Raw genomic sequence first — 105,178 nt, 5'->3', positions numbered from 1 at the left:
TCATGCATTAAGAAGCGAAGCGGCGTACCTCCTGCAAGTGCAAGGAGAAGACGATCATGAGGAAGTTCGATTTGACTCAGATCAGCCACATCGGATGAAGGGACGGTGGAGATCGAAGACGAAGGGTAGGGAATGGATCGGTCTGTGGACCGATCCACATGGAGCCTGATCGGTCCACAGACCGATCCAGGCACTAGCCGTTGCGACACAACGGCTAGATTTTTTCTGTGTTTCTTCGCTTTCTTCGCAGGTGATAAAAGGAGGGCTGCTACTGCGAGCCTCCTACTTCTTCTTCCTTCTTCTTCTTCCTTGGATTGAAGCTTCTGCTTCTGTGCTCTGAGGTTCTGAGCTTTGTTGAGCTCGCTTCCGAAGCTTCGCGTGAGCTTCCAGTCGTCGACCAGCTGCTGCGTTTGGGTTGTGAAGTTGCTGCTTCACCTCCAGTCGACAAGAAAGCAAGCAATTGGTAGAGTGTTATTGTATTCATATTGTATTGTTTTTCTTACTGTTCTTGTACTCTTTGTTTGCTGTTGCAAACGTTTGTGGCGAGGTTTCTCCACCTACAAGGAGTATATTGTATTAGCTGGTTCTCCGGGGGCTCATCCACCGACGGATTGACTGGACTCGTCCACCTTACGGACACGCCGAGGAGTAGGAGCCCTAATCTCCGAACCTCGTTACATCCTTGTGTTAAGAAAGAAACGACGATTTGGGGTCGGCTATTCACACCCCTCTCTCTAGCCTCCGTACGAAGGATCCTAACAAGTGGTATCAGAGCAAGGTTGCTCTTCGACGGATCAACACCCGGGGGAGCACGGGTTAGAGATGGATCTCTATGGAGAAGATGTCACGATTCAACCCTTCTACGAGTCTCACGACAACTTCATATATTGGAAGGTAAGGATGATGTATTTTCTTAGGACTAATATGTTAAATTGGTTTTGTGTACAAGAAGGGGTTTCCCCTCCGATGGATGAGGAAGGAAAACCTATCAAGAAGAAGGAATGGACGAAAGAGCAAATCCGACAATCCGAAATCAATGACGAGGTAACAAAAATTATTGAATTTGCTTGACCTAATAATGTTTTGTGCAAGATAGATAGGTATAACAACGCCAAGGAATTGTGGAACAACTTGGCCAAACTCCATGAGGAGAGCCCCACTTCAAGCCATGAAGAGGAGCCTAGTGAGCCAAGTAGCTCACATCGTGGAGGTGAGGAATTAGAAGTTGAGGGCTACTCAACATCTAAAGAAGAAGAGGAGGTGAGTTCTTCTTCAAGATCGGAGCACGAAGAAGAAGCTTCTACCTCCGGGAGGGATAAAGAAGAGAGCATCCATCCATCCTCAACCCTAGGTAACTCAAACACTTTAAGTTCAAGTAAATTGCATATAATGTGTTTTGAGTGTAGGGAATTTAGGCACTATAAGAGTAAGTGTTCAAAGAAGACTAAGAAGACTCCACCGGCGCCAAAGATCAAGGAAGTCGGAGTCCCAACACGCAAAGGCAAGAAGCACGTGGTGTGCTTTCAATGCAAGCAACGGGGACACTATAGGAGCCAATGTCCGAAGGGGAGGAAACTTCACAAGGACAAGGGATGCACATCGATAGGGGGAGCTAAGGCAAACCCTAAGGTATCTTTTAAGGCTCATTCGTGCAATTCTAGTAGGATACATGCTAGTAATTTTATTGCATTAGTTAATAATGATAAGCATGTTAACACTAGAAATCAATACATGTGCTTAGGTGCTAAACATGTCAACCTAGATAGGGATACTACTAGGAATGCTAACCCTAGGATTAACACTTCTAAGGTTAAGGAAAACCTAGGTAGAAACCCCAAATCAACTAGACACATGCCTAGGAATGCCTCAAGGAATAATGATAAATTAAAACTTGAGGTATTAGAGAAGGAGAATTAAGTCTTGAGGTCAAGACTTGATACTTTGGAAAAGGCTCTTAAGAACTTGGAGAAGTCATCTCTAGGGTGTAAAGGTCAAATCTCAAAGCCCAAGGACAAGAAAGGTTTGAGTCACAAACCTAAGTCCCAAATGGTCAAGCCCACCTATCATAATGTTCCATTCGATTATGGAACAAAAACTAGGGCTAGGAAGACCACCACCAAGGTCACAAGGGGAGTCACCCCTAGAGTTGATCTTGATGAGTCCCAAATGACCAAGGCTTTAAAACCTAGGAGGGTCATTAGGAGGGTTGCTAGGGAAGTTATCCCTAGTGAATATTTAGTGAACCCAATGAGCTCAAATAGGTATTGGGTTCCTAGGAGCGTGATTTCATCACACTAGATGAGTTAGGGTGTGCCAACCTTACTTGAATAGGTAGTTAACCTAATCATGGCAAAAGGTGGCACGTTAGGAAGTTTCAAGGTGCAATCAAGCCTTGAAAATGAAATTGAAAAATATTCCTAAGGTGATTAGGATGTGCCAATCATATTTGAGGAGTTGTCTAGAGTCAATTTAATTGGCACATAGTGATCTAAACATCCTTGATATATGATCTTAGATCTATCACACTTAGGAATATAGAACCTATGGCAAGATGATCAAAATTATCAAAAATGGCTAGTTTTAGGTATTTTCTACCTTTATGTGCTATTTGCCATATATTGTTTGCCATATACCATGTCATGACACCATATTTATTTTATGATCATTTAAAATGTCATGATAATGCTTAGGTTAGTTTAAATGTCATGCTTTATTTAAGTTTCACACTTTATGCCATGACATCATGACATTGGCACATGTTTTTACTTATGAAATCATTATATGCCATGTCATCATCTTGTGCATTAATGATCAATGAAATTGATTTAAGGATAAAAGCACATTTTGATATTGAGATCAAATTGGTGTTTAGAAAATGCATGAGAACTTAGCCTAAGTTGACCTAAACCCATATCTCACATCAAAATTGACTTGGATGTGTTTGATACACCTTAGATGTGTGTGAGATATTAGGATGATGAGTTAGGATCAAGGTGCATAGTTCTTGTACCTAGATGAACCTAATTCAAAATTGGGGGATCATAGGGAAAGCTTATGTACAAGTCATGTACATTTAGCCCTAAGATTATGATCCTAAATTAAAAGGTTTAAAATCATTTTGAAATTGATTTGGAAAACCTTGATGAAGCCATCTTAGTGATTGCATTCATCATTGAACATTGTGATACAAAGTTGAGTTAAACTTGAACTATTTCAAAGTTTTTGAACTTTGTATCAAGATTAAAAAATGGAAGTTATTTTCATAGAAAACTATTTTTCCATGATAGTATATGTTATGAGGAATGTATCCTCAAAATTTCACAATTTTTCGAATTTTCTGGAATTTTCTAGGAGTTTCAGAATTTCGGGAAGGAAATTTCAGAAATCTCCTGTCAGAGTCTGGATCGGTCTGGGGACCGATCCAGTGAAGCATGGATCGGTCTGCAGACCGATCCAGTAAGATCCAGAGAGCTTGGTGCGATCTGGTGAAGGCCTGATCGGTCTGGTGACCGATCAGTGACGATCCAGTGCGATCAATGAAGCATGGATCGGTCTGGGGACCGATCCAGGGGGTTTTTGATCGGTCTTAGGACCGATCAGTGCGTGCCGAATTTCTGATTTTCAGCAGGTGTCTGAAATTTCAATTTTTGGGAGTTGAGTTTCGGATTTCTAAAGGTTTGAAACTCTCCAAGACATTGTTGGTGCAATGGTCAAGGGGGAGTTGACCTTTAGGGGGAGTCTTAACTAATTGTCAAGGGGGAGTTTTTACTCCTTAAGACTTTTGAGGATTAGTGATATGGAATTGTCACTAAGTTGAGTGTTGAGTTTAGTATCAAGGGGAAAGTTAAGGGTTTCAATGAAAGGTATGGGACTTTCATTAGGAAGAAACTCTTGACCTTGATTCCCTCTTTTTGATGTGTGTCAAAAAGGGGGAGAGATGTCCCAAGGGGGAGAGTGTAGGTTTTGGAAGAATGTTCAAGGAAGAACATTGGAAAACCTAAGTTAGGTTATCGGGTTAACCTAACTTGATTTTGGATTTTGTCAAACATCAAAAAGGGGGAGATTGTTGGTGCAACCTTAGGTCAAGGTTGACCTGGTTGACCTGACTCGAGTTGTGTTTTGATGTTTGACGATGTTTGACGAGAAGAGAGTTGTATTCTTGATGTTTGACAAGAATAGGTGTTTGGAAGATTGTAGGTGCAACCTTAGGTCAAGGTTGACCTGGTTGACCTGACTCGGGAAAAGTCCAAGCAGGGAGCTTGGCACGCGAAAAGTCCAAGTATGGAGACTTGTCACTGGAAAAGTCCAAGTATGGAGACTTGGCACGGGGAAAAGTCCAAGCAGGTAGCTTGGCACGCGGAAAGTCCAAGTATGGAGACTTGGTACGGGGAAAGTCCAAACAGGGAGTTTGGCACGGGGAAAAGTCCTGGTGAGTGAAGTCAGGCAGTCGGAGAAGTCCTGGTGAGTGAAGCCAGGCAGTCGGGAAGTCCTGGTGAGTGAAGCCAGGCAGTGGGAAAGTCCTAACTGGGATGTTAGGCAGTGTGGAAAGTCCTGGTGAGTGAAGCCAGGCAGTGGGAAAGTCCTAACTGGGATGTTAGGCAGTTGGAAAGTCCTGGTGAGTGAAGTCAGGCAGTGAGAAAGTCCTAACTGGGATGTTAGGCAGTGTGGAAATCCTGGTGAGTGAAGCCAGGTGAAAGTCCGGGTGAGTGAAGCCAGGCAAGGGAAAATCCAGATGGATCAGGGATGATCGGACATCTGGTGTTGAGGAAAGTCCAAGTAGGTCAAAGGGATTGACCGGACACTTGGCGGGGAATTCTAGCAGGTCAAGGGAGTGACCAGATGCTAGGAATGAAGTACCAACAGGTCGAGGTTGACCGAATGTTGGTTTGGAAGGCTTGGGACTTGGTTTGGGCAAAAACCAAGTCACTAGTTATCTGATCGGTCTGGTGACCGATCAGTAACCGATCAGTGTGCTACTGATCGGTATCTGATCGGTCTGCAGACCGATCAGAAGGTGATCAGTAGCCGCGAGAAAGACGCCTGATCGGTCTGTGGACCGATCAGGAGGTTCCCTGATCGGTCTGTGGACCGATCAGGGAACTTCCTGATCGGTCCATGGACCGATCAGAGACGGAACAGAAGCGAGGGTAGGGAATGGATCGGTCTGTGGACCGATCCACATGGAGCCTGATCGGTCCACAGACCGATCCAGGCACTAGCCGTTGCGACACAACGGCTAGATTTCTTCTGTGTTTCTTCGCTTTCTTCGCAGGTGATAAAAGGAGGGCTGCTGCTGCGAGCCTCCTACTTCTTCTTCCTTCTTCTTCTTCCTTGGATTGAAGCTTCTGCTTCTGTGCTCTGAGGTTCTGAGCTTTGTTGAGCTCACTCGTCGACCAGCTGCTGCGTTTGGGTTGTGAAGTTGCTGCTTCACCTCCAGTCGACAAGAAAGCAAGCAATTGGTAGAGTGCTATTGTATTCATATTGTATTGTTTTTCTTACTGTTCTTGTACTCTTTGTTTGCTGTTGCAAATGTTTGTGGCGAGATTTCTCCACCCACAAGGAGTATATTGTATTAGCCGGTTCTCCGGGGGCTCATCCACCGACGGATTGACTGGACTCGTCCACCTTACGGACACGCCGAGGAGTAGGAGCCCTAATCTCCGAACCTCGTTACATCCTTGTGTTAAGAAAGAAACGACGATTTAGGGTCGGCTATTCACACCCCCCTCTCTAGCCTCCGTACGAAGGATCCTAACATTTATAAGGCTGTAAGCTTTCTATTTCGGCTATATTCTAAGGTAAGAATGTGTACTGTGAAGAAAGGAAAGAATTTGTTACTAGAATTTGTTTTAGGTTTAACGTTAAATCTAATTGTGTAGTGGATTTAGGTTTGGATTTCTAATCTAATGAGTTGACTGAGGATTAAGTTACTAACCCTAATTAACTATTAGATTTTAAAAAAAAAAGGTAAATTGAGGATATGTGATTAGGGTTTTACCCTAAATTAGTCTTAGGGATTTTATTTAGCTATTTTTATGAATGTAGCTAAATAAAATATTTATGTTATTTGACGCAGGACTCTGATTCGAGACGAGCATCTCGACGTCGGATTTGGACCGGATTGGACCCTTCTATTGAGGCGGGTACCTTGACCTATCCATTTTGATACGTCTTGTTGATATGTTTAGTAGATCTTAACAAGTAGTAATAATTATGATTATATCTGCATTGACATGTCACTATTTACTTCCGAGCATGTATTGTTTGTTATCTGTTTATTACCTTTATGTTATAGAGGTAGTGGCATGTCATGCTCTATGATATACTGGACTGGTTAGATACCCTACTTGATATGTGTACCTAGATCATACTATTTGATCCTCATATCTTGGTACACATTGTATGGAGAGGGATAGGATTAGGATATTTCCTAGCTTAGTGACATGCACCATCTTGCATGATTGCATGCTGAGCGGTTAACAACTCCATTATTGTTGAGCGCATCGCTAGTTACATGGATCTGCACACACAACCACTCATGGGTTAGTGGTTTTTATTCAGACAGGGTGTGTGTAGTAGGTTGCTCTGTTTGACTCCGTTGGTCCGCTCATGGGTAGTGTGACGCAGCGTGGTAGCCGGCAGGGATCCCTCCCCGTCATCGCTTACCGGGAGATGAGAGCATTGCGCTCCCTCACTATGTTTAAGGTAGGAGGATAGGTGTACTCCGACAACATCCCGTCCACTCGGTCACTCATCAGGAGTAGTGACGACAGAGTGCACGGTTGTCACAGCCCTACCCACTCGGTCTCACCATCGTGTGTGAGATGGCTGACTGGCAGTAGGGGTGACCAGGACATGTTATTGACATCATATGCATTATTTGCATTTATGGCTTGTGGTTGTTGCACTTTATATGCTGCATATTGGATGGATGCATTGTTTGACATGCATACAGGTTTTATGATACTTTGGGTTTGACAGCCTTGATACCCTTATACCAGGTTCTGGTTAGTACAGTTACTCCTTATCTTTCTGTTCTGCATTTTCTATATGTTATATCAGGAGACTGTACGCATAGTTATGACTATTTGTTATAGTTTACTATGCATGTCAACTAGGTATTCGCTGAGTGTTGGACTCACATCCCGTTATTATTCTTTTCAGGTTGAGGCTGTCCGGAGGAGTTCCAGTTGCTAGTCCCACACCATTACGCGTCGCGACGAGTTCGCACAATTTGGGTTTTACTTATTGTGTTAGACTTTGCTTTTCAGACTTATAGCTTGACATTTGGATCTTGTATGTTTTGTTATCGATGGATTTATATTTGGATGATATCGGTTTTGTGCTTTATGAGTGTAGTTGAGTAGGATATCGATTTTGTGCTTTATGGGTGTAGTTGAGTAGGAGTTTTTGCGATGTTTTTCTTATCTGTGCTTATGTGTTGTTTTCATTATTAAACTGCATGGATGTTTGTTATATTTATACTGTTATTGTTCCGGCCGTGTTGGCCGATTGATATGTGGCCCTGAGGGCATTGTAGGAAATTTCGGATTGTCACCCATACAGGGGAGATGCTACCGAAATTTTCTCTGGCAGGGACTACCTGGGGGCGTGACAGACTATCTTTTTAACAAATATTTTGAAATTTATTTTTTTATAATTTATTTTTTACAAAATAGTTTGTTTTGCAAAGTCAATTTTTAAAATGTTGAAAACCTTTTAAAAAATCAAAATATTTCAATCGAAATATTTTGAAAAATACTTTGAAAGATATTTTTCAAACGCTTTGAAAAGTTTTTGAAAATTTTAGAAACTCATGCACAAATTTATCTGTGTTACAAAATGATTTGTTTTAGAAATTTTCAATGTCTTGAAATCCTTTTGAAAAGCTTGAAAATTTGTTTAAGAATTATATTAACTCCTCCCTCCCATAAAACCTGTAATTTTTTTTTTTAAATTTGTACTTACTAAAGGTTCTAGATCCAAGAATTCAATTCTCAAACTCATTTTAAGTCATTCAAATAAACTCATAGTGCATATGACGCAATAGGTTCTTGATTATATTAGTCATCCATAATTAACCATTAATTATGGATCGATTATGAGTGACACATAGTAGTATATCATGATTTCCAATTGACTAGAAAATCAAACGGTTGATTCCAGAACTACTTCTGAACCTTTCAGTAGCTACAGTGAGTCGTATATAATTTCTTTCACTCATCTTATATTCACTTGGTTTAGGACATGATATATGTGTCAGTTCTTACTAGGCTGACTACGTGACACTTAGCTCAAGTAATACTTCCTCGTCTTGTGGATTCAAATTACTTGTACCTGTGTGCAAGAGTATAATACTCTTAACATGTGATGTTTTAGCTAAAAACTTTTGAGTAACAATCCTAACAAGTGGTCATAGGATATATATATCTCCTTGTAAGGAGTGGTGAATCTTTTGTTGGTTATTCAAATACCTTGGGGCACTTTGACTTATACTCAATCATCTCCGATCCATATCTTCATAGAGATGTTTTTGTTGGAACCCCAAGGTTATTTTGGTGTGATCAACAAGTTAAGTTAGGTCCTGCGTTGTTTCTAACCTTGTGTCTAAGTGTGCAGGAGCTTAGGAGCATAGGTACTCGAGCGGAAGACGCGGCTAGCGAGAAGGACGACACGCGGTGCGTCCGAGGGACGAGGTGCTGTGGAAGAGTATACCGGCGGACGAGAAGGAAGTGCGCGCGGTGGTTCCGAGGTACGAAAGCCGGAGCGGAAGATTGCTCGGGGAGCAAGAGACGCAGCTAGCGCGAAGGTCGGCACGGGGTGCGACCGAGGGACGAAGTCTGCAGATGAGTACGCTGGTGGACGAGAAAGGACACGGGCAATTCCGAGGAACGAGAACCCGGAGGGAAGCACGCTCGAGAAGACAGGAAGATGGGTTCGGGTGAGCCCTATTCTGGATGTCAGAGATCACCTAAGCAAGCGGAGCCGGAGCAGAAAGACCCGGACCAGAGGCGAGCTGAACCGGAGAAGAGAGCACGGAACAAAAGTCAACAGGGTTGACTTTTGGATCCGGGGCGCCCGGAAGTGACTTTTTCCCAGGATCGAGCTTTGACTCGATCCAACCGTTGGGGGATAAATTTTATCCCCCCCAGGGTGCTCGGAACCCTTCCAGGCGCCCCGACAAAGGCTATAAATATAGCCTTGGTCCAGAAGCTTTTAAACAATCACGATCATTATATTTCCAAACACTTGTATGCTTTAGTTGTAGTTAAGCTTCTGTTTTCTGTGCCTAAACGCTGTAAGAGGCTTCTCCGCCTGAAGGAGTTTTTGAGCTTAATCTTCCTTGGATTAACAACCTTCTCGGTTGTAACCAAGTAAACATCTTGTGCCTCGTCTTTTCTTTTATGCTTCTATTTATCTGCTTAATTCATTTTACAAGTGTTAGCTTAATCGTTCGAGGAAGGGTTGTCTGTTTTTAATTGACAGGTTATTTACCAACCCTTCTAGCCGACCCAACGGTCCTACAAGTGGTATCAGAGCCAAGTACGCCTCAGAAGGACTAACCGCCATCTGAAGCAACAAAACAATGGCCGGAGCTAGCGACTACCCACCAGCATTCGAGGGGGAGCTTGCTTCTTAGAAGCAACAAATGACGGTATTTCTTAACTCTGATATTGGTATTTCTCTAATAATGAAAACATGTTATGAAGCACCAAAGACAACGAATGGAGAAAAACTCGATCTACGCCTATGGAACAAGAAGCAACGTGACGAGTCAATGGCAAACGGTCGGGCAGAGTTTCACATTTTAACTGCAATACCAAACGAAGACTTTGATAGAGTTGGCGAATACAACAGTGCAAAAGAACTTTGGGAAAAGTTCTTAAAACTCTACGAAGAATCGATTGAAGTCGTCCCCTCAATAGACATCGAGCCGTCATCAGAAGAATCCGAGACGGAAGAAATTACCGAGACAGCCCCAACAGCCGAAGTACATCTCGAGATCAATGAAGGGGGAGAATATTCGGAAGAAATTAATTCAACAGGGGGAGAACCAACGGCCGACGAGGTAAGTAAGGTATGGCCTCTACCCTCTGAACAACTAGTTCAATTAATCAAATTACCTGAAGATTTTTGCGAACCAAAATTTGAATTATCGAAAGAACTTTTCGGATTAGAAAATCTTCGATCGAATAATTGTTGCAAATTATAAAATATTTTTTCGAAAGAATTATGCAACTTAGAAATATTATCGAAAACTTTTTCCGGATCTAAAAATTTCGAATTACAAATTACTTTACTGAAAAAGTTTTGTGAATTAGAAATTGATTCATCAAACAAAATTTTCAGATTAAGAAATCTATTATTAATAGATTCCTGCAAACTCTTATTGTTAAAAAATTCTTGCAAATTACAAAATATTCCTTCAAACGAATTTTGCACATTGCCGAAAGAATTTTTTATATTGTCGAAAAATTTTATCAAGTTAAAATCTATGCCATCTGAATATTTCTGTGAAATTGAAATTCAAAAAAATAATAGAAATTAACATGATACAAATTTATGCATGTATAATCTTTGTGGCGTTAAATCTAAAAAAGATTGATTTAAGAAATTATGATAAGTTAAAATGGAAATTTAAAACTTTATGATAAATAGAATTAAGAACTAAATAAATGCATAGAAATTTTTTTTAATGTTTAAATTTTCTTGCATAAAAGTCTTTTTGGGCTTAGAAAGTTTTTTTTTAACTTAGAAACTTTTCAAAAAGCTATTGTTGACTTAGAAATATTTTAACAGATAACTTTTCAAAATTTTCTAAGTCTTTAAACCCTTAGAATTTTAAAACCCCATTTTATTGTGATCAAAGGGGGAGAAGGAAAGTATAAGTCTAGGGGGAGGTACAAATTGAAAATTAAAAATTTTCGAAATCTAATTTTTTTTCTATCTTGTTGCACATTATTGCAATAAATTGTTTAATTTCATATCTATTTTTGACCCTAGCTTAACTTGGGTTGATCACATCAAAAAGAGGGAGATTGTTGGAACCCCAAGGTTGTTTTGGTGTGATCAACAAGTTAAGTTAGGTCCTGCGTTATTTCTAACCTTGTGTCTAAGTGTGCAGGAGCTTAGGAGCACAGGTACTCGAGCGGAAGACGCAGCTAGCGAGAAGGACGGCACGCGGTGCGTCCGAGGGACGAGGTGCTGTGGAAGAGTACACCGGCCGACGAGAAGGAAGTGCGTGCGGTGGTTCCGAGGTACGAAAGCTGGAGCGGAAGATTGCTCGGGGAGCAAGAGACGCAGCTAGCGTGAAGGTCGGCACGGGGTGCGACCGAGGGACGAAGTTTGCGGATGAGTACGCTGGTGGACGAGAAGGGACACGCGGCAATTCCGAGTGACGAGAACCCGGAGGGAAGCACGCTCGAGAAGACCAGAAGATGGGTTCGGGTGAGCCCTATTCCGGATGTCAAAGATCACCTAAGCAAGCGGAGCCAGAGCAGAAAGACCCGGACCAGAGGCGAGCTGAACCGGAGAAGAGAGCACGGACCAAAAGTCAACAGGGTTGACTTTTGGCTCCGGGGCGCCCGGAACTGTCCGGGGCGCTCGGAGCTGTCCGGGGCGCCCGGAACTGTCCGGGACGCCCGGAAGTGACTTTTTCCCAGGATCGAGCTTTGACTCGATCCAACCGTTGGGGGATAAATTTTATCCCCCCCAGGGCGCCTGGAACCCTTCCAGGCGCCCCGACCAAGGCTATAAATATAGCCTTGGTCCAGAAGCTTTTAAACAATCACGATCATTCTATTTCCAAACACTTGTATGCTTTAGTTGTAGTTAAGCTTCTGTTTTCTGTGCCTAAACGCTGTAAGAGGCTTCTCCGCCTGAAGGAGTTTTTGAGTTTAATCTTCCTTGGATTAACAACCTCCTCGGTTGTTCGAGGAAGGGTTGTCTGTTTTTAATTGACAGGTTATTTACCCCCCTTCTAGCCGGCCCAACGGTCCTACAGTTTTATTAAGATATCAAAGTATAAGTCTCCACGACCAAGATGACTTGAATATCTCAAGTCGAAGGAAACTTGCACTCGAGATGCAATGAGATCTTCATTGATATATCTATATATATAGAGAACCATATGAAATCTCATAGCAGGTCACTCCAATGAACTAGTTACCAAAACTAACATTTACGTTTAACTCTCGACATCCTAATATCTCCAGCTAGTGAGAAATAACTGCTTGGTTAGACTAAAGAGTATAACTTGTACTGGTCTCACAGAATCGATGACGTTCGAACTCATCAATTCAACGACTAGGAAATATTTCAATATATTCATAATTATACATATAGAAATACTCACTAGTTGTGATCCAATCACAAGTTCTCTCATGTTATAAATTGTATTACAGACATTCAGTAAATAAATTTAAAATCCAATCATACACATAGAGAATATGTACTCAAATAGTAAATTTTATTTATCCAATAAATGATACAATATCTATATCTTAGGACACCTCTCAAATATAACAACTACTATAGGTGCAATCGACTTAGGATTGATCGAGTATAATCATGGTTTTGATGTGTATGTCAAAGATTTTAAGTTAGACTTTCATATTGATTTGATATGTATGTTTTGAGTCATATAGGATTTGGTGAAACACACATGAGGAGCTTGGTGCGGTCAAGCTTGAAAAGCTCATCCTATGGCTCGGGTCCTTGAGATCAGTGAAGGATGGTGCATCCGAGGGATCGCCGGACGAGAAGCAATGGAGTGGAGCTGAGAGAAGCGGACTTCAAGGCAACATGAAGGATGCAAGGAAAGAAACCACGAGCTTGAGTGCATTTGAGGGACGAAGGTCAAGGAAGAGGTCTTCAAGAGTGACTCCGGAGAGTATGAGTGTGAGTGTGTAACTGGGGCCAGTCGACTGATGGAAGTTTCAGTCAACTGGTCCAGTTGACTGCTGAGTCGACTGAGAGTGAGCCAGCAGCAACTAGTCGACTGATACTTTTACTAGTCAACTGGTAAGTGGCCGTTGGTGACCATTAGCAGAATCATTGATTTTGTGAAAGTAGTCGTTGGCTACCAACGGTAGCACCAGTCGACTGGTGTGTAGGAAATGAGTTATCTTGTGATCAACTCTTTCCACTCTATTTAAGGAAGCTTTGAGGGATAGAGGAGGTTATTGATTCTTACTAGAATACTCTAAGTAATTCCTTCAAGCTTCCAAGCTAATTCTCTTCCTCTTAAACCTAAGTCTCATCTTGTAAAAGAGAAAGAGAGCTTTGTGAGAGGTTTGCTCCACCGAGAAGGAGAAAGCATTAGCCGGAGATTGTCGGGGACTAATCCACTGACGGATTGAGGGATTGCCCACCTCAAGGACAAGCCATAAAGTAGGAGCAAGCAATCTCTGAAGCACGCTACATAATCTTGTTAGCATTTGGTTTCTTTTACTTAGTTTTTACCATTATTATTCCGCTACTCACTAACATTGTAGGAAGGCAAACGATTTGGGGTTAAGCCAACCATCGATTTTCGAACAATTGATATCAGAGCAAGGACACCCTTCAATGGACTAATTGTCAAGAAAAGCACTTTCAACAAAATGGCAGTCTCACACATCCAACCACCCAAATTCAAAGGAGATTTCTCTTGGTGGAATAAGAGAGTGGAGGTATTCTTCGATACCGATTTTGATATTATACTAATTATGGAAAACAGTTTCGAGATACCTAGGGATGAAAACAACATGATAATCAGTAAATCAAGATGGAGCAAGAAGCAAAAGGAAGAGCACTTAACAAATTCAAAGGCCTTGCATCATCTACTAAATGTTCTTCCCCAACAAGAAGTAACAAGGATTGAAAACTACATGAGTGCCAAGGATTTATGGGAAAAACTAGTAGAGCTTCATGAAGTCACATTGGAAGCGAAATTAGCAAGAAGAGATCTTCACCAAACTCAACTCAACAATATCAAACTTGAAAAAGGAGAAAAGGTATCTTTACTTCATGCTAGAATTAAAGAAATTTGAAATAGACTAACAAGTGTAGGTGAGAAACTTTTCAACCTAGTTGTCATAATGAAAGCCATCAATACTTTCCCAAGAACTACAACATGGATGTTCATTGTGGATTCATTCTACATCTCAAGGGATCTAGATAAATCTTCTCTAAATGAATTCTTCTCAACCATGGAGCTTCATGAAACTAGAGTTGAAGGATTGGATGGAGAAGCAAATAGATTAAGAGAAGTAACCCTTGTGGCCAACAAGGAAAAGGGTAAGAAGAAGCAGTTTTCATTCCCACCATCATCCGACTCCGAAGAATCAAGCGCCTCAATGGATAGTGATCAAGAGACATATATGGTAAGAAAAATGAGAAGTGCATTTAAGAATTTTTTCCACTAATAAACCTTATGCTAGGAGAAGTTCAAGAGGCAAGAGTAGCACATGTAGGATAAGGAGGGTCATTTGCTATAATTTTCAAGAAGGAGGACACATGAGGGATCAATGTCTTCTCGTGAAGAAGAAGGAAGAGAAGAAGAAGGAGATAGAAAAGAAGAACACAAAAGAAAAAGGGAAGAAGGTAAAAAATCTAAAGGTAACATGGGATGATCGTTCATCATCGGAGGAAGAAGAGCACCATGTATCCCATTTTTCTCTAATGGAAATTGATGACATTACCTCCACCTCATCCGAAAATGAAGAAGGAAAGAGCTCAAGTGAAGAAGAAGGGAGATCAAGTGAAGGAGAAGGTCAAACTTCATATTCAGACTTCTCTGTAAGTGAGGTATACAATCTACCCACTCATACTTTGGTTAAAATTATTTCAAATATAGATGAAGATTTTTTTAAGGATAAAAATAAAAATAAATCCTTGAAAAATGAGATTAATATTTTAGAGAAAAAAATTAGAATCCATGTCTTCTAAGTTAAACAATTCCTCTAGTATGCATGCGTCTTCTAGTTTAAATTATCTATGTTTAGAAGAAGAAAATAAGGCATTAAGGGAAAAGGTAGAATATCTTAGTAAAGCCCTCGAAAAATTCACAATTGGCTCCAATGCCTTAAGCATGATCATTGGGAGCCAAAGGACAAGTTTCAAGAAAAAGAGATTAGGATACAATAAACTCAAAAATGAGAAAGCTTATCATTGCTTACTTGCTAGGGGACAATAAAAAACAAAGACCATGGATAGGAAATGGATCCCTAAGGAGTATTTCGTTAACCCAATTGAGGAACCTCTATTAAGTACCAAAGTCAATACTCAAAGGGTCGAGGATTTTTGGGTTAGTCAACCATTAAGGTCATATTTTAAATATTTTGAAAAATAGTTGACTTTAGACCTTAAGGGAGAACACTTAGCCATGATAGAAATTTATGATAAGAAGGGCTAAGTAGAGGTTACCTTAATTTCATCTCACAATGACTTACATTACATTTCTAAACATAATGTGAGATGATAGGATGATACTCATAATTCACTTATGCTTATGACATATTGTTGAATCTGAAATGCGTTAAAATAGTGATCATAGACCAACTATAGGGAAAACAAATGTTTAATTAATGGACATATTACCCATAGATCATAGTTGGACATTTTAAATATTTTGAAAATAATTCTATGTTTTATTTATAGTTGCATAGTTATTTTGAAACATATGAATTCAAAACAAGATTTCAAATTGATACACAATTGAATATTTTCAAGATTTTTGAGTTTTTATCAAAACTTCAAAAATATAATAAATTTTTATGAAAATATATTTTCCCGATTAAAGGACATTATAAGAAATATGTGTCAAAATTTCATGATTTTTTAAATTTTTTGAAATGTTTATGTATTTCTAAATTTGGCTTAAAAATATCAGAAAATGTGATTCTACTCGTGCCAGTCAACTGCAATAGATGGTAGTCAATTGGTGTCTGTTATCTAGCACTTCCAGCAATTGATTTTGGTTATTTTGGTCAAAATTGATGTCATAGTGTGTATGATTATTTAGTGTAATATTTTTGATGTTGTCAAAGGGAGAGAAATGAGAAGTTTAAGTTTCATTTTGTGTAAAACTTGAAAATTAAGTGTTAAAATTGATGCTTCAATGTTTACACTTTACTTTTAATTTTCAAGTATTATTTATGCCTAACTTAAATATATTTCCACAGATTAAAAAGGAAGAGATTGTTGGCGCAATCGACCTAGGATTGATCGAGTACGATCATGGTTTTGATATGTATGTCAAAGAGTTTAAGTTTGACTTTCATATTGGTTTAATATGTGTGTTTTGAGTCATGCAGGACTTGGTAAAACTCACATGAGGAGTTTGATGCGGTCAAGCATGAAAATCTCATCCTATGGTTCGAGTCCTTGAAATCGGTGAAGGATGGTGCCTATGAGGGATTGCTAGATGAGGAGCAATAGAGTGGAGCCGAGGGAAGCATACTTCAAGGCAACATGAAAGATGCATGGAGAGGAACCACGGGCTCGAGTGCATCTGAGGGATGAAGGTTGAGGCAGAGAGCTTCAAGGGTGACTCCGGAGAGGATGAGTGTGTAACCAGGACCAGTCGACTACTCAGTCGACTAGGAGCGAACAAAAGTATTCTGTTCACTCTGCCAGCAATAACCAGTTAACTGGTAAGTGGCCCTTGGTGATCGTTGGAAGAATCCTTGATTCTGCGAAAGTAGCCGTTGGCTACCAATAGTAGCACCAGTCGACTGATAGAAGCGTCAGTCGATTGATGCGTAGGAAATGAGTTGTCTTGTGATCAACTCTTTTCACTCTATTTAAGCAAGCATTGAGGGATGGAGGAGGTTACTGATTTTTGCTAGAATACTCCAAGTAATTCCCTCAAGCTTCTAAGCTAATTTTCTTCCTCCTAAACCTATGTCTCATCTTGTAAAAGAGAAAGGGAGCTTTATGAGAGATTTGCTCCATTGAGAAGGAGAAAGTATTAGCCGGAGATTGTCGGGGACTAATCCACCGACTGATTGAGGGATTGTCTACCTCAAGGACAAGCTATGGAGTAGGAGCAAGTAATCTTCGAACCACGTTACATAATCTTGTTAGCGTTTGCTTTCTCTCTTAGTTTTTATTGTTATTAACATTATAGGAAGGAAAACGATTTGGGGTGACCAAGTCATTCAAACCCCTCTTTCTAGACGACCATCGATCTCGAACAACTACTATCTCTATGGTCACTACTCATGGTTCATCTTTTGTATAGAGTCTCACCTTTTATCATTATATTCTTTCTCTTTATGGATATTTAAGAGTTGTAAAATCAAGTTTATCATTCTCATTCTGACTCCATGGGCATTCAAGAGTCTTAGGATAGAGTGTAAGATCATTGCGCTAGAAGGGGTAAATAGCACTTGTGGCTTTTCATATTTTTTGGAAAACGTTCGATAGATAAAATGCAACAGAATAATAGTAAAGGAAATAAATCGCTAACACTTTGATTTACTTGGTTCAGAGCCTATGACGACTCTTACTCTAAGGTTGATCGCTTTCATTAGACAAGCCACTAACAATTCAAAGTATTACAAAGGATATCTTGATTACAACTTTAAATGCAAATATATAAAAGTTACCAACAACTAAAGATATGGAGACTTGAGATTTCGGTCATCGAACTAGCATTTGGGGGTCGTAGAGTTGTTTTTGGAGCAGTGCGCAAGAGCAAATGTCATTCGAATTGTTGTGATGAAACTGCTAGTCGAACCCTCCTTTTTTACCATCTGAGCGCCTGGATCCTCTCCCGGGTGTCTGGAGTGTGCTGACATGGTGAGTTCTCATCGAAACTTCATCCAGGAAGTTTATCCATGTCCAGGAGCCCAAACCACCTTTGAGCTCCTGGACCACTAATGTGAGTTAGTCAATCGACGTGCTCCAACTTAGAATGAAGATGAACTTTGCTGGTTCAGGCGCTTGGAGCAACTCCGGGCACTTGGACCATCCAGATGCCTCAATGATGAAGGCAGCCACTTGGGCACTCCCTCATCACGACTAATCTGGAGACCTGAAGCAACTCTGGGTGCTCGAACGTCTGGGCGCTTGGACAAGCTCAGGGAGCATGGAGCCCTGTTTTCTAACCAATTTTTACTTTCAATCACCTGCACCACAGAGTTAGAAAAACAAGCAATAACATGTAAAGTAAAGTGAATTTTAATAGTTTCCAGACTGTCTCATCCTGACTTTGAGTTTTGCTAAAATTCTATATCGGGCTGACCCTACTGTTCCCTCTACAGAGAACACATCCTCACTTACTCCTGTCAGGAGAGTCTACCTTTTACCAAATCAGTCCTCTAGACCGTTTGGACTTTTGTTCAGCATTCGAAACTTTAGGACTTTCACCTAGTGTCCCCGACCCTAGGATTTACCGCCTAATATCCGCGACCCTTAGGACTTTTACCTAGTGTCCTCCACTTTAGGATTTCCCTTATCGTCCTCGACCTGCCAAGACTTTGCTCAATTCCATGGACCATGACTTTATTTCCTAGCCGCAACTAGGACTTCCCACCTGCCTAGTGTCCACTAGGATTTTTTGGCCTAGCCTTGAATAGGACTTTCACATTACCTTATATCATTTAGGATTTTTCTGCACACTCAGTTAAATTTGTTAGATTACAACACAACTTATCTTTGAACCTTTGTCAAATATCAAAACACAAGTTTGATTAGCTAGTGCGTCCAGTACTAGCATATAGTTTATATTTCTCTCTCCAACTCCATGGATATTTAGGAGTTGAGGGATCATGGTCAACTTAAGACTGAGTCCTATGCCTAGAGCCCCTATTTCATTGGGGGTAGTATGGAAAAAAATTATACTATATATATAATATTTATTAAATAAAATATCATTATTAATTTATTTTGGAAACATATAAATTTGGCTAATAAATATTTAAAATTATGGGTAGAATAAGTTTTACCTGAGATTTAATTTAGCTATTAATTTTATTTGAGAATTATTTTAATGATAATTTTAACTTTTACTAGCCAAATGCTTGATAATTTTTAATTGTTTATGTGTCAAAATTAAAGTTAAATTTGATTGGTAATTTTTATGGCTAAAATTTATTCATTAAGTTTTAATTTTGTATTGATTAAAGTTTGATTATTAGTTAAATTAGATCATCTAGTAAATTTAAAATATTTATTTGTTATATTGATTAGTAATTGATATTATTTTATAAAAATCTTTTAAAAATTTAAAAATACATTTAATATTATTTCTCACTAAATTTTATGTTTTTCTTCTTCCTCATCAATTTTATATTATTATTTATTGGTACGGTTAACAGTAACGATCTAACTCAGATTTTGATGAATGACAAAGTAAGTTAAGTTAGGTTCATTGTAATCTAATAATCTAATTGAGTTTGCAGGAGAAATCCAGCTAGGTCAATGGCCCGACCGAATAGTTGGTACGAATTTCAACTAGGTCGACGGGCCGACCGGATAGCTGACACGAAGTTCAGCTACGTCAACGGGCCGACCAAATAACTGACATGAAGTCCATACTAGTCGACATAACCGGATGTCTGACAAAAAGTAAGTAAATGTAAGTCACTGGAGGAGAGTGACTGTGAGGACGAATCCCAGTTGAAGGACAGTAGGCGTCAGTCTAGTTTAGGTCCATTTTGGATCCTTAAACCGAGACCTTGATTAGTTCTTAGTCTTGGGAGGATAGGAACTAATTACTCTATTTATTATATTTGTGCTAACACTTGTCTTGCAAGGTATTTGAACTAACACATTTGTTGTAGGGCAAGAAAGCAAGCAAAGAAGCAAAGATGCCCTCGGATAAACAGTACTCGAGGATGCCTTCCATGGCTATGGAAGGCACCTCGGTACTATTCATAGAGGACACCTTCCATCGCTATGGAAGGCACCCTCCGAAGGATAATTTTTGGAATTAGTCGCAGATAAGTGCCGATTTGCTCGGGATAGAGTTTGTCTTATTAAAGGTGTCTTCCATGCTTATGGGAGGCGCCCTCCAAGCCCTTTATAAGGCAGTCTCGAGTAGACACTTGATTAACAAGTACATACAAGGTACTGCAAACACATTTAAGCCTCCGACTGCTTCCGATTCTTGCTGCAACTCTACTATGAAGCTGTTGAGCCTGATAACTACTTTGAATTCTTACTTTCTGCTGTGTACTCGAGTTTTTAAAATAAAAAAAATATTTTGAAAACTACATGATTCACCCCCCACCCTCACGTGCATCACAATCCAAGATTACTATCCTACCCTTACTTTCCATAAGTTATTATACCCACTCTCTTTTTAATAATTCACATTTAATGTCAAGAAAAGACTACCGATTAAATATTTTTACTAGATAAATTTAATTAATAATTTATTAAAATTAAAATTAATCAATAAAATTAAAATATATATTAACTAGTATTATAATAATTTATGGTCAAATTTAATTAGTATTTTTAATATTGTATTAGCCAAATTTAATTTTATTTATTTAGTTGATTAAAAATATTTATTAAACAAATATATTATTTGTTTAACAAATTATATTTGAAAATTTAGGAGATTTTTTTTTTCATTTTCGCTAAGAAGCTAACTTTATATGTAATGATAAAATTATTACTAGGTGACTAATCATCATGAAAATAATTACAATGCACGGAGCTATTCATATAAATTTTTACTAATAAAATTAAATATCTTTGTAATATTTTATATATAAATTATTTTTCAGGCCAGTTGGATGAATACTCTTTTAGTCGTCGGCTAATCCTATTCTCGGTGTGGTCGGATATTTAGTTTCATAATCCTTAGCCCTCTCATATTTAATTTCTTTGTCTTTCATCAGTCAAGCGAATCTTTAACCCAATTGAATATATAGTGTCCTGATAATTGACCAGTGGAGACTATACTTTGTCAGCTCTTTATATTCTCTAATCTATAATTTATCAATCAAAAGATGATTCATTATTCCAAAGATTAATAATTGTTCATAATTTATCTTTTTTATATTGACCGGAAGACAAATTAACGGACGAACGTATTATCTTTTATCATAATTTTATTAACTTTTCTATCATAACCTATTAATTAACGACAGTGGACTGACTATTATCTGGTCAGCAAAACGTGAGTGATGTCGAGATTTATTTAATTTTAATTTTAATTTTGTCTTATTCCGCGTACCTTACCATCAGTTTCCTTACGTGGGCATAAAAAACAGTGTGGGTGCGTGTGTTTTGCGGTCGTCATTTGATAGCGTGGAAGCATATAGAATTTTAAATAAAAAAGAGATATTTAGGAGTATTCTGAGTGTGACATTTTACAATTGACGGCTTACAATTTTCCGATATTAGCGAACTGCTCGTCCTCTTCCTGGCAATTTTCCGCGGCCCGTGCAAAAGATCCGGCGTTTACTTCGCATCCCAGCAACTCGTCGCCTTTCAATCCCCACACGTTTCTTCATAGCCAATCATCTCCCTCTTCGCGCCCAATATAACTCGGTCGGAAGCACGTCGATCGATCTTCTACTACAACACAGCGCCGGATACGGGAGCTGATCCAGTACTCCCCTGCTTCTTGACAGCTGCGTCCATGGAGGCCAATGCCCGCGCTGCTCTGATCGCTGAGCTTAGCCGAGCCATGGAGATGGTCAGGAAGTTGGAGTTCAACCTGCATTGCCTCGACCTCTGCAAGATTCTAAAAGCCCAGGATCAGCTCCTCCATCCACAACTCAATTCCCATGGTCGAATCCTTCAGGACCAACACCGGCCGCCATCTCGCCGAGACGTTCAGAAGAAGGTACGTTCTTTGCACGCACGCAGTACTGACCCACATGGACATGAAGCTGACTGACGACGAAGGAATAATCTATGTGAGAAAATAATTCCTCCATGTCATTAATTTTTTATTTATTTATTTTTTATTTTTCTTGATAATTAGTTATTACTTAGTCTATCTATTTTTATGGATCTAGATCTTATTTTTATAGATCTCATCTAGATCCTATTTTTATGGATCTCGTGATTCATGCTCTTATCATTTGTGATGCTATATAAAGGGTCGTAAAGGCATGTAGAAGGCATCTCGGTGTAAGGTTTCCTTTCATAAGTGAAGTTCCTATTTGTCCTATTCTTCTTGCTTCTTCTTGTGTGTTGTGTGTTTTGGGTGTGCTATCCTATCCGATTCTAGGCTAACATTTGGTATAAGAGCCTTGACAGTATAGAACACCCCAAGAATTCACGATTCCACAAAAATGTCTGGCATCCCACAAGTTGCTGTGAAAGAGAACGGCGGAATGTCATTTCCCTATCCGATGCTAAGCCCTCACAATTATACTGTGTGGGCAATAAAGACAGAGGCGATCCTTGATACCCAGGGAGTCTGGGAGACGGTGGAGCCAGTGGAAGGAGCCCAAGTGGATGCAAAGAAGGATAAAAAGGCACGTGCATACATCTTGCAGTGTGTCCCCGAAGACATACTTCTCCAGATCGCAAAAAGGAAGACGACGAAGGAAGTCTGAGACAGCCTCAAGACGAGGTACCTTGGAAGTGATTGAGTTAAGAAGGCACGCGTACAAACACTGAAGAGCGAGTTTAACGCCCTCTGGATGAAGGAGACCGACACGATTGATGAGTTTGCTGGCAAACTCAGTGCTATGAGCAGCAAGTTCTCCGCTCTTGGTGCCACGCTTGAAGACTCATCTTTCGTAAAGAAGTTACTTGATTCTGTCCCTGATAAGTTCTTCCCTATTGTTGCCAGAATTGAGCAGTTTCAGGATCTTGAGACGATACCATTTGAGGAGACTATTGGGCGACTGAAAGCGTACGAAGAACGAACACTACGTCTACGCGGCAACACCAGCAGCACTGAAGGTGAGCTCCTACTTACTCATGCCGAATGGCAAATGCGACAGAAGGGGGGCAACGTGGACACTTCGTCAGGAGGCAAGGGGCGTGGGTCCAGCAGCCTTAGTCATAGCAAATGGCGTGGGCGTGGGCAAGGGCGAGGTCGTGGTCGTGGTACACCGAGCCAAGACAGTGTAGGAGGCACTAGTAGCAACGACAGAGGCACTCATGACAAGAGCCCTATAAAGTGTTTCAATTGTGAGAAAATGGGGCATTATGCGCCCGAATGCTACAACAAGCGTTGTGATTATGAGGCTCATCTCACTTACGCCACCTATGAAGAGCCAACACTGATGATGACCGTGTCCCACGAGGAGTCTCACACTAGGTGTGAGTGGCAGGATATCATTCTACTCAGTGAAGATAGGTTCCTATCGGAGATGTATCGCAGCGTTGAGAAAGGAGAAGATAAAGACGTCTGGTACCTTGACAACGGTGCCAGCAACCACATGACTGGCCATCGTGAGAAGTTTCAAGAACTAGATGAAACCATCATCGGGAGGGTGAGGTTTGGCGATGGATCAACCATTGAGATCATGGGCAAGGGGACGGTTGTGTTCGAATGCAAGAACGGCGACCAGAAGGCTCTCCACGAGGTATACTACATTCTGAAACTTTGTAGTAATATCATAAGTCTTGGTCAATTGACAGAAGCTGGGAATGAAGTGCATATGAAAGGAGATACCGTGAAGGTGATTGATAGGAGCGGGAAGCTCTTGATGCTGGTAAAGCGAACACAAAATCGTTTGTACAAGATAACCTTGAAGACATTCAAGCAAGCCTGTCTCCTAGCAAGGCTAGAAAACCCAACCTGGCTAGGGCACATGCAAAGCAGCGAACCGGTAATGCGCGGGGCTCTGTCCATGTGCAAGTCTGCAGGAGGCAGACTTGGCTGTTGGTGCAACATCCCTCAGGTCAAGGTTGACCTGTTTGACCAAGCTGAGTCTTGGTTTGGGTTTAGATGTTTGACAATAAGATGTTAATTGAAGAAGAGTCAAGTAGGTCAAGGTTGACCGGATACTTGACTGGGAAGCCCTAACTGGGATGTTAGGCAGAAGGAAGTCCTAGTGAGTGAAGCTAGGCAGAATGAAAGTCCTGGTGAGTGAAGCCAGGCAGAAGGAAAATCCTGGTGAGTGAAGCCAGGTGAAAGTCCTAGTGAGTGAAGCTAGGCAGATGAAAATCCTGGTGAGTGAAGCCAGGTGAAAGTCCTAGTGAGTGAAGCTAGGCAGATGTGAAAGTCCTAGTGAGTGAAGCTAGGCAGATGGAAAACCCTAGTGAGTGAAGCTAGGTGAAAGTCCTGGTGAGTGAAGCCAGGCAAGGGAAAATCCAGATGGATCAAGGATGATCGGACATCTGGTGCTGGGAAGTCCAAGTAGGTCAAAGGATTGACCGGATACTTGGCACAGAGAAAAGTCCAAGTGGGTCAAAGAGATTGACCGGACACTTGGTAAGGGAGTCCTAGCAGGTCAAGGGAGTGACTAGATGCTAGGCATGACATACCAACAGGTCAAGGTTGACCGGATGTTGGTTTGGGAGGTTTGGGACTTGATTTGGACAAAAATCAAGTGCTGGATCGATCAGTGGATCGATCCAGCACTGTCCCAGCGAACAGAGAGCCTCTGGATCGATCCGTGGATCGATCCAGATGTCCCAATCGATCAGTGGATCGATTGGGACGCGGCTGCTTCGCGCAATAAGCGCTGGATCGATCCGTGGATCGATCCAGGCATTTTCCCAGAGCACAGAGGCGCTCTGGATCGATCCGTGGATCGATCCAAAGCCTCCCCGATCAATTGGGAATATTCGAATCGATCGGGATCCAACCGTTGGCGTCGTTTATAGCTGCAGGCGTGCGATGGCTGCGACAATCTCTTCTCCGATTCACTCCAGATTACTCGCCAGCTCCTCCACAGCGCTCTCAAAGATCAGATCGCCAGTTCTTGAAGGATCTTGGAAGCTTTCTAAGTCAAGAGGCGGATCAAAGGCAAGAAGATAACCTAGGGTTAGGGTTTTCTGTACTCATTGTAAGCTTTGCGCTTGTATTTTGTTTCCCTTTCCTTTCTTCTTGTACGGAGAGTCTTGTAGGGCTTCTCCGCCCTCGGAAGTTACCGAAAAGGAGTGTTTTCATAGTGGAGGGTGCGTGCGTGGTGTGGATCCTTGGACTAGTCACCTCTTGTGAGGTGGATACCAAGTAAACCAACCGTGTTAGCGTTGTTGTATTTGTTTCTGTATTTTCCGCTGCATATTCTTGAAGAAACAAGCAACGCCGAGCAACGACGAGCACGCGACGAGCTATTCACCCCCCCTCTAGCTACTTTTGGTCCTAACAAGTGGTATCAGAGCGAGGCCGCTCTTCATCGGAATCATCGCCGGAAGGGTCAAGCATAACAAGAAGAGCTAGAGGGTGAAGAAGTTGAAGCAAATTCATCAAAAGTCAAAGATTTCAAGAAGCTCAACTTCAAGATGCAATTCCAAGATGGACTTGGATTTGACACAAGGGTGGCTCCACCGTACACATCCACAAGCTTCGATTCTTGGAAATCAAGAATCGAAAATTTTCTTATGATAGAGATAGAGCAATGGTTTGCTCTAATGGAAGGCTTCAAAGCTCCAACAAACTCCAAGGGCAAGCTTCTCAAGAAAAGCAAATGGAGCTTGGAGCAAATTCAAAGGAGTGAGGCAAATGATAAAGTGACCAAGCTTTTGGTCAACTTATTGCCTAGCCACATTTTGGCTCAAATCGGAGAATTCAACGATGCCAAGGAGCTTTGGAGCAAATTGGCAACAATCCATGAAGAACCCTCCACTGTACCGAATCAAGAGGAATCTAAAGAGGGAGACTCATTGGAGCGAGATCAAGAGGAGGACTCCGAGGTTGAGAGATGCTCAACCTCCGAAGAAGAAGTCCAAGAAGAAGCTTCATCCTCAAGGGAATGCAACGAAGGGAACAAGGAGGGAGCATACTCCTTGTTTCATATTCAAGATGATGAAGCCTCCACCTCTAGGATTGAGGGGGAGCAATCCTTGGTGACACCGGATCAAGAAGAAGGAGAAGCTTCTACATCTGGGTCAAGAGATGAAGAGATTGAAGAAGAAGCTTCTACCTCCATGAGTCAAGAAAAATCAAATGGAGGAGAATCAAGATCGGATCAAGAGGAAGCTTCTACCTCCGGATCCAAAGGGAAAGATGCCACCCCTACAAGCAAAGGCATAAATATTTCAATTAAAAATAAAAATCATATTATATGCTTTGAGTGTAGGGAACATGGGCACTACAAGAGCAAGTGCCCTAAATTGGCCAAGAAGAAGGGCCAAGTGGCACAAAAGGGCAAGGCGAAGCCCAAGGAGATCATTCCCAACACAAAGAAGAGCAAGGAGCATATTATATGCTTCTCTTGCAATCAAAAGGGGCATTACCGAAGTCAATGCCCCAAGGGGAAGAAGGTGGTCAAGGCTCAAGGAGGCACTAGTCAAGGGGGAGCCTCCAAGGTAAAAAGGAAGGTAACTTTCATTGAGCCTATTCCCTTGCAAAATGGTAAAAAGCATGCTAGGTCAAATTTTTATCATTTTAATGCGATTTACCATAAGAATAGGAAGCATGAGGGCTTTAAGGAAAAGCATGTGGCCCTACATGCCAAAACTACTATCCCTAAGGCTAGGAATGTAGGTAAAAACCTAGGCGATAACTCTAAGGATATAAGATACAAGCCTAGAAACAAAAATGCTCATGGATCAAATGAAAAACCAAAAACTAAGGACTTAGTGATAGAAAATCAAGTCTTGAGATCAAGGCTTGATAAAATGGAGAAGACCCTAAAAATGATGGAAAATATCCTATTAGGGCAAAGTGAGCATAACCTAGGTTTAGGGGTACAAAAGTCATCCAATGGCCATAGAGGTTTGGGATACAAACCAAAGGCTAAGAAGGATGTGCCCTCTTACCATAGAGTTCCATATAGTTATGGAACAAACCCTAGGTCTAGTGGTCAAGCCAAAAATACTAGGGAAGTCATCCCTAAGAGTATTTTTGCAACAAATGTGACTAAGACTTCTAAGAAGTCTAAGAAAGTCACAAACAAGGTCACAAGGGAGGTTATCCCTAGAGTTGACCTAGAAAGTGTGACCAAGGCTTCCAAGAAGCCAAACAAGGTCACTAGGAAGGTATCTAGGGAAGTTATCCCTAGTGAATACCTAGAGCATCCAAGGAGCACCAATAGGTGTTGGGTTCCTAGGAGCATCTTCTCTATCCCATAAATGGGTTAGAGAGTGTCAACTCCTATTAGAAGGGTAGTTAACCCAACTTTGAGGAAATTGACACTCAAGGAGCATTTTCAAGGTTTTTGTTAACCTTTGAAAATGAAATGGAATTATTATTTACTCCTTGAAAGAGTAAAATGTGCCTAATGGTGGAAAGTTGATTTTATCTTAAGTGGCAAAAATTTGAGAAAACACAAGAACTACCAAGTTGGGATTTTGGTATGTTCTTAGGAAATTAAAGGCAAACTAAGCCTTAATTTAAAAGTGCTACTATTGTGGAAAAATGGAATATGCCAACATTTGAGGACATGTTTATTTTCAATTGGCATACATTAAATTAAGGAAATTAGAAATGCCAAATTTAGGCTTTGGCATTCTCTTGTAGCACTTTAGGGCAATCTAAGTTTAAGTTGTAAGTTTAGCTAAGACTTTAAGGATACTTAGATAGTTAATCTAGGTATATTTTATTTATGCTAAATCTTGCCATGATTGTTTGCCTATCACATGCTATGACATCATGTCTATTTTTGCATTCATGTTTTACTATGAAAAAAAAAACCTTAAAAATACCATGTCATGACATTCATACATCATGTAGTTATAGGAATCTTTCTTTTGAAAGTTATTTTATTTTGATGTATGCCATAACATTATCATGCATTAGTTTAATTCCTTGTAATTAAGGACAAATGACATTTAACAACACTTATTAACAAGTGACATCCTAGGTGGATGTCTAATATCTCTAAAATGCCTAGATAGATATGCATGATCCCTAGATTAGGGCAAAACCAAAATCTACATCTCACAAAGACTATAAGGTGACGTGTATGTGTTTTAGTGCACATTAGATACAAGTGAGATGTTAGGATGATGAACAAAACTCAAGATGTTGATTTAGTGCATTCCTTTGAGTTTTAAAATTCATCAAAACACATAGTTATGTGTTTCCCCATCATTGGGAAAGCTAATGTACAAGTCATGTGCATTAAGCCCAAGGAATGTGATGGGATATTGGTTTTGAAAATGTTTTTAAAATGTTTTTGGAAAACCTTGGTGAAGGCTATCTTTTGATGGTAATCACCATTGAATATGTTGGTGCAACATCCCTCAGGTCAAGGTTGACCTGGTTGACCAACCTTGAGTCTTGGTTTGGGTTTCGATGTTTGACAATGCAAGGTTGATTGAAGAAGAGTCAAGTAGGTCAAGGATGACCGGATACTTGTCTGGGAAGTCCTAACTGGGATGTTAGGCAGAAGGAAGTCCTAGTGAGTGAAGCTAGGCAGAATGAAAGTCCTGGTGAGTGAAGCCAGGCAGAAGGAAAATCCTGGTGAGTGAAGCCAGGTGAAAGTCCTAGTGAGTGAAGCTAGGCAGTATGAAAATCCTGGTGAGTGAAGCCAGGTGAAAGTCCTAGTGAGTGAAGCTAGGCAGTATGAAAGTCCTGGTGAGTGAAGCCAGGCAGATGGAAAACCCTAGTGAGTGAAGCTAGGTGGAAGCCCTGGTGAGTGAAGCCAGGCAAGGGAAAATCCAGATGGATCAAGGATTGATCGGACATCTAGTGTTGAGAAGTCCAAGTAGGTCAAAGGATTGACTGAATACTTGGCACGAGAAAATCCAGATGGGTCAAAGGGATTGACCAGACATCTGGTGGAAGTCCTAGTAGGTCAAGGAAGTGACCGGATACTTGGCACGACGAGAAAAGTCCAAGTGGGTCAAAGGGATTGACCGGACACTTGGTGGGAAGTCCTGGCAGGTCAAGGGAGTGACCAGATGCTAGGCATGATGTACCAACAGGTCAAGGTTGACCGGATGTTGGTTTGGGAGTCTTGGAACTTGGTTTTGGGCAAAAACCAAGTGCTGGATCGATCCAGGAGCTGGATCGATCAGTGGATCGATCCAGGCTTCTCCCAGCGAACAGAAAGCCTCTGGATCGATCCGTGGATCGATCCAGATGTCCCAATCGATCAGTGGATCGATTGGGACGCGGCTGCTTCACATGATAAGCGCTGGATCGATCCGTGGATCGATCCAGGCATTTTTCCCAGAGCACAGAGGCGCTCTGGATCGATCCATGGATCGATCCAAAGCATCCCCGATCGATTGGGAACATTCGAATCGATCGGGATCCGACCGTTGGCGTCGTTTATAGCTGCAGGCGTGCGATGGCTGCGGTATCTTTTCACCGATTCATTCCAGCTCTCTCGTCGGCTCCTCCACAGCACTCACAAAGCTCAAATCGCCAGTTCTTGAAGGATCTTGGAGGCTCTCCAAGTCAAGAGGCGAATCAAAGCCAAGAAGAGAAGCTAGGGCTAGGGTTTTGTACTCATTGTAAGCTTGTATTTCTTGTATCCTTTCCCTCTCTTCTTGTATTGAGTCTTGTAGGGCTTCTCCGCCCTTGGTAGTTACCATAAAGGAGAGTTTTTACTAGTGGAGGGTGTGTGCGTTGGTGTGGATCCTTGGATTAGTCACCTCTTGTGAGGTGGATACCAAGTAAACCAACCGTGTTAGCGTGTGTGATTGTTTCTATTATTTTCCGCTGCATATCCTTGAAGAAACAAGCAACGCCGAGCGACGAGCTATTCCCCCCCCCCCCCCCCCTCTAGCTACTTTTGGTCCTAACAGAATAGTTAGACACAAACTTGAAGAGAAACACTAAAGTTTTTGCAAGTTTTCAAGTTTGTGTCAATCTTTGAAAATATGAAGTATTTTCATAGAAAACTATTTTTCCGTGATAGTAAACGCCCTAAATAATGTCTACACGAAATTTCATAATTTTTGGATTTTTGTAGAATTTTCTAGGGGTTTCTGAAGTTGACTGAAATGGAATTTCAGCAACTATCAGAGCTCCGATCGATCCATGGATCGATTGGAGTTCCTGAATCGATCCATGGATCGATTCAAACGGCAATTCCCGCGAGCAGAAGCTCGCTGGATCGATCAGCCGATCGATCCAGGGAGTCTGAATCGATCAGTGGATCGATTCAGAAAGGTTCAATCGATTGGAACCCAACTCCAATCGATCCAAGTTGCTGATTTTGGCTGGGAAGGTTTGATTTCAGCATCTTTGAACCTCTTTGAGTCTAGGTAACCATTCCAAACCCCTAAAACTACATTTGAATCCATAAAAAGGGTGTTTTCATGCGAAAACAAGGATGGATTGGTTAAGGAAGGCTAAGTTGAAGTTTAGGTTGAGGTATATTTCAAATTTTGAATATTTGAACCTCAAAACTTCTAAATTTGGGTTTCCTAATGTTTTAGGGATTCCAAGTCATTGTTGGTGCAATGACAGAAGTTACCACCATGTCTTTAGGGGGAGGGACTCTTTAAAGACATGAAAATTATTTTTCATGAACCTTGGGAGGTGGTTAACCTTCTGTTGTGAACTTGCTCAAGGTTGAGCATTTAAACTTGAAATGGGGAGAAATGGGGAGTGGATATCCTCATTATTTCAAGTGGACACTCAAGTGGTTGAAAATGCTCAAGGTTGGGTATTTGTCAACATTGAGGGAGAAGTTAAGGTGATAATGACGGGTATGGGATCTCATTATCGGGTGATCACAATGAGTGAAGTTGTGATCACGATGAGCAACTCTTCAGGGGGAAAGTCTTCAACAAATGGATTTGTTGAAGTGTGCCCAGAATTGGAGCATAGGTTATGTGTGTCCAACGATGGGTTGATGTGTGCCAATAGGGGGAGAATGTATGGTTAAGTTTAGGCCTTCATTACCTATGGGAAGGTCATAGGGGGAGAATGAAAGGACTCATGAAAGGGAGTAAGTTAGGCTTTCATTACCTAGAGGGAGTTTGCCCTCTTAGGGGGAGAATGAAAAGCTTAATTTATGCTTTCATTACCTAGTGGCATGAAGAAGGAGGCTATGGGATTAGCCTAACTTACATGTGGTATTGTAAGTGATAGTGTTGGTATTGTCAAACATCAAAAAGGGGGAGATTGTTGGTGCAACATCCCTCAGGTCAAGGTTGACCTGTTTGACCAAGCTGAGTCTTGGTTTGGGTTTAGATGTTTGACAATAAGATGTTAATTGAAGAAGAGTCAAGTAGGTCAAGGTTGACCGGATACTTGACTGGGAAGCCCTAACTGGGATGTTAGGCAGAAGGAAGTCCTAGTGAGTGAAGCTAGGCAGAATGAAAGTCCTGGTGAGTGAAGCCAGGCAGAAGGAAAATCCTGGTAAGTGAAGCCAAGTGAAAGTCCTAGTGAGTGAAGCTAGGCAGATGAAAATCCTGGTGAGTGAAGCCAGGTGAAAGTCCTAGTGAGTGAAGCTAGGCAGATGTGAAAGTCCTAGTGAGTGAAGCTAGGCAGATGGAAAACCCTAGTGAGTGAAGCTAGGTGAAAGTCCTGGTGAGTGAAGCCAGGCAAGGGAAAATCCAGATGGATCAAGGATGATCGGACATCTGGTGCTGGGAAGTCCAAGTAGGTCAAAGGATTGACCGGATACTTGGCACAGAGAAAAGTCCAAGTGGGTCAAAGAGATTGACCGGACATTTGGTAAGGGAGTCCTAGCAGGTCAAGGGAGTGACTAGATGCTAGGCATGACATACTAACAGGTCAAGGTTGACCGGATGTTGGTTTGGGAGGTTTGGGACTTGATTTGGACAAAAATCAAGTGCTGGATCGATCAGTGGATCGATCCAGGCTCTGGATCGATCAGTGGATCGATCCAGCACTGTCCCAGCGAACAGAGAGCCTCTGGATCGATCCGTGGATCGATCCAGATGTCCCAATCGATCAGTGGATCGATTGGGACGCGGCTGCTTCGCGCGATAAGCGCTGGATCGATCCGTGGATCGATCCAGGCGTTCCAGGCGCTCTGGATCGATCCGTGGATCGATCCAAAGCCTCCCCGATCGATTGGGAATATTCGAATCGATCGGGATCCGACCGTTGGCTTCGTTTATAGCTGCAGGCGTGCGATGGCTGCGGCAATCTCTTCTCCGATTCACTCCAGATTACTCGCCAGCTCCTCTACAGCGCTCTCAAAGATCAGATCGCCAGTTCTTGAAGGATCTTGGAAGCTTTCCAAGTCAAGAGGCGGATCAAAGGCAAGAAGATAACCTAGGGTTAGGGTTTTCTGTACTCATTGTAAGCTTTGCGCTTGTATTTTGTTTCCCTTTCCTTTCTTCTTGTACGGAGAGTCTTGTAGGGCTTCTCCGCCCTCGATAGTTACCGAAAAGGAGTGTTTTCATAGTGGAGGGTGCGTGCGTGGTATGGATCCTTGGACTAGTCACCTCTTGTGAGGTGGATACCAAGTAAACCAACCGTGTTAGCGTTGTTGTATTTGTTTCTGTATTTTCCGCTGCATATTCTTGAAGAAACAAGCAACGCCGAGCAACGACGAGCACGCGACGAGCTATTCACCCCCCTCTAGCTACTTTTGGTCCTAACATTGGCATACATCCGAGTCAGGAATGCGCGCAAGGCATGCCAAGCGAGGCGACAACGCTGGGCTGCCCAAGCCCAAGTCTTACTGGAGGAAGACTTGGCAAACCAGCAAGTGAGGCATGGGCGTAAGTCATACCAAGTAGAGGATTGGCAGTGCGCTGGACACATTCCAAGCCCAAGTTTGCAGGAGGCGAACTTGGTAGCGAAGCGGGCGTGGCAGGTATGCAACATATGCCAAGTAGCAAAGGCGAACAGATGGACTTGTCCGTTGTGCGAGCAGATGGACTTGCTCGTGTTGTCAAGAGAATTAACAGACAAGACTTGTTCGTGGTGCTGAAGAGATCGAGTTGTGGGCCGAGCACTTGGTGTGAAAATAGACTTTGGAGCAGGGCCAAAGAAGCGGAGTCATGGATAACGCGAACAGATGGACTTGTTCATGGTGCAGACAGATGGACTGCCCGTGGTGCCAAAGGTGGACAAATTGTGGTTGAGTTCGTTAGTACCGGAGAACAAAGATGGACTGCCTGTGGTGCCATGCGACAACTACTCGGCTCCGTGACTTAGAATCATGTCAGGATTAGGGGGAGTAATGTGAGAAAATAATCCCTCCACGTCATCAGTTTTTTATTTTTATTATTTTTTTAATTTTCTTGATAATTAGTTATTACTCGGTCTACCTATTTTTATGGATCTAGATCCTATTTTTATGGATCTCATCTAGATCTTATTTTTATGGATCTCGTGGTTCGTGCTCTTATCATTTGTGATGTTATATAAAGGGTTGTAGAGGCATGTAGAAGATATTGTTGGTGCAACCTTAGGTCAAGGTTGACCTGGTTGACCCGACTCGAGGTGACTTGACTCGAGTTGTATTTTGATGTTTGACTTGGGAAGATTGTCGGTGCAACCTTAGGTCAAGGTTGACCTAGTTGAGTTGCATGTTGATGTTTGACACTCGTGAGAGAGCTCTATTCTTGATATGGGACAAGAATAGATGTTTGGGAGGTTGTTGGTGCAACCGTAGGTCAAGGTTGACCTGGTTGACCTGATTCGGGAAAAGTCCAAGCAGGGAGCTTGGCACTGGAAAAGTCCAAGTATGGAGACTTGGCACTGGAAAAGTCCAAGCAGGGAGCTTGGCACGCGAAAAGTCCAAGTATGGAGACTTGGCACGGGAAAAGTGCACGGAGAAGTCCTGGTGAGTGAAGCCAGGCAGTGGGAAAGTCCTAACTGGGAGGTTAGGCAGTTGGAAAGTCCTGGTGAGTGAAGCCAGGCAGTCGGGAAATCCTGGTGAATGAATCCAGGTGAAAATTCTAGTGAGTGAAGCTAGGTGAAAATCCTAGTGAGTGAAGCTAGGTGAATGAGAAAGTCCTAACTGGGATGTTAGGCAGTTGGAAAGTCCTGGTGAGTGAAGCCAGGCAGTTGTGGAAATCCTGGTGAGTGAAGCCAGGTGAAAACCCTAGTGAGTGAAGCTAGGTGAAAGTCCTGGTGAGTGAAGCCGGGCAAGGGAAAATCCAGATGGATCAAGGGTGATCGGACATCTGGTGATGAGAAGTCCAAGTAGGTCAAGGGAGTGACCGGATTGTACCAACAGGTCAAGATTGACCGGATGTTGGTTTGGACTTGGTTTGGGCGAAAACCATGAGCTGGATCGATCTGGTGATCGATCCAGTGATACCGAGAATATTCTGATCGGTCTGGTGACCGATCAGTAACACATCAGTAGCATACTGTGTGTTAACTGATCGGTCTGGTGACCGATCAGGAGTCGATCAGAAGCCGAAGAGGAGCGAGGCGCAAGAGGGGCTGATCGGTCTGGGGACCGATCAGAACAAAGCCTGATCGGTCTGTGGACCGATCAGGAGGTTTCCTGATCGGTCCATGGACCGATCAGGGACGGAACAGAAGCGAAGGCTTCTTTCCTGATCGGTCTGCAGACCGATCAGGATGTTGCCTGATCGGTCCACAGACCGATCAGGGTTCTAGCCGTTGCGACGCAACGGCTAGTTTCTTCGCTGTTTCGCTGTTTCTTCTTCGCAGGTATAAAGGGGTCGAGGGCTGCTGCTGTACAAAAAAACTCTTCTTCTGCTACGAAGTGCCGTTGTGCTTGAGCTTTGTTGAGCTCCTCCTTGACGAAGCTTCGCGTGAGCTTCATTCCACGACTGGATCAGCTGCTGCTGAGTTGCTTGTTGCATCTGTCCGTGAAGTTGCTACTTCATCTGGGACCCCAGTCGACGAGAAGGCAAGCTGCTGTGTTTACATTCCTGTTGTATTTTGTTCTTGCTATTCTCTTGTACTCTTAGCTTGCTGTTGCAAGTGATTGTGGCGAGGTTTCTCCACCCACAAGGAGTTTGATTTAGCCGATTTTCCGGGGACTCATCCACCGACGGATTGATAGGCTTCGTCCACCTTACGGACACGCCGAGGAGTAGGAGTTTCATCTCCGAACCTCGTTACATCCTTGCGTAGAGGTTTGATTTCTTCTTCTGTTTTCTTTCTGCATTTAGTTTCCGCTGCGCTAACCCTAGTTTGTAGAAAGAAACGCGAGCAATTGGGGTCGGCTATTCACACCCCCCCTCTCTAGCCGAGTACGAAGGATCCTAACAAGTGGTATCAGAGCGAGGTCGCTCTTCGCCGGATTAACACCCGAGGGAGCACAAGCTAGAGATGGATCAACTCGGAGAAGACATCACCATTCCACCCTTCTACGATCGCGACGACTTCGCGTATTGGAAGGTAAGGATGAAGTATTTCCTTATGACTAACATTGAAAATTGGAGTTGTGTACAATTAGGTTTCACTCCTCCGATGGATAAAGAAGGAAAACCTCTTGAGAAGAAGAAGTGGACGAAGGAGCAAATCCACCAATCCACAATCAACGACGAGGTAATGAAAATATTTGAATTCTCATTACCTAACGATATAATGTGTAGGATAGGTGGATACAACAATGCCAAGGAGTTGTGGAACAACTTGGCTAAGTTCCATGAGGGGAACTCCACTTCAAGCCATGAAGAGGAGTCAAGTGAGCCAAGTAGCTCACATCATGGAGAAGAGGAATTAGAAGTTGAGGGCTACTCAACATCTAAGGAAGAAGAGGAGGAGAGTTCTTCTTCAAGAATGGAGCAAGAGGAAGAAGCTTCTACCTTCGGAAGGGATGAAGAAGAAAGTCTTCATCCATCCTCAACCTTAGGTAACTCAAGCATTTCAATTTCAAATAAATTGCATATATTATGCTTTGAGTGTAGGGAATTTGGACATTACAAGAGTAAATGTACAAAGAGGGTTAGGAAGACTCCACCGGCGCCAAAGATCAAGGAAGCCGGAGTCCCGATACGCAAGAGCAAGGAGCACGTGATGTGCTTCCAATGCAAGCGAAGGGGACATTATCGGAGCCAATGTCCGAGAGGGAGGCAATCTCACAAGGACAAGAGATCGAGCACATGTATAGGGGGAGCTAGGGCAAACCCTAAGGTAATCTCTAAGGCACACTCTTGCAATTCTAGTAGGATGCATGCTAGTAGCCTTATTGCTATTGTCAAGAATGATAAGCATGTTAATTATAGAAATCGATACACATGCTTAGGTGCCAAACATGTGAGCCTAGATAAGGATAACACTAGGAAAGCCAACCCTAGAATTAACTCATCTAAGGCTAAGGAAAATCTAGGTAGAAATCCCAAATCATCTAGACATATGCCTAGGAATACCTCAAAGAAAAATGATAAATCAAAACTTGAGGTGTTAGAGAAGGAGAATCAAGTCTTGAGGTCAAGACTTGATACTTTGGAAAAGGCTCTTAAGAACTTGGAGAAGTCATCTCTAGGGTTTAAGGGTCAAAAACCAATGTCCAAGGACAAGAAAGGTTTGGGTCACAAACCTAAGTCCCAAGTGGTCAAGCCCACTTATCATAATGTTCCATTCGATTATGGAACAAAACCTAGTGCTAGGAAGACCACCACCAAGGTCACAAGGGGAGTCACCCCTAGAGTTGATCTTGATGAGTCCCAAATGACCAAGGCTTCAAAGCCTAAGAGGGTCATTAGGAGGGTTGCTAGGGAAGTTATCCCTAGTAAATATTTAGTGAACCCAATGAGCTCAAATAGGTATTGAGTTCCTAGGAGCATCTTCTCTACCCCATAAATGGGTTAGAGAGTGTCAACTCCAATAAGAAGGGTAGTTAACCCAACTTTGAGGAAATTGACACTCAAGGAGCATTTTCAAGGTTTTGTGAACCTTTGAAAATAAAATGGAATTATCATTTACTCCTTGGAAGAGTAAAATGTGCCATTATTGAAAAGAATGATTTTAATTGGCACAATCTGGGAAAATCTAGAGAACTCTCGAGGAAAAATGAAACATGCCAAGTTTTGAGGATAAATTTGATCTTTAAGTGACATGAATTAATCTAGAGTTCAAGAAGTGTCAAAATTAGGATTTTGGCATTTTAGGGCAATCAAGGGTTAAATTTTAGGTTAGCAAAGTGGTTAAGGATACTTAGATAGGTAATCTAGGTATATTTATTTATGCTAAATCTTGCCATGATTGTTTGCCCTCACATATCATGACATCATGTTTAGTTTTATTATCATTTGAAATGTCATGATAATGCTTAGGCTAGTTTATATGTCATGTTTTATTTAAGTTTTCAAACTTTATGCCATGACATCATGACATTGGCACATGTTTTTACTTATGATATCATTATATGCCATGTCATCATCTCTTGCATTATAATCAATGAAATTGAGTTAAGGACAAACATATAATTTGATATTGAGATCAAATTGGTGTTTAGAAAATGCATGAGAACTTAGCCTAAGTTGACCTTAAACCATATCTCACATCAAATTGACTTGAATGTGGTTTGATACACCTTAGATGTGTGTGAGATATTAGGATCATGAGTTAGGATCAAGGTGCATTGTCCTTGTACCTAGATGACCCTAATTCAAGAAATATAGGATCATAGGGAAATCTTGTGTACAAGTCATGTACATCCAGTCCTAAGATTATGGTCCTAAATTCAAATGGTTTTAAAAGCTTTTTAAAATTGATTTGAAAAACTTTGATGAAGCTTTCCTAGTGATAGCATTCATCATTTGAACATTGTGATACAAAGTTGAGTTAAACTTGAACTATTTCAAAGTTTTTGAACTTTGTATCAAGATTGAAAAAGGGAAGTTATTTTCATAGAAAACTATTTTTCCATGATAGTGTATGATATGAGGAATGTATCCTCAAAGTTTCGTAATTTTTGGAATTTTCTTGAATTTATTAGGAGTTTCTGATTTTCCGGAAGGGGAAATCAGAAGTTCTGATTTCAGTGGCTGGATCGGTCCGGGGACCGATCCAGGGAAGATCTGATCGGTCTGCGGACCGATCCAGAGTATTGTGGATCGGTCTGCAGACCGATCCAGTGAGTTCCAGTAGCACGAGTGCGATCTGGTGAAGGGCTGATCGGTCTGGGGACCGATCAGGGCGTGCCGAATTTCTGATTTTTCAGCTGTTGTCTGAAATTTCAGTTATGGAAGTGGTGTTTTTGGATTTCTAAAGGTTTGGAACTCTCAAAGACATTGTTGGTGCAATGGTCAAGGGGGAGTTGACCTTTAGGGGGAGTTTTACCTAATTGTCAAGGGGGAGTTGACTTTTAGGGGGAGTTTTTACTCCTTAAGACTTTTGAGGATTAGTGATATGGGATTATCACTAAGTTGATTGTTGAGTTTAGTATCAAGGGGGAAATTAAGAGTTTCAATGAAAGGTATGGGACTTTCATTAGGAAGAAACTCTTGACCTTGATACCCTCCTTTTTCTTTTTGATGTGTGTCAAAAAGGGGAGAGTGTTCATTGGAGAATTATTGGAGAACCCAAGTTAGGTTATCGGGTTAACCTAAGCTAGGGGAAGAATGTCAAAGAATGTTCGAGGAAGAACATTGGAATTCTTTTTGATGTATGTCAAAAAGGGGGAGAATTATTGGAGAACCCAAGTTAGGTTATCGGGTTAACCTAAGGGGAGAATGTCCAGAGAATGTTCAAGGAAAGAACATTGGACATTGGAAGATGGTTGGAAAACCTAAGTTAGGTTATCGGGTTAACCTAACTTGATTATGGGTTTTGTTAAACATCAAAAAGGGGGAGATTGTTGGTGCAACCTTAGGTCAAGGTTGACCTGGTTGACCCGACTCGAGGTGACTTGACTCGAGTTGTATTTTGATGTTTGACTTGGGAAGATTGTCGGTGCAACCTTAGGTCAAGGTTGACCTAGTTGAGTTGCATGTTGATGTTTAACACTCGTGAGAGAGCTCTATTCTTGATATGGGACAAGAATAGATGTTTGGGAGGTTGTTGGTGCAACCGTAGGTCAAGGTTGACCTGGTTGACCTGATTCGGGAAAAGTCCAAGCAAAGACCTTGGCACTGGAAAAGTCCAAGTATGGAGACTTGGCACTGGAAAAGTCCAAGCAGGGAGCTTGGCACGCGAAAAGTCCAAGTATGGAGACTTGGCACGGGCAAAGTGCACGGAGAAGTCCTGGTGAGTGAAGCCAGGCAGTGGGAAAGTCCTAACTGGGAGGTTAGGCAGTTGGAAAGTCCTGGTGAGTGAAGCCAGGCAGTCGGGAAATCCTGGTGAATGAATCCAGGTGAAAATCCTAGTGAGTGAAGCTAGGTGAAGGTGAAAGTCCTAGTGAGTGAAGCTAGGTGAATGAGAAAGTCCTAACTGGGATGTTAGGCAGTTGGAAAGTCCTGGTGAGTGAAGCCAGGCAGTTGTGGAAATCCTGGTGAGTGAAGCCAGGTGAAAACCCTAGTGAGTGAAGCTAGGTGAAAGTCCTGGTGAGTGAAGCCGGGCAAGGGAAAATCCAGATGGATCAAGGGTGATCGGACATCTGGTGATGAGAAGTCCAAGTAGGTCAAGGGAGTGACCGGATTGTACCAACAGGTCAAGATTGACCGGATGTTGGTTTGGACTTTGGTTTGGGTGAAAACCATGAGCTGAATCGATCTGGTGATCGATCCAGTGATACCGAGAATATTCTGATCGGTCGGTGACGATCGATACACATCGATATCATGTGTGTTAACTGATCGATCGGTGACCGATCGAGTCGATCGGCCGAAGAGGAGCGGGCGCAAGAGGGGCTGATCGGTCCGGGGACCGATCAGAAAGCTGATCGGTCCGTGGACCGATCAGAGTTTCTGATCGGTCCATGGACCGATCAGGACAAGCGAGTGTTCCCCGATCGGTCCGCAGACCGATCAGGATGTTCTGATCGGTCCAGCACTAGCCGTTCTAACGCAACGGCTAGTTTCTTCGCTATCTTCTTCGCAGTATAAAGGGGTCGAGGGCTGCAGCTGCACTCTTCTTCTGCTACGAAGTGCCGTTGTGCTTGAGCTTTGTTGAGCTCCTCCTTGACGAAGCTTCGCGTGAGCTTCATTCCACGACTGGATCAGCTGCTGCTGAGTTGCTTGTTGCATCTGTCCGTGAAGTTGCTACTTCATCTGGGACCCCAGTCGACGAGAAGGCAAGCTGCTGTGTTTACATTCCTGTTGTATTTTGTTCTTGCTATTCTCTTGTACTCTTAGCTTGCTGTTGCAAGTGATTGTGGCGAGGTTTCTCCACCCACAAGGAGTTTGATTTAGCCGGTTTTCCGGGGACTCATCCACCGACGGATTGATAGGCTTCGTCCACCTTACGGACACGCCGAGGAGTAGGAGTTTCATCTCCGAACCTCGTTACATCCTTGCGTAGAGGTTTGATTTCTTCTTCTGTTTTCTTTCTGCATTTAGTTTCCGCTGCGCTAACCCTAGTTTGTAGAAAGAAACGCGAGCAATTGGGGTCGGCTATTCACACCCCCCCTCTCTAGCCGAGTACGAAGGATCCTAACAGATATCTCGGTGTAAGGTTTCCTTTCATAAGTGAAGTTCCTATTTGTCCTATTTTTCTTGTTTCTTCTTGTGTTCTGTGTGCTTTGAGTGTGTTATCCTATCCGATTCTAGGCCAACAATCTATGGTTTCATTTGTAGGATATTGCTGCGGTCATGGAGGTGCCAGGTGAAGCTGAGCTCGGTGGCTGCCGGAGTGAAAGGCCCGGGGGACGACGTCGGCTTCACCTGGAGGAAGTACTGGTAGAAAGAGATCCTCAGAGCCAAATATCCCAGGTCAATCAGTCACTACAGTTACAGTACAGCATTGCAGTCGATCTCATTCGGCCAAAACCATTCTGACGAGTCCTTCTCGCCGCGGGCCTATTTCCTGTGCGCTCATCAGGCATTACATGGTTGCCCGGCGAAGAAGCAAGTGCAGCGATCGGACGATGATCCTTTGGCCTACGACGTCACCTACCACGAGGACCACACTGGCCTCCAGCAGCCAAGGGAGGAGGAGCTGGAGCAGGGAGATGCAATGCAGCGCGACCAAGAACAGAGTGCGGCGGCGTAGAAATTTGAAGGAGAGGAGGAGTTCGTGGGGCAGAGTGAGCCGTTCTCTTGGCCCGTGGAGGGGCAACAGTTTTTCTCTGCTTTGCCGTATCAGTTTGGATGCTTTGATGAAGCATGTAGGGAGCATTTTGCTTCCGATGCAATTCGACGGAGACTGGGAGATCGACCTCTGGGCAGAGTTCATGAATTGATGCAATAGCTAGCGTGATTAGATTGCAGGAATGAATTGATGTTGTTGATGATGTTGTGTAAAACACACACACAAATACACAAAATCAGTAAATTGTAGTGGTGTCTGTTATTAGATTGTTTTTAAAACTGAGAACTGCTCAAAATCATTGTTTTATAATTGATACTTGTCAATCAAGATGCATCATATATGTTAGTCTCCTAACGGAATAAAAGATGGTAAATTGCGGCAGACATCAGCTACTCAATCTTATAAATAGAGTTGAACCTGCTTTCAATTATCTAAAACTTACATATACTCGAGCCCGGCATTAACATATAACCCCACAAAACACCCGAACTTCACTAAGCTCAATGACTCTACACGACCTTAAAAATTATCAATAAGTGTTACTTAGTTTCATATTCATTTTTGATTTACTTTCTTTGAGTTCATGAGCATGCCAACAAACCTTAAGAGAAGAATGATATAATAGTCTTTGATGGACGTGGAATCATCGTGGTCAAACAAGTATGCATTGATCTTATTCAAAAATCGATGACATTGAAAGTTGAAATCATTTGCAGACTCCGTTTTCGTTTCGACCTATAACATAGACTATGTCAATATCGATCCAGAGAAGGGGTCCCCGGTGTGGATCCTCCAACGTTCAAGTCAGTTACCAGCGATAAAGTAAAAGGTGGAGCAACAAGAATGAACAGTAGCGAGAACAGTGTCTATCACATATTGTGTACCTCCACCGATACTTGAACCTCCCTTTATATAGAGTTTCTATAGCGCGCGTGTATACTTCCTAAGGTGAGCACACTTCCCAAAGTTACCTTAACAGGCTAAGCATATCTCTGAAGTGACAGTGGAAACTTCCGTCGTACAATCTTCTGGTTGTCCATGCTCAGTGTCAGCGACATTAACTCTCAAAAGGATGTTGATGGATACCAGAGAGAGTATGCTGCTAGGACGAGCGGGTTGGCCGCTCGGTCGAAACTTCGCTGTTCCTATATTTCGTCTGCCTGGCCAACACTCCACTATGTTTGTGTCGCGTCCGCTCGACCGAAACTACACTATACTTGTGTTACGTCTGCTCGCCCGGAATTTCACTGTGCCTGTCGAGTCCCGCTGCCTGGCCGAGCGGGGTACCTACTCAGCCTGGCTTCTGCACATCGTTTCTTCCTCCGTCTAACGTCCAATACTGCATTAAGCATCGGTCATTTGACACCTCCCCGTGTCAATGGCGGGGTCGGATTGCAACCTTCTCCCCCCAGTCAGAGCATGATAGACCGACCGACCGATGATATCTGAGCGTTGACCGCCTTGACTTTGACCTCCACCATGGCAGCTATCCTCCGTGGGGTGGGGCCCCTCATCACTACATCACATACCTCCCCCTCAAGTCTAGTCGAAGGAGGCTGCAAGTCTGACTGACTGGACAAAATTGTCTGTGAAGCTAGCCACCCAATTGGCTTCGACATTCCTTGGTCTCTTATCGGGATATTGTGGTGTAACGGTCGGCTATGTGACCGCTCTCTGTCGGTCGGCTATGTGACCGCTCTCTGTCGGTCGGCTATGTGACCGCTCTCTGTCGGTCGGCTATGTGACCGCTCTCTGTCGGTCGGCTAATTGAAGCTTCTCATTCGGCTGTAGGTCTGCTCCCTTAAACCGATCGACACAACGAACATTTATACTTGTGAAATATTTTCTTGGACTGTATTGGGCGAGCACGATCCGATTTTATGTCACCCATATTTCAGGGAAGTCGTACAAATCCCTGCGCATTATGGCTGAGTGTGCCCCCATGTCTTTTAATTGCTCTCATTAAATGTCAGCCCGTGGCGAGGAGCCACGTGTCCCGCCCGCTATCACTGCACACTTGACGTGATAGGTGGATATCCGCTAGCGATGTGACGTTTGACGCTTCAAAATCAACGGCCCGATCTCTACCTCAGTTTCCACAACCTAGATTGGACGACTTCAGTCGACCGACCCCGAGGCTTATAAGGTCGTGTGCGTTGCCTCCTTCGCATCTTTGTCTTCGAGCTTTTTGGCGGTAACTTAGTCTGTGTTCTGGCGACATTCCTCCTTTCCTGCTCCTCCGACGACCTTTTTCCAGTAAGCTTCCTTCCAATCGCACCCATCTTCAAGTTTTTCAGTGTTTCTTTCTGTGTTTTGGCGATATTCCAGTAGTCTTCCTTCCCCTCGCATCCTTTCACTGCCTTTGTATCTTTTTTTTGCGATGGTGAGTTCCTCACAGCCGCCTGTCGGTGTCCCTGTGCTTTGGTACACCTCTACCGAGTGCAGGTTTGACCCAAGCAACACTGAGAGTTTGACTGCCGCGTTTGAGTTTCCTTCTGGATATAAATTGTTCTTCCTTCTCCTTCCGATCGGCCAAACTCTCCGCCGCTCAGCTATCTTACCTTCTTTAGGGATCAATTTACCGCCGGCCTGCGGTTTCCTATTCATCCCTTCTTTCTTTCCATTTGCAAATATTTTCGCATCTCCCTTCGTCAATTAGTGTCGAACTCCTTTCAGTTGCTGTGCATGGTAGTTGTTCTATTTTGTCTGCATGACATTCCTCTCACTCCCTAGATTTTTCACTATTTTTATTATCTGAAATTGTTCGAGCCGGGGACTTTTCTTTTCTAAGCGTGAGAAGGATTAGTTTTCTTTGACAAAATGCCGACCTCCAACAAGCATTGGAGGGAATACTTCTTTTTTATGCGCCTTCCCGAGTGGCCAGACTTCCCGATCCACTGGCAGCTCGAAGTGGGGAGTAAGCCTCCCTTGAAATAGTACAAGAGTCGATCGGACTACCTCAACACAGCTTCAACGTTGGCCGGCCAGAAGTATGACATCCACAAATTACTATTGGAGGGTGTCCTCTATATTTTCGGCCTGAGTCCGATCCGCACTCGACTTCCAACCTAGGTATGCAACTTCTTCACTCCTTCCTTTGATTCTAATTGATTTTTCTTCCTCTTTTGTAGCCAAAGTCATGCTACGTGCACGTCTGGCCGCTAAACTTATGGATGTCGCGATCAATGCGGCGGCTGTGGAGGAGTTGGAGAGCCGCAGCTTGCAGCCGGTCGGCTCTCAAGAAGATTCCCAAGATAAGAGCGAGGCGGCTCCAGCCTTGGTGAGTGCGGGGTGGTCAGCTGGACGCCTAGTGGTGGAGCGACCGGTGGATCTTAACCTACATTCGAATGACATCCGATCGTTCAAGTCGAGGGGGCGTCGGGCGGAGCCTTCATCACGCTCCGCATCCTCGGTGGTGTGGTTTGTCGAGCGGGTTGAAACTCCGACCCTCGCTCCCGCTCAAGAGATTGTTGCCCCACGTTGTCTGATCAGATACCATCATTGTCTGGTCTACTGCAAGAGACTTTCTACGCGTCGCCGGTGGCCTTCATGCCACCACCATCGAACGTCAAGAAATCTGGCATCCACCCAGTGTCCTCATCTCGGCCGTCCGGATGAGCGACATCAGTCCAGTTAACCCTGAGCGGCCAGCGACATATAATGACGATTCTTCATCTGTCGACTGAAGAATGGCACGAGTCGGCGAGCGTTGAATCCTCGGCCCCTTAGCACCAAATAATCATCCAAGGGCCTTGAGTTTATAACTGCCGCTCAACCTTTGTTTTCATTGACTTTTGAGTTTATAGCCGCCGCTCGACCTTTGTTTTCATCGACTCCCGAGTTTATAGCCACCACTTGGTTTTCTTTGACGTAAATAATTTCGTATCTAGGGTTTATAGTCGTCGCTCGACTTTTAACTTGGCCGATCGACATAAGAGTCTGTAACACTTGAGATTTTTATTCATCGTTCCCCTGTAATTATAGAATAGATTTTTTTTTTACAATTGTAGTGGTATTTGATTATGCTCCTAGCACCCGACCCTGTAGGGCTGGAGGTGGTTCGCACTCTAGAGTTGCTCAAGATTTCTCCCATTCTCATCTTGTAAATAATAAGCTCCTGAGTGAAGTTTCCGAATAACTTTATAGGGTCCTCCCCATGGGGCTTCTAATTTGGTGACATCATTGACCGACTTAACTCTTTTCCATATCAAGTTACTGATATAGAATGCACTTGGGATCACCGTCCTATTATAGCTCTGTTTCATGCACTGTCGGTATTCCATAAGCCAGATGGTGGCCCTATCTCACACTTTATCTACCAAGTTGAGCTCCATGAGCCTTCAATCGGCATTTTCTTTGTCGTAGAGCTGCACCTGGTTGGACTCTACTCTAACTTCCACTGGAACCATTGCTTCACCCTCGTACACCAGATGGAACAGGGTTATGTCAGTCGCCTCTCAAGGTGTGGTGCGATGAGCCCACAATATGCTCGGAAGTTTGTCAACCCAACCACTCCCGGCCTGATCGAGCCGAGCTCATAACCCTCTGAGGATCTCCTTGTTGATGACTTCCGCCTAGCCATTACTTTGGGGGTAGGCTACTGACGTGAATGTCTGCAAGATGTCATAGTTCTCACACCACTGCTTAAGCTTCTTCCCTAAGAATTGGCTTCCATTGTCCGAGATAAGCCGGCGAGGGATGCCGAACTGACATAGGATGTTTTGCCATATGAACTTGATAATCATGTTCTCGGTTATTTTGGCAAGAAACTTGGTCTCCACCCATTTTTAGAAATAATCTACCGTGATGAGTAGAAATCTTCGTTGCCCGGCCGCCATAGGAACTCTATCAACAACGTCTTCCAATCACTCAGGAAGGTCATTCCAGCCGTCCAGTCAATATGTGCTACCAGCACTGCTTGTTCAACCGACCTATCTATTATGATCGGAGATAAAGAACTTGCTAACTTAGCTAGCTCATCCGCATATTGGTTGTTTAACCGAGGGATCTTTTGTATGATCACTTCTTGGAAACTTATCTTCAATTTCTCGAAAGCTTCGATATACAACTTGAGCCAGGCGTTATTCACCTCGAATGTTTTCGATAGCTGCTGGGCGGCCAATTGAGAATCTGAATGAATGAGGACTCTTATGGATCCCACATGCCTAACTGCCTGCAGGTCAGCAACCAAGGTCTCATACTCTACCTCGTTATTTGTCTCCCAATAATCCAATTGCACGGACAAATGCATCCTATCCTCACACAACGATTTTAAAAGGATGTCGATTTCATTGCCTTGTCTAGTGGATGAATCATTCACATATATCTTCCAAGTCATGTTCAGCTCGACGTTCTGGACCTCAGTGATAAAATCAACTAAGGCTTGGGCCTTGATTACCAATTGCGGTTGATACTGTATGTCAAACTTGTTCAGCTCGGTGGTCCATTTGATCAGCTGTCTGGATACTTTTGGGTTAAGGAGGACTTTTCCCAATGTGCTATTAATCATTACTATAATGGGATGTGAGAGAAAGTATGGGTGAAGTCATCGAGCGATGAGTACTAGCATCTGCGCCAATTTTTCTAGACCAGACTAGCAGGATTCTGCATCTTTCAATATATGGATAAGAAAATACACCACACCAACGCCAAGCCAACAACATGCTCTATGGATAACAAATAAATCCAGAGCAACTCTTCGGCATTAGGCTTGGCTAGTACAGGTAGAGAGGTAAGGTATTTCTTAAGTTCCTCTAGCGCATTGTTACATTCCGCATCTCATTGGAATTTCAACGCGCGGTGGAGTATTTTGAAGAACGGGTGATGCTCATGCTGAGCCACGCTCAGCAAGATGCCCGGGAGCTCGTGAGTTGACCAGGCAAACACGTCATGGTTTGCTTAAGGCAAGCGACCAATTCTACCTTCTTCTTATCTATCAAGTCGACGGAGACAAATGTTATGGGTTCCGATCGACTGGGATGGATCTGAACCTCCTCTTTTTCATCATAGACCAATGCTAGTGATTCCTCCATGATTGTGTTCACCTCCAAACGATGTGTCTTTCAAGCGACCTTTGCCTTTGACTTGACCATCTTGATGTAGCATCGCCGAACGATCAATTGGTCGCCTTTGACCTCGCCTACCACATTGTCCACCAGAAACTTGATCTTCTGGCAGAAGATGGACACTATAGCTCGGAACTCGTTTAGAGCCGGTTGAACAGATATTACATTGTAGGTGGACGATGTATCAACCATGATAAAGTTTGTGGTCCTTGTCCTATTGAGAATCTTTTCCCCGAGCGATATGGTCAGCCAAACCTGGTTGATTGACAATACTTCATTGCATGTGAACTTATACAGTGGGGTCATCATGGACTGCAATTCACTCAGTCGATCTATAGCTGGTTGAATGCCTTCTTGAAGATGATATTCAACGAGCTGCTTGTATCGACAAAAGTTTGGTGAATAGTATAATTAGCTATTACCGCTCGGATGATTAAGGCGTCGTCATGAGAGATTTCCACTCCCTCTAAGTCTCGAGGACCAAAGTTGATCTCTAATCCCTGGGCCTTCTCCTTGCTGCATCTCACAACATGTATCTCCAGTCATCGAGCGTGGGACTTCCTAGCTCTGTTGGAATCCCCATTTGTTGGCCCCTCAACGATCATTTCGATTTTGCCTCGAGCAGCATTGCTTCGGTTTTCCTCCTCCCGAGCCGAGAGCCTAGTCTGCTCAGTCTCGTGTGTTATACGTTGTTGACTGATGGAAAGAGAAAAATAACGGTGTCCACGACCTATCTTTCATAGCTTTTGGTCGATCAACTGCTACATGCTGCACTGCATGGGTTCGGGGTTCCGAGTGTGACTATGCTGCTCTCGACCAGGGGCCCTTTGGTGTCTAATAATTGGTTGGCCGTCATTTAGGAGGAGCGGTCTGCTCAACGAGCACTTCCTTCCTTCTTGCCAATTGGCTTCCTCCACGTTTCTGTACTTGGTGGCACACCTGAGCAGGTGATCAAAATTTTTTGGCAGCCTTCGAATGAGCGAGTGAAAGAACTCACCCTCTAAAAGTCCCTGTGAGAAGGCACTTACTAATAAATTTGGAAAGACCGATGGGATATCCATGACCACTTGGTTGAACCTCTTGATATAGGCTCTTAGTGCCTCCTTGGGCCATTTCTTTAGAGCGAACAAGTTAACGTTCGTCTTCTGTTAGCAGTGGTTGCTAGCAAAATGATGTAGAAACGCCACCTAGAAGTCCTTGAAGCTACGGATTTATCCGATCGGCAAGTGCCTAAACCACCTCTGTGCTATCCAGAGAGAGTCGTGAGGAAGATCGGGCACTTCACCTCATCGAAATATTGGTGGAGTGTGACCGTGTTATCAAACTGAGTCAGATGATCCTCCGGGCCGGGCGTCCCATTGTACTCTCTGATCGTTAGTGGACTGTAATGGCGTATTAGTGGATCATCCAGGATCCCTTGAGAGAACTGTTGGTTTATCTATTCAGGAGAATCATCGGTCCTTGGTACTTTCCCCTTCCGCCCATCTCAGACGGGCACGTTGTTTGAGGAGGATCCTTGCGCCCTATTCACTCAGTCGTGTTCCTCTGAAGGCGTATAGAACAACGCCCAATGAAGGGGATCAGCGCATTTGACGCATCCCCGTATGTACCAGTCAGCTTCTTGTTCTGCCCCCGAAAGGATATATTTTCCACTCAATCTCTATAGTCGTCCTGCGGTCCTACCACTGAAGCCGCAGGTTCATTTGCTTGGTGCTCGCCCATCACCTGCTGTTACTGCTCCACCATTTTGGCAGCTCGGGCTTGTATCAGCATATCCAATTCCTCCTTTGCCAGCGTCACAACCATAAGTCGTCTAACGTCTTTCATCTTCACGTCCCAGATACAAGTTACATTCCCATAGACGACGCCAATATAATCCTATCCGAAAATCATGAAGAAGGTTGGCTGGGGATGCGACTCCTCTGTTGATCTTGTGAAGACTCTGCTCCAATCTGCAATACATAGAATGTCAGTGCTAGGCCAGGGAAGGGGTCCCTGACGTTGGCCCTCTGACTCTCAAGTCAATCACTGGAATCGCAGAAAGAATGTGGAGCAACATAGTAGCAGTGAAAGCACAAGCGTGAAAGCACAAGCGCAAATAACGAATAACACATATCTCAGCTAGTGCATGGACCCCCCTTTATATAGTGCTACAATAGGCGACATGCACACTCCTCAAGGCACGAGCACGTTTTCCCAATCGTTCTATATGAAAGAACATGTCAGAAAAGTGTCTTTGACACTACACCTCAACATGACATGCAAATCCCTAGCATGACAATAAAAGTTTTCGTCGTACGATTTGTTTATTGACCATGTCCTATTGTCAACGACATTACCTCTTAGAGGGATATTGAGATATATGGGAGGGTCCCACTATTTGGTTGAGCAGGGTAGCTGCTCGGCCGGGACTCTATGCCCGGTCGACTTCGGCTGCCTTTTTTCATGGTGACTCGGTTCAGCAGATTGTTTCTGGCCCGACTAAACATGAGCTCCAATCGTCCTAGCACTTGCTTAGTCAGTTGTAAGCATCTGATGTTCTAGCGAGCTCCGATCGGCTTGGTACTGGTCCCATTCGGACAAGCAATTTGCCCCAATGACTTTCTAGTCAATCGGAAGCTCCGAGCCCGATCGACAGTTGGCGTGGAATTCCGTTCGTCCCACTTTTGATGAACTCATTGGTCCTCTGGTGTTGACTTCCCTAACTTTAACCTTCATGTCGACTGTTGTTTTCATCCTTGACTCACATTTGATGGGTCTTCCTTTATTGCCGCATCATTATATATGATTCTTATATGTGCTTATATTTTATAATAACCTATTATATTTTATTTGTTACAGGATCAGGTGATAAGATGTGATGATGATAAATGTATTTTTATTTATCATGACGAGATGTATTGAATTTGAACTCTATAGTATTGTTTTTGTGATGGAAGTATTTAGTTTTTAAATAATTATGATGTTTCATTGATACAATGGTGACTATTAATTTTTAAAATAATGACTAACACATAAGGGAGGTATGTATCTTGATTTTATCGAGATTCGAACCCCAGATTTTATGATGGCAACACCTCATGAGATCTGGGGAGGCATTTACCTCGGCTTTGCCGAGATTCGAACTCCAAACCTCATTATGGCAACACCTCATCCGCTAGCAACTAGACTCATCTGAGGGGACATGTTTCATTGATATAATGAATGTTGAATGTATGGTTGATTTGATGATATGTGCATGATTTATTGATATAGTGAATGTTGAATGTATTGTTAGTTGTAATTGTTGATGTTTAATGTTGCTATTTGAATGTATCATTGAATATAAACAGGATTGGAAATTCAGTTAAAGAAGGTTTCACCAAAATTTTATATAACATTAGCAACTGAATTATATTTATATCGGTTGCTATATTTAGCGATGGATGTTTAATCCCGTCGTTAATTTTAGCGAAAGAAATAAATTTTCTATTTCCGTCACTAAATGACGTTGGCGACTAAAATACTAGTAACTGAAATTTTTGATCGCTAATTAATGTTAACGACCAATTAATGATTGAAATTTGGGTGGCTAAATTTGATTATTCTTGTAGTGACTATAGCGTGCACCGTTCGTTATGAATATTGTTAACTATAGCACGTGAACGCGCTGTGAATACTCTTACTTAGAGTGCAAAGTACATGCTATGAATATTCTTAACAATACATGTGCAGCGTGTATTGTGATTGCTTTATTGATATCTTATAAATTTTAATAATTTATAACTATGCAGCGTGCCATGTAGGCCATAGATAGAATAAAGGGACTTTGAGGAAAACTCTCATCTACTTTCTCATGTATTTTACTCCATTTTGTATTACTTGTTGCTATTATATTATTCTTGGGGATCATCGGGAAACTCCTGGTGAGTCGTGTCATGACAAAAAGCGAGAAGGAAATTTCAACGTCATCAGTCTTGGATGCGAAATGAATTTTGGTTACCGCGTCATGCCGGTGAAATTTCTGACCGCATCATTATATTTGCAAATAAAATTGGATCATATTTACGGGACTTGACTAAATAACAGCATGCTAATAAAATACAAAACAATGAATCATGACTAGATCACTCAATGACCAAAGACAATTATAAATTAGTAAGAACTAATCTGAATGTATTAGGTTGTCACAGAGCTCACCAACCGACCGGAGAAAAGCAACCTCGAAAAAGAGTCAATCAACAGTAAGATAATTAAGTGTGATTAGTGTAGACCTGACTCTGATTTAAAACCCCACGATTTGACAGCTTCATAATTATTGACGGCTTCTAAAAGATAGATTTTTAATTTTCTTATGATTCATAATTTGAAACCGGTTCGTGCACAATTTATCATGATTCATTCAAAATTATTATATTATTATTTTTAAAAAAATTATATAATTATAAAATTATTTGTTAGACTCGGATGCTGTAAATTATATAGTAAAAAATATTAATTAATTAATATATAATAAATAATTATAAATTAATTAATAAATAAATATATGCTTCTTTTATAATTATTTAAAATAATCAGAGACTAGTTATTAAATAATTAATTAACATATCAAAATATTAATAATAAATATCTCTATATATATATATATATATATATATATATATATATATATATATATATATATATATATATATATATATATATATATATATATATAAGGAAAACATTCGGCAGTTAATTTGGACCGGAACCATAACCGACGGACCCGTTGACTCGGTTACCGTCCCGGACCTGGAGTTGTGTCTAGATTAGTGTGAAGTCCTGTGAACAAGAGTTTGACCAGTTCGAAGATCACGCCTCAATAGAAATATTCTTTTTCATTGGCCGGATCTTGATGGGCCCACGTAGCCGCCGATGCTTTTTCTTTTTCGTCCCTGCGGGGCAGCATTCGTAGCATCTTCCCGGTTTCCCACGCGCGCGCGTTTTGCTCCGTTATTTGATGGCTTGGAAGTTGAATTAATCAACTCGACTACAATTATTTGCCCACACGCCATGTGTGTTTTCGCTGCACGTGTAGAACTAGTCTGGGCCCATGAGGTCGATCAGGTGAGTTATGCCGTACACGGTTCATGCGGTTGTTACGAATATGGTTAGTAACATAGACAGCGGCGGCTGGGAATCACATAATTCGTTCCACGTGGCATCTTGTCTCATGCGGTTCCTGCGATCGTGCTTATATTAGTTATTTCTTGGCCTCTTCCCAGCAAATTTGTCACGTGCAAAATCTGATCCTCCACTTCGCATCCTAGCGACTCGTTTTGTCTGACAAATCCCTCGCCGTTGAATTCTCACGCGCTTCTTCATCGCCAATCATCTTCCTCTTCGCGCCCGCCCTATATAACTCGCTCGGGAAGCACTTCGATCGATCTTCTACTACAACACAGCGTCGGAAACTGGAGCTGATATATCCATTCCCCTGCTTCTTGACAGCTACCTGCGTCCATGGAGACCAATGTCTGCGCTGCTGCTCTGCTCGCCGAGCTCAGCCAAGCCAAGGAGCTGCTCAAGGAGCTGGAGTTAAATCTGCATTGCCTTGACCTCTGCAAGGCTCTAACTCCCAGGATCGCTTCCTCCATCCACAACTCATTTCTCATGGCGGAATCCTTCGAAGCCAACGCCGGCCACGATAGGCCTCCGTGCTCCTCGCTAGCCCTGCGACCTCGCACCTTGACGCCCAGGGGAAGGTACGTACGTACTTCGCATGCACGCAGTACTGTCCGCATGTTCATGAAAGTACGTATAATTTGCAGGAAGTCGCTGCGATCGTGGAGGCGCCAAGTGAGGGTGAGCTCGGTGGCCAGGGGAGTGGAAGGTCCGGGGGAGGACGATGGCTTTACCTGGAGGAAGTACGGCCAGAAAGAGATCCTCGGAGCCAAATATCCAAGGTCAGTCACTCAGTACATTTACGGTGCAGTCGATCTCATTCGACCAAGACCATTCTGACGAACTTTTCTTGCCGCAGGGCCTATTTCCGGTGCACTCATCGGGCCTCGCACGGATGCCCCGCCAAGAAGCAGGTGCAGCGATCGGACGACGACCCGTCTGTCTACGACGTCACCTACCACGGGAACCACACTTGCCTCGAGCAGCCAAGGGAGGAGGAGCAGGGCGGCGCTGGCGGTGAAATTCAACACGACCAGGAACAGAGTGCGGCGGCGCTGAAACTTGAAGGAGGGGAGGAGTTCGTGGGACAGATTGCGCCTTCCTTTGGGCCCATGGAGGAGCAGTTTTTCCCTGCTTCGCCGTACCAATTTTGGGGCTTTCACGGAGCAGAGAGCAGTTCGCTTCCAATAGAGTTCGACGGAGACGGGGAGGTCGGTCCTGTCAACATCTGGGCAGGAGTGGAATGGATGCAACATTGTGATTAGATTTCAGGACTGGATTTTATGGATGCTTTTTGTTCTTCGGCTTTTTATTGGACCAAGTTGATAAATTTTTAAAATTATTAAATCATCTTAGGATAATTATAAAATTATAAAATTATGTATTCATTTTTTATTTTTAAGTGATGTTTTTATCAATTAAATTGGATTTGATCTTAAATTTTATGTAAATCAGTCTGATATTTTTAATATTTATTTTTTTTATTTTATCAAAATTGATTTTAGTATATGAAACTAATTTTATGTGTTCGTCTATCTCTCTTGATTATATTTATGCCCTTAAAAATTAATTTGACTAAATATATTAAGAGTAATAACTTTTTAAACATAAATATATTTGAAAATTTTAATTCATGTTCAAAATATTCGGCCGATGGACCAAACGACCTTACATTGATAAGAAACTAGATCTTATATGTTCGACTAATTTTTCTAATTATATCCATGAATTCAAATATCCATTTGACAGAATATATTGAGGGAAATAATTTTTTGAACGTAAATTAAAATTTTCAAATATATTAATATTCAAAGAATTATTGCTCTCAATATATTGAGTCAAATTGACTTTTAAGGACATGAATATAATCAGGAGAGGTAGACGAATATATAGGAATTAGTTTTATATCAATCCGATATCATTTGGTTTATCAATTGATTTTGTGAATATGTTTAAAAAATTTAATTCATATTAAAAAATCATTACCCTCAATATATTGGGTCAAATTAATATTTAAGGGCTTGGATATAATCAAAAGAATTAGCCAAACACATATGATATAGTTTCATATCAATCTAAGGTCATTTGGTCCATCAATTGGATATTTTTAATATAATTAAATTGTAGTTTTCAAACATATTCATATTTAAAAAAATTATTACCCTCAATATATTAAGTTAAATTGATATTTGAAGGCATAAATATAATCAAGAGTGGTGGACGGATATATAGGAACTAGTTTTATATCAATCCGAGATTATTTGATCCATCAGCTGATTTTTTCCAAATAAGCTAATGGACTAAATGACCTCTGATGACATGAAACTAGTTTCTATATGTTCATATACCGCTCTTGATTATATTCATATCCTCAAACGTCAATTTGACTTAATATATTGAGAGCAATAATTTTTTGAACATAAATATATTTAAAAAATTATTCCTCTCAATATATTAGGTCAAATTAATTTTTGAGAGCATGAATATAATTAGGAGAGGTAGACGAATACATAGGAACTAGTTTCATATCAATTGGAGATCATTTGGTCCATTAGCTGATTTTACCTAAAATCGGATGATGGATCAAATGACTTTGGATTGACATAAAATAAGTTCCTATGTGTTCATCTACCTCTTCTGATTATATTCATGCCTCAAACATCAATTTTACCTAATATATTAGAACACACTGATATTGCCTTTACGTTGCGCTAACATGGAAGGGGAAAAATTACTTGGTTGAGAATCTAGTTCAATTACCCTCTACGTAGAATATATGCTATTTCAATTCCTGATACTTGTGTTGGAACCCCAGGATTATTTTGATGTGATCAACAAGTTAAGTTAGATCCTGTATTGTTTTAACCTTGTGTCTAAGTGTGCTGGAGCTTAGGAGCATAGGGAGTCGAGTGGAAGACGCAGCTAGCGAGAAGGACGGCACGGGAGAGTGCGTCTGAGGGATGAGGCGTTGCGGAAGAATACATTGGCGGACGAGAAGAAAGAGTGCGGTGTTTCCGAGGGATGATAAGTCGGAGCGAAAGATTGTTCGGGGAGCAAGAGATGCAGCTAGTGAGAAGGTCGACAAGTGGTGCGACTGAGGGACGAAGAGCTGCGGATGAGTATGCTGGCGGACGAGAAGCGGACGAGAAGGAAGCACGCGACGATTCCGAGGGATGAGAAGCTGGAGCGGAAGCCTGCTCGAGAAGGCCGAAATTGGGTTCGGGTGAGCCTTATTTTGGTTGGCCGAAATCACCCAAGTGAACGGAGCCGGAGCGGAAGACCCAGACCGAGGCGAGCAGCACTGGAGTAGAGAGACTGTACCAAAAGTCAACTCTGTTGACTTTAGTGGTCCGGGCGCCCGGAGCCATTCCGGGCGCTTTGAGTTGCGCTTTGACCAGGATCGCATCAAACGTGATCCGTTGCGAAGGGGATAAAAGTTTATCCCCTCTCAGGCGCCTGGATCCTTCAGGCGCCCCAACCAAGGCTGCAAATATAACATTGGTCCAGAAGCTAGATAACAAACAAGTAATTAGCATTCCCAACACTTGTGCACTTCATTTGTAGTTTAGCTTCTTTATTTTCCGTGCTTAAATGTTGTAAGAGGTTTCTCCGCCTGAAGGAGATATTCTAGTGCGTGATTCATTTCTTGGATTAACAACCTCCCCGGTTGTAACCAAGTAAACATCTTGTGCCTCTTCTTTTCTGTTTTAATTTATTGCTTTTATTTTTTGCAAGTGTTCTGTTGAAAGTTCGAGAAGGGTTTGCTTTTTATTTTTACAGGGCTATTCAACCCCCCTTCTAGCCGCCCACCACGATCCAACAAGTGGTATCAGAGCATGGACACCTCAAAAGGACTAATCGCCGACTGAAACAACGAGATGGCCGGAGCTAACATCTATCCACCAACATTCAAGGGGGAGTTCGTGTTTTGGAAGCGACGAATGTAGGTTTATTTTAAAACTGATTTTAATATGTTATTAATAATGATGTATGGTTTTGAAATGCCCAAAAGCAAAGAAGGAGAAGAACTTGAGGAGCATTAGTGGACTGACGAGCAACGTAACAAGGTTATGACAAATGGTAAGGACGAGCAACGTAACGAGGTTATAACATCTATCGGTTCAAATGGACTGACGAGCAACGTAATGAGGTCACGGTTCCTTAACTTAAGCAAGTCAAGGGTAGTCAATCAATCAATTGAACCGAAGCTCAATCGATCAACCGATCGATTGGGAGAGTGTTGTGATAAACAGCAACCCAATCGATCGGTCGATCGATTGGGAGTATTTATCGCTAGCACAGAATGCAGCCCAATCAATCAACCGATTGATTGGGCACCGCAAATCGATCGGTCGATCGATTGGGGGTTGAAAATCTTGCGTGATGCAAGAAAGGGTTGAATCGATCAGCCGATCGATTTAGGCACTTTCCAGTAATAGCACAGAGATGCTCTAAATAGATCAGCTGATCGATTCAAGCTTCCCCAATCGATTGACCAATCGATTGGGATATGACCGTTGTACAGGTAACGAACTTTGGATGGCTGAGATGGCGCGAATCTCACATGGCAATCGATTGGGAGCAAGCCTAATTGATTGGGAGCCCTAGAGGCGCATGTATAAAGTTGTGGCGAGCTTTCTTTTCAGTAGTTCTTCTCTCGAGCCTTCTTCTAGCACACGCGATCTTCTCCGATACTCTCCGCCAGTTCTTGGAAGCTCTTGGGGACAAGTGTTGCTACACTTTCAAGGTTCAAGAGACGTTTTTCAACAACAAGGTCAAACAAGGAGATTTTTCTTTTGTATACTTGTATTTCCTTCTTACGTGTGTTGTATCTTGTTGTGTGAGTTTGTATAAGGTTTCTCCACCTCCGGTAGTTACCGAGAAGTTGATTTTTCTTAGTGGAGAGCGTGTCGTGTGTGTATCCTTAAATTAGTCACCTCTTCTTGAGGTAGATACCAAGTAAATCCTTGTGTTAGCATTGTAAGTATTGCTTCGAGTTTTATCCGCTGCAAATCATCATTAGGAAGTAAGATCGACCCTAATAAACTACACTAAGACATTCCCTATCTACCATAATCCTAAGCTTGTTCATAACTAATTTTGTTGCAATCGAGCAGCATGGGTTAGTTATAGATCTGCACACGTACCTGGGTTGCAAGGGCCTGAACCAGAGAGGTAAGAGATTAAACAACAACAAAATTTCAATTTAGTAACTTGTTTCTTCCCAAAATCTACTACTGTAAACAAAGTGGTTGAAAACATTCATCATTCTCTTTTAATATTTGAGTGTATTTAAACAGAGAATTTTTCAATCAAAACACTCAGCTAAGGTCCATGTTCTTTTGACTAAGTATGCCTCCTCCCATGTTTTGTCAGCTACACTAATAGCTAGTAGTGATCCGTGATTTACCTCCTCTATGTTAATCTAGGGATAAATTGACGGAAACGCTAGGAGCAAACGAATCACCTTTTGCCACATGTTCTTTTGACTAAGTGCCAACCTTTCAAACACTTAGCTGTATATAACCTAATAACAACCTCAGCATATAAACTTTTTTGATCTAATCAATAAGCTAAGACTGCAAGATAGAAATGTGGCTATATATGCTATACTAGATGGCTTAAAATAGGGCTCTCGCTATCTTGTGATCGATGCTCTAGGGAAAAAAAACAATGCTTGATTATAACAGTGTTTAAGTCTCGTACTAATTCTGGTTCAGAGGGATGATCCGTTAGATGACTTAGATGACTCGGTTGAAATAGGCTATAATATGGAACTTCTATTCAAAGGAAAATCCACACAAAGGAACTTCTATTCTAAGGCGCCTCAAATTGTTAGAAGCACCTCCATCGGGTTGAGCATTATCCACGCAAAGTTCGTTTTGCTGAACTCATGGATTGGAGGTATCTCGGTTCATCGGAAGCACCTCAAGTGGATTGACGTGGATTCCCGCTCTTTATCAGCTTCACAACAGCTCTGATCATCAAAGGCACCTTGGTTGATCTGAGACGCCTCAGCTCTTGTTCATCCGAGGTACCTTCAATCAACTGAGGTACCTCAGATCTTCAATTCAATAGGGCACCTCCGGCCAATGGAGGTATCTTGAATGGTCAACTTTAGAGCAGACCATTTTCTAACTCTACTCACCTTGGGTGATGGTCCAGCCATTCAAAGCTGAGCTTACTTGAACTCAACTTCGGTCTTCTCCTTGAGCAGTCTTCCTCCATACTTTTCATCCCTCGGATGCACCACATGCATCATTCTCACTCCACCGGCGTATGCTTCCGCAACTCCTTGTTTCTTGGATACACTGAGCTCGTTGGCTCTCTTTATGTGTCATCTTTCTTGCTCACTGAGTCTTCCTCTCGACTTCTTGTATTCCTAAGTTCCTACATACTTAGACACAAGGTACCAAACACACATGACCTAACTTAATTCGATTGATCAACATCAAAACTAACTCAAGATACTTGTAATCTCTCCCTTTTTGATATGAATCAATACAAATTAAAGTTAGGATAACCAAACAAGAAATTGTATATGAAAAATAAAAAATAATTAAAAATAACATAAATGTTTTTCAATTAAGTTCTCCCTCTTAATTTAACACTACTATCTCCTTTGATCACATTAAAAATATAAAAAAAAATTAGTAGAAATTTTTTTAAAAAAATTTCTAAGGGTTACACATATTTGATGCAAGTCTGTGTATTTTTACTGCAATTAATTTGCAAATAAAATAAAGTTTAAGAATTAAACCTTAGATTTGGTAAAAAATTATTTTATTTGTTAAAAAATCTTAAAAATTTTGGTCAATGTCAAACATAATCTATTAGATTATAAATAAAATTTTTCACAAGAAAACTATTTTTTTATTAGTGAGAAAATATTCTCATTGCAAAAATAGATATTTTTGAAAGTAAATACTTAAAAATAGATTTCAATGTCAAACTAACTTACTAATTTCTCGTAACATTTAAAATATAATGGTTATTTGTAAAAAAAAATTAAAAATTAGTCTCCAAAAATTTTTAATTTAAAAAATTTAGTTTCCATTAAAAAAATTCATAAAAACTAATGTAATATTCAAAAAATTTTAAATTTTTTCTGATAATAGAGAAAATATTTGTTTATCAAAGAAAAAGTTTAAACCTAATTATAATCAATCAAAAAGTTTTAAAAAAAATTTATGGTTAATAATTCAAACAACTTAATTTATATCATGCAAATAACTACAATTTAATAAACTAAATATAATTTTAGAATCCAATACCATTTTCTAACTACTGAATTTATCAAAACTTTTCTTAGAATATTATATTTTGACACTTTTATAATTTAGCCCATATAATTTCTAACATATTAATTAAGTCTTCTATAATATTTGGAATTTATTTCTGAAGCATATGGATTTAAACATGTAGATTTGTCTTAAGATTTTATTGTTTCTATTTATTCTTTTACTTTTGAATTTTAAAATTTAAATTTATCAAATTCTACTTCTACTGGTGGGCATGCATTTACTAATTGAATTTTCAATCAATGATCATCTTTTTTAATTCTACGTAGTGTTCTTAATTTGTATAAAGACTTAGACAATATTTTAATACTTTTATACAATTGGTCAGAAGATAGAAGACGTATCTCACTTACTATGTTAGACTCATAGTTTAATGCTCCCCTTCGTTGATACCTTCCTCTGAAGTGGCTCCCCTTTCATCGATGCTCTCTTCTGAAGAACTTTCATCGTCTTCAGGTAGGTAATTGGCTGTTAGTGCTAGTACGACATTTTCTTTCGTCTCAGATCTTTCTAACGATGATTCATTCTATGTCACCTTGAGATTCTTGTGTTTAGACTTTTTATCCTTATTTTTTCCCTTGCCTTTCAATTTTGGACAGTTGCCTTTAGTATGCCCTTCTTTGTTGTAGTTGTAACAATTTACTTTTCCTCTTCTTTATAGGAGCTTCTTAGCTTGTGTCTTATCAAAATTATTAAAATTATTAGAATTAAAAAAATAAATAAATTTTCTTACCAAAAAGGCCTCCTTATCGTTGTTCATTGTAGAGTCGGATTCTACTTGTAGTTCGCTTTTCTTAGCTTTTAGTGCTAGGTTGTGAGTTGACTTCTCTTGGTTTCTTGAGTCTGCACATTTTTACTAGTGTAATTCCAAAATAGAAAATAATTCTTCTAAATTACTTATCTCGAGCTCCTTAGAGATATTGTAAGAGTCTACTATCGAAATCCACTCGAGTTTTTGGAAAAAAACATTAAGAGCATATCTAATTAAGTCTAGATTTGTTACCAATTCACTAAGGTTATTAAGCCTTATTATTAATTCCTTTAGCTTGGCATGTAGCTAAGCAACCATTTCTCCTTTTTCAAGCTGGTGGTTATTGAGTTGGCTTTTGAGTAGATCTCTTCTAGCTAGTTTTACTTTAGATGTGCCTTCATGTAATTTAAAAAATTTCTCCTAAAGATCCTTCGTAGAGTTATAGGCGCCAATTCTATTGAATTCCTGAGCTGGCAATACGCTAAGAAAATGGAACTATTCTATTGATTTCCTTAGCTGGTAATATGCTCAGTAGATGGAAACCCAGCTTTACCATTGGACATGAAGTCAATTTGTTGCTTCTTGTTCTATTGGTAGTCTTCCTTTTCTTCTATGTTCTCGTCCTTAAGTACTTCAAAATCATATTTCATAATTAATAAAATATCAAAATATGTTTTGAAAAATACCTCTATTCAATGTTTTCAGACCGTGAACTCTCCCTCGAACTTTGGTGGGTGGATGCTTGATCTGACCATCTTTCTTGTTGCTTTAGTCGGTGATTAATCCTTTTAAGGTGGTTGGACTCTGATACTACTTGTTGGATCGGGTGGACCGGTTATATGGGGTGAATAGACGACCTACAATTTAAAATTATGATTTCTCTTGCTAACGAACTTAGCAAGAACACACTAATTATGTAAATAAAATATAAGCATAAAAGAAATAAGATACTCAAAAATTTATTTGATTTACAATCGGGGAGGTTGCTAATCCAAGACAATAATAGTGCACTATCGAACTCCTTCGACAACGATTAGAGGTTAAGAAGTCCTTACAACAGTTAAAAGCTCAAAATGAAATACAGAAGTTAAGAACAGATGTGTTTCTTACAACTAGCTCTAGGGCATTATTTATAGTCCGTTGGTCAAAAGTAACTATTGCTAACATAACACATCTCAGACGCCTCAATTAGCTGGTGGCCCTCCATTGAGCTGAGCTTTATCCATGCAACGTTTGTTTTGCTGAACTGGCGGATTGGATGCATCTTAGTTCATCGGAAGTGCCTCAAGTGGGCTGATGTGGATTCCCGCTCCTTGTCAGTTTCGCAATGGCTCTAATCATCGAAGGTGCATTGGCTAATCTGAGGTGTCCCGACTCCTATTCATCCGAGGCGCATCCAATCAATTGAGACGCCTCTAAGTCTTCGAATTAGTAGTGCGCTTCAAATGGTCGACTTTCAAGTTGACCATTTTCTAACTCCGCTCGTCTTGGGTAATGGTTCGACCATCCGAAGCTGAGGTTACTCGAACTCAACTCCGGTCTTCTCTTCCTAGTTTCTCGTCCCTCGGATGCATCACACGCATCCTTCTCGCTCCATCAATGTACTCTTCCATAACTCCTCGTCCCTCAGATGTACCAAATCCACTGGCACCTTTCTCGTGTCATCTTTCTAGCTCGTTGCATCTTCAACTCAACTTCTTGTGTTCCTAAGTTCCTACACACTTAGACACAAGATATCAAATACACATGACCTAACTTAACTCAGTCGATGAGCATCAAAACTAACTCGAAGTACTTACACTAACTTCTAGGTAGATGTGAAGTGTCCTAATCAAACTCTTCATACTAATATTGTTCTACAATAAGCACAACAAAACTGCAACGCAACTTGAGGCATTGAACTTTATGAAATCTTGGAAGAGTTAAAGATGATTAGGATGAAAAAAAGGAAACAATTATGGAAGAACTAAACAGTTTCAAATTACAAATTAAAATGTGCAATTATACACAGATTGTGTTTAACAAAGAACTGCAAAAGAGTTACTAAATCCAATTGTCACTCAATTTGCTTTGCAAGTTCAGGCAATGATCTGAAACACAGTGACAAGTGTGAATTATGAAAGGAGCTTCAGAAATCATACTGAGTAGAAGCTTATGCATAACTTTCGCATAACTAAAAACTCTCTCGTCTCATTTGTTCACCTATGGTAGAACTCAACATTAAATAAGAAGCATCTATAAGATTAAACATCAGGATTGACTAAGTCGATATCAGAAACTGTCATCCATTGCACAAATAGTCTCAGTCTCTCCGTTTCACCGATCGCAGTTAACCATCCTGTAAGAACATTCATTGTCACATATTTTGATTTGCATCCCTGCGAATTCATCTTGTCCATAAGCTCGAATGCTTTATCAAACATGTTATGATCCTTAAAACCCTTGAAAATGGAGGTGTAGGTCTTGACGTTGGGCAATATATCTTGTTTCTGCATCTCATCAAATAGGTTTGTCGCAACATCAACTTTTTTATTCTTACAATAAGAATCGATGAGGATGGTATAAATTACAACGTTGGCAAGCACCACTGACACATCCATGCTCCTGAAGATCTTCATGGCCTGGTCAAGATCACCAGCTTTGCAGAGACCATTGATCATAGCTCCATAAGTGACAACATTAGGTTTGCATCCATCATCCACCATTTTGGCAAGGAATTTATCAGCCTTCGAAAAATCACTAGCCTTGCAAAAAGCATCAATCAAAGTAGTGTATGTGAAGATATCAGGCCTAAGCCCTACCTTGCACATTTCGTCATGTATCTCGAATGCCTTATCCAACCTCTTCTTCTTGCAAAACCCACTGATCAAAGTGTTATAGCTCTTTATGTCTACTCGAAAACCATTCTTTCTCATCAACGACACATTTGAATAAGCATCATCCAGTTTACCAACTTGAGTCAACCCAGAGATGAGTGCAGTATGTCATAGAATCAGAGGAAACCCCTTTCTTGATCATCTCATCAAACAATGCTGTCGCCCTTCCTACATTGTTGGAATGAAGAGAAGCACTAATCAGGATGTTATAGGTGAGAGAATGGACTTTAACTTCCGGCCACTCGACCTTTTTCTTTCGAAAGAAATCGAGGGCACTTCCGATCATACCATGTCTGCACATGCCATTTCCAAAGGCGTTCAGCGTAACCACATCGACGGCAACCCTTTCCTTCTCCATCTTGGTAAGCAATTTATGAGCCATGTCAAACTCTGCAGCCTTGCAGAAGGCATCGATCAAGCTGTTGTAAGTCGCACTGTCAGGATCACAAACATGGCTTGATTTCATCTTGTCAAGCAAGGAGAGACCATCCTGAATCCTTCCTGCCTTGCAGAGCTCATCGATGAGAGTGTTAAAAATAATTGTGCTAGTGGACACGCCCGAATCTGGGCTTGACATTGCGTCGAGCATGTTCAGTGCATCGTTGAGGCGATGGGATTTGCAGAGGTGATTGATGAGTGTACCGAAGGTGACTACGATGGGGCGGACGCCCAAGACTTTCATCTCCGAAAACAGAAGATTCATCCTTGTGAAATCTCGAATTGCAGCGAGGCCGGTCAAGAGGGCGTTGCACACAGGGGCCTCGATGGAGCCGCCAGCATCCTTTACTGCGTGGAAGAAATGCCAGGCCCCGGCAGCCCCGGTCCTTCGACTGAAGAGGCCCTGGGCGAAATAATAAAATGAGATCCCAAATAAAGTTCTAATAATACATAATTTATCTACAATAATTTCTTCTAGCATTTCTATTTGCAAAATCTTCTATAATATTATCAGTTTCAAGAATTTCCAAGATATCTTTCTCAATACATAAAATTGCCAATCCATTTAATCTTTCTTGAGACATTGATGATCTCATATATGTTTTTAATAATTTTAATTTTGAAAAACTCCTTTCAGCCGATGCTACTGTAACAGGCATAGTCAATAAAATTCTATAAGCAATTGCAACATTTGGATAACAATCTACACTTTGAACAAATTCAAGAATATCAATTGCAGACATTATCATATTTGGTAAAGTCGTTTGTAATATTTTTAATTCAGTAAATAAATCATCTAACTCAACATCTGATGAGTTGTCATGAGTTAAAGTAGATTTTAAATTGACACAATATTTTCTTAATTCATCATCATTCAAAGTTCTTAGTGTTTTTGAATCAAATAAAAAGCCAAATATATTTTCAAAAGTTTTCATTTGCTCGAATCTACATTTTAAAGAAGCAATTGCCATGTCCACAACAACAATAAAATAATCAATTCTAAAAGACTCTTCTAATGATAGTGAAACTTCATCATCTTCTCTTTCATTAAATTGTTTTTTCCTAAAAATGCGGCGCTTTGTTGTAAATATTGGCTCTATATTCATATCTAATGCAAGACTCTTAGCAATAGTCAAACTTGCAGCATAACCATCATTCCTATACTTTTCAAAAAATGAGATTACACCTTCTAATTGTTTCATGACAGAGTCCATGCACATAGATTTTGATTGTAATTTCTTACTCACCATGTTTATAGCAAATAAGATATCATACCAAATGACCATACCAAGTAAAAATTCAAATTTTTCGATTGAATTAGCTAAACTTTCAGCTTCACTTATTGACTTTGCATCATCACAAATATTATTTAATTCAAGTAAAGCTGCTCTCACTTCCACGATTTGAAATCTAATAGCTTGAACACTTTTAATACGACTTTCCCAACGAGTATTCGACAAAGATTTGACGGTTAATCCCTTCACGTTATTAAGTAAAATTTTCCATCTCTTAGGAGAACTTGAAAATAATGTATATATGCGTTGCACTACTCCAAAAAGAGAAACAGCTTTAACACAAGAATGTGCCATATCACTAAGAGTTAGATTAAGACTATGACAAGCACATGGCATATACAACGCTCTTGGATTTATTTCAAGTAACCTCTTTTGAACTCCTTGGTGTTTTCCTTTCATATTGGAACCATTATCATAACCTTGACCTCTAATATTTTCAATACTAAGATCAAGTGATTTTAATACATTTTGTAATTCGTTAAAAAGTCCTAAACCAGATGTATCATCTACTTTTAGAAACTCTAAAAAGTACTCCTCTATTTTCACTTTATTACCTGACATATTAACACATCGTACTATAAAACTCATTTGTTCTTGATGACTTATATCTGGGGTACAATCAAGAATTATTGAAAAATATTTTGCTTCTTTAATTTTATTAATGATAACACTTTTAACATTATTAGCTAAAATAGAAATCAACTCATTCTGAATTTTATGACCTAGGTAATGATAATGAATTTCATTACTTTGAATACGTCTAATATGATCTTGCATCACATAATCAAATTCAGCAATCATTTCAATCAACCCCAAAAAATTTCCATTATTATCTTGATAAAGTTTTTCATTAGATCCTCGAAAAGCCAAACAACGTTTAGAAAGACATTTTACAGTTGCTATTATTCTTGTTATAACTTGTCTCCAACACTCTTTTTCTTTGGAAATTTCTCGTTGTAGGTCTTTATCAATTGTTAGATTTTTATCTAATCGCATTTTTAATTCATTCCAAGTGTTCATGTTAGTTATATGTTCAATAGTATTTTCATGTTCTTTAAGTCGTTCACTAAGATGTTTCCAATCTCTAAATCCATCCTTTGCTAGTGAACTTCTATTGTTTTCAGATTTAAACAACTTGCAACAAAAGCAATAAACTTTATCCACATATTTACTGTAAACCAACCACTTTCGGTCTCTTATTTCTCCATTACTTAAATGTCTAGAATAATGAGCACAAGAAAAATGCCTAGAAGTGTCATCCAAAGGATATACAATATTCATTTCTCTTATAGGCCCTTTTTCAACTAAAATATCACGTGCATTGTTATCAAGATTATCCCAATTTCTTGGGTCATATATATCAAGCGAAGAAATAAATTGTTCATCAATGTCAATATTCTCATTATCTATCCTATTTAAAACATTTTCATGTTCACTCAAATTTTCCCTTTCTTCGTTAACATCATGAATCTCATGACACTCATCTACATCATTCACAGTCATAGTTGAATTTTGTGGATTTTCATGAGAACTTTTAATAAAGAATTTATTAATAGCACCTCTTTGTGATTCAGTCAATTGTTCTAATTTTTTTCTTTTTTTCCTTTTCTCACATCCAGAAAGATGTTTTTTAGGCAACATATTATAATGTATAAAACCACAACAATTACAAAAAAAAACAGATAATTCAAATTATTTTACTAGTGAAGGAATAATAGCACCTGGAATATGATAGTTTTCAATATTAATGGAAATGTCCTAGGTTGTTAAGTTAAGCACCTCATCAGACAACACCTGTTAAAAGAAAATTAAATTATTATCAAATTAAAATTAATTAGTAAAATTATGATACTTAAAGAAACAACAATAATAATTTTTATGGAAGCCAGAAACCTAATAAAAAAAGTCCATTTCATCTTAAATTTCTATCACAAATCAACTCGTAGTTACTTTGTGCTACACTACTACTAAGGTCACAAGTTCTAATCTGTTAAACATGGAAAAAAATATATATTATTATATTTTCAAATGTAAACAAGTTCTACTAAGGTCACAAGTTATAATCTGTTAACTCGTAGTTACTTTAATTATTATTTTTTTCAAATGTATAAAATATCTAATCTGTTAAACATGGAAAAAAAAATATAAATTTTGTTTATTAAATTATTGTTTTGATGAAATCATAAGAATAATCATATTTCTACTTGTCTCAATAAGAAATTTGAGCTCAACTTCTTCCTGAATAGATTTTTAATGAATATGAACAAACTCAAGCAAAAAACATAAATTTTAACATAATAAACTCACTCAGCTCGATTTCATTTAGTTATCTTTTATATGTGGATACAATACCATATAAGTAGATGTGTGTAAAATGTCCAAGGAAAAAAAACAATATAGAAATGTTAAATTCGTGGAACCTTATCCTCAATCTCCACTAGTAATGGAATTGTGATTTTTTCCTCATGAAAAACATGCTTTGTAAAAATAAAAAATTATTGTTTTTTGAAAATTTTTTGGTCAGACCTTGTTAAAAAAAAATCTAAGTTATCCTAAAAATTACAACGAGAAATTACCGAATCATGTATTTCAAGTTTCAAATTTAAAAAATCTGCATCATTTAAAGAAAAGTGGCACACTACGAGAGGTCTCTTCTACAAACAACAATAATCTTTTTTCATAAAAATAACTACATAAAAAAATAGTAAACACATGTTATAGCAAACAATTAAATTTTCCATAGATCATAGATGACTATTTAAATTATTATCAAATTGAAACTAATTAGTAAAATTATTAAGAAATAGGAAAATAGCAATTCTTCAAGTGCTGTGACTTTCACAGTTTCACTATCTACAATATGAGAACGAACATTCCAATAAAAACCATTGAAACTAGGGCAAGTTAACATACCTAAACTATGCATTCAAACACCAGATGTTTCAGAAATCAGAGGGAAGCGAGCATTTGAAGAGACGAGGATGCAGAATTGCGGACGAGCGTTTTCCGGCAGCGAGGAAGGGAAGCACGGTGATGGCAGCCTGTGAGTAGAGATTAAAGAAAAACAGAGCTCAAATTCTACCAATGAAAATTCTAATTCCATAGGTGGTATTTATCATCTCTGTGGACTGTGGTTTGTGGATACAAAATAACGGTAAAAAAATCTTGAGAAATGACAGCGATGCGAAAGAAGAAGAAGAAGAAATGCGAATTACCGTTGAAGAGCTGTGAGCGAAAGAAGAAGAGATGTGACAGCCGACAGGGATGAGGGACCTCTAATATTTTCAAATAGAAAGCAAGGAAAAGACATATCTTGAGTCCTCTTTCTCGTAGGCGGTAGGTCGTAGTCCGTAGGCGCAGTTGCAGGCGGCGGGAGACGGCGTCACAACGAGCGCTGCAGTCCTGCAGATTTTCCATCGCAGAAGCATTTTTGCCCTAATCTCTTTTGACTTTTCATTCATGTATTAAACATAATATTAAAAAAAAAAATTTTTTGGGCCCCCTCAAAATTTAGGCCCAGGGCCGTCGCCCAGGCTTGCCCTCCTCCAGGGCCGGGCCTGGGCCCCGGTGGTGGCGCCGCCGCGGGCTTGCTGATGAGCTGAGTGAACAGGAAGGCGTCGGGCGGAAAATATCCCATCTTGGCCATCTCGACGAGGAGGGAGAGGGACTCCTCGTCTAGGGGCTGGCTTCGCTTGGCCAGGCCGGAGAAAACAATCGACCGAGTGGCGGCGTAAGGCAGGGAAGTAGAGTCGGCGGAAAGCATGCCGCGGAGGAACGACAAGGCGGCGGAGAGGAGGCCAGGAGAGGCGGAGCCGAGCAGGGAGCGGAGCTGGTAGTTAAGTTCACGAAGTGAGGCATTGTGGGAGGGTTTCTCAGTTAAGAGGTGCTGGACGTCGCTCCGGGTGCCTACGCCACCATCGCAATCGACGGCAGTGGCAGCGTCGGCGGTGGAAGAGGAGGAGGAGGCGTGGCGGCGATGGAGAGCCGTCAAATGCAACACGGATTCTTCACCAGCTTCATCTTCCGTTGGGCCCCGTTGGCAAAAACCTGATTATTACCCGAAAAGGAATCTGTTGGAAGAAATCGTCAGCGTCCATGCCGTCATTAGATTCGTGCAGTGAACATGATTAACCCGTTTGGGTAGGGGAAGAAGATTTACTCAGTGGATTAGCAGATTACCAACTCAAACTTATCACCATATAAACAGAATATATACATAATGTAGGAGAAAATATAATTTTCGTAAACTTTTCTCTTAAACAAACTTAAATACCTGGAATACAATACAATGATCAATTTTACCATGCTTACCTGGAATAAATACAATGATCAATTTTACAATGCTTAGAGTTATTGATATGTGTGAGTGCAAACGTATGAATGAACTCACAACTTGTTTATTTCATCTGTAAATTAGAACAAAGAAACTCCAGCAATTGTCGGCTCAATCACGATAAGGAATATTACAAGACAGATTTCATAGTCATCTGCTCATACAAGACATTCAAAAAGTGTTCGAATCCAAAAGGAGATCATTATTTTAGACAAGGATGGAGAGGCCATCAATAGTAAGTAGGGGTGGAACCTCGCTTGGACTAGGGTGGGCTCTACCCCACGCATTTAATAAAAAAAGCATTAAGTTTTTTTTCAGCCCCACATTTTTAATTAACTTAATTTTCTCATTGCCGCTGCTTCACCTCCCAACGAGTGACACCACAAAGCATTGCTCGTGATCTGTCTTGCAAGCAATTGACGTCGATGCCGGAGCTAACTTTCCTTGGCCCTACTCGTAGGCATCTAGTTGTGACTCGACAAACACAACTGCAACCTCCCTCCCTTCTCCTTAACAACACACGTGATATTTGCACGACTATCGCCGCAGTGGCTACCCCAACCTCGCGTCGCTGCCTTCCTCCCTCAACACCACTACACCGAGTTCACTGTTCTCGTCAAGAGTTTCGATGTCGTTGTTCTCCCTGTCACAAGCGACGTTGACTCCGCCCTATTGTCGCGATTCAATGGTGACTGATCCCGTCCGGAAGCTGAGTCGGATGAAGGCGGACCTTGTTCTGCGAAAAGTTGACGGAGAGTCGTTGAGATGCTAAATCAGCGAGGTACCCCGTGGACAGGCGCACACGAGTGATTGTACGGAAAGAAAAGGATCCGGGTGATGGCGGTGTTGCTCTGCACACACTCAGACGAGTCACCCCGTCGTTAGAGACCAGAAACCAGGGAAAAAGTCCCCGGGTCAGGCCCTCCGACGCTCAAGTCAGGTACTTTTTCTCCAGAAATCACAGAGAAAGCACGAAAAGTAAAAGACTGGTAAGAAATGACGAGTGAGCGTACTTGCGTAAGGGACAAAGCATCCCTTTTTATACTGCTACTGAGGCTTCTGGAACCTGGTGAATGTCAGGAATGTCGAGTGTCAGGCTCTGTCTGGCGGTGGTCGACACGTGACTTTCTCTTATAGGCTGGCGGAGGAATCGAGAAGAGTATGAGCCTCCCTCCGTTAGAATATTCCCTGACACGCGATGATTGTTCTCTGACAGGCAGTTACGATTCCTTGCAGGTCTATTTGTCGTGTAGTGTCTGGTCTCCTGACCTACCTTCGTACGCGTCATTCGAAGCATGTACATCCCGACCTGCAGTGAGGGTTTGTCCGCCGACCCATATCTGTCTGCTGTTATCCAGAGCATGAGCGTCCCGATCTGCACGCTGGGTCTGTCCGCCGACCCATATCTGTTTGTTGTTATACCGGGCATGAGCATCCTGACCTGCACGCTGGGTCTATCCACCGACCCATATCTGTCTATTGTTATCCAGGGCATGAGCGTCCCAACCTGCACGCTGGGTCTGTCCACCGACCCATATCTGTATTGTTATCCAGGGCCTGAGTGTCTCGACCTGCACGCTGGGTCTGTTCGCCGACCCATATCTGTCTGTTGTTATCCAGGGCATGAGCGTCCCGACCTACACGCTGGGTCTGTCCGCCGACTCATATCTGTCTGTTGTTATCCCGGGCATGAGTGTCCCGACCTGCACGCTGGGTCTGTCCGCCGACCCATATCTGTCTGTTGTTATCCAGGGCATGAGGGTCTCGACCTGCACGCTGGGTCTGTCCGCCGACCCATATCTGTCTGTTGTTATCCAGGGCATGAGCGTCCCGACCTGCACGCTGGGTCTGTCCGCCGACCCATATATGTCTGTTGTTATCCAGGGCATGAGCGTCTCGACCTGCACGCTGGGTCTGTCCGCCGACCCATATCTGTCTGTTGTTATCCAGGGCATGAGCGTCCCGACCTGCACGCTGGGTCCGTTCCTTGGCCTACATCACTTCATCGGAAGTTTTATTCGGTATACCCATCCAATCAATAAGCTGACTCCCTAGTCGCACTCAATCCCTGATTATATCTTACCTATGGATCTGATCCTCAATTGACTTTGATCTTATGGGTCAGGCCCATTTTTGATTGCTTTCAAGGTCAGATCCGGCCCACCTCGTAAATACTATCCTTTGACCAGTCCCTCAACGGAAGCTGTGACTTTATCCACGTGTGCCGAAATCTTGACATTCTTGTAATTCCAATTCCTGACTTCCATGGTGGCATTGCCACGGAGGCTAGACTCTTGACCTCCAGGCTGGCGTGACTTTTGACCCTTTTGTGGCATTGACTCCGCGCCAGATCATCTCACAGGCCCCACATTCATTCACCGTATCACAAGCCTCCCCCTCAAGTCTAGTCGAAGGAAGACCCAAGTCTGACTGACTAGACCCATAGACCCATACACCCCTCTGTTCTCTCTGCCTCCTGCCCTTCATATCATACCAACCTTTATGTCTTGTCGCCTGGGATACCCTATCTGTGTAATTGCTTTAGTGGTTGCTTTCGGTACGGTACCTGCGCACTTGCTTTAGTGGTTGCCTGTACGGTGCCTGTGTAATTGCTTTAGTGGTTGCCTGGGGTACGGTGCCTATGTAATTACTTTAGTGGTTGCCTGGGGTACGGTGCCTGCGTAATTGCTTTAGTCTTGAGTACTCGATCTCCTCTTTAAAAAGACCTCCAGACGCCCCCTTCTTGTATCCTTATTTTCCCTTGCTTTCTTTCTACTTTTCGTCACTCTATCTTCTCCTGGTTTCTCCTTGCCACAATGTATTCGCCCTCTTCCGACGAGGTTGATCAGCCATCCCCCCAAGTGCGGATAAACAACTCACCCTACAACTTGTAGAGAAGGAGCGCGAACTGCAAAATATGTCCATGGATCGAGATCGCCAACTGGCTCCCTTGCGGGACGCAGACGCCTTGTATTGCCTTGCTAAATCTCGCGTTCACGCTGAAAAGGCGATGAAAGAGAAATACCAGTCCGACCTGCAACGCCAACTTATCCTCCAGGAGCGTCTGCAGCGAGAGCATGAGGCCGAGCTATCCCTCCTCCGTACGTGCCTTAATGATAAACAAGACACCATCTCTCGGCAACAGACGGTCATCCGGTCCCTTCAAGCGGAGCTAGCCCGAGCTTCAGACATCCCAGTGGCTTCTGACCCTCAGGATGTTCCTTCCAGCGGCAGTGCCTACGTTCCTTAACTAACTCCTGTAGCTCCTGTCTGAGCTTTAGTTGTCTCAGTGACTCCTGTCCGGACTCTAGTTGTCTCAGCGACTCCTGTCCGTGCTCTAGTTGTCTCAGTGGCTCCTGTCCGGGCTCTAGTTGTCTCAGTGACTCCTGTCCGGGCTCTAGTTGTCTCAGTGGCTCCTGTCCGGGCTCTAGTTGTCTCAATGACTCCTGACTTATAAAACGTTCCCTCCTATAGGACGTTCATTCCTGTAATAGCGCCTGTATTCCTTGTCTTATGTGATTTATAAACAATAATTCATCTATTGAGCTTATATAATGGGTGTTGGCTTTGTAATGAATGCTTTGTACGCTCACTGAACTATGCTGCTGTATTAGCCTGTGACCCTTATTAGTTGGAGAGGCTCATCCTTTTGGACAGTTCGTCCCACTTGATTCCATTTGCCCATTTGGTCTGTTGTGAGGGTCAATTGGCTGCTTGACCTGCTCACTTGAAGATGCTTTGATCAGCGTGAGATATGCCCGCCTGACTGTGTGACAACCAGGCGCTCCTCATGATCATACTAACTCTTCGACTTCCGAGTCGGTTCCTTCTTTATTGCGGCATTGGTTTCCAAGCGCCTTCTTCAGTTTCGAGAGAGTCCTTTTAACTTCCTCATCCGTATAAAAGATTTGGGGCACTTCACCCTTCCTATCCGCATTTTCTCTTTATACCCACTCAACTTGTTCATGGAATCCCCCGAGTTGTCTGCTCTGCGTCGCAGACTGGCTTTTACCGAGAAGGCTTTACATGACATGACCTTGAGCCGGGATTTGCAGACTTCTCTTTGCCGGGAACTGGAAGAGTTATGGCGAGCGGCCAAATGCAGGACCCGGGCAGAAATGGCTCTGAAGATGAAAGCGCAAGCAGACTTTCACGCTCAACTCCATCATATCCTCTATATGAAGTTGAAGCACGAGGATGAGGTGACCTCTTTGAAGGAGGAGAATCGACTACAAAACGCCACCATTGATCAACTGCGGGCCACCCTTGATCGAACTCAGATAGAGCTGGCTCAAGCGAGAACGCGTTTAGAGGAAGGACCTCTAGTGTCTGGGTCCGATAGCAATTGAAAGCACGATTAAATGTTCTTTTCTATGAAACCCTCTTTATGAAATGAAGCTTATTTTCTGCCCTATAATTGCATTCCTTCGTTTTAGTGTCTGTGTTTGTATCGCTATAAAACACCTGCATTCTTTTAACATTTCTAGAAAATATAACAAAAGCACTTTGCGTACCTCGCTTTCTTCTTACCCTTTGCTAATATAGTAGCACGGAGCAATACATGTAGGGCGTGTTGCACTTCGCTTCATATGTATGTAAAAGATATTGGCCGAGAAAGTGTTTGAGCTAACTAGGAAGGTTGTTGGGCGTGAGAGCAGGGCTCACTTATAACTCGCATTGAGGCGAGAGTATGGAACAGACGACCGAGCAGCTCAGTCGTTGGGCGTGAGAGCAGAGCTCACTTATAACTTGCACTGAGGCAAGAGTCTGGAATAGCCGACCGAGCAGTTTGATCGTTGGGCGTGAGAGCAGAGCTCACTTATAACTTGCACTGAGGCAAGAGTCTGGAACAGCCGACCGAGCAGCTCGGTCGTTGGGCGTGAGAGCAGAGCTCACTTATAACTTGCACTGAGGCAAGAGTCTGGAACAGCCGACCGAGCAGCTCGGTCGTTGGGCGTGAGAGCAGAGCTCACTTATAACTTGCACTGAGGCAAGAGTCTGGAACAGCCGACCGAGCAGCTCGGTCGTTGGGCGTGAGAGCAGAGCTCACTTATAACTTGCACTGAGGCAAGAGTCTGGAACAGCTGACCGAGCAGCTCGGTCGTTGGGCGTGAGAGCAGAACTCACTTATAACTTGCACTGAGGCAAGAGTCTGGGACAGCCGACCGAGCAGGAACTTTCCTGGTCCAGATAAACATTGCCATCCTGCTGATCGATTTTCCAACCAGGACACCTGCAGCCGACCTGGGGATCTAATCTTTCGCTCTGGATGTAAGTTATCGATCTGGGGGTCGAACTCCCGATCCGGACGTACATTGCCGATTTGGGAGTCGAACTCCAGATCCTAAATCGTTCGAAGAGCTTCTACTTCGCCTTCTCTTGATCTTCCCGGGCTAGAGGTATCTGATGACACCCCTGGTAGGCGTCCAGCATACATATTCTTTCACATCCGGCTGTGGAATCTACCATTTGATCAATCTGGGCAAAGGATAGCAGTCTTTGGGGCTGGCCCAGTTAAGGTCCCGAAAGTCGATACATACTCTCCACTTATTATTAGGCTTTTTTACCAAGACCACATTGGAGAGCCAGGATGGGAACTGAACCTCCCGAACATGTCCTGCTATTTTGAGCTGATCCACCTCGGCTCTTATTATTTTATTCTGGTCAGCTGAGAAATTTTTTTTCTTTTGCTTCACGGGCCGGGAGTCAGGTAACAGATGCAACTTGTGTTCAGCCACCTCTGGCTTGACCCCAGGAAGTTCCTCAGTAGACCAGGCAAAGACATCCCGATTGCGGATTAAACACTGAATTAATTCTTCTTTGAGGGGAGGAGGAAGGTCTCTCGGTACCTGGGTCAGACTTTCAGGCCGATCAGCGTGTAGTTGTACTTCTTCCCAAGGGATGAGCTCCTCAGCTATAGGAAGAGGCTCCTCTTGAACAACATGAACACCTCCGTCCTGCATCCATTGATGTTTCCGAGCTTCAACTCGGACCATGTCGATATAGCACCGCCGAGAAACCTTCTGTTCTCCTCTAACTTCCCCAACCTGCTCACCCACAGGAAACTTGATTTTTTGGTGAAAGGTCGAGACAGCAACCCTAAATTCATGCAAGGCGGGCCTCCCTAGAATAACATTATAGGAAGAAGGGGAGTCTACTACTTTAAATGTACTCCTCCTTGTGCGCACCAGTGGCTCGGTGCCCAAAGATATAGCCAACTTAATCTGGCCCATAGGCTTCACTTCATTGCCGGTAAACCCATATAAAGATGTAGCCACTGGCTGAAGTTCAGCAGCATCAATATGCATCTCTTCAAATGCAGTCCTGAATAGAATGTTAACCGAGCTACCGGTATCGACAAAAACCCGAGTCACTCGGCTATTGGCAATGATGGCTTTGATGATGAGTGTGTCGTCATGAGGCAACTCTAGACCCTCCAGGTCTGCTGGCCCGAAACTGAGAACAGGGCCAGCAGCTTGCTCTTGACTGCATCCGACAGCATGAACCTCTAATCGCCGAACATGAAACTTACGTGCTCTCCATGAATCTCCATCAGTCGACCCCCCAGAGATCATGCCGATCTCTCTAACAGCTACATTACCTCTGTTTTCGACCTCCCGTAATCCTTCCGGCTCTTTTCCCCGGCCAGGCTGATGAGTGCTAGGTCCCGCAAGGTCAGGACGAGATGGGTCGGCCTGCCCTGCCACCCTTTGTTCTTCCATCATCTTGATCAGCTGAGGCGCTAGCTCAGGCGGGGGTAAACCCATCTCAGCGGCTCGTTTAGAGTCTTGAGCAAACTGAAAACATCGGTTAGTATCATGTGTACGGAATCTATGGTAGGTGCAGTACCGATTACTCCCTGGCCCTGGTCGGGGGATATGTACAGCAGCAATTCGAGGGGCAGGTCGAATTTCTGACCCAGGCTGAAAGGCAGGTCTGGCTTCCCGAACTCGCGGTAGAGGTTGAGGGGGTGGTGGAGATGCTCTTCTTTCCTGCTTATTGGTGGAAGGAAGTGGTCTTTCGGCCTTCCTTCGAGCTGCTTGGAAGGCTGCTTGTGCTTCTTCCACCTTGATGTAGGAAGCAGCTTTTTCCACCATCTCATCAAAATTCCGAGCAGAATTTTTGATGAGATCTCTGAAGAATTCTCCCTCCCCCAATCCATAAGAGAAGGCGCTCATCAGAATCTCTGAGGTGGCAGTGGGGACATCTTGAGCCACTTGATTAAAGCGATTGATATAACTTCTTAGGGGCTCAGTCGGCCCCTGCTTTAGAGCGAAAAGACAATGATCTGTCTTCTGATATTTCTTACTGCTAGCAAATCGACGAAGAAAGGCTGTTTTGAAGTCCAAAAAACAGGTGATGGACCCTTGAGGCAATCCATCGAACCATTTTAAGGTTGAACCAGATAAAGTATTCAGGAAAGCTCTGCATTTAACAGCATCGCTATATTGGTGCAGCAGGGCTGCGTTTTTGAATTTTCGCAAATGATCTTCCGGGTCTTTGCTCCCATCATATTCTCCGATCGATGGAGCTCTATAACCCTTAGGCAGTCTTTCATTTAAAATCCTGGCTGAGAAGGGTACTTTCTCGTCCGGATCTTCAGGGAATGCCTTAGGTATGACAAGAGCTTTTCCCTTCTTCGAATCCTGCGGTTGTGAACTTTCAGCCATAGATGCTTGAGGCTACTCCTTCTTGAGGCTTTGCGCTTGGGGCTCTGGCTGATAATATCCTACACCAGGCTCGCGATAAGGATGTTGAGGGAATACCTCAGGCTGCTTTCTTTTAGAGCCCCAATCTGAAACAGGGAGGGACTCCTTGGAAGCCTCAACAGGGGCTTGTCGTGGTCGTGAAACAGTTGCCTGTCTCTCCGAGGCTGTCAACCTTTTGGCCTCCTTGAATAGCTCGTACTTTCCGGCGGTCATAGTGACATGAATGCGGCCAGACTCCTCCATTGTCACGTTCCAGATCAGGTTGTTGTGTTCCCACAGACGGCGCCAAATTTGATCCCATGCGGAAGCTGAGTCGGATGAAGGCGGACCTTGTTCTGCGAAAAGTTGACGGAGAGTCGTTGAGATGCTAAATCAGCGAGGTACCCCATGGACAGGCGCACGCGAGCGATTGTACGGAAAGAAAAGGATCCAGGTGATGGCGGTGTTGCTCTGCACACACTCAGACGAGTCACCCGGTCGTTAGAGACCAGAAACCAGGGAAAAAGTCCCCGGGTCAGACCCTTCGACGCTCAAGTCAGGTACTTTTTCCCCAGAAATCACAGAGAAAGCACGAAAAGTAAAAGACTGGTAAGAAATGACGAGTGAGCGTACCTGCGTAAGGGACAAAGCATCCCTTTTTATACTGCTACTGAGGCTTCTGGAACCTGGTGAATGTCAAGAATGTCGGGTGTCAGGCTCTGTCTGGCGGTGGTCGACGCGTAGCTTTCTCTTATAGGCTGGCGGAGGAATCGAGAAGAGTATGAGCCTCCCTCCGTTAGAATATTCCCTGACAGGCGATGATTGTTCTCTGACAGGCAGTTACGATTCTTTGCAGGTCTATTTGTCGTGTAGTGTCTGGTCTCCTGACCTACCTTCGTACGCGTCATTCGAAGCATGTACATCTCGACCTGCACGCTGGGTCTGTCCGCCGACCCATATCTGTCTGCTGTTATCCAGGGTATGAACGTCCTGACTTGCACGCTGGGTCTGTCCGCCGACCCATATCTGTCTGTTGTTATCCCGGGCATGAGTGTCCCGACCTGCACGCTGGGTCTGTCCGCCGACCCATATCTGTCTGTTGTTATCCAGGGCATGAGCGTCCCGACCTGCACGCTGGGTCTGTCCACCGACCCATATCTGTATACACTCCAACACCGACCTGCACGCTGGGTCTGTCCGCCGACCCATATCTGTCTGTTGTTATCCAGGGCATGCGCGTCCCGACCTACACGCTGGGTCTGTCCGCCGACCCATATCTGTCTGTTGTTATCCCAGGCATGAGCGTCCCGACCTGCACATTGGGTCTATCCGCCGACCCATATCTGTCTATTGTTATCCAGGGCATGAGCGTCTCGACCTGCACACTGGGTCTGTCCGCCGACCCATATCTATCTGTTGTTATCCAGGGCATGAGCGTCTCGACCTGCACGCTGGGTCTGTCCGTCGACCCATATCTGTCTGTTGTTATCTAGGGCATGAGCGTCTCGACCTGCACACTGGGTCTGTCCGCCGACCCATATCTGTCTGGTGTTATCCAGGGCATGAGCGTCCGGACCTGCACGCTCCGTTCCTTGACCTGCATCGCTTCATCGGAAATTTTATTCGGTATACCCATCCAATCAATAAGCTGACTCCCTAGTCGCACTCAATCCCTGATTATATCTGACCTATGGATCTGATCCTCAATTGACTTTGATCTTATGGGTCAAGCCCATTTTCGATTCCTTTCAAGGTCAGATCCGGCCCACCTCGTAAATAGTATCCTTTGACCAATCCCTCAACGGAAGCTGTGACTTTATCCACGTGTGCCGGAATCTTGACCTTCTTGTAATTCCAATTCCTGACTTCCATGGTGGCATTGCCACAGAGGCTAGACTCTTGACCTCCAGGCTGGTGTGACTTTTGACCCTTTTGTGGCTTTGACTCCACGCTAGATCATCTCACAGGCCCCACATTCATACACCGTATCAGTGACCATTGTCTCCGAAACACCAAGGTCACTTGTAGTTGCCCCAATGTTGTTCTACCACAGGCCGCCGATCTTTTAAGTGACAAGTACCAAATTCCTCCCAGGACGACCATCTACGTGAACGCATGGGCGATCGGTAGGAATCTGGATGTGTGAGAGAGACCAGAGATGTTTGACTTGGAGAGGTTTGTGAACAAGACGTCGCTGTGGTGGTGCCAACCTCTTGTACTCCTTTTTGTACTCCTTCGACTGACAGTTGTCACCACGAAGGGCGTGAGCGTGGAAGACGCACATAAAGTCGATTGAAGCCCCTAGCTACGCCCTCGATCGTAAGCCAAAGCGAGTGTAAAGCAGCGGCCTGGCCGTAGAGATACTGTAAGAAGAAGAGTAGGGAGAGAGCAATAAAATATATTGTTAATTGATATTTGCTCTAAGAACAATACAATATATAATGTTCAAAAAGTACTTAGTCAATTAACCAATTAATAAATAACAAAATTATTCTAAAAATAATTCTGAGAATTATTCTAATAATTATAATATAATTATTAGAATAATCCAAATATTAATTTGATTTGATTTGGTGATTTGATACGGTCAATTCTGGTAATTTTCTTTTATCTCTTTTACCCTCCGACAAACTTAACGGGAGATCTTTGACGTTGAGTTTGCTTGCTAACTTGTTAAAACGTTATCTGAATAATGGCATAGTAAAGATATCAGCGATTTAATCTTCAGTAAAAATATAAGAGACGGATAACTGCTGAATTGCCACACGTTCACGAACAAAATGAAAATCAATTTCCACATGTTTTGTACGAGCATGAAAGATTGAATTTGATGTGAGGTATGTTGCTCCAATATTGTCGCACCAAATTTTTGATGCAATATTTGATGCAAGATGAAGTGCAGAGAGAAGTGATTGAAGCCAAATAATTTCTGACGTTGTATTTGATATAGCTTTATATTCTGCCTCAGTACTTGAACGAGATACTGTAGGTTGCTTTTTCGAATTCCATGAGATAAGATTTCGTCCAAGAAATATTACATATCCACTAGTAGAGCGTCTATCTTTAGGAGAACTTGCCCAATCCACATCACTATATGCATGTAAATCTCGAGATGATTGGCGATATAAAAGAAGACCATGTAGAATAGTACCTTTGAGATAGCGAAATATTCTTTTTTACATTGTCCCAATTTTGTTCAGTTGAAGCATGCATGATGACAAGCACGATTTACCGCAAAAGTAATATCAGGGCGTGTGATAGTGATATATTGTAAGGCTCCAACAATACTTCGATAAATTTGTGGATCAGACAGAGCAAGAGAGGATGAAGTTGGAGAGTTGCTTATAGCAATTGGTGTAGAGACCGGACATGCTCTATCCATTTTGGCTCTTTGAAGAAATCCAGTAATGTATTTTCTCTGAGAGAGAAGATAGTCATCTTCATGTAGAATAAGCTCAATACCAAGAAAAAAATGAGCAATACCCAAATCTCGAGTAGAAAATTCTTGTTTGAGAAGACTTAATAAAATTATCATACCCTTCTGATCATTGTCGGTTATCAGAATGTCGTCCACATAAATAAGAAAAAAAGATCATAGATCCATCATTATATTTGTGAAATAGAGATGAGTCAATCTTTGATCCAGAAAATTCTTAAGCTTGTAACCAATTAGATAGTCGATGAAATCGTGCACGAGAATCTTATCGAAGACCATATAAGGATTTATTAAGTTGACAAATATGAGATGGAAATTGTGGATGAATGAACCTAGGTAGTTGCTCCATAAATACAGTTTCAAGATGACCATAGAGAAATGCATTTGAAATGTCCAATTGTCGTACAGACCAATTAGAACTAACAGCTATTGATAATAATAGTCTGACAGATGTAATTTTGATGATTGGGCTAAATGTGTCATTAAAGTCAATACCTGGTTGTTGACTAAATCCTTTAGCTACAAGTCGAGCTTTGTGCCGTTCAAGAGAACCATCAGCTCGATGCTTAAAACGGAATACCCATTTAGAGCCCATAACATTCATTGAGGGAGTGCATAGAACTAAACTCCATGTTCCATTTCGAAGAAGTGCATCAAATTCTATAGTCATTGCACTACGCCAATTTGGATCCTTGCTTGTGTAAAACAAGTTGATTCAATAGATTTTGAAGAGACTACTAGAGCTCGTGGAAGGGGATATTAAGTTGCATTTGGTGGGCAACGCTCATAAATGTCACTAATAGGAAGCATGTGACGAGGAGCATTATCATCTGAATCACTTGTTGATGGAGACGAGGAAGTAGGTTGACTTGGTGACATAGATGACGAACTTGCATTATCCGAGGATCTAGAACTAGAGAGTATATTATCTTCAACCGGTGAGACTTCCAAGATTGGAGCAGTAACCTGAGGTGATTCTGATGATATAGGGGAGTTATTAGAGAGTTCCGGAGCAAGACCTAGGATGTCATCACTTCTGATAATATTATGTGGCATCAAGAAGGTACCACTTGTATCTGGAGGAGAAATCGAGGAAGCTATCGAAAAAGGGAATAGAGACTCATTAAAAGTAATATGTCGTGAAATATAAATTCGGCCTATTGGTATATGTAAGTAACGATAATCATGGTGCAAATTGCTATAACCAAGAAAAACACATTGTAGTGAACGAGAGTCAAGTTTGTGTTTAGAATAGGGGGGTAACCATGTATAATATGCACAACCAAAAATTCGAATGAAAGTGTAATCAGGGGTTTGATTATAAAGTCTTTCAAAAGGACACTTATGATTGAGCAATGGAGTAGGAAGTTGATTTATGAGATATACTGCAATGCTAATAGCTTCATCCCAAAATTTACACAGAACCGATGCATGATGAAGAAGAGCTAAGGCAGTTTCAACTATATGTCTATGTTTTTTCTCAGCAGAACCATTTTGTTCTGGAATGTAAGGACAAAAAATTCGATGAACAATTTCACAAGAGACAAGATAACGATAAAGAGCTTAATATTCGCCTCTCCAATTAAAATGAAAAGAAAATATTTTACAATTAGAATATCGTTCAACTTGAGTTAAAGTGCTCCAAATTTTATTTAAATTTAATTTATGTTAGTGCAGCTTTTCACCCAAATTGCTCCATCAGAATAGTTTGTATTAAAATTATTATAACAATATTTTAAAAAATAGTCTTCCCACATTAATGAATTGAATATTGTATATTATAATAATTTGAGAAATAATTACAATACACGAATTTGAAAATTGAAATTGGGTTGGATTTGAGCGATGGGGTTGAGTCAACGAGCCTCGGGCGTGGCTCAATTCGCACCATTCGTGATCTAGCTCATAAGCCACGTAGATGGCGTTCTATTTGGATCATATTTGCGGCTTAGACTTGACTAAATAAGAACATGCGAGTAACAAATAAAACAATCGACCATGATTCACTCAATGACCAATGACAATTAATCCAACCGGAGAAAGCCTCATAGACAGAGAGTCATTGAATGGCAATAGCTAAGTGTGATTAGTGTGAAGTATTGTGAACAAGAGTTCGACTAATTTGTATATCGTGTCTCGATCAAGCTTTGATATTTTTATTCATGCGCCGTGTCCAGATGGCCCCACGTGGCCATCGATGCTTTCCGTTTTTCGTGAGTTTTTTTTTTAACCCGACCCGAACCCGAGTTCAACCCAAAACACCTCAACCCGAACCCGAACCCGACCAACCCGATCAACCCGAACCCGACCCATATAACCCGAAAATCCGATTCAAAACGACTTTTTTGGGCTATTTTCCCTATAATTCTTCACTTTTATCTCAATATTCCATCATTATCATACAAACATGATATTAATATACATAAAAACATCTAAATTTTTAAAATAAAATTTGATTTAACTCTAAAAAAACCCACAAAACCCTATATTTAAGCCAACCCGGGTCAACCCGGGTCAACCCGAACCCAACCCGACCCAACCCGAAATTTTTTTACTCTCCAACCCTCCAACCCGAACCCGACCCGAACCCGAAAATGCCCAACCCGAACCCGATTTTTTTCGGGTCGACTCGGGTTGGGTCGTCGGGTCGGGTTCATTTTTGACACCCCTATAACGTTCGCTGCATCTGCCCAGTGTTTCCTTACGTAGACAAAAAACAGTGTGCGCGCGCACGTTTTGCTATCGTTTATTATTATTATTATTATTATTTTTTTTTATTATTATTATTATTTAATAATACAGGTATTCAAGTTTGGCTGCCGTTATTTGATTAGGGCAGGACGGCTCCATTAAGGAACCTGACTAACTATCCTCTTTAAATATTTTTGATATGAAATAAATAATATTAGAGTAATAGTATTCTCAGAGCATCCATATTAAATTTTTTATAATATTAAAATTTAAAATAAATTTTTTATTTTATTAAATTTAGATAATTACTTTTCGCTATAATATCACTTTCATGAATGTACTGATATACATATAAATTATAATTAATAAAATATTCTTTCAAAAATATGTTTCTTAATATGCCGTGAATGTATAAATTATATCAACCTATACCGAATCGAAAAAAATTCATCGGATATAGGATTAGATCTAGGATTCTGATATTACATTATCTGATCTAGTAAGACCGAATAATTTTTTATCCTAATAACTGAACCAACCTGATTTGTAATCACCCTTACTTGTAGTAACTACTATCGATAAACTGCTATACGTTATAACAGCTACTGTCGATAAGCTGCTACATGTTATAATAGCTACTGTCAATTATCTGCTACCATGTGTAACAATTAATGTCTATTATTATTTTAAAATATTTTATTTTATTATATTTATATTTTATATTTGATATTTCATTGGATATAGGATCAAATATTCAAATAACTGATAATTTATCATATATCTTATACATAAAAATTACTAGATATAAAATCAGATGTAGATTTGATATTGTATTATCTAATTTAATAGGTTCAAATAATTTTTTACTCTAATAATTAAATCACTCGATGTGTGATTATCCTTAGATATGTCTTTGTGAGGATAAATTTTCTAAATCCTTCGGAAATTGAAATTAACTTATATCACCATACACCGTGTGTGTTTTTGCTGCACGTGTCGACCTACTTTTGGCAAATGAGGTCTATCAGGTGAGATATGCCGTACACGATTCTCGAAATAGCACCGACTGGGTGCTCCTGAAGTGCCCATGCAATTTGTTGATCCCAAACCTAAAAATTCTACATCAGTCGTAACCTTCCGTGTTTCAACGAGTTGGAGTGGAACTGTGGAAGATCAATAAAGGTGTGACAGCGTGGGCTATAACATTGTTTAATATAGTAAATAATACGTAACAGATAATTTAAAATATTTTCAGAATAAAATGAAACACTCACTTTGTAATTTTTTAAAAGCAACGATCGGTTTAGTGTCGCTCCACATGGCACTCGGCTCATGCTGTTCCTGAGTTCGTGCAAAAAATAGTCACAGTAATGGGCCCGCCCAACCAATATGCCAATTGCCGAGGCCAATAGGAGCATGCAAAAAAGTGCAAAATATTTTTTTTAAAAATAAAAATAATCGAATAAAATATGCATTTCTCCTTTGGAGAGATAAATATAGATACATAATTAAAATTTGAAAGTGTGTATGATCGAGATATTAATTTCAAATAATGATATTTTGAGGATAACCTCTGGGTCATAAAATTATGTATCTTTAGTTCTGCTATGTCCTGGTATAAAAAAATTATCTGAATAAATTTTTTATAGTGACCCATCCAAAATCCTTAAGGAATTTTTTAGAGGCACGGTATCATTTGTATTGATAAGAACTCCCACTACTGAAATAATATCTCAGTCAACAGATTCTTCAAAGAGAAATTTATTTATTACTAAAGAGACTTGAATTCGAAATCTCATACCACACATGTCTATATGTTTATCATTTATAAGTCACTTAGACAATAAATTAATTTAAAAAATTATCCAAGTAAAATTTTTTATAATGATCTGAAACGGTCCTATATAAAAGAAACTCTATAATTTTTTTTAAAAGTACGGTTAATAAGAAGTCTCATTCTGAGACAGCACCTCAGTCAACAGAGAGGATGTATTTGTTGAGGTTTACACGTTCCAATATTAGTTAGTTCTCGTCCTCTTCCCCACAATTTCTCACGTGCAAAATCTCATATACTCCACTTCGCATCCCGGGCTCCCAGCGACTCGTTTTGTCTGGCAAATCCCTCGCCGTTGAATTTCCACGCGCTTCTTCATTGAGCCCTATTCTATATAACTCGCTCGGGAAGCACTTCGATCGATCTTCTACTACAGCACAGCACAGCACAGCACAGCGTCGGAAATTCGAGCTGATATATCCATTCCCCTGCTTCTTGACAGCTAGCTAGCTGCGTCCATGGAGAGCAATGCCTGCGCTGCTGCTCTGCTCGCCGAGCTCAGCCAAGCCAAGGAGCTGCTCAAGGAGCTGGAGTTAAATCTGCATTGCCTTGACCTCTGCAAGGCTCTAACTCCCAGGATCGCTTCCTCCATCCACAACTCGTTTCTCATGGCCGAATCCTTCAGCACTAAAGCCGGCCACGATCAGTCTCTGTTCTCCTCGCTCGCCCTGCGACCTCGCACCTTGACGCCCAGAAGAAGGCACGTGCTTCGTATTCACGCAGTACTGACCCACATGGCCGTGAAGCCGACCGACGATGAAGGATTAATTCTCTGGTTTCAATTGCAGGATGTCGCTGCTGCGATCATGGAGGTGCCAGGTGAGGCTGAGCTCGGTGTCCGGCGGAGTGAAAGGCCAGGGGGAGGGCGACGGCTTCACATGGAGGAAGTATGGCCAGAAAGAGATTCTCGGAGCTAAATATCCAAGGTCAGCCATTAGTCACTACAGTTACAGAACAGTAGTGCAGTCGATCTCATTCGACCAAAACCATTCTGACGGGCTTTTCTCGATCGCCGCAGGGCCTATTTCCGGTGCGCTCATCGGGCCTCGCACGGATGCCCCGCGAAGAAGCAGGTGCAGCGATCGGACGACGACCCCTCGGTCCACGTCGTCACCTACCATGGGGACCACACTTGCCTCGAGCAGCACGATCAGGAACAGAGTGCGGCGGCGCTGAAAGTTGGAGAGGAGGAGTACTTTGTGGGGCAGATTGCGCCTTCCTTTGGGCCCATGGAGGAGCAGTTTTTCTCTTCTTCGCCGTACCAGTTTGGGGGCTTTCATGGAGCAGAGAGCAGTTGGCTTCCAATGGAGTTTGACAGAGACGGGGAGATCGACCCTGCCAGCATCTGGGCAGGAGTGGAATGGATGTCATAGTGTGTGATTAGATTGCAGACATTGGTGAAATTGTGGTGTTGGTTGCTGGATTGTTGTTTAAACTGAGAAAAAAAATAGTAAAGCATTATGTAATCTTATAATTCCATGTAATCAGTTCCTCTAGTGATTCATCCTTTTAGCCGAATAGACGATGATATCGTTGTAAAATTCTGGTAACGATGATAACGTTGTAAAATTCTGATGACCAGTTGTTTGTTGACGTCCAATGGGATGAATAATCTGTTCAAAAACGAATTTTAAAAAAAATATAAATTAATTAAATTAATTTGTTTACAAATAAATTGAATCGATCAAATTTTTTTATCAAAATCAAACCAACTGAACTAGTATAAAATTATTTATTCCATAGCTTATCACATTAATCTATCAAACTATTGAGAACATTATCAATTGATTAATATTGAATAATCGAATTATCAATAGAATGGTGTAAGTTTGTTCGATTCAAATATATCAATCAATTGTTTATAATATAATAGTAACTCATGATATCGAATTATCGAAGTAAAATTTTGATTGTCTGTTGCTTGTTTACCGAGAGGAGAATCTAGTTTTAGATATAATAAATCCAAAAACTGGATATATGAAAAAATTTTAAAAAATCAACCGTTTATAAGTGACATAAATCTCTTTAATTTGATTTATAAGAGCTAATCGAGATGCATCTATCTCTCAAGTTCAACAAAAATATGACTTCCTAATTTTTTTTTTTTTATAATTCAAGATTTTAATTATTCAAACTGATTAATCATGGATGTAATTGCCCCATAAAAATTTTTATGTACTATCAAAATAAATCTAAAAAAAATACTCCCATCGAAAAAACACTCACATCGAAGACCAACGGAATCATCAGTCTACCACTATGCTCCACCTGAGTATAAAACTGTGGGCCGCACCACTTCGTTAGGCCCCACTTGAATAATTAGACTTAGTGCTACTTTTCATAATTTTCCGATTTGAAATATGTGCATTCTTTACTGGAAAATAATAAAATAATAGGACTTCTCCCAGCATAGTAGGAGATGATAAATATGCATGAATAAATTATCCTTCCGGACACACATGTTCCTTAATCATAGTCAAGAAGCATTCGAGAGGATGTTTGGTTGATCAAGAATTAGAGAATAAAATAATAGTTAAAAATAAAATTTATATTATATTTAAGAATTATAATTTGAAAATAATTTTTAAATTTATAGGAATCAACCAAACTCATATAATTAGGTAGTTTTATTTTCATTCTCATTCCTTTTCCATCTTACTACTAAACTTATACTCATAGTCATTCCCATCATTTAACCAAATGTCACCTTAGTTTTATTTTATTTTTTTACTTGCTTTTAGTTCATGGTGGCCAACAAAGTTCTAGTTGTGTGCCTCCTGTACACACGTGTTAAATGACGAGGACGGATCCTCTGGTCCATAAATTACGGTCCAAGAATGGTCCACTACATATATTAGTGAATTTGAGTGGGCCCTATATATTTACATATAGGATCTACTAAAATCCATTAATCAGAATTTATGGACCATCTTCTAGTTCGTAAATTACGGATTAGAGGATCCCACCTGTTAAGTGGCCGCATACCAATTGACCAAGAGACCACTGTGGCATTTGATATGGTGGTTTCCTTCCACCCTTGCATGTCTTGTGGGTTAAGAGTGTTGTTGACCTAATTATCAAAGTTGAAACAGGTTAAACTTAACTTAAGGGAAAGTTAAATCCATTCAGTTAGGACTCATACTTGATCGAACCTGCTCAGTACCCTCATCCTCGCTGACTAAGTCTAATTCATCAAGGATAAGTCTCGACTCCTCATTCTTGGCTATAAACTCTCTATCAGTCTCGGCGACAAACTTGCTATCAGTCTAGTCTCGGCGATAAACTCCCTTACAGTATCGACGATAGACACTCACTCGGTCTCAGACTCTCTCTTAGTCTCGGCAACAAACTTACTCTCAATTTCTAACTCCCTCTTAATTTCAGTGACAAACTCCCTCTCAGTCTCTGTGACAAATTCTCTCTTAATCTCAACAACAAACTCCCTCTCAGTCTTAGCGACAAACTCCTTCTCAGTCTTCACTACTATTGTTGACAACAACTCTGTCTCGGCACCGGTCATTGATACTCTCCCTCAAAGGCAGATCCTGACATCGTCTCCCTTAAGACCATGTTGTATAACTCGGAAGTACATGGTTGTCGTCAAGTAATAAAATATCAATCCCATAGAGACTGTTTATTAAGCACTAGTCAATTTTGTAGAGTGAATTATCTAAATAATCGAAGGTTAGTTCACAAGCACTTGAAAGAGGGAGATTGAGAGAAGAAAGAGAGATGATCCTGAGAGGTGATGAGCTTAGGGAGATGATTTCTAGAATTTTAATTTCATTATGATGTCGATTAATGTCCCTATATATCGTTTCAAAAAAATCTTTCCTCCATACTTACACTCTTGTAGGAATTCTAATAAAGTTACTGGTGCAACCCTGCGACGATCCCACTTGAGTGTTCTTCCCATTGGCATTTAGTACTACTAAGTAGAAAAGGTAATGCACAAGGTCTGGTTAAAGGGTTACCCTTTGTCACCGAGGGCCCCTCAATCATATGATCTAGATTACATAAATCACTTCTTAACACAGAATTAGTGAAAACTCATTAAGCTCTGATTAACTAATCCCTCATGGAGGATTAGCTCCCAATTCAAGATGATACTCCAGAAAGCCTAGTTAAAGGAATACTCTCTGTCACAATGTTTCCAATCATATAATCCAAAGTACCTCCTCTACATAGTAACTAATCCCTCACATCAATATGTTTACACCATTCACGCATTTCATCAAACACTTACAAGACACAAGACACATAGAACATGACATAAATATTTCATTGAATAAGGAAATGACATATACATAGTTTATACATCAATCAAAATATCACAATTACTTTCTACATCCTAGATCTAGAGATCTACTCCATCGCAAAGAATTTATAATTAAGAGACAAGATATCGAAGAGAGGAATGTTTATCTATGTGTCGTCGATCTTCTTGCTTGCAATCCTTGCTCCAGAGGTGGACGGATCATACAGATCGGAGAATATGGAATCTCTAGGGTTTCCTCCTAAGGGGATAACCCTTCCCCAAGGAGAGGGATGAAGTTACAAACCCAAGATGAGTCAAATAATGAGTTTCTTAACCCTTTTATACCTCATCCAAACTGTCTAGATCTGTTAGGTTTACAGGGTTCCTCCAAAATGGACTTTTCGCCCCTTAAACTTGGTTTTCTAGTATTTCACCCTGGACTAAAGTTATATCCCTTGAAATTATATAGAATATGATATTTAGATCAAGCTCTATTTTCAACCAAATTGAAAGTTATGGTGGTTTAAAGTTTGGTCTGCAGTTTGGGCGAAGGGTATGATGTGACCATGGCTGGGAGGCATGGTAGTGCCTTTTATCATAGCTATACCATGTTTTATTCTATTATACTCTGAATAAAAGTTGTATATTTTGAAATTAGCTACAATTTGACATCTGGAACAACCCATAATTCCAACCAATCACAAAGTTATGGCCATTTTACTTTTGCTCTATAGTGTTGTCTGGAATTTGACATGGTCGTGACTAAAAGGCATGGCCATGGCATGTAACATTCTGTGAAAAATAAGAAATTAACTTAAACATGTTCTTTAGCTCGTTCTGGTTATGTGAAAGAAATTTGGCTCCATTTTGACATTATTTGCCCCCCCCCCCCCCCCCCATTTGGTCCGAGGAACACGAGTGTGTCAAGGGACAATTTTTGTATTGAATGTCCATTTCTACTCTGAATTGTGTCCTGTTAATCAAAATAAGAGTAGATCTCCGAATAAAATGAATGGAAGTAGGACATAATAATGAAATAGAATGCAATAAACATATATTATACTCATGAAATACAAGTGGATGTGCGTTAAAAAATGCATAAAAATATATATAATCTACACACATCAAACTATGCCATATCCATGCCACCTTTTTCATCCTTAGGATGAGTATATGCCCTATGCGGGCTTGCTAACAGTAACTGTGAATGTTTAAAATTTGTGACATCTTGAGAATAGAAGATTGGTTATGAGATTACTGTAAGTACCCTTGGTTAGTTTTAATGTAGTCGACCAAGTTAAGTTACGTTCTGTGGTTTCGATGCCTCGTGTCTAATTGTGCAAGAACTTAGGAACACAAGAAGTCGAGCGGAAGACACATCTAGCAAAAAGGATGATACGGGAAGCGACTCGACAGACTTGGTGTATCTAAGAGACGAGGTACTGCAGAAGAGTACACCCATGGACGAGAATGAAACATGCTTTGAGGGACCAAAAGCCGGGGAGGAAGCCTACTCAAGGAGAAGACTTGAGTTGGGTTCGAGTGAGCTCAATTCTGGATAATCGGAGCATCATCCAAGCAAGCATGGGAAAGAGACAGTTCGGATGAATAGTACTAGAGGCGCCTCCAATGGCGTTGGAGGCGCCTTTAGCTTCGGTAGAGAAGCTGCCGCATTCGAGACCTGAGGTGCCTCCAATATGCCTAAGGCACCTTGGATGAAAAGGTGTGAAGGCTCCTTAAGCAAGCTTAAAGGTGCCTTCGTGCCTCTGCTTAAGGCTCCTTGAGCAGAGGCATGAAGGCACCTTCAATCTGCACGAAGGTGCCTTCCAACATGGCAGAGACATTAACGACCGTTACACTTCAGATAAAGCTTTATCCACATGAGGCATCCTGGATCGCATTAGAGGTGTTAGAGTGTATACAAAAAGCCTAGATTTTGTAAACATTTGTTTTGAAATAAAGAATCACATTGGTAAAAAATGTCTACATTTATGCTAAGTGTAGTTGTTCAATTAATTTATATTGTAGATAACATGATATATGGTGTCACACACAGAAGATCATGTTATCAGTTCTTTATAAATTATAAACAAGAGCTCGCAACTAAGATGAAAGGAACACACCATTGGAATAGTCGTAGTGTAATTAGGTATTAGTTTATCTTGACTAATAAATTACACTAGTACACTCTAAGTGTATTGAGCAAGACCATTTAAGGTAAGTTCTTTTTATATTGACTTAATAAAAGAATAATAACTTAGTTATTATGGAAGTATGTGCTCTTAATCCTAATATAATAACAGGCACATATATTTAGTATTTATTTCTTTAACTTATCAAAGGGTGAGATTTAGCTCGATAAATCAAAAGGTCCGATAAGTTGGGAAATGATATTACTTATAGTGTGTGTTGTTGATTATAAAAGGAAACTGTGTCATAGTAATCTAGGTTAATAATGTTTCCAAGAGGAGCTCATAAGAATTGTCATGTTAAACTCTGTAGGTGGAATTAGTCCAACATGAAGATAAGGTTGAGTGGTATTACTCTTGGACAAAGAGATTAATTGAAGTGAGTTGTCAGTAACTCATTTAATTAGTGGACATTTGACATCTTAAACACAGGGAGATTAACACACTAATAATAAGGAGCCCAAAATGTAATTTGTGACTGGTGCGGTAGTTCAATAATAATTCTTTAGTGGTATAAATTATTATTGATAAAATTAAGTTAGGTGTTCGGGGTGAACACGGGAAGCTTAATTTCATCGGGAGACCAAAACCAATTTCTCCTCTCGGTCCCTATCGTAGTATCTTATTTATAAAGTATTATACCCACCTTTATACCCATCCTAAGGTGGTCGGCCAAGCAAGCTTGGAACCCAAGCTTGGGTCAGCCAAGCAAATAGGATGAGCCAAGTTATGTGGTCGGCCCTAGCTTGAACCCAAGCTTGGTGTGGCCGGCCACATCAAATTAAAAGGATTTTAATTTTTTAAAATTTTTCTTATGTGGATTTCATGGTTTTAAAAGAGAGTTTAAAATTATAAATCTTTTCTTTTATAGCTTTCTACAAAAGATTAAGAAAAGATTTGATATCTTTCCTTATTTGTAGATTGAAAGGAAGATTTTAATTTTGAGAAAACTTTCCTTTTTGTAACCATGTTCATGATTTAAAAGAGAGTTTTAAAATTATAAATTTTTTCTTTTATAAGTTTCTACAAAACATTAAGAAAAGATTTGATATCTTTCCTTATTTGTAGATTGAGAGAAAGATTTTAATTTTAAAAGATAACTTTTCTTTTTGGAAATCATCCACATGTTTTAATAGAGAGATTTTAATTTATAAAATTCCTTTTATAACCAACCATGAAGGGAAAAATTATTAGAGAAATTTTTATTTTAAAATTTCTGGAAATAAATTAGGAAGTTTTAATTTTGTGTTAAAACTTTCCTTACTTGGAACAATGAGATGGTCGACCATGATATTTAGGAAAAGGAAATTGGTTTTAATTAATTAAAATTTTCCTTTTCATGGCAAAGAAAATAAGGAAGGTTTTATTTAATTTTTCCTTATTTGCCAAGACCAAGGAATATAAAAGAGGGGGTAAGGGTGCCTTCATGGGATACAACTCTATTATATTTTCCTCCATCTTTTCCTTGGTGGTGGCCGACCCTAGACCTTACTCTTCTCCTCTTCTCTTCTTCTTTAGTGGCCGGTTTCATCCCTCTCTTGGAGCTCTTGTTGGTGGTCGGTTCTAGCTTGGAGAAGAAGGAGAGAAAGGAGGCTTTGTTTCTAGCATCCCTTGGAGCTTGGTGGTGGTGGCCGATACTCTTCATCTCAAGGAGGAGTGCTTGGCCGAAACTTGCAAGGAGGAAGAAGAAGGTCTTGGGTGCTTCTCATCTTGGTAGATTGTTGCCCACACAACGTCCGAGATAAGAAGATGAATACGGTAGAAGATCAAGAGGTCGTTGCATACAAAGAAAGGTATACCTAGTAATTCTTTTCCCCATCATACTAGTTTTCCTTTGTATGAATTCCAAACATAAGAGGCTAAAGATTCTAGATTTTCGGATTAGATATTCGAAGTTGTGTTTCTTTTGTTTTGTTTTTTGAATTTGTGATTCGATTGTTCCTTTTGGTTAAACCTAGAGTTATATAAGGAAATTAAATATTAGATTTCTTTAAAAGGCTTTGTCTAGGCGGTGGTGGATGATCCCATACCCAAGAAGGACTAGTGCCTTGCCATGCAGTCCTGGAAGTCAATTTTAGAAATTAATATTTAATTGAATTTATAACATAAGTGGATTTGGATCAATAATGTTAAGCATCGTTTGCGATCCAAGTCTAAACCATTAAGAACAGATAAGTTAAATTTGGAATCAATAATGTTAAGTTCCGTTTGCGATTCCGAATTTAATTTCTAAAGAACACAATAGGTTGTTAGGAAGGTTCAGGGCTTGTACAAATTTTTGTATAGTGGAACCGGTACGATCTTCCTAGGACCAACCAACAATTGGTATCAGAGCTAGGGTTTGCCTCTGCGTGTTTGATTTTCAATTTAATTATACACATGTCATACATAATTTAGGCAGGATAATAGTAGGATGTGCCAACTCTGTGGTTGCAGGCTCCAACTATTATGACTTATAGATATTGTGTGTGATTGGACCCTTGGACATGTCAAGGGTATTTTATTATGTGTGCATGATTGTATTTAACTAATATAGCAGGACCTATATTAGCCCTAGGATTTTACATATATGTTCGATCTAGACTTGATATACATTCCCTTGTGGAATATAAGATCGATGTATGTAAAATTTTATTTTCTGTCGTGGATTGTATCCTTGCGAGGTGTGGTGCTATTGAAGGACCAAAGGCGCAACGGAAAAGAAAGCTCGATGGACCTGACGACATGAACCCTAGGGCTGGCAGCACGCGAAGGACAGTGATGGAAAAGACTATAATAGTTGGAAAATTAATTTCCATATTTATTGCTTTTATTTACTGTTATGTGTGTGATGTGTGCTAGCTAGGTTAAAATTCCTCACCTTAAATAACTAAGTGGGAGAGAGATTTTTAAATAAATTCCACGGTCTCCATTACTGGTTTGTAAGTGATGCAACAAGCTTGCGTGTTGGCTCTGAGTGCCTCCCTCCACAACGGATGGGTTTGTTACGGATTATTAGATCAAACTTCCTTTATGGATGGTTATAGGAAATTATTTAGGAGCGTGTGATCTTCTCCAACTGAAGGGGCATAATCCTATTTAATGGACTAAGTATCAAGTAATGGTATACACTTAGACGCATTCAATAGTATCCTCTCCAACGGAGTCACTGCTATTGTTTTGTGTGACCAAAGGAATACCAACTATTAATTTGTCATGAAGAAAGGTGAAACCCCCTCTTACAAATGTCTGAATTTGTATACGTCCACACTAACGTGACATACATAATTCACGGTGTTTGAGGTAATTTTATTTGTCATAAAGTTAGGTTGACAAGATAATAAAATGGGTAAAACCTCCTCTTATAAATATTTGAATTTGTATACGTCCACACTAACGTGACATACAAAATTCATAGTGTTTGAGGTAATTTAAGGTTGATAAGATAATTAATGGATAAGATAATTAATGAGGTAAACATGAACCTGATCCCCGTACATATGACGAAGCACTCCAAGATAAAGATGCAGTATCTTGGCAAAAGGCAATGAATATTGAAATAGAATCTATGTATTCTAATAAGGTCTGGGAGCTTGTGGAACCACCAAATGGTGTAAAAGCCGTTGGATGAAAGTGGATCTATAAAAAGAAAAGAGGGATAGACGGGAAGGTAGAAACCTTCAAAGCAAGGCTTGTTGCGAAAGGGTATACTGAGAAAGAGGGAATCGATTATGAGGAGACTTTTTCATCAGTAGCTATGCTTAAGTCTATCCGGATACTCTTATCCATTGCCGCTTATATGGATTATGAGGTTTGGCAAATGGATGTCAAGACAGCTTTCCTTAATGGAAGTCTTGAAGAAAACATCCATATGAAACAACCAGAGGGGTTCATTAAAAAAGATAAAGAGCATCTAGTGTGCAAGCTCAATCAGCCAATTTATGGACTAAAGCAAGCTTCAAGATCTTGGAACATCCGATTTAACGAAGTAATCCAATCATATGGATTTATTCAGTGTCCGAATGAGTCTTGTGTATACAAGAAGTGTAACGGAAACGTGGTGGTATCGGACGTAAGGGTATGGTTGTCCAAGTGTTATCGGACGTAAGGGTATGGTTGTCCAAACAATTCAATATGAAGGACTTAGGAGAATGTGCACATATTCTTGGGATCAAAGTCATAAGGGATCGCAAGAAAAGGATGTTGTGTCTATCTCAAGCTTCATATATAGATACATTCCTTGCTCGTTTTAGCATGTAAAACTCCAAGAAAGGTTTCTTACCTTTCGGCATGGAGTAGCTTTATCTAAAGAGATATCTCCGAAGACATCAAAAGAGATAGAGGACATGAAGGCAGTTCCTTATGCTTCGGCTGTAGAAAGCTTAAAGTATGCAATGTTGTGTACGAGACCGGATATCTGTTTTTTCATGGACATGGTTAGCAGATATCAAAGTAACTCTGGACAAGGACATTGGACTGCTGTAAAGCATATATTGACGTACCTGAGAAGGACTAGAGATTATATGCTAGTTTACCAAGCAGATAATTTGCTCCCTGTGGGTTACACGGATTCAAACTTCCAATCAGATAGAGACAATAGTAAGTCTACATCAGACTATGTGTTTACTTTAGGAGGTGGAACCATTGCATGGAGGAGTGTTAAGCAGAAATACGTTTCAGACTCAACCATGGAAGCTGAGTATGTGGCAACCTCTGAGGCAGCCAAAGAAGCTGTATGGCTTAGGAACTTCCTAATGGACTTAGATATGATTCCTGGTTTGCCCAAAATCATCACAATTTATTGTGATAATAGCGGTGCAGTTGCAAACTCAAAGGAACCACGAACCCATAAGGCAAGTAAACATATAGAGCGTAAGTACCGCCTGATACGAGACATCGTCAAGCGAGGAGAAGTCATTGTCGCTAAGATTGCATCAGTAGATAACCTGGCAGATCCTTTCACAAAGGCCCTTCCGGCGAAAGCTTTTGATCGGCATGTGGAGGGGATGGGAATCAAATGTATGACAACAGATATGACAGCTTAGTCTTTTAGTATAAGTGGGAGATTGTTAGAGTGTATACTAAAAACTTAGCTTTTGTAAACATTTATTTTGAAATAAAGAATCACATTGGTCAAAAATGTCTATATTGATGCTAAGTGTAATTGTTCAATTAATTTATATTGTATATAACATGGTGTGTGGTGTCACACACAGAAGATCATGGTATCAGTTCTTTATAAATTATAAACAGGAGCTTGCAACTAAGATGGAAAGGAACAAACCATTGGAATAGTCGTAGTGTAATTAGGTATTAGTTTATCTCAACTAATAAATTACACTAGTACACTCTAAGTGTATCGAGCAGGATCATTTAAGGTAAGTTCTTTTTATATCGACTTAATAAAAGAACAAGATCTTAGTTATTATGGAAGTATGCGCTGTTAATCCTAAAATAATAACAGGCACATATATTTAATATTTATTTCTTTAACTTATCAAAGGATGAGATTTAGCTCGATAAATCAAAAGACCCGATAATTTGGGAAATGATATTACTTATAGTGTGTGTTGTTGATTATAGAAGAAAACTGTGTCCTAGTAATCTAGGTTGATAATGTTCCCAAGAGGAACTCATAAGGATTGTCATGTTAAACCCTGCAGGTGGACTTAGTCCGACATGACGATAAAGTTGAGTGGTACTACTCTTGGACAAATATATTAATTGAAGTGAGTTCTCAGTAACTCATTTAATTAGTGGACATTCGACATCTTAAACACAGGGAGATTAACACACTCATAATAAGAAGGAGCCCAAAATATAATTTGGGATTGGTGCGGTAGTTCAATAATAATCCTTTAGTGGTATGAATTATTATTGATGAAATTAAGTTGAGTGTTCAGGGCGAACACGGGAAGCTTAATTTCATTGGAAGACCAAAACCAATTCCTCCTCTCGGTCCCTATCGTAGCTTCTTATTTATAAAGTATTATACCACCTTTATACCCATCCTAAGGTGGTCGGCCAAGCAAGCTTGGAACCCAAACTTGGGTCGGCCAAGTAAATAGGATGAGCCAAGTTGTGTGGTCGGCCCTAGCTTGAACCCAAGCTTGGTGTGGCCGGCCACATCAAATTAAAAGTTTAAAATTTTTCTTATGTGGATTCCATGGTTTTAAAAGAGAGTTTAAAATTATAAATCATTCCTTTTATAGCTTTCTACAAAAGATTAAGAAAAGATTTGATATCTTTCCTTATTTTTAGATTGAAAGAAATATTTTAATTTTGAGAAAACTTTCCTTTTTTGTAACCATGTTCATGATTTAAAAGAGAGTTTTAAAATTATAAATTTTTTCTTTTATAAATTTCTACAAAAGATTAAGAAAAGATTTGATATCTTTCCTTATTTGTAGATTGAGAGGAAGATTTTATTTTTAAAAGATAACTTTTCTTTTTGGAAATCATCCACATGTTTTAATAGAGAGATTTTAATTTATAAAATTCCTTTTATAACCAACCATGAAGGGAAAAATTATTAGAGAAATTTTTATTTTAAAATTTTCGGAAACAAATTAGGAAGTTTTAATTTTGTGTTAAAACTTTCCTTATTTGGAACAATGAGGTGGCCGACCATGATATTTAGGAAAAGGAAATTGGTTTTAATTAATTAAAATTTTCCTTTTCATGGCAAAGAAAATAAGGAAGGTTTTATTTAATTTTTTATTATTTGTCAAGACCAAGGAATATAAAAGACGGGACAGGGATGCCTTCATGGGATACAACTCTATTATATTTTCCTCCATCTTTTCCTTGGTGGTGGACGACCCTAGAACTTGCTCTTCTCCTCTTCTCTTCTTCTTTAGTGGTCAGTTTCATCCCTCTCTTGGAGCTCTTGTTGGTGGTCGGTTCTAGCTTGGAGAAGAATGAGAGAAAGAAAGCTTTGTTTCTAGCATCCCTTGGAGCTTAGTGGTGGTGGCCGAAACTCTTCATCTCAAGGAGGAGTGCTTGGTCGAAACTTGCAAGGAGGAAGAAGAAGGGCTTGGGTGGTTCTCATCTCGGTAGATCGTTGCCCACACAACGTCCGAGATAAGAAGAGGAATACAGTAAAAGATCAAGAAGTCGTTGCATACAAAGAAAGGTATAACTAGTAATTCTTTTCCGCATCATACTAGTTTTCCTTTGTATGAATTCCAAACATAAGAGGCTAGAGATTCTAGATTTTTTGGATTAGATATTCGAAGTTGTGTTTCTTTTGTTTTGTTTTTCAAATTTGTGATTCGATTGTTCCTTTTGGTTAAACCTAGAGTTATATAAGGAAATTAAATATTAAATTTCTTTAAAAGGCTTTGTCTAGGTGGTGGTAGATGATCTCATACCCAAGAAGGACTTGTACCTCGCCATGCAATCCTGGAATCTAATTTTAGAAATTAATATTTAATTAAATTTATAACATAGGTGGATTTGGATCAATAATGTTAAGCATCGTTTGCGATCCTAGTCTAAGCCATTAAGAACAGATAAGTTAAATTTGAAATCAATAATGTTAAGTTTCGTTTGCGATTCCGAATTTAATTTCTAAAGAATACAATAGGTTGTTAGGAAAAGTTTAGGACTTGTACAAATTTTTGTAGAGTGGAATCGGTACGATCTTCCTAGGACCAACCAACAAGAGGCGCCTCTTGTTGGATCGAGATGCACGTGAGAGAAGAGGGTGAATCACGTGGTTTTAAAAACTTTTTTTCTTTTTTTAAAAACTAAGTACTAATGCAGTGGAATAACAAGAAAACAAGAAAAAGACATGTTTGGTTTTACTTGGTTTGGAGCCTTCGACGACTCCTACTCCAAGACCCAGGTCCCGTGGACCTATCGATGGATAATCTACTAATAATCTCTTTTGGAATCACTAGAAGAGGGGATCGAGTACAAAAGAAAGAATAGGAAAAGTGTAATAAACTGCACTTTCCTTTTCTGCAGTAATTAAGTACAGAAATCAAACTTTGTTACCCAACACTTTTTGTAAACAGTCTGATCTAGCTCAATGTTGGACAACTCCTTAGTAGTACACTATAAGAAAATTTGCAATCAATAACAGTTAAAAGACAACGGTTTTAACAAAAATCGTTGTCTTTTTGTGTTTTTTTTTAACAAAGACAACATTTTTTGAAAAACCATTGTCTTTTAGCATTGTTTGGAGGAGTTACAACAACGGATTTTTAAAACCATTGTGTTTAACTATTATTACAAGGGTTACGACAATAGTTTTTTCTACCATTGTCTTTTTCCACCTTTTTGGGTTTTAAGATAATAGATATTTTGGTTAAAATATTAATTTTCTTAAACCTAAATATTTCACAAAGTCTCGATGCCAAAAAAACCCTCCCTTCCTTCGTCAAAGACCCCGCCTCCTTTGTCAAAGACTTGCCTCCATCGCCCTCGATGCTTCTCCGACAAATCGACGATGAGGCATTAGACCCTACAACTCCTCTTACGTTCTTTGGCTTCTTGGCCCCGGCGCTGACGAGACTCCTCTAACGATCAGACTGATCTACCTTCGCCTTCCTTCGCTTTGCCCTGATGGCGCTCCTCATCGTGGTGTGCTCCGCTCCTCTAACTCTAAGCCCCTCCGCCTCTCCTCTCCCTTGTCATCATTGCTCGCCGTCTCCACTAAGGAAGTGATTACTCGCCTCCCACGAACTCCACTGTCAGAAGATGTATGTTCCAGATACCTCTGCATAAATTGATCTTTCACAAGATTAGGCTTTGAAGAGAAGTATGTTCTAGGTACCGCTGCCAGAAGATATATGTTCCAAATACCACTGCCAAAAGATGTACTCCAAATTGCTTGCATTTTTTTCAACTATGTAAACTTGATCCTCACCAAGGAATTTGTGCACAGGCTTGCAATGGATACAGTTATATTTGTGTTCCACTCTACGATACACTAGATATGTAAATGACCTCTGGAGTCTGAAAACTTAATATGCATGTGATATGCGACTTATATGATATGTTAACAGGTGAAGGAGTTGTTGGTTACATCATAGAGCATGTTGAAATTGTTGTTGCTTTTGTCCAAGAGACGAAAATAAACATAGTAAAGGGAAATTTAAATGGACTTAATTTAATGGAAGTTGAGTTTAAGTTTAACATATATAATATGTGTCTATCATTTTGTAGGTCCTGTCCTCCAACTGCACATCTACTATGCATCTCAAAGGTGGGGATGCTCATCTTTTAAGTGTTCCAATATTTTAACTTTCACTCATAGTGTTGCTTGATTATGCAGTAATTGTTTCATTGGGCTCTACTACTGTGGAACAAAATGCTACTACTGCCAACACCAGAATGAAACTATACTCTTGGGACGAAATTCTTGAGATGGTTAGTTTATTACTAAGTTAATGAAAATATACATGTAAGATTGTTAGCTTAATAATTATATATTGCTTTTTAGGGGAAAGAGAACACATCAAATCCATTGCCTCCTAAACCTCTTGATATATGCACGATAATGTATATGAGTGGGATGAGAGGAGATCTGAAAAGTGTTGTATTGACTCATGAATGCACCCTAACATATGTAATAGGAACTGACCTATTCCTGAATCAATTTAAAGATAAGATAATATTCTTACCTTTATTCATATCTGTTGTTTAGTTTTTTACTAATGGTGCTTAAGTATAAGCTATGATATATGTCTTGATTTGTATGTTATAGATGACAACAAATGATGTCTACCTCTCCTTTCTTCCCCTTGCTCACATTCTTGACCGAACAATTGAAGAATATTTTTTTCCACCATGGGGCTTCTGTTGGCTATTATCAAGGTGTATGGAAATATATTTTTGTATAGTCCTTTTGATTGATTATGATGTCGATGGACTTTCAATGCAAGGATATACATGCTTTGAGGGATGACCTTATGGAGCTTAAGCCAACTCTCTTCGTTGGGGTTCCTAGGGTTTTTGAAAAATCTTATGAAGGTATTTTATATATCAAAAGTCTTATCACTGATCTTCTTAATTAATTAAATCTTAAGCTCAGATCCTCCTAAAGGTAAGGATTTGGCATTCAGGTGTGCTAAAGGCATTGTCAGAACTCCTACCACATAGAAGGTTGATCTTCAATGCTCTATACAAATAGTAATCATTTTTTCCATTCAAACTTAATTTCTAAATAAACTATATTCTTTTAGCTAGGATTTCATTCTTCTTGGAATTGCTTGCATTTTTAACTCATTATACATTCCTTCAAACAATATGTACTCGACAAGTTCGCATTAATGCTTAAGATTATGTTGGACTTGTTCCTTGTTGCTCTCTGATTGGTTGAGGTGTGATGTGTATTTTTATTATTAATAATTATTATTTATGGATACAAATGTTTGATTTACATTGCATTTCTTTTGATACTTTTGCATCACAGTTAGTTGACTGTAACAATCATCTAGTACCTTCTTCTAAGATATTTTCTAGTTGAGCTTGCTGGATCATGGATGCCTCATATTCTTGCCATCTTTAGTTGTCGCTTCAGTTGTCTTTGTTTATAGATACACCATTGATGCAAAAAGCCATCCTTGGGTAAGATAACTACTTGAGATAGACCTATGTCATAACTATATTATTTCAAGAACCAAACTCTCTTTAATTTGCAAAGCAAGAAACTTACTGAGTGCACTGGCTATAATGGAGTTGACATGAAGGATTGCATCTAACCTTAAGGGTTGACTGGCTAGTACTTTGACGATTACAATGAGGAGGATACAAGTAACCATGCTAAGTATGAAGAACTAGCAAGAAATCTTTGAGATTTAAGCGAGAAGATAGTTAAAGCCAATAAGCAAAGAAACATTCAAGGCAAGAGGATAAGTAGCATCTACCAAGATCCTTTAAGTTTATGCAATAAGATGTAGTCGAAAGGATTAGTTTTGAGTGTCTTCTAATTAAAATTCCTTTGTGTGCGAGTAATTATGTTTGCCATAAAAGTATAAGTATGATAATTTGTATACTTATATTGGTTGTTTATTTAATAATATGTTGTTGATTGAATTAGCTAGATTTGATTTTCATTCATCTTCTATTTGTCTATGGTATTAAAAGACAACAGTTTAAAATCATTGCAGAACTATTGTCTATTGCATTTAAAGGACAATGATTTTTAAGCATTACAAAACTATTGTTGTTAGTATTAAAAGACAACGGTTTTAAAAATCATTATCGTTGAGGGAGGTCTTTAACAACACCATCAGTTACAACGATTTTGGAAGGACAAAGATAATGGATAAAATCTGTTGTCTTTTAGCTTTTTTGTTGTAGTCATAGTCGAGCTTAGTAGAGTCGTAGTAGGGCAACAACAGGAAACCGAAGCAATCGAAACACCAAATGGATGCATAGAAGCTTGTAGAATAGTTGTTGTGAAAACCTTGGTCGACTGCCTCTTTTATAAGGGATGGAATGCACCTTCCATAGCATTGAAGGTGCCTTCAACTGTAACTTCTATCCCTTAAAACTTGACTGTTATCATTGATGAGGTTTTTTGTGTTATCCAATTGAAGGCACCTTTCATGCTTCAGAAGGCGCCTTCCATGAACAGTACTCATGGCGCCTTCCGTCACTTGGAAGGCTCCTCGGATACTATTCATTCGAGTCATTTTGTGTTCTTTTGCCCTACAAAATGTGTTAGTCCAATACAAACACAAAATACCCTGTAAGAGAAAGTTAGCACAATAAAAATAAATAGTAATAATTAGTTTCTATCCTGCCATTCCAAGACCAGGAACTAGTCAAGGTCTCAATTTAGGTTTTCAAAATGAACCTAAATTGGACAAATGCCTACTATCCTCTCAATTGGGACGGATCCTCACTGAGTCACTCTTTTCCAGTGACTTACTTCCACTTACCAAGTATTAAGTTACCTCCTTGGCGTCCAATTTGACCCACCAGGTCTTCTTGCCGGAATCACACATCCGGACTTCACCTATCGGGAATCGAATATCCCGACCTCCTGCTGGAATCACATATCTAGACTTTAAACTATCAAGAATCGAACATCTAAATCTCTTACCAGAATCTCATATCTGGACTTCATGTCTGATGGTCCTCTTGACCCGTCAAGTTAGTCAACCCTATACACTCGATAGCAAGGTTAGATCAACAAACATCTAATTTTAATCCACTTGTCATTCATCAAAACTTAGGTTTGATCATTAGTGACAATTGCACCAACAATTTTTCTCTTTTTGATGTAATGATAATCTGGGTTAAAGTTAGAAAAAAATACAAAACATGTATAGAAAGAAAAAAAATGATTTTAAGAGAAATCTAAAATGAAACAGTTAAGTTTTATTCTCTTAATCATTTTTAAGGTTAAGTTTTTCAGATTTTCTTTGATTTCCTTACTTAAACTCTAACCCTCCTCCTTTGACATTTATCAAAAGAACATGCAGATAAGTATACCTAAGTACGAAAATGTCAATACATAAGTAAGTAGGTTTAATAACAAATTTTTCAACGTAAGCATAAAAATTTGCAAGTTTATCTTAGGGAGGAGTTAAGAAAATTTTCTAAAGTATTTTGAAAGGAATATTTTTTTAAAAAGTTTTAAAATTTTTGAAAATTAAATTTGCAAAGACAAACCATTTTGCAAAGCAAAATTTTGCAAGAATTTTACAAACTTTTGAAAAGTTTTGCAAATTATTCTTCCAAATATTGTTTAAAGTATTTTTCAAAGAAATTTGTCCAAGTAAAATAATTTTGGAAACATTTTCAAAATAGTTTTCAAACAAATTTTAAAAAGGTTTGCCAAAGATATTTTTCAAATTGAAAGAATAACCTTTGCAAGAATTTAATAAAACTTTTCAAAAATATTTTTCAAAGTATGTTTAAGTAGTTTTTGAATGTAATTTTCAAAACACTTTAATTTTATTTTTCAAAAATAGACATTTGAAAAAGTATAGGAATATTTTTCAAAGCAAGATTTGAAAGAAAGTTTTGAAAGCATTTTGAATAAAATAGTTTTAGAAATATTTCAGAAGTAATTTTTGAATCATTTGTAAAGTAAGGTTTCAAAAAAAATTTTAATCAACACTTTAAAAAAAAGCTTAAAAAGTATTTTTCAAATATCCTTCCCTGATCTGACATTATTTTAAAAATAATATTCATAAAAAATATCCTTAAATATTTAACTGATAGTTATTAACTATCAAAACATAGGAGTGTTCACTTGATTAGTCAAGTTAAATATTAATGTATAGTTAGAAATTTGTTGAAAGATGACTACTTAACTTGATGAATGTACTATTTGTATTTTTCTCCTAAACTTATGTTAATGCACTAATATAAGTATCTAAAGTTCAGGCAAAAGGTCTACATATCTCACGTTATTCTAAGTTTTTGAATACACAATCAAGATAAACCTAGTGTGTTTGTGAGATTCTTGTTACATAGATCTATAGGATCATACTTTCTATGCATTTGATCTAGACTAAGGCCAAAATAAGTTTTGAAAAACTAGGGAAATGAAAATTTTTAGAAAACATAAGTAATGAATTTTCCTAGAATTTGAAAGTTGTTTAAGGAGAACTACATCCTACTCGTGAATTAAATTTTCAAAATGAAATTTACTAGATCATCTAAAGTAGTCAATAAGTAACTGCATAAATAGATCAAGTCATGCAAATAAATAATATATACAACTACACTAATAAAGCCCGAAGGATGACTAGGCACTCGTAAAGCCATTATCGGCAAGTGGAGGTGGAGGTTGATCAGGCACTCGTAAAGCCCGAAGGATGACCTACATCTATAGGTCGAGCCACCTAAAGCCAGTGGTCATCTCACCACGAAGAGAGGTGACTGCCTTCGAGACTGACTGTCGAATCTG

The 105,178-nt window shown here is 40.7% G+C and overlaps 4 protein-coding genes and 1 pseudogene across 5 annotated transcripts; 4 read left to right on the top strand and 1 right to left on the bottom strand.

The window, feature by feature from the left end:
• Nucleotides 1-22,601: 22,601 nt before the first annotated feature.
• On the top strand, nt 22,602-33,113 carry LOC122043536. The gene is made up of 3 exons (XM_042604165.1): nt 22,602-23,361; nt 23,551-23,624; nt 33,000-33,113. Exons 1-3 carry the CDS (start codon nt 22,602-22,604, stop codon nt 33,111-33,113), a joined length of 948 nt encoding a protein of 315 aa, XP_042460099.1.
• A 2,860-nt stretch (nt 33,114-35,973) lies between these two features.
• LOC122044400 (WRKY transcription factor 55-like) lies at nt 35,974-41,377 on the top strand. Its single transcript, XM_042604889.1, has 3 exons — nt 35,974-36,025; nt 40,570-40,704; nt 40,814-41,377. Exons 2-3 carry the CDS (start codon nt 40,585-40,587, stop codon nt 40,982-40,984), a joined length of 291 nt encoding a protein of 96 aa, XP_042460823.1. The 5' UTR covers nt 35,974-36,025; nt 40,570-40,584; the 3' UTR covers nt 40,985-41,377.
• Nucleotides 41,378-52,506: 11,129 nt separating this feature from the next.
• LOC122044399 (transcription factor WRKY19-like) lies at nt 52,507-53,644 on the top strand. Its single transcript, XM_042604888.1, has 3 exons — nt 52,507-52,811; nt 52,878-53,012; nt 53,090-53,644. Exons 1-3 carry the CDS (start codon nt 52,570-52,572, stop codon nt 53,493-53,495), a joined length of 783 nt encoding a protein of 260 aa, XP_042460822.1. The 5' UTR covers nt 52,507-52,569; the 3' UTR covers nt 53,496-53,644.
• An 8,593-nt stretch (nt 53,645-62,237) lies between these two features.
• On the bottom strand, nt 62,238-70,719 carry LOC122043535 (annotated as a pseudogene).
• A 14,532-nt stretch (nt 70,720-85,251) lies between these two features.
• On the top strand, nt 85,252-86,442 carry LOC122044398 (transcription factor WRKY19-like). 2 transcript variants are annotated; one of them, XM_042604886.1, is made up of 3 exons: nt 85,252-85,573; nt 85,662-85,799; nt 85,892-86,438. In XM_042604886.1, exons 1-3 carry the CDS (start codon nt 85,332-85,334, stop codon nt 86,244-86,246), a joined length of 735 nt encoding a protein of 244 aa, XP_042460820.1. In that variant the 5' UTR covers nt 85,252-85,331; the 3' UTR covers nt 86,247-86,438. The 2 variants fall into 2 exon arrangements, with proteins under 2 accessions (XP_042460820.1, XP_042460821.1); XM_042604887.1 differs by having other exon boundaries at nt 85,252-85,799; nt 85,892-86,442.
• The last annotated feature ends 18,736 nt before the right edge of the window (nt 86,443-105,178 follow it).

This window comes from Zingiber officinale, chromosome 2A (genome assembly GCF_018446385.1).
Source record: "Zingiber officinale cultivar Zhangliang chromosome 2A, Zo_v1.1, whole genome shotgun sequence".
Classification (NCBI taxonomy): Eukaryota; Viridiplantae; Streptophyta; class Magnoliopsida; order Zingiberales; family Zingiberaceae; genus Zingiber; species Zingiber officinale.
Note: the sequence above shows the minus strand (reverse complement) of the source record. Positions and strands in the feature narration are given on the sequence as shown.

Excerpts from the sequence above, each read along its gene's own strand:
- LOC122043536 (XM_042604165.1), top strand. The coding sequence starts at position 22,602 with ATGAAGGAGACCGACACGATTGATGAGTTTGCTGGCAAACTCAGTGCT. Across the intron at positions 23,362-23,550 it reads CAACCACATGACTGGCCATC|AAGCTGGGAATGAAGTGCAT; the intron begins GTGAGAAGTTTC and ends GTCAATTGACAG. Across the intron at positions 23,625-32,999 it reads GCGGGAAGCTCTTGATGCTG|ACAGATGGACTGCCCGTGGT; the intron begins GTAAAGCGAACA and ends TTCATGGTGCAG.
- LOC122044400 (XM_042604889.1), top strand. The coding sequence starts at position 40,585 with ATGGAGGTGCCAGGTGAAGCTGAGCTCGGTGGCTGCCGGAGTGAAAGG. Across the intron at positions 40,705-40,813 it reads CTCAGAGCCAAATATCCCAG|GCATTACATGGTTGCCCGGC; the intron begins GTCAATCAGTCA and ends TGCGCTCATCAG.
- LOC122044399 (XM_042604888.1), top strand. The coding sequence starts at position 52,570 with ATGGAGACCAATGTCTGCGCTGCTGCTCTGCTCGCCGAGCTCAGCCAA. Across the intron at positions 52,812-52,877 it reads ACCTTGACGCCCAGGGGAAG|GAAGTCGCTGCGATCGTGGA; the intron begins GTACGTACGTAC and ends TATAATTTGCAG. Across the intron at positions 53,013-53,089 it reads CTCGGAGCCAAATATCCAAG|GGCCTATTTCCGGTGCACTC; the intron begins GTCAGTCACTCA and ends TTCTTGCCGCAG.
- LOC122044398 (XM_042604886.1), top strand. The coding sequence starts at position 85,332 with ATGGAGAGCAATGCCTGCGCTGCTGCTCTGCTCGCCGAGCTCAGCCAA. Across the intron at positions 85,574-85,661 it reads ACCTTGACGCCCAGAAGAAG|GATGTCGCTGCTGCGATCAT; the intron begins GCACGTGCTTCG and ends TTTCAATTGCAG. Across the intron at positions 85,800-85,891 it reads CTCGGAGCTAAATATCCAAG|GGCCTATTTCCGGTGCGCTC; the intron begins GTCAGCCATTAG and ends CGATCGCCGCAG.